Below are 144,179 nucleotides of genomic sequence, written 5' to 3' on the forward strand. Positions count from 1 at the left end.
GCTCCCAATGCCCCTTTGATACAGAAGCATCAGAACACAAGTGTCAGCAGAGGAGGCATGGGGAAGCAAAAACAAGACACCAGATAGGGTGATTACAAGGCAAATGCATAGTCATTTATTAGTTCCAGGGTGGAGGAATACTTGAATACTTTTCTATCTGTCAGTGTGGCTTGCTTCCTCACATGGCAGACCTAAGCACCATCAGATCCCCCATCAGCTAGGTTCCTGATTATATATATATACATATATATAATGTTAATTTATTTTGCTCCCCTATGTAATGAAAGTGGAATAAATATGTTATGACATCATGATGGAAAATATAGATTTTCCATAACTTAGAAAAAGTTGTTTAATCGCCTATTGATGGTAAATGGGGTGAGCATAATAAATAAAGAAGCATTACTTACATGCTAAAACCTAAAACCCTCATTGCTCTAGTTCCATCGCTTTGTTTCTCCCTACTAGTCACTGTTATGGTGTACCAGCTACCATATGTAGCAGGGACTGGTCTGAGTGGTGTTCGGCAAGGGCCAATGACGTGTAGAAAGAATGTCATCTCTGCAGCCAAGTAAGCAGACCGGTGCAAAGCAAAGGGATTTAACAGGTAAGTAATGCATATTTTATAATTGTATTACATTCAACCCCTTATTTTAATAATATTAATACACATTTTATTTACTTTTGTCAATGTACATAAAACTTGTGCTGCAAAACAAAAGTAAAAAAAGAAATAGACTAAGACACGCTTTCTACTTTATTTACATTTTTATTAAAAAAATATTTAAAAAAAACACTGAATAAGACGCAATCATGATTTAAAGGGAATCTATCAGCAGCATTTCACTCCATACACTATTATATGCACATGTTCCTCTTTCAAACACAAGTCCAGAAATATCTTTAGATCTCCAGTCCAGTGCTCCATTACTAAGAAATCAGCATTTGAATCGATATGCAAATGAAGCTAAAGTGCTTTCAGCATGTGGTAGTTCTTCTCAAGCTTCTGCTCTCCCCAGCCTCAAAGTCCTGTGACCTGGGAGTTCAATGGAACTATCAGTTAAGCAAGAGGAGGCAGCACTGGGAAGAGAATAGGGATGGAGTGACAGATGCTTGGTAAGAGCTCCACATGCTGAAAGCACTTCAGCCTCATTTGCATATCTATCCAAACACTCATTCTTCAGTAAGGAAGGGTCAGACTGGCCATGTAAAGGTATGCACATATAAATGGATGGAGAGGTGATATCCTGTTGACAGATTCCTTTTAAATTATGCTCATTCCCTTTTAGTTTCCTAAAAAACCTCTTCATTGCGAAGTCATCAAAGAGGTATTCAGTTTCACATTGGCTCAAAACAGTAGTTAAGAAGTTAAAAATAAGGCACAATCCCACATCAAATTGCAATATTACTGACCATGTGTGACACCATTATAGCAAAAATCTGAACCACAGCTCCCAACTGTTCTTTTTATGTTATTGATTAATCCAGTTGCAAATACCTGGAATTATTGCTCCGTCTAGAGACCATGTCTAGTAGATTATTGACCATGAGACCAATAGAAAAAAAAGAGAAGAAATACCTGTTTGGCAACGTAACCACCGTTTCCTTTTAATCAGAGTAGCGATAGGCTTCACTGAAACACAGCTAGAGAATTTTAAAATTACAGGTAACTATCTTTTAGTTATCTTAATGTGATTAAAGATTAATCCAAAAAATTGGAATTTATAGGAGAAGTTCTTTGTGTAAGAACCTTGAATTTTTCTGTAACATTAAAGAGGCGATGGGCAATGATGTAGTTAACTTCATAATAAGTCCTGTTTTTTTCATAGCTATTTGGAGCTATGGAGGAACACAGTCCCCATCCTTTCATAAGTGTAAATGGCAGAAATCTCTCTTCATCGTTGGTATAATGTCATGATACCTTTCTGATGCAATTTGCTCCACAAGTGCATTTCCATTAACATGTCATGATTGGCATAGAATTCAAGTTCTTTCTTCGTTCTTTCAAAGTAATGATCAGAAAACTGTTTGTAATTATTGGTGATGAATCCATAAGCATCGACCTGTGAAGAAGACATACGTTCATCATAAAGCTCGACTTTTTGTTAACCTAGAGAGCACATACAGTGGGTACAGAAAGTGTTCAGACCACTTTAAATTTTGCACTCTGTTTTATACATCAGTCTTGATGAAGTTTGAGCTAGGGTAGAATGCGCCAAATTTATTAAGAGAAGTAGCCCCTTGGGACTGGCATGCATTTCTGTCATAATTTATACTTTTGTTGATTAAATTATGATACATTTTTCAGGCACGCTCAGCAATACCATATCCTTGTCAGAAAGTGTAACATCTGCGCCGATTAGTACTTCCTGTGTTTCCACTTCGGCCACAGGGCAGCAGCACCTGTGATGCGTGACAGCGCCAGTCCCATTTTTTCCCTGTGAGTTTTGGTGCTGCTTTTTAGGAGCTATGGAGTTGATTTTAGTCTATGTTTAATGACTCCTTCCTGAGGGCTCTGGGCAGGGCAGTCAGCTACTGAAATTCCTGAAACTCTGACTCTCACTGCTAATTAATATTGTTGCAGTCCTGGTTTATTCTACAGTGCTGTGCTCTGGTTTGTTCTGATTATTCTCATTCTATGACCTGACAAGTTTAGTGACGTCTCTCTTGCCTTACGATTTTGTACCTCCAATACCTCATGGTTCTGACTCGGCTGTCTGACTATTCTACTTGACAGCTTGCACCACTAAACAGAAGCTGACATTGTAACCCAGACTAAGGGGTCCCTGTGTAAGTCCAGAACCCTGCACATGGGTTAAGGGACAAAGGCTGTGGCTACCGCAGGAATCTAGAAAACAAAGTATCTAGCGCCAAGACCGTTGCATGGTAGCTATTTTGGAACTGCCAGATGACTACGAACATGGCCCTCCTGTAAGAAAGGTGCCAGAGCTAATATAAGAAAGTTGTGCAAAACTTCAACCTCTTTTTTACCTGAAAACTGGTGTAAACTGGTGTAAACTGCTTGATGAATCAGCTACTTAGAATGTTTCATTATTCCCAGTGTCGTAAATTCAACCTCTTGGGCTCCAGTGCAAAATCTCCAACAAGGCCTCCAACTATCATGTGTCTTTAACAGTATTGGTCTTCTCAAGCTGGGTGCAACTGCAGCCCCTGTACCCATAATAGTTATGCTTGTGAACATCCCCAAAAAGTAATGCCTACAAGCCCCTATATAATGCTATTCATATATGGGGTTAGATTTGTATGGCCAATTATCAACCTACCCTGCCCTTCACTGATGTCGCTTGATAATTTCCCCGCTCTTTCCCGTCTTGCAAAGGACATTGACTGCTGGCCTACCTAGCAGTGCCACAGAATAGAGAAAGTTCATAAAGAAACCCTCACCTGATCACAGGAGTGCAATGCAGTCAGTAGCATGAGCCCACCAGTACTGGGCATATATAGGTTTGCAAATTCCGTTTTTAGTATTTCTGACTTTAAGAATCTGTAACAGTAGAATTACATTGTAGCTGATTAGATAAAGTTACAGGATTGCATTCACGTATAGTTTCTGTTTCACTCCTTAATATGCATTGTGAGTATAGACAAGAGAGTTGCAAAAACAACAAAACTGACATCAAGTCAAGGATTAAATGTTAATTTAATATATGAATTTAACCTTTTGATGAGTGACAACCATATTTAAATTTGCACTTGTCACCATCTTCAAAACTTCAACCAATATACGAAGAGCATGTCACCTGTCTCGAAGGTAGACCAGAAAGCTGGGATGCAGAAATTTGAATTTCTCTGGAGTCGCTTCTGGACCATAATATGAAGAAGGCCTAAGTGAGAAATAAAAATGATTTTCTAGATTTCTGTGATGATTCACACATCTCACCATCTCAATTACAAAGATAAAATCCAACATACTTATCTCCTTTGTCAGTACCACTTGGGACAGGAACTCCTAAAATACTGGAACGTAGCATAATATAATCTCTTAGATCTGATGGTATAAATATGTATCGAAGTCCCTATAAAAACATACAATAAATGTAAGTACCATTCACGACAGGGTCAAATGTATACAAACTGGGGCGCTGGATCACAAACAAAATAGGATCTTTCCTAACTTGCAAATTAGACAATTCTTATAATTTTAGCAGAGATAAGACTGTAAAATGATAATACTAACATAAATTGCCCACAATATCCTACCATATAATCGTGAAATATGTTATATTATACAATGTAAGGATGCAGCTAGACAGGTTTGGAGATATGTGTCACCTAGGTGGTCAGCCTTGGTGATGAGACGCCTGGAGATCAGGTTCCAGCAACATTAGGTTGCTGCAATGTTTTTTTTAAAGAGACTGGATTCTGGGTCCAGATTTTAGGAGCAGCTAGAAGACCTGGGTGGGACTGGTTGCTTCAATATATATCTCCAATCTAGCCTGTACAGTCCATTTAAAAGGCGGCTGAGATCTCAGTGATGGTCTGGGAGTGAAGGTGGAAAGACCTATTGTATGGTGGTCAGACTTTGCTAGAGATTGGCTAAGAGTGGACTGTACTTTAAATGGTTGAGCCTATATCATCTTTAAAACTGTTTTATTTTTGTTAAACTTTTGTTTTCCCTTATGCTGAATGCTTATGGACTTTAATAAACCTTCATCTTTGAGCAACATGGTGTCGGCCTGTGTGAACACTACCGACTACCCGAGTAACTGAAACCCTAAACCACATAATACTTCATTTAGGAGCCTACATTATACTGTCATTTAGTTCACAGTAAATGCAAGTCAGTAACCAAATAATACCACCATATTTTGCTGTATAATCTTAACTGTTTTAGTTCCTCCTTAGGTTCCCACCCTCATAGGGGCAAAATTTGATTTTGGAAATTGACTCTAAATTTGCAGAAATCAGGACAATATGAGTAACTAGGTAATAGATTGTATAGCCGTTCCAAAACTGAGCCAGTGGTCTACTCCCTTTATAGTCCTAAATATTCAACTACATTCAGTCTTTTAGCAGAGCCATTGGTGATTACATACTCGCTAGCTAAGTATCTCTTTTACCTGCCCTTTTGGTGTTTCAGTGAAGCCGTATTCGTAATAGGCAATCAGAGAATTCTTCATGGTGTTGACTGTGAAACCATAAAATGATATTTTGGTACCGACATCCTTCTCGAATCCTTTAGTTACTGCGCCATTCAGCCTAAATGTGAACATAATACAAAATGTGTGGGCACCCTTACTGAGCAGGTATCTGGATGAGTAGAGGGTATTCTTAAACCCCTGGTAAAGGATACACCTAGCTACATTCAAGACACAACTGACCTACTGAATAAACTAGCAGCAATAGGTCCTCTACCAGAAGGAACCATCCTGGCCACCATGGATGTGGAATCTTTGTACTCTAATATCCCACACCAGGATGCATTAAATGCCTGCAAAGTCTTCATGGAATGCATCGGGAATGATGCGAATTCTGTGGTGAAACTCACAAAATTTATCCTCACCCACAATTACTTTGAATTTGACAATAAGATCTATTTACAGGAGACTGGCACAGCTATGGAAAGTAAAATGGCTCCACAGTATGCAAATCTTTCCATGGCCAAGCTTGAAAGCGACTTTTTGTCCTCATGTCCCATCAGGCCTCTGGCCTACTACCGCTTCATTGATGATATTTTAATCATCTGGACGGAGTCTGAGCAACAGCTAAAGATGTTCCACGAACAGTTTAATCAATTTCATTCCACCATCAACTTAACACTCAACTATTCCAGCACTGAAATTAACCTTTTAGACACCATCATTAAGCTAAAGAACAATGAAATAGAGACATCCCTGTATCAGAAGCCAATCGACCGTCCAACATAGCTTAAATGGGACAGTTTCCATCCAAAACACATAAAAAACTCTATTGTCTACAGCCAAGCCATCAGATACAATTGTATATGCTCCAACCCCACGGATAGAGACAAACACCTTGGTCGCCTCAGAAAAAACATTTTGAATCAGGGCTACCATCCAAGAACAACTGAAAACCAAATTATAAGAGCCCCCAGAATATCAAGGAATCACCTGCTACATTACAAAACTAAACAAGAAAACAAGTGCTTCTAGTGGTCACCTACAATCCAAATCTGGAGGTGCTAAGAGGAGCTGCACGGAAATTACAACCTTTACTACAAAAAGATGCCCGATTACAATCCATATTTGCAGACCCCCCACTGCTGTGTTTTAGGCAGCCCCCAAATTTAAGAAGCATAATTGTCAGAAGCTCCCTGTCCTCTCCAACAGCTGCAGGAACCTTTCCTTGCAACCAGAAAAAATGTAAAACCTGTCCATTTATAATGACCACGGACAAGATAAAGATCCCCAACTCACATCAGGACTACAAGATCCCAGGTACTTTCACATCTAATGTGGTGTACTTAATTATTTATACTAAATGTCCAATTGGGGGTCTGTATGTGAGTGAGACAGGGCAAAAACTGAGAACAAGGATGAATTCTCATTGACACACAATAAGAGAAAAAAGAATGGATCTACCTGTGGCAAAACATTTTTGCATCCCTGGCCATAGCATGATGGACATTAAATTACTTGTATTCAAAGGTAACTTCAAGTCTCAGAGAGAAAGAAGAATCTCAGAGTACAAATTTATGAAAACTTTCCAAACATTCAGTGCAGGAATGAATGTGTCGCATGGATTTATGTCTTTTTACATCAATTAAGGAATTTGCTCTTTAGACCTTCTGGGGTCATCACAACACAGAACCAGACAGAGGGCAATAAAACCTTCACACTGCTTATCTATGATCTGTTCCAATATTTATGCTTATCACTCCCCCATAATGACTATTCCACTTCACATCACTTGTCTTAGCTATTGGGTTATTTCTGTGCTGTCTTTTGTATAAATATGTTATCCTTCAGATTTTTTATTAGTCTAGCCTGATGAAGAGACCTGCGTAGTCTCGAAAGCTTGCAACTTGTTACCATCTTTTCAGTTAGCCATTAAAAGGTATCAACCATTGAGGACTCTCAAATCTAAATATTCTTTCATAATACAAAATAATGAGACTAGGAAACAAAAGAGCGCAATAGGGTCTTATCTGGTGATAAATGGAATAGATATGAAAAAAGTCTACTCACCCTTTCCAGGAGAGGTATATGCATATAGACTCGCCGTCAGCTTGCTGCACGCCCGAAGGTCCACTGCGTGACCTCCAATGCAAATCCTTAAGGATATAAAGTTATTCTCGGGCTTACTGTGCGCTGCTTGACCGTAATGAAATCACCACAATGTAAGAAATTTGACCATTTAATTCCCTACGCGTTTCAAAGTGTAAACCACTTCTTCTTCAGGGGTTGACATAAGGGGAACTGATACAGCGGCTTCTGGTTAAATACATGAAATATTTGAACTTTGGCGCCAAGAACACATGTGACAGGGAACAAAAGTCAGAGTTCAGAGGTTAAAATTGCGCAGGAGCAAAGTTAAAATCATTATAATCATTTTAATCATTTTTCTTCTAATGTTTGCAGGGGATATCTTAAAAAGGGATTCATGGAAGAAAAAGGAAAGGAGATGAGGAAGAATGAAATTCTCCCAAAAAGACATGAGAATGATGTAAAACGAACCCGTCAAGAAAAGGGAAAAAAAGGGGAGATGAAAGTCCAGAGTCAGAACCACTGGACTAGAGAAGAAACACGCTTGGGAAAGGGGGATTTATACCATGTTTCTAAAATTGTCTAAACATATTGCTAAAATGGAAAAAAATAATAAAAAATGTATATATATTAAATTGTCTTTTGTATAAAATCGTATATAAAAAAAGGTTATATGAAAAATATATATAAAAAATATATATAAAATGTGAAAGTTTCAAAAAGCGCGAGGTGAAGGAAAAAGATGCGGCAAAGCCGCTTGTGCATATCGGAAAGGAAAGAACCCATCCATCAGGAGGAAAAAGAGGACTCAAGTCCAGAGTGGAAACCGCTGAGCTAGAATGAAACATGTCTGGGGGAAGTGAAAAAATCGTACATAATGATTATTCGATTAAAATACACTTTATTGAATAATTAAAAATTAAAAAATGTGGTGTAAAAAGGATGTATTAAAATAAAAGTGTCCAGTGTCCAAAAGTGTGTGCAGAGATTCAAAATCTCACTTATCCTCTAGTCACTTAGGTCACTGCTGTGCCATCGAGCCTGTCTCATAGTGCTCAGATATTCATTGGGCCTCACACAATCCAAAAGTGTCCAGTGTCCAAAAGTGTGTGCAGAGATTCAAAATCTCCCTTATCCTCTAGTCACTTAGGTCACAGCTGTGCCATCGAGCCTGTCACATAGCGCTCAGATATTCATTGGGCCTCACACAATCCAAAAGTGTCCAGTGTCCAAAAGTGTGTGCAGAAATTCAAAATCTCCCCTGTCCTATAGACACCTTGTACCTTCTTTTACATACTATATAGTGTAACACTCCCCAGCAGAGACAATTCCTCTTCTTATATGTTTTAATACATCCTTTTTACACCACATTTTTTAATTTTTAATTATTCAATAAAGTGTATTTTAATCGAATAATCATTATGTACGATTTTTTCACTTCCCCCAGACATGTTTCATTCTAGCTCAGCGGTTTCCACTCTGGACTTGAGTCCTCTTTTTCCTCCTGATGGATGGGTTCTTTCCTTTCCGATATGCACAAGCGGCTTTGCCGCATCTTTTTCCTTCACCTCGCGCTTTTTGAAACTTTCACATTTTATATATATTTTTTATATATATTTTTCATATAACCTTTTTTTATATACGATTTTATACAAAAGACAATTTAATATATATACATTTTTTATTATTTTTTTCCATTTTAGCAATATGTTTAGACAATTTTAGAAACATGGTATAAATCCCCCTTTCCCAAGCGTGTTTCTTCTCTAGTCCAGTGGTTCTGACTCTGGACTTTCATCTCCCCTTTTCTTGACGGGTTCGTTTTACATCATTCTCATGTCTTTTTGGGAGAATTTCATTCTTCCTCATCTCCTTTCCTTTTTCTTCCATGAATCCCTTTTTAAGATATCCCCTGCAAACATTAGAAGAAAAATGATTATAATGATTTTAACTTTGCTCCTGCGCAATTTTAACCTCTGAACTCTGACTTTTGTTCCCTGTCACATGTGTTCTTGGCGCCAAAGTTCAAATATTTCATGTATTTAACCAGAAGCCGCTGTATCAGTTCCCCTTATGTCAACCCCTGAAGAAGAAGTGGTTTACACTTTGAAACGCGTAGGGAATTAAATGGTCAAATTTCTTACATTGTGGTGATTTCATTACAGTCAAGCAGCGCACAGTAAGCCCGAGAATAACTTTATATCCTTAAGGATTTTCATAATACAAAAGACAGAATTGTGGTAAATTATATGGGTATGAAACAAGCATGACCAAAACATTTCTCTTTTCGTAGCAGAAAACTTTCAGTAATTCAATCGCACTTGTTTAAGATTATAAAAACTTCGGGTACCTAATACTTATAGGATTAGAGGAGAGGTCCAGGACATTTATATTGATGGCCTACCCTTAGGATAGGTAATCAAGATCTGATCTGTAAGAGTGCCACACCGGGCACACCCGCCGATCAGCTGTTCCCTGATCAGGCAGCGGCTGGATGTGATCAGTTGTGGAGCAGAACTACACAGCTCTTTCCACTGCATAGTGGCTACGGCTGGGAACTAGCACATGTGCCCCCTATTTATTTGAATAAGACCAGGTTCATACTGCGTTAACGCTATAGCATAAAGCGATCGCGTTATGCTATACCGCTAGCGCAGATGCTTCATCTGCGCTAGCAGTGACGGACCCTCGGACGCTGCAGACCGCGTCCGAGGGTCCGTCACAGAATGACGGACTGCCTGTATGAACCCAGCCTAAGGGGTGAATGTGCAGTACTATACAGTTGATAGGGCTGTTCTGTGCCGCACCACAAATTATCACATCCGTCACCAGCACCGGGAACAGCTGATTGGCGGGTGTCGTACCTCCATCAATCAGATATTAATGACCTATCCTAAAGATAGGACATCAGGACATCAGTGTAAAAATTCCTGGCAACGCTTTCAAGATACATGCTGAAATACAATTTTGCTTATAAATTTTCATACCCTAGGCTGACATTGTAAGATATGGACTATTTTTTGTCTAAAAACATGAGCGATCAGAAAAAACATGTCTGTTATCTTAATTATGCAATACATGCAACTATTATACATACACATAACAGCATTAACTAACATAGCGATAATGATAAAAATAAAATGCCCTCTCAGAAGTTGACATACTCTTCATTCTTAATATCGTGAAGTGCCTGATTGTGCATCAATGATGACTTGAAGTCTTTTGTGATAGTTGTGAATGAAGCCCTTTATTTTCTCATGTGGATAAGCTGCCCATTACTCTTGGCAAAAAGCCTCCAATTCTTATCATCTAGCACGAACTGTCATCTAGCACGAAACTTCTGTTAAATGTCTAACGACGGGCCTTGCATAGTGGACCAGGCAAATCCACCTGTGTGAGTTATATGTTGTACAACCTTGTTATTTATAGGGAATTAATTTCTATATGTTGATGTGGGTGGTAATAATTTATATATATCATTTGTGGTGGATATACAGGCTCATTTAGGTCACAGGTGACAGGTCATCTGTGCAGGATGTCTATGTGTGGTGAGGCACAGGCTCCATTCTAGGCAGGTCAGGAATATAAAGTGAGAGGGTAATGGCATCTTTATGTCAAAATCAGTAGTTGTTAAAGTTTGCAACTAAGCACAGTCAACCAAAAAGTGCAACTGATGGTTATTTATTGCAAAAAAGACCGTCAGACTTGCTCTGGACTTCTGCAAAAGTAGAGCCTTCTTAGATGAGAGGTGGAGAGTGTGAAACAGGTCTGGAGATAGTGAGAGGTTATGAACTACACCTGATAGCGATTTTGGAAAAGGAACAATTATTATGAGAGACAACCTAAAATGACCTGCAGAAATTTACTGCCTGCTCTGAGACCACTTGTGGAGAGACAGCCATAGAGACTGTAGCCTGGGACAGGGAGAGGTTATAATAGTCTGAAGGACGTACATAGAAATCATGGGTCCCATAGCAAGAAGTTCTAATAGGAACCCCCCCTAAAAAATGAATATTCACAGAAGAACATTTGCACAACTTTGCAGCCCCTACAAAGCAATTTTCCTAGATTCCCCTCTCTGTACACTCCAGCAAAATATTGTGACCCTCAGCACCGTATGATGCCCCAACTGTGACCCCAACACAGCCCTCCATATAGTATAATGGCCAACACAAAACCCTCCAAACAGCATAATGGCTTCCACACAGTCCTACAAACAATAAAAATGGCCCCTATACAACTGTCCACACAGTATGATAGACCCTACATAAACGTTCACGTTGTATAATTGCTCACATTCAATATAATGACCCCTCACATAGCCCTGTAAACTGTATCATGGACCCCAACATAGCCCTGCAAACAGGATATTGGACTTCCACATAGCCCTGGACACAGTAAAATGGACTCCCACATAGATCTGCAAACAGTATAATTGCCCCCACATAGCTCTCAGTTCAGTATAAAGGCTCCCACATAGCTCTCCAAATATTATAATGGCCCAAAATATAGCCCTCCAAACAGTATGATGGCTCCCGCATAGTATAATGGGCCCACATAGACCTTCAAATAGTATAATGGCCCCCATATTGCCTTTCATATAGTGTAATGCGCCCCACATTGCTCTCCATATAGTATAATGCACTCCTATATTAATCCATATTTATAATGCGGCCCCTTTGCCCTCCATAGAGTACATCATAGCGGCCACGTGGAATACTGACATTGACAGTGCGCCACTGGTAGTTTGTAATACTGAGTTGTGATGCTACAGGGAAGAGATAGTGTGAAGTACTGTCACCTGAGACAATGAGCTCTGCCATGACCTGAGATCGCAGGAAACACTGTGGCCCACATCGGAAGACCATTGGAGGATTATGTCTGCAAGTTATGCTTTGCCATGCAAATGTGAATACACATTGCAGACTATTCCTGTGAGAGAGCAACTTTAAACTGTTCAGACATACTGCAAGGTGTTCTGTGATAACCACCCAGAACCTGTTGGGCTGTGGAAGCTTCATGTTGAAACTGCTTAGTGTTTGTATTAAAGAGACTTCCTTTAAATAACTGCAACCAACAAGCTCCATTATACTATAACAGAGTAGTGTAACCACCAAGATCTGAGAGACAGTATTGTTGTGTATTCAACAAGGCAAAAGACATTTTGTGTTATTATATAACCGTCAAGCTCAGTGCCTCATTGTTGATGTGTAATCATCGAACTCTGCCAACTCTGTTGTGTAATCATTAAGTTTATACCCTCATTGAGACACTCTAACCAGTATGTGTGCCCACCTTACTTTGAGTAAATCTGTTTGAGTTCAACCCTGGTGTGTCCATGTCTGTCAGTGTACCATCCTTGACACGGAAGCCATGTCTGGGATCAAGAAACCACACATAAGTTCTGACCCTTTTACAAACTGGTGGCCACTCCAAAACCCTCACTTTCTCTGCTGCAGCTCCTGAAGAGTTTACTTAGCATTATGTTCTGCTTTATTGTAATGTTGGAGTGACCCATGAGCAGCTTCTTGACTGATAAAAGCAAATTCTCCTCAAATATTGTCCATTAAGATTTTCCTGTAATGCACACAGACGCAGAAGAATTGAATTCGACTGAATTAATCAATGTGAGTCAAGGAAGCAAGAAGGTCCGTCTCTGAGTGAGGGTACAAACTTAATGATTACACAAAAGTTTTGGCACAGCTCTCGATGGTTACACATCAATATTGATGCACACAGCATGAACTTAGTAGTTTCACTACCATACTGTGGTACAAGCTTTATGGGTATAGCAATTAGCAAGAAATGTTCCTTCAACATAAACAGGTAAAGGTCACTTAGCATAGACCTTGCAATATTGCGCCGACGAACTAGATATGCTCTTACATAATATATTATATTATTCCAATATTTTATTCTAAGATCTATTAATTAAAATGTATGGTACTTTGTTCTAAGAACAACCCCTTTAAGTTTGTTTCCATATGAAAAAGTTTTTATATTTGAAAAGGAAAAACTTCTTCAAATGTAGATATCTATTTATATAATTGCCTTGTAATGTTTTCATTTCCTTTTCTGTCCAGATGTCACCGTATCCCAGAATTCCAAGTGGAGGAAGTTCACCGATCGATATATTGGGACACCCAAGTGATGGGTGTCTCAATATGGAAACTGCTGCTGGTACCAACCTATTGCTCGGTACCACCAGCGGAACACTGTCGCACCACACACACACACTCTATACGCCGTACGCACCACACTCACACACTCACACACACTCTCACACTCACTCACACACACACTCTCCTCTCACACTCACACACTCACACACTCACTCTACACACTCACGCAGCCTCTTGCACGGTACCACCAGCGGAACACAGTCGCACTGCACTTGCGCATATTCCACGCAGATGCAGTGAATCATTTGGCTGATCCTGGCGGCAGATGCGCGACGTGTCTACAGGCAGCGGAAGCTGGTCACATTAAAGGGGTTTTCCCACAAACGAAAGTTCATTGTAAAAATTGTCTGTGTCTGGCCGTGTACGGAGTATACCACATCTTCTGGGCAGGGGAGGAAGCAAAAGACAATACTGACATTACAGCAGGGGATCACATTTTGTGAGGTAAAATATTTCACTGACTGTTTTTAAACAATATTTTTCCTCACAAAATGTATCCTATGCGATCTCATGCTGTAATGTCAGTATTGTCTTTTCCTTCCTTCCCTGCCCAGGAGCTGTGGTGTTATGATTGAGTCACCGTAGGAGGCAGACACAAAAAAAGAAGCTACATCCAGAAAACCAGAGAAGTTGGCAACTATCAGATTGCAGACCCCTGAACCTATCAACACAACTAGCAGTAGCCGTGGGGGGTTCCTACGATGCCCTAGACTCCTCGATCACAGCCGGTGAGCTAAATAGCCTAAAGACAGAAAAGGAAATCTTAACTGCCCCAGAGCAGACCCCAAAGTAAAAGGCAGCCCCCAACATATAATGACGGTGAAGCAAGATGAAAAAACACTCACACAGATAGAAAGATAGGCTGAGCAAACGATGGGGCCCAAGCTAACTAAACAGAACAGGAAAGGAAGGTTGCTGTCTGCAATCTGCCAAAACCCTATCAAAGACATAAGCCAACAAGCTGATATGGAAAAAGACCCTGAAGCAGCTAGGCTTCAAAAACTAAATCAGCACTCAGGTATTTTCAGAAGACAGAGCTAAAGGAATTCTGCACACCCCAGCAGGGAATGGCCGAAATCCAGAAAAACAAAGCAAAACAAAGTCAAAGCACAAATGCAAAAAGCCGAGCAGAAAACTTAGCTTTAGAAGAGCAGGAATTCAGACTGGTCTCCAAGGATCCCACAGAGAAATCACCCGCAGGGCAGAAGGGCGTCGGCAGCCTTAAATCCAGTCAGTAACTCCTCTCAGCCAGTCATCATCATCAGACTCAGGTATTTGATAATCAGGCTCACTGCCTTTCTTTACCAGAAGAGGGAGTTCCTCGGGCCTCAGTAGTGAAGGGGAAAATGAACTCACAACAGTACCTCCCCCTTGAGGAGGGGTCACCGAACCCTCAATCACGCCACCAGGGCGATCAGGGTGAGCCCGATGAAAGACACCAACCAATCTTTTGGCATGAATATCAGAGGCAGAGACCCAGGAATTATCCTCCTGACCATATCCCTTCCACTTAACCAAATACTGGAGTCTCCGTCTAGCCAGACGGGAATCCAGTACTTTCTCTACCTCATATTCCATGTTACCTTCAACCAATACAGGGTCTGGAGGTGCGACCCCCGGAACAACAGGTTCAACAAACCTCTTCAACAAAGATTTATGGAACACATTATGGATTTTAAATGTGACAGGAAGAGCCAAACGAAAAGAGACTGGATTAATAATCTCCAAAATCTTGTAAGGTCCAATAAATCTAGGCTTAAACTTAGGAGAAGCCACCTTCATAGCAATATTTTTTGATGATAACCACACCATATCACCAACCTTAAATTGGGGACCAATGGTCCTATGTCGGTTGGAAAACCGCTGGGCCTTTTCCTGGGAGAGAGATAACTTATCCACCACTTGGTCCCAGATCTGGTGCATTCTCTCCACCACAGTGTCAACACCTGGGCAGGCAGAGGGCTCCACCTGCCCTGAAGAAAATCGAGGATGAAACCCAAAGTTACAAAAAAAAGGTGTCATCAAAGTGGCAGAACTAGCTCTATAATTTAAAGCAAATTCGGCCAAGGGCAAAAATGAAACCCAATCATCCTGATCAGCAGAAATAAAACATCTCAAATACGACTCCAAGGTCTGGTTTGTTCTCTCTGTCTGCCCATTGGTCTGAGGGTGAAAAGCAGAGGAGAAGGACAACTGAATTCCCAGCTTGGAACAGAAAGTTCTCTAAAATCTAGACACAAACTGGACTCCTCTGTCAGATACAATGTTCTCAGGAATCCCGTGCAAGCGAACCACCTGTTGTAAAAACAGGGGCACTAACTCAGAGGAAGACGGCAACTTAGGGAGTGGTACAAGATGAACCATCTTAGAGAACCTATCACAAATCACCCAAATAACAGTCATCCTTTGAGAGACAGGCATATCAGAGATGAAATCCATTGAAATATGGGTCCATGGCCTCTTGGGGACAGGCAAAGGCATCAACAACCCACTAGAGCGAGAACACGATTTAGACCGGGAGCACGTCCCACAGGACTGCACAAAATTCCTGACATCACGAGACAAGGAGGGCCACCAAAAAGACCGACTCACCAGATCTCTAGTACCAAAAATACCTGGATGACCAGCCAAAGCAGAGCAATGAACTTCAGACATCACTCTCTTCTTCCACTGGTCAGGAACATACAACTTTCCACTGGGACAACGCTCAGGTTTGTCCTCCTGGAACTCTTCCAGAGCACGTCTCAAATCGGGCGAGATGGCAGAAAGAACCACCCCTTCGCCTAAGATGGTAGCAGGCTTGGTCACCACAGGAGAATCAGCAAAGAAGCTCCTAGAGAGGGCGTCTGCCTTGACATTCTTAGTTCCAGGAAGAAAAGAAACCACAAAATCAAAACGTGTAAAAAACAAGGTCCACCTAGCCTGTCTAGGGTTCAAGCGCTTAGCCGACTCTAGGTAAATCAAATTCTTGTGGTCAGTGAGGACCACGACTTGATGCTTAGCTCCCTCCAACCAATGTCTCCACTCCTCAAATGCCCATTTCATGGCCAACAGTTCCCGATTCCCCACATCATAGTTACGTTCAGATGGAGAGAACTTTCGGGAAAAGAAAGCACAGGGATTCATTTTAGATGTTACAGGATCCTTTTGGGACAAAACAGCTCCTGCACCAATCTCAGAAGCATCCACCTCTACCTGGAACGGAAGAGAGACATCAGGTTGCCGCAAAACCGGGGCGGAGGTGAATCTTCGCTTCAGCTCCTGAAAGGAAGAAACAGCCTCCGGAGACCAATTTAACACATCAGCACCCTTCTTAGTCAAATCAGTCAATGGCTTGGCAATACTAGAAAATTTTGCTATAAATTTCCGATAAAAATTAGCAAAACCCAAAAACTTCTGGAGGGCCTTCAAAGAAGTGGGCTGAACCCAATCGTAAATGGCCTGCACCTTGGCCGGGTCCATTTCAAGAGTTGACGGGGACAAAATAAATCCCAAAAAAGAAATCCTCTGTACTCCAAAAAGGCATTTAGATCCCTTGACATACAGGGAATTCTCCCTCAAGATCCGGAACACAGTCCGAATATGTTCCACATGAGAATCCCAATCCTTGGAGAAGATCAAAATATCATCCAGATAGATAATCAAAAATTTATCGACAAAATCTCGGAAAATATCGTTCATGAAGCACTGGAAGACAGAAGGGGCATTAGTGAGCCCAAAAGGCATCACCAGGTACTCAAAATGTCCCTCCGGAGTATTAAATGCCGTCTTCCATTCATACCCATGCTTATTGCGAATAAGATTATACGCCCCCCTGAGGTCAAGCTTGGTAAACCAGCAAGCACCTTTAACTCTGGAGAATAGATCAGAAATCAGGGGTAACGGATACTGATATTTAACAGTAATTTTGTTGAGGGCACGATAATCAATACAAGGTCTTAATGATCCATCCTTTTTGGCTACAAAAAAAAAACGGCACCTAAGGGTGACGAGGATGGTCTAATATGACCCTTCTCCAACGCCTCCTTAATATAGGATCGCATAGCCTCGTGCTCGCGTACAGATAAATTGAAGAGCCGACCCTTGGGAAATTTACACCCCGGGCTCAGTTCAATTGCACAGTCATAACTCCTATGAGGAGGCAGAGATGCAGACTCATTCTCACTAAATACATCATAAAAGTCCGCCAAATAATCAGGAACATCATGCGACTGAGGAGAGGTGGAAAACACCGGAGCCTCACTAAAGGCACACCGACAACCCCAACTCACCACAGACACAGATTTCCAATCCAAAACTGGATTATGAATTTGTAACCAGGGAATACCCAGAACAATAGTATCATGCAGATTATGCAACACCAAAAATCTGCAATTTTCTTGATGGTCTGGGGCGACCCGCATTACCACCTGGGTCCAAAACTGAGGTTTATTTTTAGCCAAAGGAGTAGCATCAATCCCCCTCAAAGGGATAGGCGTCTGCAGAGGTGTCATCGGAAATCCACATCGTTTAGCAAAATCCAAGTCCATTAGGTTTAGGGCTGCTCCCGAATCCACAAAAGCCTTGGCGGAAAATGTGGACAGGGAGCAGATCAGAGTAATAGCCAGAAGAAACTTAGGTTGAACACCACCAACAGAAAACGTGTGTGCAAAGCGTTTCTCTCGTTTAGGACAGACAGAAATAATATGCGAGGCATCTCCACAGAAAAAACACAACTTATTACGCCTTCTGAATTCCTGACGCTGCTCTCTGGAAAAAACTCTATCACATTGCATAGGTTCAGACATTTGTTCAACAGGTGGCAACACCTCTCGTGCAGCTTTGCGTTCGCGCAAACGCCGATCAACCTGAATGGCTAATGACATAGAATCGTCAAGACCAGAGGGAACAGGAAATCCCACCATAGTATCTTTTACGGCTTCTGACAACCCCTTCCGAAAGAGAGCAGCCAAGGCATTATCATTCCAGGTAGTAAGTACTGCCCACTTTCGGAATTTTTGACAGTACAATTCTGCAGAATCATGACCCTGGTTCAATGCCAGCAGGGTCTTTTCAGCCTGATCCATGGCATTAGGTTCGTCATACAACAACCCCAAGGCCTGAAAAAATGCGTTCACATCAGTCAGAATAGGATCATCTGGTTTCAAAGAAAACGCCCAATCCTGGGGATCGCCACGCAGCAAAGAGATGACAATTTTAACCTGCTGCGTGGAGCTCCCTGACGAGTTAGGCTTCAAGGCAAAAAATAATTTACAATTATTTTTGAAATTCAAAAATTTAGACCGATCCCCAAAAAATACATCAGGTGTAGGAATCTTTGGTTCAGCAGCATGTGAATGAGCAAGGTAGGCGGAAATTCCCCGCACTTCCGCAGCGAGCTGCTCCACACGATCAGACAATTGCTTTATCTCCATTGAGAGAAAAAAAAATTCCCCCTACGGCCTCAGAGATATAGAGGAAAAAATATACACTTTTTTTTTTTTACAATTCTTTCCTGCTATTGAGTACCCTAGGATCTGCGGTATGGCGGGTGATTCTGTTATGATTGAGTCACCGTAGGAGGCAGACACAAAAAAAGAAGCTACGTCCAGAAAACCAGAGAAGTTGGCAACTATCAGATTGCAGACCCCTGAACCTATCAACACAACTAGCAGTAGCCGTGGGGGGTTCCTACGATGCCCTAGACCCCTCGATCACAGCCGGAGAGCTAAATAGCCTAAAGACAGAAAAGGAAATCTAAACTGCCCCAGAGCAGACCCCAAAGTAAAAGGCAGCCCCCAACATATAATGACGGTGAAGCAAGATGAAAAAACACTCACACAGATAGAAAGATAGGCTGAGCAAACGATGGGGCCCAAGCTAACTAAACAGAACAGGAAAGGAAGGTTGCTGTCTGCAATCTGCCAAAACCCTATCAAAGACATAAGCCAACAAGCTGATATGGAAAAAGACCCTGAAGCAGCTAGGCTTCAAAAACTAAATCAGCACTCAGGGATTTTCAGAAGACAGAGCTAAAGGAATTCAGCACACCCCAGCAGGGAATGGCAGAAATCCAGAAAAACAAAGCAAAACAAAGTCAAAGCACAAATGCAAAAAGCCGAGCAGAAAACTTAGCTTTAGAAGAGTAGGAATTCAGACTGGTCTCCAAGGATCCCACAGAGAAATCACCCGCAGGGCAGGGCGTCGGCAGCCTTATATCCAGTCAGTAACTCCACTCAGCCAGTCATCATCATCAGACTCAGGTGTTTGATAATCAGGCTCACTACCTTTCTTTACCAGAAGAGGGAGTTCCTCGGGCCTCAGTAGTGAAGGGGAAAATGAACTCACAACACTGTGGTATGTTCTGTACATGGTCAGACACAGGGGTGAGAGAGACAGAGCACAGGGGGGAGACAGCTCAAACACGTCAGCACATGAGGGGAGAACACAGCACAGGAAAGAGAGACAGCAGACAAGGGGGATAGCACATGGGGTCGACAGGTCAAAGAAGAGAGCCCAGATGGGAGAAGTCAGCACATTGGGAAAGAGAGCGTGGATAGGTGGGGGAGCACATGGGGGGGAAGAGATTATCAATGCTGCAAAGCCTGCCCCCATTGTGACATTACCACCATCTAGTTTTTTAATAAATATCAAGATTAGCCCGTAACCTTGTCCAAGCTTTTAATTTTGGCCCTCTGTGTTTTTGAGTTTGACATCCCTCCCACTCTAGCTACTGCGATAATGCTCATGCTCCTCCTCACTTCATAATAGCACTTAGCATATATTAAACACTTGTACTCTGACCCTACCTACAACAAGACCTGTGACCACAATCAACCTACACATCCTCTACTTACAATGTGTATTGAAGAACAATGCCTGCACCACACTTTTATTTGTTGCAAGTATTCCTTGTGATAAAAAGGTTTGGCACTAAATAAATCATACAAGGTGTTTTTTCTGGTTCACTATTTGCGTATAGATGGGCCAAATTCTTAAAGATTCATTACACAGGTCAACGAAAAAAATTTTTTTTTCTGGTGTCCAAAATATTTTAATGAATTTGGGGTATTTTTGGGGTGCTGATTCTGAATATGTCATCAGTTTTGCCAGATTGGCTCAAGTTTTTGAGATTTTTGGTATCTTATTTATAGCACTTGTTGGTAAATGCGACGCATCATCTCATTAATTTCTTTGGATTAGTACTTGAACTGAGCAGTTCTCAATATAGTTTTGTGTTAATTAGTGTTCTAAAAGTTTGTTCATAGCTTGATTTTTGCACTAACTTTATGTTGTTGTCTGTTTTCCAGTGAAAAGCATGAACTCATCATGAAGAAGTTGTCTTAACGATCCAGACTCATTCTGTTACATTTGTGGTGAATATACACTGCCAAAACATAGAAGAAACATAACAGACTTCGTAAAAAAAGTGTATTTTGCCTATTTTGGGGTTATGCTTGGGGACCAAGACAAGTTTTGGGCACCACACATAGTGTGCAAAGCATGTATCGAATTATTACGAAAATGGAGCAAAGGACAAAGAAAAAGCTTCAAATTTGGTGTTCCAATGGTGTGGAGAGAGCCAAAAAATCATCATGATGACTGTTATTTCTGTGCAGTGCAAGTGCAAGGATTCAATAAGCATAAGAAACGAAAATGGGAGTAACATGGAATCTGCAAGAAGGCCTGTCCCTCATTGTGAAGATGTGCCTGTACCTGTGTTTACCATAAATAACAGTCATCATGATGATTTTTTGGCTCTCTCCACACCATTGGAACACCAAATTTGAAGCTTTTTCTTTGTCCTTTGCTCCATTTTCGTAATAATTCGATACATGCTTTGCACACTATGTGTGGTGCCCAAAACTTGTCTTGGTCCCCAAGCATAACCCCAAAATAGGCAAAATACACTTTTTTTACGAAGTCTGTTATGTTTCTTCTATGTTTTGGCAGTGTATATTCACCACAAATGTAACAGAATGAGTCTGGATCGTTAAGACAACTTCTTCATGATGAGTTCATGCTTTTCACTGGAAAACAGACAACAACATAAAGTTAGTGCAAAAATCAAGCTATGAACAAACTTTTAGAACACTAATTAACACAAAACTATATTGAGAACTGCTCAGTTCAAGTACTAATCCAAAGAAATTAATGAGATGATGCGTCGCATTTACCAACAAGTGCTATAAATAAGATACCAAAAATCTCAAAAACTTGAGCCAATCTGGCAAAACTGATGACATATTCAGAATCAGCACCCCAAAAATACCCTAAATTCGATGAAATATCTTTGGCACCAAAAATGCTGTTGACCAGTGTTATCAGACAATTACATATTGATTAAATCAGATTTTTTTGTGCTAAACGAGTTTTTATATTTGGGCAATTTTGTGTAAACATATCACAATTTGCATTAAAAATAAAAAAATAAATCTTGCAATTTTCACACTGTCTACTGGGGCTTTTTTGTGCTCCTATGTCCTTTTATTTAACCCCTTCATGACATACGCCGTACATGTTCCTCCCTTTGATGTGGACTCCAGCGCTGAGCCCACATCTTTTCTGGCACATATCAGCTGTTTTGAACAGCTGACATGTGACCTGAACAGTAGTGGTTGGAATCGCGATCCACCTGCGGCTGTTAACATGTTAAATGCCGCTGTCAATCTCTGACAGTGGCATTTAATGTTATCACGCCAGAAACGCATCACTAATTCCACCCATTGGTGACTCCGTCATATGATCGTGGATCACCGATGGGTCGTCATGACAATCAAAGCTCTCCAGCAGACCTCTATGGTTGTCATAGCCAGATTGTTATGAGTGTTGCCCAATGGTTGGCGCTCATAGCAAGTCAGCATTTCTGCTACACAGATCTGATCATCGCCTGTGTGTAGCAGAGGCGATTGGATTATCACAGCTTCTAGTCTCCCATGGAGACTTTTGATGCAAATGAAAAGTAAAAATTTTTTTTAAAAATATTAAAAAAATAAAAAATAAAACTTTAAATCACCCCCATTAGCCCCATTCAAAATAAAACAATTTTAAAAAATTAAAATATACACATATTTGGTATTGCCACATTCTGAACTGCCCAATCTATCAAGCTATAAAAGAATTAATCTGATTGGCAAACAGCATAGTGAAAAAAGTCAAATCGCCAGTATTACATTTTTTTGGTCGCTGTAACTTTGCATTAAAATGCAATAACGTGCGATTAAAAGATTGTATCCACACCAAAATGGTATCAGTAAAAACACCAGCTTGACACGCAAAGAATAAACCCTCACCCAACCTCAGATCATGAAAAATGGAGACGCTACGGGTCTCGGAAAATAATGCAATTGCTTTTTTTTTTTTTAACAAACTTTTGATTTTTTTTCACCTTTTAAATAAAAAACAATCTATACATGTTTGGTGTGTATGAACTTATAATGACCTGGAGAATCATAATGGTGGGTCAGTTTTAGCATTTGGTGAACATGGTAAAAAAAATTCCAAAAAACAGTTGTAGAGTTGCACTATTTTTGCAATTTCACGGCACTTGGAATTTTTCCCCATTTTCGAGTACACGACATGGTAAAACCAATGGTGTTGCTCAAAAGCACAACTCCTCCCGCAAAAAACAAGCCCTCACATGGCCATATTGACAGAAAAATAATAAAAAGTTATGGCTCTGGGAAAAAGAGGAGCGAAAGCGAAAAAAGGCTGCGGGTTAAGGAAACAACATATGTACAGAACCATAATGCTCAAACCCTGACCCTATCTTTTGTTTTGAAAGCTTGTCTAATGACCCTGTGAAAAAGTCATTGTGAAGGGAGTGGAGCAGGATCAGCTGTGACATCTCCTATTGTGAATGGTGGATCCTGTGTCATCAGCTGTGCTTTTAGTAGAGATGTGCAAATTTGTTTGGATTTTGTCTCCGAGTCTGATTTTGACATATTCAAGCCATATTCGAACAACATTCATTCCGAATTTATGTCTTATGATAGGTTCCGAACATATTCGGTAATTTCGACTCCCATTGACTCTAATGACGTGTTCTACGAATATTGCAAAAACAATACTCACTGCCGATCGTATTCGAACTGAATCCGAACAAATTCGCTCATCTCTAATTTTTAGCTGTTACCTAGTATTGGTATCCTCCTTGTACTGGAAAAAAAATCTTATAAACTCCTCCTGAAAGGACAGCAAGTATGAGTCTAAAAAATACCCAGTGGTCAGTGTGAAAATTGCAAAATGACTATTAAATAAATAAATAAATATCATGATATAAAAAAATAACATTCAAACAAAAAAGGAAGCACACTGTAGCGCCATAGCAGCAGGGCCACCACCCCTCCACAGAGATATAGATTTCCGTCTAAGGAGAGGATTTACATAGGTTCCAATACAGATGAAGACTTTAGTCTAAGTGAGGATTGGCATTAGGTTAGGGTCCTGGAATGCCAGAAACACCTTACCGTGGCTCCAGGTAAACATAAATTTGACATTTTATGCGCTAAGCTTTCTCAATTTTTCATATTTCTAATGCAGTAATGCAATTCATTTTTCATATTTCATGTTTGCATGCCATGGCGCTACAGTGTGCTTCCTTTTCTGTTTGAATGTATATGAGTTGGTGACGCTAGGTTAAGCACCTTTTCACACTTAATTGGATGTGACTGTCAGTTTTTTAAAAAATGAAAAAAATGACATTGTGTTACACCCGATCCCCGTCCTGGCACTGCGCCCAGGTCTGCCACTGTTACACCTGGCCCCCGTCCTGGCGCTGCGTCCACACTGCGCATGCACGAGAACTGTTGTCACAGCACAGGCACCCGACAACATGTAACGGCGGCAAATACAAAAGAAGGAGGCGGTGTAGAGGGGGCTTGATGGACAGCTGGGAGGCAGCGACACTACATACCTCTGTGACAGGATGCAGGTATGAGGAACGATTTATAAAAGTCGATAATTCAGCGTTACAAGGGATCAGAATCAGAAGAGCCACCTTCACAGAATGCAGCCCTAGTGCTGCTGAAGGTGGCTCTTTTAGTGAAAAACGCCCTGGGGGGGGTGACAGGTTCCCTTTAATGAGAAAATTCACAGGTCTGATACAGGTCTAAGGATATGTCTCATGTGAGGGGGTGTAGCAGTAGTTGCACTCATGTGGTTGTCTCCAAATCACTCCCTGACATGTCATCCTGAATTTATATTATCAGCCTAAACATTCAAGAATAGCTAAATATCTGATCTGGGTAATGTGTAATGTCAAATATTATGATTAATAAAGGCTATAAATGATTATACATAACTTCACTTTACAGTTGTAGCCATAAGTATTGCAGCAGCTCATCGATAAGGAGTGTGAAAGGTTTATTGTCCTGTGAGTGAGGACATGTTTGTCCATGTCCATGTTTGTGATGCCCCCAAATGGTCTGAGGAGCACATTCCTTAGTTGATATATAAAAGACATCTTTCTATATTTTGATGTGTCAGTTCTCATTTATGCATGTATGTTTGAGCCTTTTTGATATGTTTTTTTTTCTTACTTATACGCATGCTATTGGGTCTAAAAATAATTTTAAAATTGGGTTTCGTTAAAAATTTTGCACTGCCTCCTACCAGGCACAGGGCTTGGCACTCAGCTGCTCTTCTGTTAATTCTCTAGTAAATGTAGGAATAAACTGACAACTGGGAGTTAACATTCTTCTGGGTACAATAATAATTGGGCAGATTCAAAGTGTTTAGAGACTCATCACCCAATTAATGATGTGAATGGTTAAAACCTACATGTCAGTTTAATCATGCATTTCCAGGAGGATTAAGTAGAAAATAATTATTTTTGGGGGGGTTAATTGAAATATTTAGCACTAAAACGTGTCAGAAGAGCTGACACCATTTTTCAAAATACATACCACATAAATTATTTAATACATCGCCTAGATCTGAAGAGACAAGTATATTTATTATGGAAATCCAAGCTAAAATGGCGGTATGGTATAATCCTGATTTTAAAATGAGCATCTTATGAGTACAACATAAAATGTACATTTAAATATTAAGTAGGTTGAACTTTCGAAAAGAATTATGCAGTCATTCTGACATGAATTGTAAGAGTAAGTACACCAGTCTCATCAGATGTAAGAGATCAATGTAATAATATATGCAGTTGATGTTGTGAAATTGCTGCCAGAACCAATTTAAAATGATTGTACACACGTGTGTTATTCTATTCACTCACTCTGGATGTGGTTTATTTTTTGCTTTGGTTTTCCAAAATTGTAGCAAGTGAATTTTACTTCATTTTCAAAAAACGTGAAAACTCTGCCAAAACATTCATATGCATTCATCCTCATACCTGAAAACATAGTCATGGTTATCGATCTCATTCCCCATTCCGGAACCATTTAAGATCCCGCCATTTCCCACCACTGCGCAGCGAACGCATCCCATAGGAGATTGCCAATCAAACAGTTTCTTGTTTGCAGAGTCATTAAGAAGCTTTAATGTGGACGCAATATCTAAGGGGAAAAATGGGAAAGATGGGACAATTCATATGAGACCAATTCTTTAAAATGAAGAAACAGAAACATTAGTATTTTAGAAGCAGTTGCCATTTCTGTAATTGGAACAATTCTTCATTTTGTACATCAGCAGAACATTGGACAGCAGACAATTATGGCAAGAAGCCTTCGTGTCTGAATGGTGACAACTACTGTACGACGTTACAAAAGTAATGAATCACATTATATTCTGAGCACTAGGCAGTCTCAAGTGGAATGTTTCTAGCTAGTAACCTATCCTCAGAGCTTTGCATCAAAAATGTAATATATAGATATTCATTTTCTTGCTTGTTTCTGTTGTGGCATATATATTTTATGCAGGTAATGGATAAAAAAACAAGAAACAGGTAGGAGACAAAGAAAAGTCAGAATCACGCATTAGTTATACTGTATCTCCTGGCACAGACAGAACTTGAATGCTGTAGCAATGAACGTGAACACAATGGCATTTGATTGGCTGCAGTGGTCAAATTATGATCCCAGTTGAAAGAGATAGTCAGGAGACCTGGCATGGATATTGGTAATAGTGTGGAGGAGCCTGTCTCAAAGAAATGGACAATCCGTTTAAGCCTTCAGAAACCTTCCTGAAAGCAGACGTCTCATAAAGCTTCTTGACTCTGAGCCTGACGCTGGGATTTTTTGGCATTCGACTGAGGACTGGTTTCCAAACGAACATTCAGAGACCAGAAAGAAGGACGTGGGTTGTTATGAATATGAAGTATGACTAAGAGGTAAAAATTTTCAGCAACTATTTTGTGGCAAATTTGCTGTTATCAGATCTCTCTCTTGCAATGGGCTTTTTACCAATGGCTAGGACATACTTACATACTGTTAAAATACGCAATGATCCTCGCTAATCACTGTCAGTTCATAGAAAACCATGACCAATAGATAGACAAACTATATCAGAAAAATGTGTAACTGTTGTTTAAGGAATTTCTCATTTTAAGCAAAGCAGACCCCAACAAAGTTATATGGCCCTACCCCACTGCAGCTCCGTCACCCCGCTGCTTCTGTGGTCTCCGGCTTTTGACTGTCGTGGTGTTGTCACTTCAATATCTCGTATTACTGCTGCAGCCAATCACTGAGCTCAGCAATTCAGCTGTTGTAGGCAGTGCTGAGCTCAGTGATTGGTTGCAGCGATAATGCAAGGTCTTGACCTGATGTCACCGCAGCAGCCAAAACACAGAGAGCAGAGTTGCTGGTGCTGGAGCGTGATGGGAGTGCCTGTGTGTGTAGGGAAGGTGACCTGACGGACGGACTTGTCTGTAGGAAGAAGGGATGCTGGGTGCACTGTAGATGGACGTTTATAATAATAGAAGGGAAACAGCTGGGGGAATAGGAGTGCATTAATTAAGTTTGACCACAAGATGGCAGGGGGGAGCATGAGAACAGGACTTTACAGCAGTTTAGGGCTACGAAAACACTTAGTCATGGGGGGTAGGGAGACAGAAACCCAGGAGGGGATTTCCCGAGGAGTGAGATAAATAGGACAGGAGAGGGTTCCAGTCCTGGGAGGAGCTCTCAGGAGGAGAAGAGACAGTGAAGGAGAATGAACAATAGCGGAGAGCTCGACCAGGGGACTGAGGAGAAGAGACAGTCAGGGGGGTGGCCCCGACATGAAGAACCGCAGAATAGACGAGGCCCCAGGGGTACCAAACTGACGATGACCTCGGACTGGTGAAGCGATGGCGGTAGATAGGCCTAGGGCATCCCCAGTGAAAGAGCCGTGAGGAACATCACTATGACAGAAGGAAGGTGCAGGTACCCGGGCCTGAATACGGAGAGCTGTAAAGGTGCTGCGGTGTATGGCTACGGTCGCCAGGAGGACGGCCAATAAACTCAGACCTGTTGTACCCGAAAATCTGCCTCCGTCTCGTCTCTGTGTCGTCTGTGCGCAGTAAGCAGTGGACCACCCCCCAATCTGGGCAACTACTACATGTGTGTGAGGGGGAAGTATTATTTTACTTCCTTAGTTTGACATGTCTGTAAGGGTAAGTGCACACATAGTTTTTTGTCTCTGCGGATTTTGTAGAGAAAACCGCAGGTAAATCCGCAGGACAAAGACCTGCGGTTTATCTGCGGTTTATCTACGGTTTTGCCCTGCGGTTTTACACCTCATAATGGATGAGGTGTAAAACCGCAGCGTTTCTGCACCAAACAATTGACATGCTGCGCTTTGAAAACCGCAGCAAAACCGCGGGGAAAAAAACGCAGCATGTGCACAGCTTTTTTTTATTTCCATAGGAAATAAAGGTACTGTACAACGCGGCAGAATCTGCTGCGTTTCTGCAGAGCCAAAAAGGCTGCGGAAACGCAGCAGAAACCGCAAAGTGTGCACATACCCTAAATGTTTGGGGTCCTCTACTTTAAGTGGAAAACCACTTTAATATGATAAATAATCTTTATTCCCTGAAGCTGTAATGAACGTTTTATGCTGATTAGTGATGGGCGAACCCCTGGATGTTCGGGTCCGGCGGGTTTGGCCGAACAGTTAAACAAAAGTTCGGTTCTGGTACCAGAACGGTACCCAACCCCAGACCATATTCACATGAATGGAGGGCCCGAACATCTGTCATTTGCCACCCTGTCATCTGCATGACATGTTTACTGGCTCTGAACGGTGGCAAGAACAGTAGGTGTTCGATACAGAAGGTGTTCGATTTTCCAGCAAATGTTACTATTAGGGATCGCCCATCTTTAATCCTGATATTCGGATGATTTAATAAAAGTGTACACATCCAGGATAGTTTATACAGAATGAGAATCTGTAAATCAGAGAAGATTTATATTTGCTCCCAAAAAGGTAGCTCTAGAGCACTCTCAGACTGGTAGAATACAAGTTCAGGACATTTGCACTGTACATAGCATTCAGCTCACCTACGCTGCTGATTTTCATGCATATTATGTCTTTATTTCCTTTCTGCTCTGCTCTTATGAATCTGCTTTTTTGTTCTGTCCCTTTCTGATTCTGGCTTTGATTTGTATCATAACCCTATAACTTCTGTGGAAAAGCTCTTTCTGTATCTGAATTTCTCGCCTGCATCTATTATCCATTTCTTCCATTTTCTTTGACCCTGAGTTTAACTGCTTATGTTTCTTAAAATATTTTTATCTTTCACATCTATCTTGGAAATTTAGCCGAAAGAATCCAGAATGAACCAGTCACATAAGACATGGAAAATACATTTTGGTGCCAAGGCTTGAGATCTACAGTAAATTCCAGTATTATGATTGTCATGATATAAGCACTGCCACCAAATCGATTCACAGTCCACGTCAGAAAATCACGCCACAACAATGACATCGCACCAGGCTGGTAAATCAAAAGAAGAGCCACAGAAGACGTCAGGTATAAGGTGGTTCTCAGGGCTTCGGAACAGAGGGTATAGGTTACTGACGTGGCCGATGGACCGAACACTGCCAACTGATATATATTAAAATTAAATTAAAATCTCAAGAACTCTGACATTGTGATAAATGCATACAATCATTCAAAATGACTTTTTCCAGTAAAGATAAAGCTTAATTGGCAAATGATTGCATGACCAAAAGTTGAAGTGCAGCCTCAACATAAAGAAATTTAGGGTAGAAAAATGTAACCCTAAAAGTTAGTGGTAGCTGCTAGACTTTTTTGACCTGAATGTTGTTTAGGTTTATAAGCTCTTAAGTTTATTTATGTGTATGATTACTGAGGTCTACATCTTGCCAGAGTTACTGTTAGCAGCATTCAAAGATGCTCTGCAGAAACCACTTGTGATATCAAGCTGATGACAGGAGCTGTTTATTAACTCCTATGAAGGATTGTTGTGGTCATTATCTGTGAGCTGTGCAGAGGTTGCTGTGCATGATGGGGGAGGTGGGGAACGGTAACCATCACTTACTATGAGAGGACAAGTGCTGCTGTGAATGTTTGTAATGAGACAACCTTCACTTCTGCTGTGCTGATTACTTTGCTATACTGTGCTAGGTATGCTGTGCTGAGTTAGCTCTGTTGTACTGTGGTAGCTTTGCCATACTGTACTAGGTCTGATCTCACTTGGCGACGTACCAGCGATCCCGATAACGATACGACCTAGTAGGGATCGCTGGTGCGTCGCTACGTGGTCGCTGGTGAGATGTCAAACAGTAAGATCTCAACAGCGGCGCAGCAACGATATGGAACGATACGACGGTTGTTGGGACCCTGTCTCTCAGACCTGAAGTATTGAGGTCGCTCGTTGTTGTCCCTGTCAAACACAGCGAGGCATGCTGGTCAGTGGGACACCAGCGATCAAAAAATGGCCCAGGACTTTTGAGCACGATCAGCAACATTGCAGCAGGGGCCCGATCACCGCTAGGTGTCACACGTAACGAGATCGCAGGCGAGATCGCTGCTGCGTCACAAAATCGGTGACGCAACAGCCATCTCGCTAGCGATCTCGCTATGTGAGACGGGGGCTTAAAGCTGTGCATGATTATGAGAGTAAAGTGTCAGTCATTACAGATCACAATGGTAATATCCTTCTGTATTTTAAAAGTAACTATCATTTGAATATAGGAGATTGGAGATGACAGGAGCTACGGATAAGATTCTATGTAGACGAGAGAGGAGCTTAGAGACAGAGCTCCTCCATCCTCCTCTCCTTTATATCTAGATAAAATCTTATCAGTAGCAGATGCCATCTCCTATTTCAGTAATGGGACAGTCTGTCTTCACTGAATACAGATTTTACCTCAAAATTGAGAATTTTGATAATGATTGTAGAATATTATCAGAGAAAGGAGCTAATTTTTCTTCTAAGATACATTATAAAGTTTCAAATGTTCATGCGCACAATTGATTTATCAAATAAAAATTAAAATGATGGTTACTCTTTAACCCCTTTACCCCCAAGGGTGGTTTGTACGTTAATGACCGTGCCAATTTTTACAATTTTGACCACAGTCCCTTTATGAGGTAATAACTCTGGAACACTTCCATGGATCCCAGTGATTCGACACTGTTTTTTCATGACATATTGTACTTCATGTTAGTGGTAAAATTGCATTCATATAACTTGCAGTTATTTGTGAAAAAAACGGAAATTTGGCGAAAATTTTAAAAATTTCGCAATTTTCCAACTTTGAATTTTTATGCCCTTAAATCACAGAGATCTGGCACACAAAAAACTTAATAAGTAACATTTCCCACATGTTTACATCAGCACAATTTGGGAATCAAAATTTTTTTGGTTAGGAAGTAATAAGGGTTAAAAGTTGACAAGCGATTTCTCATTTTTACAACACCATTTTATTTTTAGGGACCACATCACATTTGAAGTCACTTTGAGGGGTCTTTATGATAGAAAATAACCAAAAGTGACACCATTCTAAAAACTGCACCCCTCAAGGTGCTCAAAACCACATTCAAGAAGTTTATTGACCCTTCAGGTGCTTCACAGGAATTTTTTTAATGTTTAAAAAAAATGAACATTTAACTTTTTTTCACAAAAAAATTACTTCAGGTCCAATTTTTTTAATTTTACCAAGGGTAACAGGAGAAAATGTACTGCAAAAGTTATTGTGCAATTTGTTCTGAGTACGCTGATACCTGATATGTGGGGGGGAACCACTGTTTCAGCGCATGGAGCTCGAAAGGGAAGGAGGACTGTTTGACTTTTTCACTGCAAAATTGACTGGAATTCAGATCGGACACCATGTCGCGATTGGAAAACCCCTGATGTGCCTAAACAGTGGAAATCCCCCACAAATGACACCATTTTGGAAACTAGACTCCCCAAGGAACTTATCTAGATGTGTGGTGAGAACTTTAAACCCCCAAGAGCTTCACAGAAGTTTATAACGTACAGCCGTACAATTAAAAAAATCATATTTTTTCCACAAAAATGATCTTTTCACCCACAATTTTTATTTTCCCAAGGGTAACAGGACCCCAAAAGTTATTGTGCAATTTGTCCTGAGTACGCTGATACCCCACATGTGGGTGTAAACCACTATTTGGGCGCATGGCAGAGCTCGAAAGGGAAGCAGCGCCATTTGACTTTTTTGACTGGAAGGGCTTCTCGGAAGTTTATAACGCCCAGGCGTGAACACACAAAAATCATATTTTTTCCACAAAGATGACCTTTTAGTCCCCAATTTTTTTCTTTTCCCAAGGGTAACAGGAGAAATTTGTTGTCCAATTTGTCCTGAGCATGCTGATATCCCATATGTGGGAGAAAACTACTGTATGGGCACATGACTCGCCCCCAGAGGCCGTGGGGTACTCGGTGCCGGGCCCGTTGATTTCAATGGGAGATGTCACAGCGGCAGTAACCCGGTCCGTGGCCTCAGGCGGTCAATGTAAAAGGGGTAGAGTGATGGGGTTAAGTTGTTGAGATGATTCGTGACGCCACCTGTGGTTTCTGGTCAGTTTGACCAGCGCTGCAGGGTTGCTTCTCTGGGACGGATGGTGTGGTGCAGCAATGATGTTGAAGCTCCCCACAGGTGGAGCTGTAGTCCCACGGGTGTAAGGCGCAAGAATAAGTGGAGGACGCAAGGGCATGTAGTTCCAAGGCTTTACTCACAGTCTGGTGCACACAGATGCCCGCTTCGGTGCCGTGTCCTCCAGGTCAGGGGCTCAGCCAACTCCCAGGCAAGGTAAAGTACACCTTTCCAGCACTCCTCCAACATGTGCCTTCTCTGAACGTCTCCACACTAGCGCCTAATCTGAAGTACTTGTACTTGCGTATTAAACTCAAGTTCCTTCTTCTTGATGTTACTTAGAACTCTACATGTATGGCAGATAGCTGTAGCCTGCTTCGGGGACTCATTGCTATCATGACCCGGCTCACCCACGTTGCTGTTTTGCCCCCAAGTCTTAGATGGGAATAAAGTGGTGACGACTTCTATTCCTCCGGTTTCTGCTGCAGGAACATCAGTATCCATACAACCTCGGGAACCGTACTCCGGCCATGCGCTGCAAACTTGAGGAAGGGCTCTGCTCTGACCCTAGTTCTTAGTTCTCTTTTTCTCCTTACGTTCCGTACTAAACTATCTTCCTTCTATAAAATCAGGCTTTCTATGGCTCTTTCCTGTGCCAGCAGCTCCAGGTCACAGGAGTCTGCTGCAGCACTTCCTTCACTCCATCCCTCTCAGGGGATCTTCTCTCACAGACTGACTTTTTCCTAATATTCTCCCGCTCTCTTGTGCAGTCTAAGCTCCACCCACCTCCCAGCACTCTTCGTGTTCCAAGCAGGGAGCCACAAAGGTTGCTCTGCTACACTACTGGTGTGCGTGTTGGATGTGAGTGTTGAAGTGTGGTCAGGTGTCTCCACCTAACCTGGATAGTGGGGTACCACACCTCAGGAGGAGGTGCAGCACCTCTGTGGCGACTGAACCCTCAGGGGTGCCACACACACGTCGGGGCTCGGAAGGGAAGTAGTGATGTTTTGGAATGCAGACTTGGATGGAATGGTCTGCAGGTGTCATGTTGCCTTTGGAGAGCCCCTGATGTGCCTAAACTGTGGAAACTCCCCACAAATGACCCCATTTTGGAAACTAGACCCCCCAAGGAACTTACCTAGATGTGTGGTGAGCACTTTGAACCCCCAAGTGCTTCACAGAAGTTTATAACGTAGAGCCGTAAAAATAAAAAAATAATATTTTTTACCACAAAAATGATATTTTTGCCCCAAATTTTTTATTTTCCCAAGGGTAACAAGAGAAATTGGACCCCAGTAGTTGTTTTGCAATTTGTCCTGAGTAGGCTGATACCCCATATGTGGGGGTAAACCACTGTTTGGGCACATGGCAGAGCTTGGAATGGAAGGAGCACCGTTTGACTTTTTCAACGCAGAATTGGCTGGAATTGAGATCAGATGCCATGCTGTGTTTGGAGAGCACTTGATGTGCCCAAACAGTGGAAACTCCCCAATTCTAACTCCAACCCTAACCCCAACACACTCCTAACCCTAATCTCAGCCCTAACCCTAGCCCTAATTCTAACTCTAGCCCTAACCCTAATGGGAAAATGAAAATAAACATATTTTTTAATTTTATTATTTTTTCCTAACTAAGGTGGTGATAAAGGGGGGTTTGATTTACTATTTATGGTGGGTTTTTATGTTTGGCAGCAGTCATACTATAAAAGATGCTTTATATTGTAAAAATAGTTTTTGCATCACCACATTTTGAGAGCTATAATTTTTCCATATTTTGAGCCACCGAGTCATGTGAGGTCTTATTTTTTGCGCGACGAATTGACTTTTTTATTGGCACCATTATCGGGCACGTAACATTTTTTGATCACTTTTTATTTCGATTTTTGGGACGCAGAATGAACAAAAACCAGCATTTCATGAATTTCTTTTGGGGGGTGCGTTTACACCATTCATCATGTGGTAAAATTGATAAGGGGGTTTTATTCTTTGGGTCAGTACGATTACAGCAATACCTTATTTATGTCTTTTTTTATGCTTTGGAGCTTTTATGCGATGAAAACAATTTTATATAAAAAATGATTATTTTTGCATCGCTTTATTCTGCGAGCTATAACTTTCTTATTTTGATGATGATGCTGTATGGCAGCTCATTTTTTGCTGACGTTTTCAGTGGCACCATGGTTATCTATATCCATCTTTTTGATCGCACGTTATTGCTCTTTTTGTTTGGCGGTATGATGATAAAGCATTGCTTTTTGCTTTGTTTTTTATTTTTTAAGGGGTTCACAAAAGGGGTTAACTAGTGGGACAGTTTTATAGGGCGGGTTGCTATGGACGCGGCAATACTAAATATGTGTACTTTTATTGTTTTTTTTATTTTCAAAAAATGAATTTATTAGGGAATATTTTTTTTTAATTTATTTAGGGATTTTTTTATAAATTATTTTTACACTTTTTTTTAACATTACTTTATTGTCCCGGGGGGGGACATCACTGTAATGTGTCAGATCACTGATCTGACAGTTTGGACAGCACTCTGTTAGATCAGCGATCTGACAGGCGCTGTACAGGCTTCCTCCGTGCTTGCTCTCTGCAGGCACTGAGAAAGCCGCCTCCCTGCAGGCCCCCGCGGCCATCAAGGATCCGGCGGCCTGCAGGGAAGGAGGCCCCCAGAGCAACAATGCACATCGCGCTGCTTCGGGCGTCTCAGGGAAGCATGGAGGAAGCCCCCTCCCTGCCGATGCTTCCCTAATCCCCTGGTACACTGCGATCATGTTTGATCGCAGTGTGCCAGGGGTTAATGTGACCGCCCCTGACACATAGTGCCAAGAGTCAGCTGTGATAATCAGCTGACACCCGGTTGCGATCAGCGGCGCCCCTCGCCGGGAGCGCCGCTGATCGCTTAGGCGTACTATTTCATCCCCGGTCATAGGGGCCTGGGTACCGTGGATGGGATAGTACGTCTAATGTCAGAAAGGGGTTAAATTAATCTCTGAATGCAGGTTCTCAGGGAGAGCAGTGTCCGGCCCATAGATTTTAACAGCTCCTTTGCATGCAAGAAAAAAGATCTCAGATATCACAATATCATTCTAGTCAACTTTCTATGACCTGCATACTCTTTTAGACGGCCTAGGAGGGTTGATTCTATGAACACATTCCCTTGACATGGCATGGTGAAATAAAAAAAAACTTAAAAAAATGCAATAAAATTTTAAAAATATGTTAAATTTAAAAATTTTATTTTTTTTCAGATGCAGTTAACTTGTAAGTAGAGACACTGAACAATTGATGAGGCTGGAACTTAACAGGGTTTACTATTTCTCAGAGTTTAGGGCAGTGAATACCTAGGTGTATGATGATGGAAAACTGGCTCATCATTGTGTAAGTCTTTCAGTTTTGATTGGTTTGTGTCTATTGGATTTTATGGTTGACCTTCCCGCTGGTCCACAAAGTCCACTTACATATTCTCCATTTAATGTTTTAACGCTTGTACTGTGACGTCGGTTCCTTTTCTGTATGTTCCTATTATGGGATTTCTCTGTTCGGCTTACCTCGCTATCCCATTAAGCATTTACTAAGCGGGTGGCTTTCATATGGTCAGTTAACCATCATATAATTTCTCTCCACAAGTTTAGTTTCTAAATGGTTTAGAAATATAGTACATGCTAGTGATAAAGGTAAATTATGATTCTAGCTTTCTAGAATTAGGCCACGTTCAGTCCTTGGTGAGTATTTTACATCAGTATCTGTAAGCCAAAACCAGGAGTGGGACAGTCAGAGAAAAAGTATAATAGAAACTCGTCACCACTTCTGGATTTATCACCCACTCCTGGTTTTGGCTTACAGATACTGAGGTAAAATACTGACCAAATACTCAACGTGTGCACGTGGCTTACACAGCTGTGTTGCAGTCTTTTGACAAGTCCTGTCTTCTGAAAGGGTACTTACTTACACCCAGAACTAAGCTTCTGGTGATGCTATTGCAGATAATTTAGGACATAGGAACCTTGTGTGTGACTCTGAGGGTGGCCCCTTTTTGAAATGAACGAATGTCATTGTTTGGGATATTTGATATGGAGAGTCATAGTTGTGGTCTGTCTGAAGAAATGTCAGCCTGCAGAAATCTGTGGACGTGTTGGCGTGCATTCATTGTGTATTTCATGGCCGAATAATACAAAATTCTTCTGAGAAAATGTAAAGATAAACTTCAGCAGTCAAAAGAATGAAGGAAGAAACAGGTAAAGCAGGGTTTGTACAAATAGGATTAGTCTGCATGATAGCAGCGCCATCAGTTTTGGGTGTATAAAAGGGTCAAAGAAAATATGATGTATGAAGACTTTTACTGAGCACACAAACACTACAGGAAAATACAATGAGAAAAAAAAAATTGTTCAGTTTCCACGTGCCTCTTGTTTAATGAAAGAACAATAATCCAGCTCTTACCGTAGGCCTCTTTTTTATATCACCAATAAAATAGCACATGATATTCTAAGGCACAACTGATTGTGTATTCGGCTGCACAGTACAGGGACAGTAGTAAAATAATTTGCAGTCATAGATTCAGAATATTTTATTGTGAAGGTACAGTGGTCCATACAGCGCTCCCTCAAACTACTTATATACTGAGGAAAAAAAGGATTCAGTCAGCCACCAATTGTGCAAGTTCTCCCACTTAAAAAGATGAGAGAGGCCTGTAATTGACATCATAGGTAGACCACAACTATGAGAGTCAAAATGAGAAAACAAATCGAGAAAATCACGTTGTCTGATTTGGCAAGATTTATTTTGCAAATTATGGTGGAAAATAAATATTTGGTCATTAACAAAAGTTCATCTTAATATTTTGTTATATATCCTTTGCTGGCAATGACAGAGGTCAAAAGTTTTCTGTAAGTCTTAAGTCTTCACAAGGTTGGTGATATGTTGGCCCATTCCTCCATGCAGATCTCCTCTGGAGCAGTGATGTTTTGGGCCTGTCGCTGGGCAACACGGACTTTCAACTCCCTCCAAAGGTTTTCTATGGGGTTGAGATCTGGAGACTGGCTAGGCCACTCCAAGACCTTCATATGCTTCTTATGAAGCCACTCCTTCATTGCCCTGGTGGTGTGCTTGGGATCATTATCATGCTAAAAGACCCATCTATGTTTCATCTTCAATGCCCTTGCTGAAGGAAGGAGGTTTGCACTCAAAATGTCACGATACATGGCCCCATTCATTCTTTCATGTACACAGATCAGTCCCTTTGCAGAGAAATAGCCCCGTCCCATAGCATGATGTTGCCACCCCCATGTTTCGCAGTAGGTATGGTGTTCTTTGGATGCAACATTCTGTCTCCTCCAAACACAACGAGTTTTGTTTCTACCATACAGTTATATTTTGGTTTCATCAGACCATATCACATTCTCCCAATACTCTTCAGGATAATCCAAATGCTCTCTAGCAAACTTTGGACAGGTCCGGACTTGTACTGGCTTAAGCAGGGGGACATGTCTGGCACTGCAGGATCTGAGACCCTGGCGGCATAGTGTGTTACTGATGGTAGCCTTTGCTACGGTGGTCCCAGCTCTATGCAGGTCATTCACTAAGTCCCCTAGTGTGGTTCTGGGATTTTTGCTCACCGTTCTTGTGATCATTTTGACCCCACGGGTTGAGATCTTGCGTGGAGCCCCAGATCAAGGGAAATTATCAGTGTCTTCCATTTTCTTATTATTGCTCCCACAGTTGATTTAATCAAACCAAGCTGCTTGCCTATTGCAGGTTCAGTCTTCCCAGCCTGGTGCAGGGCTACAATTTTGCTTCTGATGTCCTTTGGCAGCTCTTTGGTCTTCACCATAGGTGGAGTTTGGAGTGTGACTGTTTGAGGTTGTGGACAGCTGTCTTTTATACTGATAACAAGTTCTAACTGGTGCCATTCCTACAGGTAATGAGTGGAGGACAGAGGAGCCTCTTAAAGAAGAAATTACAGATCTGTGAGAGCCAGAAATCTTGCATGCTTTTAGGTGACCAAATACTTATTTTCCACCATAATTTTCAAAATAAATCTTGCCAAATAAGACAAGGCGAATTTTTGGATTTGTCTTCTCACTTTGACTCTCATAGTTGTGGTCTACCTACTGTATGATGTCATTTACAGGCCTCTCTCATCTTTTTAAGTGGGAGAACTTGCACATTGATGTCTGACTAAATACTTTTTTACCCCACTATACTTTCTCAGAAAGCCAAAGAGCCTACAGCAATGCTCATCTGGTCCTATTTCTGATGCCCATATTATGGACTACGATTAAGGGGAAGATGTGAAGCAGCAAGGTTCTTGCATGACTATACCGATTCAAGCTTAGGTCACCTAGGGCTCCAAGTCATGTTCAGTGAAACCACACAGCGATCAAGTGTTTCACTTGAGATACAGACCCTAAAATAGGGCTGTAGTATGGAGTTAGAGAATAAAGTTTAGTGTAGCATCCTGCTAACTAAAGCCCCGTTACACACAGTGATCTCGCTAGCGAGATCGCAGCTGAGTCACAAGTTTTGTGACGCAACAGCGATCTCACCAGCGAGATCACTGTGTGTGGCACTGACCAGCGACCGGCCCCCCTGCCGGGTATCGCTGATCGTCCTGGAATGGCCAGGATATTTTTTCGATCGCTGGTCTCCCGCTGGCCAGCACGCATCGCTGTGTGTGGCAGGAGGGAGACCAGCAATGAGCGAGCCAGCGCTGGTAACTAAGGTAAACCGCGGGTTACTAAGCGGCGCGCAGCGCTTAGAAACCTGATGTGTACCTTAGTTACCAGTGCGCTGATGCAGGGAGCTGGTAACCAAGGTACAAATCGGGTTTCTAAGTGCTGCGCGCTGCTTAGAAACCCGATGTGTACCTTTGTTACCAGCGTCCGGCACCAGCGCGCTGGTAACTAAGGTACACAGTGGGTAACTAAGCGACGTGCATCGATTGTTACCCGCGTGTCACTGTCCTGATCGCTGGTGAAGCTGCCTGTTTGACAGCTCACCAGTGATCATGTAGTGACACACCAGCAATCTTGATAAGGTCATATCGTTGTCTGGATCACTGGTGCGTCGCTATGTGTGACGGGGCCCTAACTTTGTGAGTGGAAAAAAGAGGGGTCTTTAAATCTCTGTATCTCAAGTGAAACACTTGATCTCTGTGTGGTTTCACTGAACAGGACTTGGAGCCCTAGGTGACCTAAGCTTGAATCGGTAAAGTCATGCAAGTGTAAGGTGCTGACATTGCTATGGACAGCAGAGACATGCTGCCCCTTTAAGAGACAGCACCCCCTTGGCTGATGCAATGGTACATTCTATTCTACCCTTCAAAAGACTGCTTTGGTTTGCTCTTCCAGCTATAGAGAGGTGAGGGGCTGTTTTCCCAGTGAGTGTTTGGAGCTGGGAGTCTGCAGGAGACTGACGTGAGGAGAGAAGCGTGCAGCTTAGAACTGACTGAACTTGTGGGATTGTGTGTACCCTTCTGGGGATAACGAAAGTGGTTTTCCTGTGTTACTGCGAGGAGCCACGAAGATATACAAGGAAGGAATTCAGAAGAGGGAGTTCACCGTTTCTAGGAACAGGTTCGGAATCGTCACACAAGGACAAGACCACGTTGCACAGAGCTGCCAGAGAGGACATCGCATCATCTTGCAGAGAACTGCAGGGTGCCCCCAGGAAGGAACTGAGACACCAACTTTACTGTGAGTGTTAACCCCGTGTGCGCACATGTTTAGGGCTTAGGATAGGCTGCAATAGACAGAGCACGGTAGCCGTGCGGCCGGTGTAGCAGCGGTCAGTCAGGCTATAGTTAGAGTAGCATCATACTGTTCTACATTGTATTGTTTTGCCTTTTGAAAGATACACTGATCTGTAATAGTTGGTGCACCGTGCCATTTGTACGGCCCAGCTAGAGAATATCACTTTTGTAAATTGTTTTATGTCATTGCATACTCCTGTTTACACTTTCCTAACACTGCATTCCTTGCCTGTAAATAAATTAACCCTTTATTGTTTGCACCTCATCTTGTGTACCGTAGTCTCCCTGCATTGTGGTGGTCCCCCGGCCATCGCTTCACAAGAACCTTGCTACTTCACATCTTCCCCTTAATCGTAGTCCATAATATGGGCATCTTCTCATTGTCTAGGTTACCCCTCACCTCTGTTGTCTGCAAAAAGTGTCCAGTTTCATAGAGGAGTGAAGTACCACTTGCAAACTTTTTGCTATAAAGCTTGTTAGCGCTGTCATAAAGCTGTTTGAGTCACTGGGGAAGCTGCCTCTGCTGGCAGTAATTGAGAGAGCACAGTTCAGGCCAAAAATGCATTCATGCTCTTCGTCTCAACTGTCAATCAATCAAGAGAACAACAACCTCCTGCTGTAAGCAGGAAGCCAAATGACTGTGGAGCAGTTTGCTCCTGAAGAAAGAAAGAGATAATAATAACCTTTTTAGCTTATCCTTGGATCAACAATAAACTTTGGATGAGACAAGACGCATCCAATCAATACCACTGCAGGACCATCATAGAAAAATGAAGTGTTATACAATTTGCATTGAAATCAAAAGGATATATTGACATTCCACCCATAACCCATTTAATGCCCACTTAACCTTTTTTGTTATATTATGTATAGGCAAATTAAAAAAAATACAAAAATTGAATGCATTTACTGCATTAAAACTGCACATTGTGAACACGGCCTAAATTGATCTTTGAATGGTTCATGTAATTGTTAGAACCAGAGGATGAAGTTTATATGTAAACCTCACTGTCTGGTTCCAGTGCAGTTTTGATGCAATCAATACACTAAATTTTTAAATTTTTTACAGTTTGCCTAAACATAATAGAGCGCATATAATTATTTTTTTAAAGAAGGGTTTGCCATTTTAAAAATAATTTGCATTCCCTGGTTTTATGGTATACATCTATCTTATACGTTATTTCCTAATTTGCTATGCCTTTAACTTGACACATTTATGACAAATTATGATAGTGGCTACCTTCTGTAGGAAGATCCTTCCAGCCATATGGCGGTGGTCTCATGCTCATATTTTCCTTGGCACCCTCAGTAAAATGACTGTCCCACATAAGCACTGGGATGTCAAAATTGAACAGATTTTTAAAATAAGAGTCATTCTGTACATGGTAACGTAGAGACGTGGGACAGGCACGGTCAGAATAAGGCTAGTAGGAAAGAGAAAGGGTGTTATTCCAAGAGTAGACATTGAAACATTTTCACAAAACTTCTACCATTCAATATATCATCTCCAATAACCTGTTTACCTTGACATTAGACTTCAGTATTGCCATTGCAGCCTTTTTGTCAGTTTTCCTACATTGAAGCAGTAAATTCAGAATTATTTCATTTTCTGATATTTACAGAGGCATTGATGAATTCAAAATTACTGTTCCTCACCTTTCCTGATTTGTTTCATTTGACCACCTGAAAATAATCGACTGAAATTCTGGCTGAAGACTCCTGTAAAAAGAAAAAAGACAATTGATATCTAAATACTGATGACTTCTGTTTTGCATAATTTAGTACCAATTGTAGAAACAATGTCATAATTCACAGAATTTTCACCGGATAATCCACAGGTCTCACAACTCCAATAACGCCATGTCTGTGGCACGTCTTTCTTCATATGTTGTGATTGTTGACGAATCTTAAATTTTAGTTGTGCTCAGGTGTCATTAATACAAAATATGTTTTTGGGTATTTGAATGAGCTGTCCCTAGAAGATCTGGATAAAGCCATACTTGTCGACTCTCCAAAATGTTCATGAGGCTGGCAAACCGCCCTGGCACATGCTGAAGCCTCTTGAAAACCCTCTAATAGCAGCGCTTCTGAAAGATATTTTGTGTGTGACGTTGAAATGTTATGTCTAGTGATAGAAGTCTGGTGTCCAAATGCACGTTCAATGACATCTGAAGGGGAAGAAGTGTAGAAGTATGTGACCTGGGGGCAAGCTTGTGAGAAAATATTTTCGTGCTGTACTTTGTGCACTCACACTGCAATCATGGCCTACAATTTTGAAAATGTGGGTAAACTAGTTGTTATACCCTTGTAACAAGAAATTCAATTTATAGGAAGATGTCAAATATTTGCATTTTTGATGAAGGAGTAGATCTTAGACAGTATCTCTCTCCTCTTTTTTTTAAAAGCGCATGAAAGTGTTGATATGAGATGATACACTGTAAAACAGCAATGCCAAATATAGAAGAGCTGCTAACAGACTCTCCTTTTACTGTACCCCCTCGCTGGCCAAGTCATTTGTTTTCAAGTGCTGTATGGTGAGCGTTTTTAGCAATCACAAAATTAATGCTTTATGGAACATTTACAGACGTCCCAGCTTAAAGTGAACATGTATCAAGAGGTCTCCATTTCACTTTCCAGTTTACAAAATGTACAGTGGCCTGCAAAAGTATTAACCGCCTTGGCTTTTTACCCATTACCTTACATTACAACCTGTGTTTAAATGTATCAGGATCCTGACAGCGCCAGCATACAGCCTCCGCTGAGCAGGGACTCACCCGCACTGTAAGGACCCCTGGGGATCAGGACAGCCAGAAAGTATAGGTGCACAGGACCTGAGTGATGAAGTTTAGCAAGCCGGCACGGAACCTACGGTCACGTGACTGCAAGGGGGCGGGGCTTAGCGTCCTGCTTTCAGAGAAGACAGAAAACTCAGAGTCAGGCAAAACGGAGTTCATACACAGTACGGACAGCGAGGTACAGGAGGGATAAACAGACGGGAGGTCAGACAAAGCTAAAGGTCATACACAAGAGGGCGACGCGGTACCAAGGGGACGAGCAGAGAGAAGTCGGGTCACAAGCAGAGAGTCATACACGAGAGGTAGCGCAGTACAAGAGGGACAGGCAGAACTCGTAACAGGGACAGAACCGGATCAAAACCAAACAAGCAAGAAAGATATCAGGCACAAGGCACACGTATACAAGAGGTCAACTAACTCAGCCGAGGGCAGGAGTATAACTGACACCGGACCTAGGTCCAGTGAGCATTAAATAGCCGCCCTCTGCCAGGGAGAGGCGGAACAATAAACCCCCAGTCAGACCAGGACAGGCCAAAGCGAAACCCCGTCCTGGATCATGACAAAATGTTTTTGTAATTTGATTTGTGTATGATGCATCATCACTAAATAGTCTAAGTTAGTGAAGTGAAGTGAGAAAAGTGTAGGTATAAATTAAATTTATAGGATCAAATAACTAAAAATTGGCATGTACATATGTATTCACCCCTTTTGCTATGAAGCCCCTAAAAAATTCTGGTGCAAGCAATTACATTCATAAGTGACATGCTTAGTGAAAGGAAGTCCACCTGTGAGCAATCTAAGTGTCACATAGTCTGTCAGTATATACACACCTTTTCTGAAAGGCCACAGAGGCTGCGACACCATTAAGCAAACCTGCCAAGAGAGGGCTGCCCACCAAAACTCTCAGCCCTGAGCAAGGAGGGCATTAATCAGAAAGGCAGCACACAGACCAAAAGTAACTCTGAAGGAGCTGCAGCATAACCAAGCAGAGACTGGAGTATCGGTCAATAGGACCACAATAAGATGTACACACCATAGAGGTGGCCTTTATGGAAGAGTGGGCAGAAAAAAAGCCTTTACTTACACACAAAATTTGCATGGCTCATTTTGAGCTTGCCAAAAGACATGTGGGAGACTCCCCAAATGTATGGAGGAAGGTACTGTGGTCAGATACTGAACTTTTTGCCAAGGTAAACGCTATATCTGGCACCAAATCAACAAAACTCATCACCCCAAGAACACCATCCCCACAATGAAACATGGTGGTAGCAATATCATGTTGTGGGGATGTTTTTCAGCAGCAGGGACAGGGAAAATGGTGCGAGCCAAGGAGAAGAAGGATGAGGTGATATACAGGGATATTATTTAGCAAAACCTGTTTCAGCCTGTCAGTGATTTGAGACTGGGACAGATGTTCGCCTTCCAACAAGACAATGACCCAAAGAATACTGCTAAAACAATACTCAAGTGGTTTAAGGTGAAACATGTAAATGTTTTGAAGTGGCCTGGTCAAAATCCAACTGAGAATCTGTGGTCAGACTTGAAGATTGCTGTGTTCATCAGAGGCAATCATCTAACTCATCTAACTTGAAGAAGCTAGAAAAGCTTTGCCTTGATTAGTGGGCAAAAATCCCAGTAGCAAGATGTGGAAAGCTCATAAAGTCTTATTCAAAGCAACTTGCAGTTGTATTTTTCACAAAAGGAGGCTATACAAAGTACTGACTTTAGAGGGATTATGCACACTGAAGTTTACAGTTATTTTGTTCTATTTGTTGTTTCTTTCACAATAAAAAGAAAACCAAATGTTCACCATTGCAGGCATGTTCTTTACATGCACTTATGCAACCCCTGAAAAAATCCCACTGAAATTACAATTTCTTAGGTAGCAAAAAAACAAATTTCTCAAGCCACTATATTAACACCTGCAGCAAATTTTACTAAATTAACTACTTACATGTGTTTTGTGTGATTTTACATTGATTACCTATTTTCATATTAGATCATCAATGTAATGTATAAGGGTACCACACAGCAACGTTCACTAATCAGAAAAATGTAGGAGGGTTGGCTTTCTTTTTTGCAGTAACAATACAGGAAAATTGATGCAAAAGTTATTAATGAGCAAGCTGAGGAATAGTCGCATATACAGTTTGAGACAGGTGTGGAAATAACTGCAGCCAAAAGCCATACCTTTGACATGGAAACAAAGACTAGTAATGATGACTCAACTATGCATGAAAACATAGGAACTGGGGTGGAGAAAATTGGCGACAGGTGCTCTGTATTGATGATTGAAAATATGAAATATCTGTATGTAACAGAAAGCATTTTCTTCACATAAAGGCTGAAGAGCGGTACAATCAGTGTCTGCAGGCAACACTGAAGCATATTGGAGGGTCATTGCAAATTTAGGGCTACATTTCAGGAAATGGAGCTGGGAATTTGGTCAGGATTAATGCTGTCTTCAATGCTTAGAAATAGAGGCATATACTTATCCATCATACAATACCATTAGGGAGGTGTCTAATAGACGTCAAAATCTTTCACTTTACACATTGTGAGTTGATAAAAAAAATAAACTATTAACATTTTTATTTATGAATGTGATCTTAATTTGCTGCATTGTTTCCCACACATTTGCACAGTACTGTATAATAAACTTGTTTATTAAAGAGAACTTGACAACAGGGTCTACCCCTATTAACTAATTACAGAGTTGCATTTGTCATTAAACACTGATTTCTAGCAATCCCAATGTTAAGGAAAAGCTTCTAGCATAGCTTCTAGCATAATCATAAAATTAGCTATTCAATCTTGTGTTACTGCATACTTTAATTAGTTTGACTAGTCAGACAGATGTGCACTTAGAGCTGAGCAGCTCAGCCAGCCGAAAACACACCCACAGAGGCGTAGTCTGTAGTGTCCCTCTACCTTCTTTGTTCTTCCTAAATCACATAAATGCCAGGTGGCGGCCATGACTTTGAGCCACTTATGTGCCACTGCCCTGGCATCACAATGTGTTGACCCAAAGTCTGACCGGCTGAGTGCTTTCCTCTGTGATCTGACTAGACGTGCTGCACTTCTGTTATAGTGCTGAATTGGGAGGTAATGAACTTCTATGTGCCATTTCTTTCCAGCTCAGCATTATACACAGAAGTGCTGAGCATCTCTTGTGAGATCGTAGAGGGAAGCGCTGGGTTTCAGTCTGCACAACGATCTTCTGCCAGTGTTACACTGCACTGACGTGACACTGTGCATGCTGGACGACCAGTAGAGCGCTTCCCTCTGTAATCGAGCTGCAGACATTCTGTGCTGGTGTTTATAGCACCGAGCCAGCAAGTAGTGGCCCATGGTCAAATATTCACTATACATGCCACCACCTCGTGGCTCAGCACTATAATATAGCATAGCGTCAGCTGTTAGACCAAAGATGGAAGTGCTCTGGTGGTTATACTTAGGGTCTGGACAGTGTGACACTAGGGCAGCGGCACATAGACAGAAGATCACGGTGCATGTCCAAAGTCATGGCGGCCGCTTGTCATTTGTGTGAATTAGGAGGCAAGAAGGCGTTGGAGCGACACTACTTAGACTATAACCACACCTCTGTGGGACTCATTTTGCCTAGCTGGGCACACACCTGACCTACTATTCATACTAATTAGAATATGTAGCGTTGATTAAAACATTGATATTACAATTACACTGGCAACTTTAGAACTTTACTTTATCATAGGAGTTGCTGGCTATCAGTGTTTAAAAATGCAGTGCCATCATTGGTTTGCGGTGGAAGATCCTGCTGTTTCCTGGCAAATGGAATGCTGTGATTTTCTTTTACGCCATTATTTACGGCACATATTGGATCCTGTTAGCCACCAGTAGAGCAATATAAGAAAATGGAGCCATTATTTTAATCATAGTTTCTATTGCTTGACGATTTCTGCTAGTAATAATTGTCATCTAACTACAGACATTTTCTTCATCTCTGACATTATTGGCAACATATGTCTTGTTGGAGTCAGGCAAAAGACAAGTCACTATATCTGTGTCCTATAAGGAGATGAAAGGTGGCGAACTTGGCCGGGCACAGAGAGCTGGCAGGAACACTGGTAGATTTGTGTCTGGAGGAAATTTAAGAGGGAACAGCAGGGCTTGGATCTGGGACATTTGGATCCCAGAGGAAATGAACTGGATGCCATGACACCCATCTGTGCTGCGATGTGTCTTTGAGGAACAGGTGGGGGCCAGAGTTCGTGAATTAAGGGCAAAAAAATAAAAGGGAAATATGGTCAGGATAAGGTTAACACTAATGACATCGGTACCATTTTTTCATGGACGTGTGAATGAGGCCTTACATAATCTAATATCCAGATACAAGTCAATGCTTGTAGTACATATGGACCATGTAAAATAGTGAGTTATGTTGATCACAGGGGTTGATAAATTTGGGCAAATTTCACATTGCAATCAAGTATTACTTTAGGCATTCACATTTCAAGTATACCATAAAAACATATGCCCCAGTTTAATACAGATTCCCAATCAGTAAGCATACATATTCCACTGACTTACATTATAAAATACACTGTACGGTAATTTTGAAACAAATGTATAATAGCATATTTCTGCCAGACATATAGCAAAACAGATGTAAAATAATTGAAGTTGAAACTTTGATGTGAGTGTCAGCAATTTGGGATGACTACAGTAAAAAATACATGCCTCTACATTGAAAGGTATGAAGAACACATTACAAAGTTGTCATCTTGGTCCTAATTCAATTCAGTTGTATTCTTCCTGCGGAGCCTCTGAATACATCCTGAAAGCCACCTCTACAAGTCAGCTGCAGTGGTATATAACCTCATTAATTGAATTTCTCTTGCGAGATGTGGTTTTAAGGAACATTGCTTAAAGGGAATCTGTCAGCAGGATTGTGCACAGTAACCTACACACAGTGTCAGGTCGGTGCCGTTATAATGATTAAAATGATACCTTGGATGATGAAATCCGTCTTGTGGTTGTTGTTTAATCTTTATTTTCAGTTTTGAGTTAATGATATGCTTGTGCTCCAGGGTGGCCTGTGGGGGGGTCTTCATGTGGTGCTCTGCTTAGGTATTCATGTGTACAGTATGGCTTCTGACAGGTCACTGATCCCTCACTGACCTGCCCCCTAGTTTACATAATGAATATACGGTGGCTGTACTGGCAGAGTCCGAAGGGAGTGAACCCCCGTGAAGAGGACTTGAATGGACACCCTCAGTATCCCCGGGGCTCCACGGCTGTGGGGTCCCTCACGACTAGCCACTGCGTAGTGGAGTAGACTGTCGAGAGTTCAGTGCACTGTAGTGCAGGTTCTGGAGAACAGTTCTAGAAAAAAAAAATGTTTTATTTGCTGAGTTTATTATTAGTATGTTCCTCTTACAGGATGTTATTTGAAACTTGACAGAACGGGGATACGGAGAAGCGGAGGAGTGTCCAGGTCCCAGGAAGGGGGGGAGGAAGAAGACATGCAATGTTTGTTGTTATATGTTGGTCTTAGAAGTAAAAAGAAAATGACATTTTTTTTTTATAAAAACGGGGATACTTGTGCTATTATAAAGTTGTTTTGATGTATAATGTGCAAAAGTAAAATGCAACAGGTCCGGGTAAGAGAAGGTCTGAGGGACCAAAGGGAAATGTGAGATCCGAGAAGGGTCTATGTGTGGAGAAGGTCTGGGAGACCGGGACGCCGACCATGACATAAAACTGAAAGAAAGGTAAAAGAGATGGAAGACGTGAGAAAGACAGCCGTCCTAGGTCAGGTCCCCGACACCACGGACACCCCTGAAGAAGGAAGGTGGGCGCCGGCAATGATCTGGTAGGTGTGAGGCCTCGATCATGGCGTACCGGTTAGTGGAAGGTGACAGAAGGGGAGAGTAGGGGAAGGTACACGCCATAGAGAGACTATGGGTGTACCTAGCCCAATTTGAAAGATGTTGTCATGTGGCGTGCGCGCTGGTGAGTAGCAGTAGGCTGCTCAGAGCATGGTGCTCCCAGTATGGTTCGGCTCCCGCAGGAAGTGGGTTTGGCCCAACAGCTGGTCCTACAACAGAGTGTAGGTGAAGCTTCAGAACGACGAAGGTAGAGATTACGAATTGTCGAGGACAACAATAGACAAAGGAAGGGGGAGTGTAGGGAAGGTGACCTGACGGACGTGTCAAAATAGAGAAAGATAGGTTTGCACAGTTTAGATAGATGACAGTTACTACAATGGGGAAACAGCTAGGAAAGTGTAGTGGACGTGCAGTACCTTGGGTTGACCATTAGATGGCAGGGAGGAGTGTGAGCAAAGGACTTGACATCAGCTTAGGGCTTTAGAAACCGTTGGTCATGGGGGCGGAGTTACAGTGACAGGGGACCGGGAATGCTATAAATACTGAGGGAGGATTCCAGAAAGTTCCAGTCCCCAGGGGGAGCTTCAGTGACAGGAGGACTACGACAGTCTGTGCACTGTGAGGAGAATCCAAACCAGGGGGACTGAGGAGAGAGAACGTCAGGGGGGTGGTCCTGACAGGAATACTGCAACAGAGACGAGTAAAAGAGAGTAGGCATACCGTGTTAAGGACGACGTTTGACCAGTGAAAGGACTGTCGGTGATTAGGCCTATGGCAGCTACAGTGTCGGAAGCTGTCAGTGCGTCAGCAAGGAAAAAAGGACAGGACATATATATACGTCCCAGGCGAAAAACACGGTGTGTGAAGCGGCCATGGACATGGAGGGCCATGAGTGAGGTACTGTGCTATAATGTGAGGGCCGTCAGTCGGACAGCGAGAGCACGATTAAACTTGGACCTCTTGTACCCGAAAATGGCCTCTATTTGTCTCTGTTCATCTCTGAGTGGTATGATGAGGGACCACCCCCCCAGCTCGGCCGCCGACTCTACATATGCACATACTAAGAAAAAAAACCTTTTGCAGCCAGGCTTCGGCTGTGGCACCTGCGCTGCAGATTAATCACATGTGTACTGTGTATATACTTATAATGGTTGAGGTTATTCTGATATTAAAAAAAATCCATTTGAAAATGTCGCCCGCCGCGCCTGGGCAGCAGCAGCTATCAGTGTATATAGAGGTGATTGCTGATAGCTGCTATTGTGCATGTGCTGGTGGCGCCATCTTGGTAGAGAAAAAAAATGTCCTCCTCCAACATGGCGCCGACAGCTGCTACTGCACAGGCGCCGGCAGCACCATCTTGCAGGAGGAATTTTTTTTTCTTCTATAGCAAGATGGCAATCACCGATAGCTGCTATTGCACAGGTGGCGCCATCTTGGAGGAGGCATTTTCTTTTTCTCTAGCAAGATTGCGCAATAGAAGCTATCGGATATATAGACCTCTATATACATCGATAGCTGCTACTGCTACTTTTTTCAATATCTATCTATCTATAATAATAATAATATCTATCTATCTATCTATCTATCTATCTATATATATATATATATATATATAAATAAGAAACAACAGCACAGGAAAACGTAGGGTGCAAAGCCTCCCAGGCACATACCAGTCCTTATGAATAGAAGATCAAAAAAGATAGAGGCAGCACACCATATGAAATTTTAGAAAAAAGTGTTTTTTAATGGCCAATGTGGTGAGGTTTCGGTCTCAAGTGCAGACCTGCTTGAGAAAGGTCACTTTGTCACTCTCCACAAGGATCAACCAAGGTATCATTTTGATCAGTATAATGGCGCTGCCTGTCAGTGTCTGTAGGTTACTGTGCACAATCCTGCTGACAGGTTCACTTTAAACTGCAACTTAAGAGATTGAGTCATCAAACAAATAAGTGAAAGTGGTGATGACATAGTGCAACATTATAGATTTACATTAGAATTCACTTTAGAAATAAAAACATGCCAACAGATGTTGATGTGTAGGTATAAACTAAACACTATTGGTGCAGCTATAAGAAGTCTCATCCCTCCACTGGTCTATTCTTCCCCTTCAGCATAGATGTTGGACATGGCCCACCACTAAGACCCCACAATACTTTTAGGTAGGAAATGCTCTGAAATGCATCACACATCGGAACTTGACACAATTTCTTTATCTTGGCACTTTGCAAAAAAATATCCCATGTTCATCCCTGTAAAATTGGAGGTTCATAAATATACTGCATGGGTATAGGTGCCATATTATAGTCAGAGCTATATATATCAGTGCAAGAGCCTATGGGCCAGGTTCCAATATTACATTTTAGTGTTGGTATCAGAACGGCAACACCTGAATACCACAGGCCATTCAGATTGCATTCCTACTTTATATTTTAGGCATAGCTCAAGCTGTCCTTTAATATTTGAGAAATGTGATAAATTAAGTATATATAGTAGTAGGGCATTGACAAATTTAGTAAACTCACCTTAGAACTTTGAAATTTTTGCGATAGGGTGCAGACTTTAAGAGAACATATCAGTAGGATATTTGACCTCTAATGGCATGAATGTAAAGTCCTCGTAATGCTTATTACATACAAACCTTGCTTGTAGTACTTTGTTGGAGGATTTTTGAGAAATCCAGTCTAGAAATTTTAATCACAAGTGCAGCGGGACGGGCACTGCACTTCCAGATGTACTGTGCGCTCTTCTGTTTCTCCACCCACTGACAACCTCCTGTCTTTGACAGTTGACTGTTCTCTCACTGACCTGTTTCTACTGTTCAGGCACTGTCATTACCCAGGTTTGTTTCATCAGAAGGGGTGGCGAACGTACTAAGCTCCTAATGATTATACAAGACTAATGGACCGACTCTCCTAACGTCATCAGCTCACTGCGCATGTTCCGCCCCTTATGACATCAGACTGTTAATTGAACCCCTCATTATCTACCCGGTAGCCTAATGTGTATGGGGGGCTTCATATTCTATAGTGTGTCTCATATAATGCAATATAGAATAAGGTGCGTAATGCACATGCCATCCAGCAGAAAGTAGAAAGCCTACAGGTTCAGTACCTATCATGCCACCATGCAGGGTCTGTTCACGAGGATTTGCAACTAATTTCCATTACAGTAAATAATGGCTTAGGTGAAAAATTAGTCAAAGCCCATGTTGAAGAGAGGCACGGTTTATGTAAAAAAAAAGACCCTTATTTTATTCCTGGATACCCCCTTAAAGCTTATTACTCTTTTCAATAATTACTCATGATGACAGCATCACAGAGAGATTCCTGTTGGGGGTAAGGACTACGCCCAGGTTTCTCTAGAAAAAGTGGCATCTGGGAAATTATCCAGTTTCCTTCCCTAATGTTGCTTATGTCAGTAACAGGTGACTATCCCAGTTTGCTGAAGGTTCCAAGAGAAAATATAGGAGAGTTTATCAGATAGGTGATTTGTTATTGAGCTTCACCAACACCTTTACTCTGCTTTCCCACCCACTAGGTAAACGATGCAAGCTGAATATGCATTAACATGTATTGTGTGTGGCGTTACTTTTCCTACTAGTGCTCTTTCCCATCTGTTAGCTACAGGTTTTGTTTGCACATTAGCAGGGGTATTAATTTACCAGCACTACACTTAATTAACCCTTACTTGGCATCTATGTGACTTTCTAAGGTTGTAAACCAGTTTTACATACCAATGTGGTGTTACTTGGCCAAGCTTTCCTCCTTGCTAATTTAGGGTATGTTTCCACTTGTTGGATTACATCCGGATTAGCTGTGGGTTGAACGCTGCATATAGTCGCAGCGTTCAATCCGCAGCATCCAGATGTTGCAGCATAGTGGAGGGGATTTTATGAAATCCCGTCTCCACTATGCGTGTGAACACGAATCCGGCGGCCCTGCGTTTCTGGACATGCGGCGCGTCTTTTCAAACAGCAGCATGTCTGTTTACCTTGCGTAGACGCTCCAGAAGGGGGGCGGCGCTTTGGGCGGAGCGTGGTTTCCACTCCACCTAGAGCGCCGACAATACGGCCCGTGGAGACTCACCCTTATAGTTATGTCACCTTTACACATTGCCTTGAGGGTCCTTCACGTGGACCATTAGGAATTAATAAAAAATGGATTTCAACATAGAGAACTATTTCAGATAACATAAAAAGGAGAAAATACAGCAGCATTTTCTGAAAGATATGAGAATGACCCTTTCACAGGTGTCTGTTTGTAGCCTGGTGGCCTAAAAGCACTTTTTTTTGGATTGTTCCCTATATTCTGCATGTGTGCATATAGCCTTATTGTGAAAAGTTAAGCAAGTTGAAGATGAAAAGATCTCTAAAAGACCTAAAGTTAAAAATGACACATTTCCTTTGTATTTTAGACAAAAAATCTAAAATCTATAATATAACGCTACAAGCCTCACTCTGTCCGAAGCCTTTATAGACTACGCAAGCGCAATGCGCCTGCGCAGTCTGGCTTCAGACAGAAGACGGCATCCAGCGGTTACAGGTAAGAGGAGTTTGTATGGCGCTGGAGATCGCGGTACGCGTAGACACTGTATGCATACTGCAATCTTCGGCGCCATACTTACTTACTTACCTGACCGGGAGGAGCGTTGTCGCAGCGCTTCTCTTCTCGCCGGAGACCGGGGCAGGAGTGAGGCTTCGGAATCGCGCATGCGCACTGCGCTATCCGGTGCCATTTTACTGAAGACACATTTGCAGTGTGTCTTCAGCAATATGTTGCCGGACAGCGCAGTATGGGCATGCGCGTACTCCGGCACTGTACTTCTCCCCCAGCCTCCGGCAGAAAGGGACAGCGCTGGAGCACAGGGAAGAAAGGTAAGGATAAATGTTTTTTTTTTAAGTGTGCAGTTTAATAAGGGTGAGGGGACCATACATATCAGGATAGGGGGGTGAGAGGTAGCATGCATACCAGGATAGGGGGTGAGGGGACCATGCTTATCAGGACTGGGAGGTGAGGGGACCATGCATATCAGGATTGGGGGTGAGGGGACCATGCATACCAGGATAGGGGGGTGAGAGGACCATGTATACCAGGATTGAGGGGTGAGGGGGTCATGCATACCAAGATTGACGGATGAGGGGTACTATGCATACCAGGATAGGGGGGTGAGGGGACCATGCATATCAGGATTGGGGATGAGGGGTACCATGCATACCAGGATTGGGGATGAGGAGACCATGCATACCAGAATTGGGAGGTAAGGGGTGCCATAAACACCAGGATTGGGGATGAGGGGACCATGCATACCAGGATTGAAGGGTGAGGGGGTACCATACATCCTATGATAGGGATGAGGGGGGACCATGCATACCAGGATTGGGGGGTGAAGGGACCATGCATACCATGATAGGGATGAGGGGATACCATGCATACCAGGATTGGGGGGTGAGGGAACCATGAATACCAGGATGTGGATGAGGGGGTACCATGCATACCCGGATTGGGGAGTGAGGGTACCATCATATCATGATAGGGATGAGGGGTACCATGCATTCCAGGATAGGGATGAGGGGGTACTATGCATACCAGGATTGGGGGGTGTGGGGACCATGCATACCAGAATGAGGAATGGGGTGTCATGCATACCAGGATTGGGGGGTGAGTGGACCATACATACCAGAATAGGGATGAGGGGGCCATGCATACCATTGTAGGGATGAGGGGGCCATGCATAGCAGGATATGGATGAGGGGTACCATGCATACCAGGATAGGGATGAGGGGTGCCATGCATACCAGGAGAGGAGGGAGGCAGCACATACCAGGACGGGAGACCATATACCAATAAAAATGCTCACCACCCGGGCGTAGAAGGGGTTCATAGCTAATATATATATATATATATATATATATACATACACACACATCTTTTACATTTTAAATATTACAAAATGGAAAATGAGCTGATTCAGTTTGGGCACCCTGCATGGTTAGTAGCGGCACCCCATTTGAAAGTCTTTCAATTCTTGTTTGATGGATTTTTAACTTTAGCACTTTTAGAGATTATTTAATCTTCAACTTGCTTAACTGTGCACAATAAATGTAATTTTGACTGGGGTGCCCAAACTTTTACATGGCCCTTTATGTTACCATGTTGGTGAACGTATGGAAAAATTTAGTAAGAGACATGTCTACATATTCGCATTTACTAAAGAGAACCTGTAAGCAGGATTTAGCACTAAAGTAGGCTTGGCAATAATGGCACTGTTATGCAGATCAAATTGATGCCTGTGGTGAAAGAATCCAATCAGTGGTTGTTGATTAATTAGCCTCTAAAGGTTTCTTCTAATGATACATTGTTTCATCGGGGTGGGCCTAGGGGGTATAGTCTTTTCTGATCCTCCTTCGCCCCTCAACCAGTCTCCTGTGACTCTTTTATATGTCATTGATTATTCAGTGACTGCCTCCTTTTTGAAATTCCACACTGCCACCAATGTCATTGGATGGGCGGCGCATGTGCAGTGTGATTCCACAGACAGTACCTGGTACCTGGGGCGGTGCATGCACAGATCGACATCTTGACTCAGTGGTGTCTTCATTAAGCCAAACTCTTGATCTGCACATGCGCTGCTTCCGGCACCATTTTATTGCAGTACTGGATACTGTCTGTGAAATCACACTGCATTTGCGTCGCCCACCTCAATGATGGCAGTGACAGAGGCGGAGAATTTCAATTAGAAGGCAGGTCACTGAATAGTCAGTGACCTGTAAAAGAATCATAGGAGGCTGGTGGAGGGGCAAAGGAACAGTACAAACCCTATCCACAATCCTGCCCTGATACACAGAGATATGATTAGAAGAAAAGTTTAGAGTCTGATTAAACAAGATCAGCATAATGGCGCCATTATTGCCATTCCTTTACTTATAGTGCTAAATCCTGCTGACAGGTTCTCTTTAATTCAATTTCAGCAGATTTCCTTTCGTATGCATTACAATTGTCCAATGCTTCTACAATTACTAGCTGAATATCTACCAGATGACCTTATCACATCGCATTGTACAGTAGAAGAGATAATACAAATCTATGTTCAGTAGATATTTTGGGAACCTTCGAGAACAAAGCATTTGCTTTGCTTGGCTTTCAGTGTAGTTAAAATACTCTGCTGTAGTTATGATATGGAAGCATAGAGCCTTTCTAAAAATATCGCTGCACGGTCCAGTCCCATGTAATATGCAAAAAACAGAATGCAATGGCAAATCTCATACTGTGCCGTGTCTGATAAACTCAGCTCTGCTACATTTGCACAGATAGAAAATATCTGCAGAGTTTTAATTACAATTTACACCTTTCACTGCCACAGTAGAATAATAGTTACCATGCGGGTCATGACAGATTCTTACTCGGACACATTCCAAAAATAAATGAAGATTATCGTTGTGTAAATTATTGTTTTAGGGCATATGATTATGACAGGACAGGTTCTGAGTTTGTGATTTGTGCATTTAGATACAGATCAGCCCTCAGACTGTGTATGGCAACAGAAGTATGTGTGTATATAAACAGCACGCATGTTAGGGTATGTTCACACTGCATCCTTCACACTGCATCTTTTCAGCGGCTCCATACATAAATATGCTGGAAAAAGAGCAAACAAAAGGATTGTTTTATTCATTTCCATGGAAAACCTTCCTATGTTCTGTCTTTTGAGACTCTTTTAAATGCTTAGGGCTTTTTTTTTTAATCAGATCATTTTTATTAATAAAATTACACAATAATGTCTTTACAAAGGGAGATCAGCAGGACAGAGTTTTTCAATGTTACATGGTATCATTATATTTTATTGCTATACGAAAAATATAATGAGGTTGCCATCTTCTAAAGATTCCATTTTTTTTCCATTCAAACAAATTAATGAAAGTGTCTTCCCCCCTGCCCCATAACACTCCAGAGAAATCTGTATTCATACCATTTTTTTGATGATGTATATACACTAGAATATCTGCCTTTGGCCGGGGTCACACTTGCGAGTGCAATGTGAGAAACTCGCGCATCAATACCTGGCACTACCGCCTGCACTCGGGGACCGGGGCGCTCAGCTGCATAGAAATACATGTAGCCGCACACTTCGGTCCCGAGTGCCGGGTATTAATACAAGAGACTCACGTAAGTTTCTCGCATTGCAATTGCAAGTGTGACCCCGGCCTTTCAGCTATAATAATTAGTTTGCATGTATAATGACCATACCTATATAATTTAACCTGGCATGATCATATCACAAGTGCTCATGAAACCAGAAATTGCCATATGCTATCTCTCAGGAGTACTCCAGATGATAGGCTGGAAAATTCAACCAGGGTCTCCAAATGTTATCAAATTTCTTGATTGCTTTTCACTTTTATATACCCCTTTTTCCAACCAGCTTATTTGTAAACTCATTAACTGTTGGTGGTTTGGCGTCTGGCAAATGTTGTGCAATAAGGTTGCGTGCTTGATATAATGTTCATGAAAGCCATCGGTATTCAAAATCGACCAATTCTCTCAAATATCCCAATATGCATATTTTGGGGTTTGCTTGGATTCACACACCAAATACTCTTTTTATTAAGGATGGTGTGTTTTTCAAGTAGGGGTCCAATCTCCAGAGCTCCCACAACATGTGTAACAAATGCGCATCTTCTGTTCCACATCTTGGACAATCTGCATTTGGATGTACCCCAATTCAAAAAAGAAAGTTCAGTGTGCTACTGTACATACCCTATGAATAAGGCAGATCTGCTGGAGCCTCTGAGATTTACATGGGGACAGTCTAGGAGTGAGGGCCAACTCCTCTTTCCACTGTTCTTCCATAATCTGCTTCTCATTTTAATTTATAGGGGATATAATATGGTAATATAGATGACGTACCCCAATTGTGTTTTAGGTCTGAAGTCTCACCAAGCTCCTTTATAGCTGTCATTATTGGGCCAAAAAATGACTATATCGCCTACATAAAGTAGCATGTCATCGGTATTTTCTATTATATTATTTATTACAATTAAAACCAATGAAGTCCAGTTTACATGCCAGCAGCTCAATTGTTAATGCATATAGGAGAGGTGACAGCGAGCCCCCCTATCGTGTACCCCTGCCCAACTCAAATGGCCTTGACAATTGACCATTTTGTATCAACCTAGTGGATGACTCATAGAGAACTTTGACCCAATTTCTAAACTTATGACCAAATCCCATTTTGCTTAATACTTTAGGGCTTTCAAAGACAAAAAGCATTTAAAAGAAGTGAAACATCCATTTTTCCTTTTTTTAACTAGAAAAATGCAACATATTATACTGTAAAATTTAATGGGAAGGCTAATAAGACAACCTGGAAGACAACGATGCATCTTTTTGTGTATGTGCACATGGCATCTTTTTCAGATGGATTTCACCCCCCCCATGAAATTTGCCTTAAAAAAGTGCTGCAAATGCACCCCATAAAATGAACATAATGCACAGCAATGTCAAAACAACAGTGCTGTGCACATATTTAGTCCTATGCCACTTCTTTTAACCTTTTCAAGGTTCGGAAACTCTGAAGAGGATAAAAGATGAGACATTCTCATTCTTACAGCAGCTTCCGCTAGTAAGCCACATGCTCTCTATACTCAACAGTATAAAGTCAAAGCGGCTGCTGAAGACGTCAAAATAACACTGGCAAAACCGCCGGTAAAACCACCTCAGAAAAATGACAGACTGCTTTTTCTGGATGTGGCTAAACCTGGAAAAACTCACACATACCTTTACTGTGTTATGAGTATTTTAACCTAAAAAAAATCTAGCATTTTATTTCTTGCTTAATGCGTTGAAAAAACAAAACAAAAGAAAAACGTCAATAAAAAGACACCAGAGAAGATCTGAAAAACCAATAACCTAAAGAGCCTGTGGTAAAAAAAAAAAAAAAAAACAGAAGATACTGAAGAGATTCAAGAAAATTTGAAAAAAACTAACAGAAAATACTCCAGACTGCAAAACACAAGAGAAAGACCACAGACTAGGAAAGTTTCCAGAAGTCTTCCGCTTGACATACAGATGTTTTTGACCGGCCAAAAAAAACGCAGTGTGAACATACACTTAGTATAATCAAGGAGTTTACAGAACACTGTTCATTGGCTGGTGACTTATGTAGAATCATCTTCTATCAGTGAATGGAGATCTGCACCTCTAAACTTGTACTCCGACTGCAGACCAAGATAGAGGACTGTGCTGCCGACTCCAGGCTATACAGATTGCCTACACTGATGATGCTTAGGGCTCATGCAGATGACTATATATTCGGTTCAAGGGTGATCCTATAAACATTGGATCGCACTTGGACCAATGTTATTCTATTTGGCTGTTCACATGTCCACATTTTTCATCAGGCAGAGTCTATCTGATGAAAAAAATTGCAGCGTAGACGATTTGCATTCATCATTTGGATCGCACTTGACTATGCAAGTTAATGAGTCTGTGGAAAAAAATGGACTGCATTCAGATGACAAAAAAACAAAAAACCAGCACTTCCATATAGTGTGAACAGGTGCAAGCTGCAATGTCTGCATAGCATACTATCCATAAACAGAGAGATGGTGAGGGAATACTTAGCTAATATAAATGAATTCAAGTCTTCAAGTCCAGATGAATTACACCCCAGAGTACGGAAGGAGATAGCAGAAGAAATTTTTGAACCACTCTCCATAATCTTTGAAAATTCTTGGAGAACAGAAGTCCCCGAAGACTGGAGAAGAGGAAATGTTGTTCCTATCTTCAAAAATGGGAAGAAGGTGGACCAAGGGAACTATAGGCAAGTAGTCTGACTTCTATACTAGGAAAGATCTTTGAACAAATTATTAAACAACATGTATGTAAGTACCTGGATAAGAATGAAGTGATAAACCAGAGTCAGCATGGGTTTGTAACTAATAAGTCATGTCAGACTAACTTAATTTCCTTTTATGACAAAATCACTGACTGTGTGGATCAGGGAAATGCGGTAGGTATAGTATATCTTGACTTTAGCAAAGCATTTGACAAAGTATCTCATACTATCCTTATTTAAAAAATGACTAAGTTTGGAAAGGACAAGGCAACGGTTAGGTAGATTCATGACTGGCTTAGTGATCGAACCCAAAGAGTGGTCGTAAATGGCTGCATATCCAGTAGGAAGAATGTATCAAGTGGAATACTACAGGGCTGTGTCCTGGGCCCTGTATTGTTCAAAATCTTTATCAATGATTTAGATGAAGGAATTGAGGATAAACTGATCAAATTTGTTGATGCCACAAAGCTCGGAGGGACAGCTAATACTAGCGAAGAGAGAGAGAGGAATCAAAAAGATATAAATAAACTGGAGTGGTGGGCAGCAACTAACAGAATGGTTTTTAACAGGAAAAAATGCAAAGTACTACATCTGGGCAATAAAAATGAAAAAGCATATACAGAATGGGAGGAATAGGGCTAAGCAATACCACATGTGAAAAACACTTGGGTACATTAATAGATCACAGACTGAACATGAGTCAACAGTGTGATGCAGCAGGAAAAAAGGCAAATACCATTCTGGGATGTATTAACTGAAGCATACAGTTTAGATCATGTGAAATTATTATTGCCCTCTACTCCTCTTTGGTCAGACCTCATCTGGAATACTGTGCCCAGTTTTGGGCACCACATTTTAAAAAAGACATCAACAAACTGGAGCAAGTTCAGAGAAGAGCGACCAGAATGGTGACTGGTCTGCAAACCATGTCCTATGTCCTATGCAAAAAAAAAGACTGAGAGGAGACTTAATAGCTGTCTACAAATATCTGAAGGGCTGTCACATTGTAGAAGGATCATCTTTATTCTCATTTGCACAAGGAAAGACTAGAAGCAATGGGATGAAACTGAATGAAACTGGGAGGAGACACAGATTAGATATTAGAAAAAACTTTTTGACAGTTAGGGTGATCAATGAGTGGAACAGGCTGCCATGAGAGGTGGTGAGTTCTCCTTCAATGGAAGCCTTCAAACAGAGTCTGGAAAGACATCTCTCTGGAATGATTTAGTGAATCCTGCTTAGAACAGAGGGTTGGACCAGATGACCCAGGAGGTCCCTTCCAACTCTACCATTCTATGATTATATGATACAAAAAAGGGGACACAGCAGCACTCTGTGAGGACCAAGATATATGCAAGCAAAAGATCTAAACTGCACAGCTCAAAAAAATAAAGGGAACACTTAAACAACAGAATATAACTCCAAGTAAATCAAACTTCTGTGAAATCAAACTGTCCACTTAGGAAGCAACACTGATTGACAATAAATTTCACATGCTGTTGTGCAAATGGAATAGACAACAGATGGACATTATTGGCAATTATCAAGACACCCTCAATAAAGGAGTGGTTCTGCAGGTGGGGACCGCAAACTTCTGACTCTCAATTTTATGGCGAGGATGTAGGAGAGGTTTTCTTATGATGACTCTTCCATGAAGGCCATATTTGTGCTGGTGTTTCTGAACAGTAGAACAATCTACCACCAGAGTCTGCTAAATCTTTCTGAAGGTCTTTTGCAGTCAATCCGGCGTTCTGATTTGCCTCTCTGACGGATGCCATGTGCCATGGACAGGTGTCTGAACAGTCAGGTTCATGTTCTGCTATGCCCTTATCTACAATGAGGTCAGTGCACACAAGGTAAGGTTTAAATAAGAGACCAAATAGGATCTTCCCTATTGGGTACACCTTGTCGCGGTGGGATGGCCTTTACTTTTTTGATCAAAATAATATTAACTAAATACCCTATTTTCTTTTCATGTACTGTTACTATTTACTTTTTACTTACTACAGGGTATTTGCTCATTTTATTAATTTATTTATTTTTCCTTGGGTATTTGTTTGTAAACTTACTATTTACTTATAGCTCATTTTGCCTTTTTCTAAGGTTTTGATGGCACTCTATTGCCATATAGTGACATACGTTACCCATAGCCTCTCATGTTAAAAAAAAATACCCAGTACGTTTTTTTAAGTACTGTACAATTATATATGCAATATAAAACTGTAGTCAAGTATGCTTTTTTTTTTTACAGCAAAAATGATACATCGACAAATTCTGGCTACTCTTTTAGCCTCTATCAGGTAAACGAATATGGATATGTTTGTTGTATACACCTGAAACTGCAGTGAAATGCACCATTATCGGCAATAGTTGTCACATCCCACTGTTTATGGCTTTATGGTGTTAGAACTGATTGTATGGTGCTTGTATTCTGTCTTTTATTTGAACATTCCTCTCCAATTATCAGATAATGGAAAGGTTTGTATGTTTTCATCCTTTTAGTAAAATTGTGTTCCTATCTCAGATCATTAATGGCTTTACCATTTGATGAAGAGAAGTGAAATCAGTGGGTCAGGTTAATCGGAGTATAAGCAGTTATAGGATAATCGAGCAGTAAGTGCATCTGAGCAGTGGGGAGATATATGCATTTAAACTGTTATTAATAGGCTTTGCTCACACGCTTAGAAGCAAATGAAAATCTTTAAAAATTTCAAAGCAACATTTCCCTTCAGATCTCAAAGGGTAAAATCACCGGAATACTATTGAACTAAAACAGGGACCCCAATTTATGTTTTCACTTTATTTGCTTTTTGATATGCAAATGAGTCTTTCTGATCAAAGAAAACCTGCTTTATTTAATCTGAGTTTATAATTGAAGCCTTTTACCATAGAGTGGATAATCTGTACAACAGACCTGGTGGGAAGGATAAAGTGACGTACCCAGCATGTTCCCAGGCAGGTCTCTCTGTAGAATCTTTGGAAATTCTGTTTTTTTTTTGGTGCAGTAGTCAGTCCTTCTCCTGACCCTCTTTTCTGCGAAACAGCAACGGTGATTGTTAATGGTGCCTCAATAGATGGTCCAGAGCTATTCAATGCGTGTATAGGGATGAGTAGAAAGAACTGATTCCTGGATAATCACATATGAGCTGGCAGCACCCACTGGGTATTGTGCCAATCCCTGGGTTACAGCTTATGTTCATAGATCATTATATCAGCTTCTACCTGTGTTGGCCTCATCTCTTTGCTATTCAATCACCTCTACAGAACACCCCTTGTTCGTGGAACTGCATTATTGGAAAACAAGAGAGTTAGAATTGTCCCAGTATTCACATAAAATAGTATTCATAGAAAAGACAAGAAACAGGAAACATACATCAGACCCTTTAGTCCTAGGTGGCAAAACTGGGAAACCTAGGCTGATCTTTGTTATGCGAACCTCGCTTTTCTATGTGTACTGCCAATTGGCTGATAAAGTAGGGTAACGGTGATGAAATTAAATTCCTTGCCAGGCTGACAGCAATGTACAGGCTGATATTCCAGCCTTCCAGGGGCTGACAGAGACAAGGGGTAAGTACTGTATATGGGCACCCACTTATCCCAAAGATCATCATAATTATTATTATTATTATTTATATAGCACCATTGATTCCATGGTGCTGTACATGAGACGGGGTTACATCAAAATACAAATATAACTTACAGTAAACAAACTAACAATGACAGACTGGTACAGAGGGAAGAGGACCCGGCCCTTGCGGGCTTACATTCTACAGGATTATGGGGAAGGAGACAATAGGTCGGCGGTTGCAGCAGCTCCGACATGTTGAGGTGGCTTTGTGGTTATTACAGGTTGTCAGCTTTTTTGAAGAGATGGGTTTTTAGGTTCTGTCTGAAGGATCCAAATGTGGTGGATAACCAGACGTATTGGGGCACAGAATTCCAGAGGATGGGGGATATTCAGGAGGAATCTTGAAGGCGATTGGGTGAGGAGCGAATAAACGTGAAGGAGAGAAGGAGGTCTTGGGAGGCCCAGAGATTATGTGAGGGAAGATATTGAGAGATTAGTTCGGAAATATACAGAGGAGAAAGGTTATGGATGGCTTTGTAGGTCCGTGTTAGTAGTTTAAACTGGATACGCTGGGACATTGGGAACCAGTGAAGGGATTTGCAAAGAGGGGAAGCAGGAGTGTTGCGAGGAGATTAATTAGTTGGGCAGCAGAGTTAATGATGGACTGGAGGGGTGTGAGAGTGTTAGATGGTAGGCCACAAAGGAAGATGTTGCAGTAGTCGAGGCGGGAGATGATTAGGGCATGCACAAGCATTTTGGTAGAGTGAGAGTTGAGGAAAGGACAGATTCTGGAAATATTTTTGAGCTGGAGGCGACAGGAAGTGGCGAGAGCTTGGATGTGCGGTTTGAAGGACAGGGCAGAGTCAAGGGTTACTCCGAGGCAGTGGATTACCGGGTCAGGGGGAAGTGTGAATTCATTTATTGTGATAGATAGATCAGGTAGGGAAAGTATGCAAGATGGAGGAAAGATATTTAGCTCAGACTTGCCCACATTGAGTTTGAGGAAGCGAGAGGAGAAGAAAGAGGATATGGCTGATAGACACTCTGGGATTCTGAAGAGCAGAGAGGTGACATCTGGGCCAGAGAGCTAGATCTGAGTGTCATCAGCATATAGATGGTACTGTAAGCCATAGGACTTTATGAGTTGTCCCAGGCCAATGGTATAGACTGAGAAGAGAAGGTGACCTAGGACAGAGCCTTGAGGGACACCAACAGAGAGGGGGCGAGGTGAAGAGGTAGTATGGGAGTAGGAAATGCTAAATGTGTGGTTGGTAAGGTATGAGGAGATCCAGGATAGGGCAAGGTCTTTGACACCAAAGGAAAAGAGGATCTGTAGTAGGAGGCAGTGGTCAACTGTATTGAAAGCAGAGGACAGGTCTAAAAGGAGGAGTATAGAGAATTGTGTTAGCTTTGGCTGTAAGTAAGTCATTAGTAAGTTTGGTCAGGGCAGTGTCAGTGGAATGGTGGGGACGGAAGCCAGGTTGTAGGTTGTCGAAGAGCGAGTTAGATGCAAAGTGAGAGGAAAGTTCAGCGTGGAAGTGCTGCTCAAGGAGTTTGAAAGTGTATGAGAGCAAAGATATGGGGCAATAGCTGGACATAGCACTCGGGTCAAGGGATGGCTGTTGTGAATTCGCTTTCTGGCCTACCTCTGGTTACTAGTGAAGGTAGTGGAGCTGGTTATATTAACAGAGGGGTCACAAGTTCTCTTTCTGGGCTCCCTCTGGTGGTTACTGGAGGTAATGGAGCTGATCTAATTAACAGAGGCCTGCCACCTGATAATGAGGAGGATGACTGAAGATCTGGAGTTTCTGACTGGATTTAAGACAGCCAACTCCCTCTATCTCTGCTGGTGATTTTTTTCCTGCCTCCTGAGGTCTTAGTTTCCAGCTCAGTCCCTGCATGCTCAGCTAAGTGTTCTTTTGCTATTGTTCACATTTGATCTGGTTTTGTCTATATCAGTTTTGTGTGTTCAGCCAGCTGTGCTGAATTTGCCTCCTTATGTTACTGCTTGTGCCAGTTTGTTTTTGTCCCTTATTAGATTGGCCTCTTTTTGCTCTGCTTTCAGAATATACCAGAGTGCTGATATAGTGGGTGAAGTCTAGTGACTTCAGTATTTTTCTATCAGACGTGCTGGGCATTTTTTGCTGGGTGTTTTGCGTGATTGCAGACAGAATCTTTCCTTTCCTGTCCTGTCTAGTTAGTGTGGGACCCACTGTTTGCTCAGTCTATGTTCCTATCTGCGTTTGTGTTTTCATCTTGTCTCACCGACAATATATGTTTGGGGGCTATCTATTCCTTTGGGGTCTGCTCTGGGGCAGTTTAGATTTCCCCTTTCTTGCTCTAGGCTTATTTAGTTCTCCGGCTGTGTCGAGGCGTCTAGGATCATCGTAGGCACGCTCCACGGCTACTGCTAGTTGTGTGGATAGGATCAGGGGTCTGCAATCCACTTAGTTACCAACCTTTCAGGATTTTGGAGAGGGAAGCTATGTGGTTAGGGCATTGGTCTGGCATACAAAGGGATTGTGGTGGTTGGACAACAAAAACTTGCCTTGTTTGGTCTACTGTATCTTATTTTTGAAGTGCGTGGCAAAGTCCCCGGCAGAGATTTGGGAAGTCAGAGGGGGCAATGGTGGGCAGAGGAGGGAGTTAAAAATGTTGAACAACTGTTTGGGGTTGTGGGATAAGGAAGATACAAGGGATGTAAAGTAGGGCTGTTTAGCAGAGGTGAGAGCTGATTTGAATGCAAGTGTTGCTTGCTTGAGTGCAGTGAAATTATCTTGCGAATGCATTTTCTTCCAACACAGTTCTGCAATTCTGGGTACTTGCCAAAGATTTTTAGTGTTGTTATTGTGCCAGGGTTGTCTATTGATTCGTCGCACTCTGCTATGCATGACAGGGGCGATCGAGTCGATGGCTGATGCAAGCGTGGCATTGTAGAGACTAGTGGCAGTGTCTGTGTCGTGGAGTGAAGATATGGAGGACAATGGCAGAATAGAGTCAGAGAGTGTCTAGATGTGTGAGGTTTCTGCGGGGGTGTGCATGTTGCTGGACATGGGTGGCAGGTGAGGAGGACAGGGATGAGAAAGTGAGTAGATGGTGGTCAGATAGAGGGAGAGAGGAGGTTGTGAAGTTATATGGGGAGCAGAGACGGGTTAAGACCAGGCCTAATGTGTGTCCGTCTGTGTGGGTGGCTGAGGAGGACCACTGAGTAAGTCCAAAAAATGAAGTAAGGGACAGGAATTTGGAAGCTAATCCACTAGTTATTGTGAGCAATGATGTTTAAGGCCGGGTGAAGATGATCAGGAAGTAGCAGCGCTTTGGACGCAGTGCATGTTCGCTGCTTCCAAAGTGCTACCATCTATTGAATGCAGGTAAATCTGCAGGTGTTCACTGAACCGTGAGATTCCCAGCGTCCAATGCATTCTATTGGTGAAATTTTTCTTGCGGAGACTAGCCCTTTTGCAACAGAAATAGACATGCTGTGGTCTGAAAACGCAATGTCGGCCGCTAGCAGCTGTGCAAGTTGAAGCAGAGGAGCGCTGGCGCTGAAACTAACTCAGTCCCTATTCACATGCGTAATATCATAGGGAAGGGGTTTCAAATGAGTCAGTCATCAGAATCATGCATCCGTCCTCATACACACAGCAGCAAGTATGACTATACTAGCGCATGGCGGAACAGCCATGCGCGCCTTTTATAACAGCCGGGACCTTCTGCACGCTTCCAGATCTCTGAGATGGACCAATGAAAACTGGAGCGGGACCTGAGCACATGACTCCCGATCTCCAATGGGAGATCGTCCCATGAGCATGCCCAGTAAGAGGACAGAAGGACAGCCTCAGGAGAGATTTGCTGCAAGGCAATCTCCTCTGCAGTGGAAAAATAGTGAGTAAACGCAGGAATCCGACTCCTAACACCCACTCCCACTCCAGCTACGCTCTCGCTACGCTACGCTCCGCTTCTCTCATTGGGTGAAAAAAGTCACGTGCAAGCATTCGGCGAAACCCGACTTTGACGCTTGGGTCGCCGACCGCATGGCCAAATTCACACTGTGGTCGGGTTTTGTTTAATGAAACCCGACTTTGGCGAAAGTCGGCGACTTTGAAAATCTGACCGACCTGTTTCGCTCAACTATAGTTATTATGTCTATTTTACATAATTTTGGTGGTATGAGGTATGTATACCTCTGCATTATACATTAAAAAGCATCATCCACATAATGTGCCCTTTAAGTGATGACTTAAAAGGTTATTAGAACAGAACATGGTGCTACAAGAACGGCATAAACACCATAATCCTGAAAGCTAATTTGGCGTCAGTAGAGATAGTGGACTCCAGCCTATTTTAGTCCCAGCCACTTTCCTGATGAATTGTATAATGACCTCATGGTGATTGTGGGTCAAAATCTATGTTGACCCCTTCATTTAATGTAATACATACAAAGCATGTACAAGCTAGCCATTATTAGGCTTTGTAAATGTACAAACCAACATTCGCAAAAGTGCTGCCATATATAATACAGATTTCTTACACTGATATCGTACTGCTTTAAAGGGACTCTCTCAGCAAAGAATGACTGTTCGGACCAAGTACAGGAGCTCGGTGCATCATGGCGTGGCCTAACATTTAGGTGCACCTCCCCACCTGCTATGTTTTCCAACTTTCTCTGCCCTTCTATGGCTCTATAGAGCAAGAGCTGTCAATCAAAGAAAGGGGGATAGAGTAAAAACAAGTAGGTGGGCAGCTGCCAAGCCAAGGGTGCACCAAGAACCTCCACTAGGTTTAAGCCTTTTGTGCTGACAGAGTGGCTTCATAGATATCAGCATCACTGTCAACATTACCTGTTGCTTGATGAGGGCAGTACAAATAAAATGTGATTTCAAGTCTCCAGGTAGTGATCACTACTCCAAGGCTGGGAATTGTGAGTTGTGGAAACTCTCAATTAGGAGCAGGATGTCAGATGTCAAGGATGATGTGGTGGTGCAATTAGTACCTAGGCAGTGAAGCAATAAGTGGAGGATTTAGGAATGAAGTATGACAGATTGCGGCTCGCGTTACCATGACATATATACACATGCAAATGTATGAATGATAAAGAAAAGTCTTTAAAAGACTGTGTTACTTATTTTAACTTAAAATGTAGCTGTCACTTTGTAAAAATATAATCACATTTAGCAAAATTATAGTTACACTTTATGACATTGGTAACCAATGAGAACACAGCTTTCATTTCATATTCTGTGCTTGAAATATTATAGATGAGCTGCGATTAGTTGCTATACCATAGGTAATGAGGGCAGTTTTTCTTTAGGAACATTTTCACATACTTTTTTCATTGACTTTTTCTAGAGTGGCTGTAAAGTATCTCTTCCAGGGAAATCACATAAATTCGATGTCCAGGGTGAGTGAAAGAAGATCACTAGTCTACAGTTGTGGCCAAAAGTATTGACACCCCTGCAATTCTGTCAGATAATACTCAGTTTCTTCCTGAAAATGATTGAAAACACAAATTCTTTGGTATTATTATCTTCATTTAATTTGTCTTAAATGAAAAAACACAAAAAGAATTGTGCTATAGCCAAATTGGATATAATTCCACACCAAACATAAAAAAGAGGGTGGACAAAAGTATTGGCACTGTTTGAAAAATCATGTGATGCTTCTCTAATTTGTGTAATTAACAGCACCTGTAACTTACCTGTGGCACCTAACAGGTGTTGGCAATAACTAAATCACACTTGCAGCCAGTTGACATGGATTAAAGTTGACTCAACCTCTGTCCTGTGTCCTTGTGTGTACCACACTGAGCATGGAGAAAAGAAAAGACCAAAGAACTGTCTGAGGACTTGAGAAACCAAATTGTGAGGAAGCATGAGCAATCTCAAGGCTACAAGTCCATCTCCAAAGACCTGAATGTTCCTGTGTCTACCGTGCGCAGTGTCATCAAGAAGTTTAAAGCCCATAACACTGTGGCTAACCTCCCTAGATGTGGACGGAAAAGAAAAATTGACAAGAGATTTCAACACAAGATTGTGCAGATGTTGGATAAAGAACCTCAACTAACATCCAAACAAGTTCAAGCTGTCCTGCAGTCCGAGGGTAAAACAGTGTCAACCCGTACTATCCGTCGGCATCTGAATGAAAAGGGACTGTATGGTAGGAGACCCAGGAAGACCCCACTTTTTACCCTGAGACATAAAAAAGCCAGGCTGGAGTTTGCCAAAACTTACCTGAAAAAGCCTAAAACGTTTTTGGAAGAATGTTCTCTGGTCAGATGAGACAAAAGTAGAGCTTTTTGGGCAAAGGCATCAACATAGAGTTTACAGGAGAAAAAAGAGGCATTCTAAGAAAAGAACACGGTCCCTACAGTCAAATAGTGGAGGTTCATAGTGGAGGTTCCCTGATGTTTTGGGGTTGCTTTGCTGCCTCTGGCACTGGACTGCTTGACCGTGTGCATGGCATTATGAAGTCTGAAGACTACCAACAAATTTTGCAGCATAATGTAGTGCCCAGTGTGAGAAAGCTGGGTCTCCCTCCGAGGTCATGGGTCTTCCAGCAGGACAATGACCCAAAACATACTTCAAAAAGCACTAGAAAATGGTTTGAGAGAAGGCACTGGAGACTTCTAAGGTGGCCAGCAATGAGTCCAGACCTGAATCCCATAGAATACCTGTGGAGAGATCTAAAAATGGCAGTTTGGAGAAGGCACCCTTCTAATATCAGGGACCTGGAGTAGTTTGCCAAAGAAGAATGGTCTAAAATTCCAGCAGAGCATTGTAAGAAACTCATTGATGGTTACCGGAAGCGGTTGGTCGCAGTTATTTTGGCTAAAGGTTGCGCAACCAAGTATTAGGCTGAGGGTGCCAATACTTTTGTCTGGCCCATTTTTGAAGTTTTGTGTGAAATGATCAATGTTTTGCTTTTTGCTTCATTCTCTTTTGTGTTTTTTCATTTAAGACAATTTAAATGAAGATAATAATACCAAAGAATTTGTATTTGCAATCACTTTCAGGAAGAAACTGAGTATTATCTGAGGGGTGTCAATACTTTTGGCCACAACTGTAGCTCCAGGCAGTCGGCGCTGTACTGGCTGACTTGCACATAAAAATCATCTTTTTGCATAACATTTTCACTCCATTTACTTTTCTGCAGGATTTTCTGTTGATTTAGCTTCATGGCACAGGGGCTTATCAGGGGTAAGGATTGTAATGAGCCTTGTGCCACAGGTGGTAAGTGCCAGGGAGAGTGCCAGCATCCTGCATTGCCTAGAAAATGTAAAGCTAGCAGTAGGTGTAGGAAATTTGCACATTAATTTTTTAATTATTTCTTACGTATGACTTTATTAATTAATACAAATATTTTTATTAATTAATACAAATATGTTATTAATTCATTTAAATTTTATTAATTAATACAAATATATTTCTTTGCATATAAGAAAATGTTTGCCAACCCAGAATATCTATCCACATGGTCACTCGTGGGTCACAGGAAAATCATGAAAATGTTTTCCTATGGAAAATGTGTTTTGCATAGCAGACAGTCTATTGCAAAAAGGCTGAAAGAGAAACATTGAAGGGTACGTGCACATGTGATAGAAAAACACTTGTTGCGGATTTTATCCTATGTCTTAAAGGGGCCAAATCCACAGTGAGAACCCACAAAAGAATTGGTATGCATAAGATTTTAACTTATCCATGGTTCATCAAGTTCTGTTTCTTTACAGGTTGCTGTGAGGGGTAAAATGAGCCTGGGGCTTTATGCTCATGAATACATTGGAATCATAAGCCACGTGTCACATGAACAATAAATGACCATTTATTTTTCATACTTTTATGTAATAGGACTTGTCACTACTTTTATTGATGCTATTAATAGGCCCAGGGTGGTGGAAAAATGAAAAAAGACCTAGCGGACCCTTCTGTTCCTTTATATTACCATTGGTTTTACAATAGTGGACAACATGTAATATTGATATGGTCTTGCTTTTAAAATATTTAGGAGGACGTTATGGCACAGTGAATAATAAAAATGTAGAGTAGGACCCCCACATGAGATTGCCTTGGCACGGCGGGGTGGCTCAATTTATTGATCAATATTTTGCCAAATGTCTCATTTTGAATACAGTTAGATGCTAATATGTGCATATGTACCTCATGTTATGTGTTCTGACCACCAGCAGCGCTGGCTTCTCTCTTTTTTTATTGCATATTGGTTTGTGGTTGACCACCACTGTTGCCGTGCGCGCTGGGTTATGTTCGCCATTTTTGCTGTGTTCATTGTGATGGATCTAGGCTGCTGTGCACACACACAGCAGCCCCGCCCTGCCCCAGGCTTTATTTAATTTGTGCACCTGTGTCTGAGCCTGCATCGCCCTTCATCTATGTTTGCAGGTCAGGCAATGTGTGGAGGTCAAACCTGAGATGTCTATGTTCAGACCTGGTTGGCCTTTATCTGCACTTGTTTCAATCTGGCTGCACGGGATTGATGCAGATATGCTTCAGGTACGGATTGCATTTGATATGGTCTTGCTTTTAAAATATTTAGGAGGCCGTTATGGCACAGTGAATAATAAAAATGTAGAGTAGGACCCCCCACATGAGATTGCCTTGGCGCGGCGGGGTGGCTCAATTTATTGATCAATATTTTGCCAAATGTCTCATTTTGAATACAGTTAGATGCTAATATGTGCATATGCACCTCATGTTATGCGTTCTGACCACCAGCAGCGCTGGCTTCTCTCTTTTTTTAAAACATGTAATATTCACCTGAAAATAATTGCCATTGTTAGCGGAAAAAACTCATCTTGGGTTCACAATTTGACATGTGCTATAAAAAAAAAGTGGAACAGGGCTTCTCAAACTTCATACATTTATGCATCCTCAGGGGCTAAATACTACCATGAAGCTGCCATATTACTCGCAGCAACACTAACATATTGCAACATAAATAATACTCCATAATGCAAATACCACCTGCAGCACAAAACACAGCACTAAAATAATCGGTACCAATCTGAACTAAGCTGAACTGGACCTCCCCCGGCGCCATTTTATTGAAGTCATGCACAAAGGACGTTGGCGGCTCCCACTGCACAGTGACCTGTATAAGAAGCAGAGGAGACTGGCAGAGGTGGAGAACCAGAAGAAGAAGATCATGCCTCATGTCCCGCTCTGAAGCACACAGGACGTCATTTTATGAAAACTTTATAATAAACAACCACTGAGCGGATCCCTTCACATCAGGTATCAGATTAATCAGTATCACAGTGACATTATGGCCATACCTTTAGTTTATAGGGCTCAATCCTGCTGACAAGATCTCTTTAAGGCCGGGGTCACACTTACGAGAAACTCGCATGAGTCTCGCGTCTCAATACCCGGCACTGCCCTCGGCACTCGGGACCGGAGTGTGCAGCTGCATGTATTTCTATGCAGCTGTGCGCTCGGGTCCGAGTGCCAGCGGCATTGCCGGGTATTGAGATGTGAGACTCGAGCGAGTTTCTCGCAAGTGTGACCCCGGCCTAAGGCAGCATAAAACAGCCTCAGCAACTTAAAAAAATACCACTATGAGTCATAAAATAACACACACCTTTCCCAGCAGCGCCAATACCAGAGTGCACCACACACCACAAATACTAAAACAACATATAATGCTTGTGGCACCAAAAACCATGGAGCAGCGTAAAATCCACCCATAGCAGAGCCAGGGATAATTAAATCCTGAAGTAAAATACTGTTGGATTTATGTATGCTAAGAATATTTAAAGGGCTTGTCCACTAATGTCATTAATTGGTCTGTTAAAATAATAAAGAAGCATATTTACCTCCAGGACCGGATCTTGGCCCAGGTTACATTGCTTATCAGCGGTAAGCGGTTTGACCAGGCTTACCGCTTACCAGCGGTTGCTGAGGGGTTGCAGGGCTCACAGTTCTGCACTCAGAGCAGCACTGGTCCAGGAGGCAAGTATACCGTACTTTATTTTTTTATTAGGCACATTAGCAACATAAAAAAGAGTTGGTTCAATAATGTACAACTCGTTTGATGCTCAACAAGTCAGGAACTTGTGCTGCACTGAACAGTGAGAAGCACGTTTACCTCACAATTTATCCATATAGATCACACTACAGTATACAATGTAAGTGTGAATATACACACGTGGTCAAAATTGTTGGTGCCCCTCGTTTATTGACAGAAAAACCCACAATGGTCACAGAAATAACTAGAATCTGACAAAAGTAATAATAAATAAAAAATCTATGAAAATCAACAAACGAAAGTCAGACATTGCTTTTCAACCATGCTTCCGCAGAATTTAAAAAAAAAAATAAAAAAATGAAGCTCATGAAATAGTCCTGGACAGAAATGATAGTACCCTTAATATTTTGTTGCACAACCTTTTGAGGCAATCACTGCAATCAAATGATTCCTGTAACTGTCAATGAGACTTCTGCACCTCTCGACAGGTATTTTGGCCCACTCCTCAAGAGCAAGCTGCTCCAGTTGTCTTGTGTTTGAAGGTTTCCTTTTCCAGATGGCATGTTTCATTCAGCTTTTTCCAAAGATGTTCAATAGAATTTAGGTCAGGGCTCATAAAAGGTCACTTCAGAATAGACCAATGTTTTCCTCTTAGCCATTCTTAGGTGCTAGACCCATGACCTGTGACTGAGACCAAGCTTTCTGACAGTGGGCAGCACATTTCTCTCTAAAATCTCTTGATAGTCTTGAAATTTCAATGTTCTCTGGACAGATTCTAGTCACCCTGTGCCAGATGCAGCAAAGCAGCCCCAGAACATAACAGAGCCTTCTACATGTTTCACAGTAGGGACAGTGTTCTTTTCTTGATATGCTTCATTTTTCCATCTTTGAACAAATTGAGCTGATGTGTTTTGCCAAAAAATTCCATTTTTGTCTCATCTGTCCATAGGATATTCTCCCAGAAGCTTTGTGGCTTGTCAACAAGTAGTTTGGCAAATTCCAGTCTGTCTTTTTTATGATTTTTTTTCAACAATGGTGTCCTCCTTGGTCGTCTGCCATGAAGTCCACTTTGGCTCATACAATGACGAATGGTATGATCTGACACTGATGTTCCTTGAGCTTGAAGTTCACCTTTAAACTGTTTAGAAGTTTTTCTGGGCTCTTTTCTTACCATTCGTATTATCTGTCTCTTTGATTTGTCATCAGTTTTCCTCCTGCGGCCACGTCCAGGGAAGTTGGCTACAGTCCCATGGAGCTTACATTTCTGAATAATATGTGCAACTGTAGTCACAGGAACATCAAGCTGCTTGGAGATGATCTTATAACTTTTACCTTTAACATGTTTGTCCATAATTTTCTTTCTAATCTCCTGAAACAACTCTTTCCTTCGCTTCCTCTAGTCCATGTTGAGTGTGTTACACACCATGTCACCAGACTGCACAGTGATTATCTGTAGCCCTCTATACAGGCCCACTCACTGATTCCAAGATTGTAGACACCTGTGATGCTAATTAGTGGACACACCTTGATTTAACATGTCCCTTTTGTCACATTATTTTCAGGGGTACCATCAATTCTATCCAGACCTATTTCATGATTTTTTTTTTTTTAATTCTGTGGAAGCATGGTTGAAAAGCACTGTATGACTTTAATTTGTTCAATTTTATAGATATCAGATTCAAGTAATTTCTGTCACCACTGTGGGTTTTTCTGTCATTAAATGAGGGGTACCAACAATTTTGACCATGTGTGTATATATATGGTAGTTATTGTGAACAGTTAAGGAAATTGAAGATGAAATAATCTCTAAAAGGGCTAAAGATAAGGATGACACATTTCCTTGTATTTTCGACAAAAAAAATTGCTTTTTTTATATTGTAAAAATTACAAAAAGGAAATGGGCTGAGTTTGGGCACCCTTGGAGAATTTTGTGCTCATTTTACTTTGACCAAGGTTTCAGACTTTAATTAGCTTGTTAGGTTTATGACTTGTTCGCTATCATTGTTAGAAATGGCCAGGTGATTCAAGTTTCACAGCATTATAAAAACTCTGTCTCCTCTAACCTTGTGCCAAAAAAGCAGCCATGGGTTCTTTTAAGCAGCTGTCTAGCACTCTGAAAATGAAAATGGCGGAGGCCCACAAAGCAGGAGACAGCTATGAGAAGATAGCAAAGCGTTTTCAAGTTTCCCTTTCCTCAGTTTGAAATGTAATTAAGAAATGGCAGTTAACAGGAACAGTGGAGGTCAATTTAAGGTCTGGAAGACCGAGCAAACTTTCAGTTAGAGCTGTTCATGGGATTGCTAGAGAAGCAAATCAGAACCGCCGCTTGAGTGCAAAGACATTCAGAAAGATTTAGCAGACTCTGGAGTTGTGGTACATAGTTCTACTGTTCAGAGACACCTGCATAAATATGGCCTTCATGGAAGAGTCATCGAAAGAAAACCTTTTCTGCATCCTCACCATAAAATTCAGCATCAGAAGTATGCAAAAGAATATCTAAAGAGTCTGATTTATTTTGGAAACAAGTCCTGTGGACCGACAAGGCTAAAATAAAACTCTTTGGCCACAATGATCAAAGGTATGTGTTGAGGAAAAAAGGGCACAGAATTTCAAGGAAAAGAACATCTCTCCAACCATTAAGCATGGGGGTGGATCAATCATACTTTGAAGTTGTGCTGCAGCCAATGACATAGGGAACATTTCACTGATAGAGGGAAGAATGGATTCAATGAAATTTAAGCAAATTCTTTATGCAAATATAATGCCATCTGCAAGAAAAGCTGACATTGAAAACAGGATGGCTTCTACAAATGGATAATGATCCTAAACAAACATCAAACTCCACAATAGACTACCTCAAAGGGCACAAGCTGAAGGTTTCAATATGGCCCTCACAGTCCCCTGATCTGAACATCAGTGAAAATCTGTGTCTAGATCTCAAAATAGCAGTGCATGCAAGCCAACTCAGGAATCTCACAGAACTGGAAGAATTTTCCAAGGAAGAATGGATGAAACTCCCTCAAACAAGAATTAAAAGACTCTTATTTGACTACAAAAACAAGCTGTGATATGTTCAAAAGAGGATACTTTTAGTTACTTACCATGTAGCGTGCCCAAACTTTTGCATTGGCCCATTTTCCTTTTTGTAATTTTTAAAATGTAAAAACTTTTTCCTGCCACTATATTTTACTGTGCAAAGGTTTTAGGCAGATATAAAAAAAATTCTGTAAAGTAAAAATATTTTCAAAACCAGAAATGTTAATAATTATTTTTTATTAACAAAATTAAACGTAAAGAAAAGAGGATTCTGTACCAAATCAAGATTTGGTGTGAACAATGTTTGCCTTCAAAACCGCATCAATTCTTCTAGGAACATTTGCACACACTCAGGTTTTGTAGACTTATAATTAGGTTTATGAGTAGCAAATTAAACCAAACATGTAATAATGATCATCATTTTCATATGTAGGTTGGATATAGTCATTAATTGAAGCAGAAGCAGCTGTGTAGGAAGCTTAAAACTGGGTGAGGAACAGCCAAACACTTCTACAAAGGTGAGGTTGAGGAAGACAATTTTATGTCACAGGTTGTACACCATAGAAAGACGGATAACAGCAACAAGATAGAAGGTAGTTATAATGCATCAAGAAGGTCTCTCTCAGGCAAAGATTTCAAAGAAGACTTGGATTTCATGATATGCAGTTAAAGCTCTTTTGAAGAAGGACCACAACATGGGCAACATTGAGGACTGTAGATGCAGTGGTCGGCCAAAAAAACTTAGTGCAGTAGATAACAGAAGCATCATGCATACTTCTATTTGAAATCAGAAGATGATCAGTAGTGTCATCAGCTTAGAAGTGGCAGCAAATAGTGGGACCCAGCTAAACTCATCTACTGTTAGTCAAAGTCTGGCCAGAAGTGGTCTTCGTGGAAGAATTGATCACAAAATGGCTCAATTTCTACATGGATACAAGGCCAAGATGCTCAACCAGAGCCTGAGGTATTTTGTACTGTACACAGTATTTATGCATAGCATTGATTAAGTAATCAGCTAGTGCAGTTGTGGAATTTTTTTCTATTTCTAGATCTATTGATTAAAGTGTAATTTGCTCATGGGACAACTCCTTTAAAGTGGTTTTCCCATGAACAAAGTATTTTTTTTAATTAATAGATCTTGAAATAAAAATAGATTCCACAATTTGATGTGTTTAAATAAAATGTTCCAGTGCTGAGATAATCTTATAAATGTGCCCCTGCTGTGTACTGTGTAATGGCTGTGTCTGACCGTACAGGAACATGGTCTGATCATACCACAGCTCCTGGGCAGGGGAGGAAGCAAAAGAGAGGATACAGACAGGACAGAAAGGGATCACAAATTATTCTTTTTGTGAGGCGAAACATTTTGCTGCCTGTTTTTAAGCAATGTTTTACCTAAAAGAAAGAATCAGCTGTGATCCCATGTTGTCTTGTCTGTATCCTCTTTTTTGAATGTTCCCTGGGGTGTGATCAGGCCATGTTACTGCACAGTCACACATGGTCACTACACAGTACATTTAGAAGATTATCTCAGCACAGGAAACATTTTTGTACAACCATCCAATTGTGGAATTTAATATTATTCAAAAATTATTAAAATGTTGATTAAAATTAACTTGGTTTGTGAGAAACCCCTTTAAGTCATCCAGCGTCCATTTAAAGGGAACATGTCACCAGGTTGTTGCTATCTCATCTGAGAGCAGTGCTCTGACTGTTAAGCCCTGTATACCTCTATCCACACCATCGATTGGCAGCTTTCTGTATACACTGTATGTACATTGAGGTCAGCTGACACTAGGTAAGGTTTTAATACTAGAGACAGGAAACCCAATTGGATACAACTTGTCGCAGTGGGATGTCTTTTAATATTTTTAAACAAAACAGTGTAAACTAAGTACCCAAGGTTATTTACATGTACTGTTACTATTAACTTATTTTGCTTGTTTTTCTAGGGTTTTCTCTATGTAATAGCAGCAGTGTAAATGTACGCTTTCTCATTGCAGGGTTATCAACTTATGCTCCGGCTCATTTCTTTGGTTTTGCTGTAGTTTCTTGTACTTTTTTAAGCTAAGCACTTCATTAATATAACTTCCCATGGGCAGCTGTCTGAACAGTCGGACCCCTGTCCTGCTCTGCTCTTATCTACATTGAGGTCAGATGACACAAGGTAAAGTTTTAATTCTATAGATAGAGTAAGACTGTCCCTATTGGGTACACCTTATTACCGTGGGATGTCTTTTACACTTTTTTTTTATTATAATAGTGTTAACTAAGTACTCTATGTTATTTATATGTGCAATTACTATTTACTTATTTATTTACTATAGGGTAGGGTGTATGCTCATTTTGTTTGTGAAATGGCCACAGTGTGAACGTGCTCTTACATACTGCATGTATACCAACTTATGCTCCAGCTCATTTCTTTTGTTACACTGTATATTGATAGAAATCAATCAATGGTGTCAGTGGGGTTACACAGAGCAGGTTGACTAGATGATACAAGACAGCACTCTAGTGATAATCTCCTGCTGATAAAATAGCTATTTTAGTGAAACATACAGCCCAGTAATTGGCACATGCCTGGAATCAGAATCTCAGCCCCTACCTACATCATGCTGATCTCAGATTACATAGAAAAATCTGCTGCCATATTATTTTTAACTCATTAAATGTCTTTTTTGTGTCTTATAATTAAATAACTGGTTAATTTGGGTAATAGCATATCAATATGTGGCAAAACTGTTTCATTTGTCTGAGCGAACTTTGTAGACACGCATGCACATGCTTCTATGGACTGGATTGATACGCTTTCAGATTTTAGAAACAATTTTATTCTGTGTGAATATACCTTAATAACAACCTCGTACACATCAGAAACCCCATTCGATTGCAAAAACGTCATTCTTATTTGTAAGAAATAGGAAGGCGCTGGCTTTCTATTATATTGCACTACTATGCATTCTCTGATTCCTACAACATAGTCATCCTTGCCTTCTCAAAGGACAATTTTTAGAAAGATCCCACTTTGCATATAACCATTTTTTTTTCTGCAAAGACGCATTTCTACGTAGTTATGGTAGAACAGGGAACCTGTCTGCAAGGAAATAATGCCGTATCCAAGAACGCCATTTAATATCTCAGAGAACGTTCAGAGTAGGGATATCGGAGTCTATTGATTTTAGACCTTACAGTGTTGTAATGCTGTTTTATTCATACTCAGTCTTGGTAAGACCATCTTGGTCAGAAGTAATCCAAATTATTCATGAGATGCCTCCTCCACGTGTACGTACAGCTAAGGCAAGATTCCCTACTAGTGATGAGCGAACGTTCTTGGATAAGGTGTTATCTAAGCATGTTCAGGTGCTATCCGAATATCTTGGGCGTGCTTGTATATTATGTTCGAGTCCCCGAAGCTGCATGTCTCTTGGCTGTTAGACAGCTGCAACAGATGCAGGGATTCCCTAACAAACAGGCAATCCCCACATGTTTTGAGGCTGTCTAACAGCCATGAGACATGCAGCTGCGGGGACTTGAACATAATATACGAGCACACCAAGATATTTGGATAACACATTATCCAAGAACATTGGCTCATCACTATCCCCTACCAGTGCAAAATACTATTGCCTAGTCTGCTATAACATAAGACCCTGGAGCTGTAATAACCTTTGGTATTGTTCGGCCATGTAATGTTTCAAACTTTGTAGAAGTCTATATTCATTTCTAATAGGAAGGCGCTGGTGACAACAAGTAATAACATGTAATCCTGACTTTAAAGAAGCTTTTAGTCTTTTCAAGGTAACCTGAGCATGACAATGGAATGTAAAGTGGCTGTTGTTCACTAAAAACAAGTGACTGATAGCATTCAGCAACAATCACAACCAAACCCGCATTCACACTGCGCAGGGCAAGAGGCTGTATGTCAACACCTAGGGTCAACTGCAATTATGTAGTATGCTGTGCAAGGGGTCTGTGGACCAGCATCCGCAAACATGACACCATTTTTTTCTGTCTGATACATACAGAAATCAAAATCCTTGTATGCCTCCATATGAAATTGGAGACATATGGATGTACAGTAGAACCCCAAAGATGTCAGTGGGTGTCCTATTATGGCTCCTTACAGTTGTTCAATACTGTAATACACCTAACTATAGGGGTTGTCCATCTTTGGAAACATTTTCATTCAAATTCATATATTTTGGGCTAAAAATCAGTTGGCTTTCATTAAAACCTTACTGTATTTTGGATTTTGCAGGCTTTTTGTTTCCCGCCACTTTCATCTTTGCTGTGGTCATGAACCAGTTAAGATAAGCTCATAAAGACAAACAAGTGTTAACTCACTGTCAGACCATCTGAGCTCACTGACATATTCTCAGTAAACTCAATGCAGGGGCTTATAGAAGACAAACAGTGCAACATTTTTAAACTGATTTTTAGCCCTAAATACTTGCATTTAAGTAAAAAGTAAAAAAAAACTCCCCAAAGGTGGACAAAACCTATCACATTTTATGGACAGAGATGATCCATTTTCATCCAGAGATATTTATTGACAGGTAAAAATTTGCACCAACTAATATGCTGTTTGAACGTGACTTTTTTTCCTTCGTTTTTTTTAGCCTGTGTCTCTTATTTATATATTGTCCACCTGACGGTTGTATGAAAATCTCATGAAATATTCATGTGCATGCAACTGAATGTATTCAATTAGACTGCAACTGTTGAGCTACAGTGGAAATTGGAGCTTTTGGAGTATAAAAACTCTACAAAAAATGGATTAACAGGATGCAGAGAGCTATTAGCACAAGAATGGCTTTGTCCAGGGTGGTCTTCAGGTGAGAGAAAGGCATGTTTTCCATCAGTGACAGTATGGGGGATGTTGGTGGGTCAGTCATTTAGAAGCTGTAAGTAGACTTCATGTCCTGCTACAACTGAAAGTGGGTTTCCAGTATTTTTGCGTAGGACTTTGGAATGATCTAAAATTAAAAAAAATGAGTATTACCTACCCTTACAATCCCCTATCCCTTCCCTTCCATGGTCCTTACTAGTTCCAGAAGTCCCATACATCAGTTACCAGACCGCTGCAGCCAATAATTGGCCTGAGCTGTGTTACTTGCATGTACAAAATAGGCCACCCAACTGGCTCATATACGGCAGCCATCATGGGGATCACAGGAGCTGCAGGTCTGAAGCATTGAAGGATTCAAGAGACAAGTAATGCCTTTCTTAAATTAAGTTCATTCTTTACTTTTGGGCAAATTTTCCTAATTTTTGGAAAGTCCATGTAACAGTGGCCAACACAAAAAGAAGTACATGAACAATATATGGGCCCTTCACAGTGCATGAGCTCATCACTTTGCATCCCTTTGTATGTCTGTCATAGAAGCTGATTGCTGTTTCAGACCTCTTAACTCTTGGGCCCGTTTGGCTGCACAGGTTGCACTGTTGTTATGTCCACCCCTGCCCGGTAAAATTTATGCGCTATGAGTCTAGGGTATAACTTAATGAGAACCTGCAGGGAGTGCACAAGACGTTGGCATTGCCACGTAGATGAGTCCTCAAACTGAAATGGACCACAGATGGGCAAATCTTTATTTTCGGCTAGTGCCACCACAAACATAGATAAAAAAGGTTGTCACATTTAGCTGGAAGCAGGAAAAAAACACATTATTCAATACTCCGAACTTCAGTTCTGACCAGACCTGACTACAACAATTGTAACTTGGAAACAGAGAGTGCTCTACATAGATACCAACGACACATCAACCAGAAATGAACAGAACTTTGGGAGCAAGTGAGACCTTACCAGAAGCAAAGTTCTCTCCCTTGAAACTTGGCCCAGGACAATCTAAGGCCAAAAAATGTCATTGAGAAAACCGGAGGGTCATGCATAAAATGAGTGAAGCATCATGTTCAGCATCAAATGTATCATCATGTACCAACATGACGGTGTCACTACTTGGCGATCATAACTTGGACACTGAAGGTATGTAGAAAGAAGGAGAATATTTACAGAACTGAGATAAACCACTGCCTTATGAGCTACCTATAACCCACAGAGAGAAGAAAGGAGAAGTTCTATCGATAAGGGACATTAGGAAGTGGAGAGAAAAACAAGTAACACATATGTGACACTAGCCAACAAGGAAGACAGTCACAGGCAGGAGAGGAGGACTACTGCTCTCCAGACCTATCGCTGACCCTTGTGTAGATGTCACATTGGGTCATCACTCTCTAAGGATTATCTGAGGTCCTATAGGTCCATAGGTAACATATCATGATATGACGGATGACAAAAGAAGCAATTTGAAACGACAAAGGCTAAATCTGTCATATTCAATTCTCGGGTAACAAAATTAACTCTTTAAAGTTTAGACAAATTTCTCCAGATTTTACTTGCTGTTGTGTTATGACCCCCAGATCATAGTACCATCCCAAAAGACAGATATAATTCTACTGTACGTGCCACCTATTATAGGGATGCTCCCATTCCCTCCACATCCTTACCTGTTAGAAGTCACCAAAGAAGTGTAGTACTGCCCATAGAAGAACACAGACACCGCCAGCCCCACAATCAGGATCAGGACTTTAAACCAACGGAGACGCATTTAGGAAGAGAAGAAAGAATGAGACACTGGGGACAAGAGGGGGTGTGCGAAGCTTGAGGTGGGGGTGATCTCTCTCCCTTGTCACAGGATTACAGACAGTAAAAGTAAATCTTCTCACAGACTGTAATGTAAGATCCTGGATCAAGCCTGCAGTCCACCCTCTAGTAAATGAAGTCACCCACAAGTGCAGGCAACTCATGGAGAAGAGCTGAGTGTGGAACACTAATGTGCTCCCAGCTGGGTGTTCACACACACACTGATCCCTCCCTCTCACTTCAGCTGCTGCCTAGTGTCACTAGTGTGTCACACACAGCCTTGGACCTGCTCACGCATTGTGGCACCCAGCTTCTCCAGGTGTCTTCCTGCTCCAGCAGGTGGGATCGGATGAATATTCCCGCTGTTCCGCTTCTTACAAGGATGATTTGGGATAAACAAGTTTAAACCGTGAAGAATAAGGCTATATTCACACGGGGAGGAATTTATGAAAACATTTCTGCAATTGTCTCATTCATTTGAATGGGGCTTGGAGAAATCTGCACCCATGCTGCAAAGACAACCCAACTCAGAAGAATGATTATTTATAAGAATACAGTTTCGGCAGTATATTTCTATTATGTTATACACAGCAGTTTCCCCTGCAAGGATTGTTCTCACTTGAAAATGAAGCAATTTCAAATGTAATAATATATTAGGAAATTAATATTTATGCAGTGTTGGAAATTTGAGCTTCAGTAATTAGAAGCCTTGTAGGAGCTTAAGAAATCATGTCTGCTCTCTTCTAGAAAGAGCGCCACTCCTGTCTTTAGGTTGTGTCTGATATTGCAGTTAATCCCCATTCAACGGAAGCGCGTCAACCCAAACTGTCATTAGAAGTATAGCCTCGTATGGGAAATAGCCGCTATAAAAACTGTACTTTTACTTTTCAAGTGTCTCCTAGATTCTCAAGAAAATGACCTCTCTTTTGATATGCTGATTAGGGTGCTGGGTGCACCCTTAGTGTGGCCTGGTGGCTCAATGCACTGTTCCTTGCACTCGTTTTGTATGAGTCCATCTACCTCTCATTTGATTGACAGCTGTTCCTTACAATGAGTGACAGCACTGCTAATCAAAAAAGTAAGCAACCAAAAGCAACTTGGCCACACCAAGGGTGCACCTGTGACACCACAAAGTCCGGTTGCCTTGGTGACTTTGCCTCCCTCTAAGGGGGTGATGTCATGCCTGGAGGCAGGGGGTCCCCATGCCAGGTAACAGTGTACATGTCAATTCCTGCTCCAGGCCAGAGAGGGGAGCTTCCTTATAAATTCTGGCCAGCAGGTGGGGTTAGTGAGTCAGAAAGAAGTCAGTTGAGAGAGTAAACAGGGGAGTTGTCTTGGAAATGGGAGCCAGCTGGAGCTCGTGATAGGACAGTGAGAGAGGAGAGTAGGCAGTTCGTCCGTGGAGAGGGAAGGGACAAGAGTAGAGACAAGAGATCAGGGGAATAAAAACTGCATATAGCTGACCCCAGAGCGCAGTGCTGACAAAAAGGGATGCCAGAGTCCTTGGCTGGGCGGGTGCTGTACGCCCTGACAGCCGAATCTGGAGGGCAGGGGACTTCAAGCTCCCTGGCCACACTGAACACCTGAAGGCACGGCAGTAGACCAAGAGCACGGGGCTGACAGTGAAAAGGACAGTGCCCGTGATACAGGCTCACGCTGTTTGCCATACAGTTTAGCAATCATCACGCAGGAGAGGGCTGGAGCTTAGCAACAAGCAGCAGGGACCCTAAAACAGAGCGCAGAAGGAAGGTCCCCAACCCCACCTGGCAGAGTGGATCCCCTGAAAGCCTCCAGGCAAGCTGGACTCAATCCGTCATCTGTAATTGGTACCCCAGATTGCATCTACTTTCAAGTAAAAGGTAAAGACAACTGCACCTCTCTGTGTCCTTCAGTTTTTCTCCGCACCCCAACGTTCACCACCTTCTGAACAATCAAATATATTTGCCCTGGGGCCCCGTGGGGAGCTGAACCATTTTTGCTGCGTCACCATCAGCCCCAGTGGACCTAAACCGCAGCGTCGGCCACCCATTGCCGAACACCACGGGTGGCATCACAACCAAACACCACATAATTATCCTCCATTTTATGACACGGCCAGGGCCACGGAAACGGATCACGGTCCTGTGGCCTCCCCCATAGAACTGTCCGGTCCGATTCCGTGTATCCAACGGCCCTAGCGGGCGCGTCATTTTTGGCGTCTGGAACAGGATTTTCTGAGCCCGGCATAGCCAGATACTGTGTGCCAGAGACTTTATTGAGCTTTCAAATCACCGCCATAACTGTGTCACACGGTGCGCGTGAGCAGAGAGGGGCATGCCGTCGTGGGTGGAGCCTGAAAAAGAACACGAAGTGAAGCCCTGCCCACTTTCTGACGTCAGCGGACGAAGTGAAGCTGGAACTGCTCTCGATTGTAAGCGGGTGAAAAGCAGGAAGTCCCGACCTGGAGACCAGGAGGAGCTCAATCCAGCACGTTGGAGAGCAGCTGCTGACAACGGTAAAAGTAAATGGAGCTTGGCTGAGGTTCACTGAGGGGGGAAGAAAATGGGATGTAAAGAGGTGACTATCAAGATTGGCCGTCTAGAATTGCAGTCGCAAGGTTTGATTATAGTTGATATTGACAAATGAGAATGCCATCCTATGATCACTTTAGGCACTAATGTAATTGAAAATTTTCTTGGAGAACTGGATTTTTTACAATAGGTAGCCGAGACCGGCAGCTCCATTCAGCAGAGGGTCCTACAAAAGGAGATCAGAGTCCTGATGTAGAGACAACAGGTAGTGCTGTCTGGTGGAGAAGTCGGCAGTGTCAGTGTAAGTGATCCTTTCCACATTGCAGTACCTCCCAGAAGTGAAATGTTATTTTGGTGTCAGGCAGCAATAGGCCTCAGGGGTCAAGATTACCAAGCCCTGGTAGAACCTATGTACTCTGATAGTAGACCCACTATCCTGACAGCCAGAGGGGTAGTTGATGTCCGCAAGGGGAGAGTACCAATACACATCTTGAATTGTGGGGAGAGAGAGGTCCACCTACCCCGGTATGCCACCCTTGCTAAGCTGTTCACTGTCAGTAACAATGCAATAGAGGCAGCAGAGCCCTTGCTTCCATCCAACCAGGTGGAGGACAATGGCTCTGAGGGGCAGCTGGAGAATTGGTGTCAGCAGCTACGCGTAGGCACTGATTCCACCCCTTCGCATCAAAAGCATGGAGCTTACCGGCTGGCTCGAGAATTTGAACAGGTCTTCAGCAAACATCCTCTAGACTTTTTTGCAGGCAAAAGGGGTCCAACACCATATCCCCACTGGAGATCATCCATCCATTAAAGAAAGGTACTGGCCTGTACCCCCAGCACACTATCAATGTGCCAAGAGTATGTTATGGGAGATGAAGGAGGCTGGGGTAATCAGAGATAGTTGTAGCCTCTGGGCATCTCCATTAGTCCTTGTTAAAAAGAAAGATGGTACTATGAGAATGTGTGTAAACTACAGGCAGATTAACAGCATTACACGTAAAAAGGACGCTTACCTATTACCTAGAATTGAGGAATCACTAGCTGCACTGAGAACCGCTATTTCTCTACTTTAGATCTCACCACTGGGTGTTGGCAGGTTTCCGTGGCAGAGGCAGACAAAGAGAAGACAGCGTTTACGACACCAATGGGCCTCTGCGAGTTTAACTGCATGCCGTTCGGGCTCAGCAATGCGCCAGGAACATTTCAGCAGTTAATGGAATGCTGCCTTGGACATAAAAACTTTGAAACCGTTCTGCTGTACCTGGATGACATCATCATCTTATCCAGAAACCTACGAAGACCACTTGGAGCACCTAGCCGAGATATTCGAAGCCCTGTCCAACTTTGGCTTGAAAGTAAAGCCGTCCAAATGTCAGCCCAAATGAAGCCCAAGGTGCAGTATATAGGCCATATGGTAAGCACGGAAGGTGTGGCACCAGCCCATGACAAAGTCACCATTATCTGGGACTGGCAAAGACCAAGCACCATTCATGAAATAAGGCAGTTTCTTGGGTTGGTAGGCTACTACTGGAGATTCATCAAGGACTTCACCAAAAGAGCTGCACCCCTGCAAGATCTTCTAGTGGGCCAATCCAAGAAGGCCAAGAACAAGAATCTTCCGTTCGAGTGGAACAAAAGGATAGAAGAGTCCTACATCAGGTAAAAAATTGGCCCTCACAGGAGATGAGGTCCTGGCCTACCCTGACTATGACCAACCATTTGTACTTGACACTGACGTCAGCAACGTGGGATTGGGAGCAGAGCTGTCACAGGTGCAGAAAAGCAGAGAGAGAGAGTTATTGCCTACGTCAGCAGGAAGCTTCGTCCCACTGAAAGGAACCCCAACAATTACAGTTCCTTTAAACTGGTGATCCTCACGATAGTCTGGGTGGTAACGGAGCACTTCAAGCACTACCTTGAAACGGCAAAGCTAGTTGCACTTGAGCAGCGATGGATGGCCTGGCTGTCCAACTACGAGTTTACCATCAAGTACTGAGAGGGACATAAGAAGGTTAATACTGATGCGCTGTCCAGGATGCCCAATTCACCAGATGGGGAGAAGATCCAGAAGAACTCAAAGAAATCGACATGAGCTCCACATAATGCTAAAGTATATGATGGTCCCCATGGACGATGCTCCAGTGTGTTATGGGCCCAAATAATGCTCCACATATAATGGGCTCCATTTCTAATGCTCCAGTGTATAATGGGCCCCGTAAATGCTGCTCCAGTGTCTCATGTCCCCAATCTGGAATGCTCCAGTATATGATGGGCCTCATGGATGACGCTCCAGTGTCTTATGGGCCCTAATAATGCTCTATATATAATAGGCCCCATTTCTAATGCTCCAGTGTATAAAGGGCCCCGTAAATGCTGCTCCAGTGACTGATGTCCCCCATTTGGAATGCTCCAGTATATGATGGGCCTCATGGATGATGCTCCAGTGTCTTATGGGCCCTAATAATGCTCCATATATAATGGGCCCCTTTTCTAATGCTCCAGTGTATCATGTGCCCCATAGATGTTGCTCCAGTGTCTGATCTGCCCCATTTAGAATGCTCCAGTATATTATGGGCCTCATGGATGATGCTCCAGTGTCAGATGTCCCCCATTTTGGATGCTCCAGTATATGATTGGCCCCATTTTTAATTAACCCAGGCATGGTATGTGAAAAGAGATCCATGGAGTAATCTGAAGTGTGTGCTGCCGCATCCTTCACTTTTGGTGTGGGTGAAGGACAAAAGGAAAGTGGTTGCTCCTGGCCAGAAGCCTGCACTTACCACTCAGTGCTTGCATTTTTTTAATCTTCAGAAGAGGAGGCGATAGAGCTGGAGGCTGTTTCAGCAATGTAAGCCAAAAACAGTTCCTGATGCTCCGGCTTTAAAAGCAGTCTCCCTACTCCCGGAAAACGGAGCCTTACAGGCTTTCCAGAGCTACACCATGACGCAGGCTCGACACCTCCTGCCTTAGCTGCCCTTGTGTTTTTGTCACTTCCAGCAGATGCACCACCACCACCATCAGTACCAGGAGGCCCCCCACGCCCACGTCCGCATCCTCTTCCACCATACTTCCTCATGTTTTAGAAAATTGACCCAAAATACCAGCAGATATATGGTTCTGTATCAGAAGCGTACAGCTCTATACAGTCTAGTGATAACAGTAAATCTCTGTATATATTTCATGAGTCATACACAGACGCTCACAGGCTCAGTATGGATTACCCAATAGAATAAAAAGGTGAAAAAGGGTACAGTATCACCAGATACAAGGTATATATAGTATAGTGTAAACATTCTGAATCTCCGTATACGTTTCAGGAGGCAGACACAAACGCTCTCAGGCCCAGTATGGATTACACAAGAATATGAAAAGCTGTAAATGAGTAATGTAATACAAGTGTACAGCTGTTTACAGTGTTGGCCAAATTTGAAATCTCGGTATATATTTTCAGAGTCACCCTCAGACGCTCACTCAGTCTGGGTTTGACCATAATAAAAATGTTGTAAAAAAGGTACTGGATAACAAGATAGCAAGTATATATGTTATAGGGTACAATTGAAATCTCCGTATACATAGTCCCGTAGTCAGTCTCAGATGCTTACTCAGTATGGATTTGACCGTAATACTAAATGTCAAACAAAGGTACTGTATAACAAGATACAAGCTGTATCAAGTACAGGGTAAAAATTGGTATCTCCAATTCGTATATAGAAGGCGTAAACCACACACGCTCACTTACAATGGATGATACCGTAATACAAAATTTTGAACAAAGGTACTGTATCAGCACATACCAGGTGTATCCAGTCTAGGGGTAATTTTAAATCTCCGTCTATACTTCCGGAGTCAGACACAGACACTCACAGGCTCAGTATGTATTACACCAGAATTTAACAAGTAAAAAAAGGGAAAGGTAGTCGAAGCGTACAACAGTATACAGTGTTGTGGTACTTTTAAATCTTTGTATATATTTCAATCTCAGTAAGCCAGTCCAGACTCTCCGCTACTGGAAACTACATGGATACAAGTATAGACGGAAAGTCGAGTGTTAGCAGAAATTTGGGAATTACTCATCGCGGGAAAACCTCCCGGTACATGTTGCAGAGGCGATGCAGACACTCAATTACTGTGTCTGTGGAGACAGCGAAAACGGTTCTTTGTGAAGAAAGGAATGCTTTATTGCAGTAGTGTGGATCACATCACCGTTACTCGTCTCCATCAAACTGTGATCACAGGGAGAGATGTAGACATGGTCCTCACTGCCTATCATGATGTGTCTGGTCATTTTGGAGTGCAAAAGACAGAAGCCACAGGCCGTAGGCGATTCCATTGGATTGGCATGAGAGGAGACATTGAAAAATGGTGGCAGGAATGTCACACGTCTGTGACTATCACAACTGTGAAAGGTGATCATAAAGCACCACTGCATCCGCTTGTAAGTTGACATCCATTACAAATGGTAGCCATTGATCATCTGAAGGTAGAGGACAGCAGGAAAGGCCATAGCTACATCTTACCCATCATCGATCAATAAACCAAATTTTTAGTGGCCGTCCCTGTGAAGGATTTAACTTCCCAGACTACACAGCAGTGGGACAGGGAGAGGTAAGTATTGCAACTTGCAAGTGCTGTGGCCATGACCAAGCAAGGGGGGCACACTCATGGTCGACGGTACTGGCACAGGGCCCCTCATAGTACGCTGGTGTGTCTGACGGCGAGTGGGCCCCCCCACCGTCAGAGACACTGTATTGTACTATTAGGGGGCCTGTGTCAGTGCCGTCGGCCATCTGTGGGCCCATCCACCTGTTTAGAGCAACGGCACTTGCCCGGGTGCGCCAGGTGTTGACCCGAGCCATTGGGGGGGTGGGCAGCCCACTTAGGGAGGTTTAAAAAATGGCATATGTTGATGTGTTGGCTGGACATTCAGCTGCTGCAAAGGGCGGAATTGGACAAGTCCGAGGAAGAGGAGGACCAAAGCGAGGCAGTTTTCTGGCAACCTACGTGTCATCAGGGGAAGGTGGGACAAAATCCTTTGAAACCCATGCATGGTTCATTTTAATGAAGGTTAGATCATCAACATTTTGGGTAGACAGATGGGTCCTTTTTCTGTCAGGATTGATCCAGCAGCACTGAAGACTCTTTCAGATAACACACTAGCAGCAGGGCAAACGAGCTCCTGTAAGGCATATTGTGCCAATTCAGGCCAGGCGTCCAGTTTAGAGGCCCAATAGTTAAAGGGGAATGACCTGTGAGGGAGAACATCGATATGGGAGGAGAAGTTGTTTGTAACCATAGTTGACAACTGCAGTCTCCTGTCACTTTTAATCGATGCAGTATTAGTAGTCGTGTGAGCGGTACTTGAGAAATCATTCCACAACATGGTCATTAAACCCCTGTCTCCAACGCCACTTCGGCTGTGTGCAACACGAACACCTCTTCCATTGTGCCCACTACGCACCGCTGCTGTGTGCTAGGAAAGCCTCAAACAAACGGTTTACCAGAATTGCTTGTTTGTTAGCCAATATTATCTCTAGGTTCCCCTGTGGCATGATGTTGTGTAATTTGCCTTTGTAGCGTGGATCGAGGATGCTGGCCAGCCAGTTGTCGTCATCCCTCATCATTTTGGCAATGCGGGGGTCCCTTTTAAGGATCCGCAAGGCATAATCGCACATGTGGGCCAATGTTCCAGGTGTCAATGATGCACTGCCAGTGGTGGGTGGAGGAGCACTTTCTGGCAAATGCACATCCCTACAGTCACTCATAAACACTGTACCTGACCTTGGAACGCCAACATTTTCTCTTGCCCCCTGAGAAACATCCTCCTGCCCAAAATAATCATCCCCCTCATCCTCCTCCTCCTCCTCTTCCTCTTATTCCTCCACCTCGTCCAGGACAGTTCTCTGACCAGACAATGGCTGACTGTCATCAAAGCTTCCCTACTCCTCCTCCTCCGCTGCAAACGCCTGATCCTTAATATGCGTCAAACTTTGCATGAGCAGACCCATAAGTGGGATGCTCATGATTATGATGGCGTCATCTGCGCTTACTAGCCATGTGCATTCCTCAAAACACTGAAGGACTTTACAGAGGTCTTTCAGCTTTGACCACTGCACACCCGACAATTCCATGTCTTCTCTCAAACTGCCTGCCCGTGTATCCTCCCACAAATGCATTACAGCCTGCCTCTGTTCGCACATCCTCTCAACCATGTGCAGGGTGGAGTTCCACCTTGTTGCAACATCTATGATTAGGCGGTGCTTGGGGAGGTGGAGCAATCGCTGCAGCTTCTGCATACGAGTGGAGTGGACGTTTGAGCGATGGATGTGCGAGCACAGTCTTCGCACCTTATGGAGCAGGGATGTTAACTCCGGATAATTATTAAGGAAGCACTGCACCACCAGGTTCAAAGAGTGAGCCAGGCAAGGTACGTCTGTGAGTTTTGCACGGGCTATGGCTACCACAAAATTACGGCCGTTATCACTGACTACCTTGCCTGCCTCAAGATGTAGACTGCCCAGCCATGACTCAGTTTGTCGCTGCAAGTAGTCGGCCAGTACCTCCGCGGTGTGTCTGTTGTCGCCCAAAGACATCATCTTTAACACAGGCTGCTGACGCTTACCACTAGCTGTTCGATAGTGGGACACCTCGTTTGCAACACTGCCAGCTGCGGATGGAGTGCTCGTGCGACTGCGCTCTGTGGACGAGCTTTCACTGATAGAGAAGGAGGAGGATCGAAAGCCTACAGCCAACTGCTTCCTATACCGTGGGCTAGGCAGCACTGTTCTACTGCCGCTGTCCCCAGTGGAGCCTGCATCCACCACATTAACCCAGTGCGCAGTGATGGACACGTAACGGCCCTGGCCATGCCTACTGGTCCATGCATCTGTTGTGAGGTGCACCTTTCCACTTACTGACTGTTTTAATGCATAGACAATGCGGTCTTTCACATGCCGGTGGAGGGCAGGGATGGATTTTCGAGAAAAGAAGTGCCGACTGGGTAGGTCATAACGTGGGACAGCGTAGGCCTTGAGGTCGCGGAAAGCTTTGCTTTCAACCAAACGGTAAGGCATCATCTCTAATGAGATTAGTTTGGCAATGTAGGCGTTCAAACAAAGTGTACGCGGATGAGAGGATGAGTACTTTCTTGTCCTACTCAGAGTGTCTGGTAGGGTGAGCTGGACTGGAGAGCTGCATATGGGGGAAGTAGCGGTGGACCGGACGGAGTGAGAGGGGGTTGGTGACGGTATTGGTGGTGATGGCCTAGATTCAGTGTTGTGTTGAAAAACCATTGTGATTCCCTGAGTGCTTTGGCCTTGCGACGACACCTCCACATTTAGTGCTGGTGGTGTGCTTAACGGTGGCGGTGGTCTTACAGTTGGGGAAGCGATGGAGCATTGCTGGCTACCTTCAGTTGGAGCAGGTGCACATGTACTACCTGAGGTTTTGTAGTCCGTCCACGCTTGCAAATGCATGTTTATTAAATGTCTAAGCATGAAACTGGTATTCAAATTTCTGAGTTGTTACCTCGCCTAAAGGTCCTTCCGCACTTCTTACAGGTAACCTTTGCCTCATCAGTAGGATTTTGGACAAAGAAGTGCCACACTGCACTCTTCCTACAATGGTATAAATTTTCTGGCCTTGCACGCTGTGCTAAGTTGACCATCTGGCCAAGTTGTCCTGCAACTCTTTTAGTTTTTGTTCCGCGTTTTTGGACAGCTATGGGCCTGGCAGATAACCGCTGCTGCGATGTCAATGCCTGCTGCGGATCCTTCTCCTTATCTGAACTATTGCCAGTGTCACCCTCCTCCCCCAATGGATGCCAATCCGGGTCAAGAACTGGCTCATCCATCACCTCCTCTTCAAAGTCATCTGCACCTTCCTCTTTACCTTCCTCTGTGTCACCGTGTAAGGTGGTATAGTATGCGGGAAGGGGCACCTGAGTTTCATCAGGGTCAGATTCTGGCTCAATAGACTGCGAGGGCAATGTATTGCTCTGGGTCGATGTACCAGCAGAATCATCTAGCAGTGGCTGTGCATCAGTGCACTCCATGTCAGATTCATCTTGGACTGGGGAATTCTGGATTTGACTGGATAACCCAGGCATGGTATGTGAAAAGAGCTCCATAGAGTAATCTGAAGTGTGGGCTGCCATATCCTTAACTTTTGGTGGGGGTGAAGGACACAAGGAAAGGTGTTTTTCCTGCCCAGAACCCTGCACTGACAACTCCGTGCTTGCAGGTTCCGAACGTTCAGAAGAGGAGGCAATAGAGCTGGTGGCTGTTTCGGCAATGTACGCCAAAACCTGTTCCTGATGCTCGGCTTTAAAAGCGGTTTTCCTACTCCAAGAAAAGGCAACCTTACAGGCCTTCTTGGGCCAGACGATGACGCAGGCTCAACACCTCCTGCCTTAGCTGCTATTGTGCTTTTGCCAGAACCAGCCGATGTACCACCACCATCTGTACCAGCTGCGCCCTTCTGCCCACGTCCGCGGACTCTTCCACCATACTTCCTCATGTTTGGGAAAATGTACCAAAATTACCAGCAGAGAGATGGTACTGTATGAGGAGCGTCCAGCTGTGTAAGGTGTATTAAAAAAATTAAATCTTCATATATATTTTGTTAGTCACAGACGCTCTTCACAGTATGTATTGGACCGTAGTCCAGCAAGCAGATATACGGAACTGTATCAGAAGTGTACAGCTGTATACATTTTTTGCGTAACTAACAGTCTCCGTATATGTATTTATGGAGTGTCACACACACAAGCTGACTCTGTATAGATGTGACTGTAATGCGAACGGCAGATATACAATACTGTTTGAGAATCGGACAGCTCTATACGGTGTCTGTATGGAAAATTGTCAATCTCCGTCTATTTGTATAAGGACTGACACACTCTGTTTCTGTCTAGTTTTGACCGTGATCAAACAGCAGATATACGAAACTGTTTGAAAAGCGGACAGCACTCTAAGGTGTAGGTCTGGAAAAACGGAAAAACTCATTGGCTTTTTTTTCCAGAGTCACACACAGCTTCTATTTGTCCGTGATACAAGGCGGTACATGGTAGTGTGTGAGGAGCGTACACCGCTATACGGTTTGTGAAAAAATGAACGCTCAGTAACTCACCAGGACAAAATAATAAAAGTTGGAGTGCTTTGAAAAAAGCAGTTTGAACAGCAGTGTGCACACAGCAATGCAGCTAGCAGGTAGCCTTAAAAGGCAGCCTAATCACCACCAGCGCTGCTGCACACAACAAAAATCCTCCCCTTTCACAGCATAGTAACTGTATAGTGAAAAGCGCTATCATCAGAAGCAGTTTTTTTTTCTTCTTCCCTGCCTAACGCTCTCCCTGTTCAGAATCAGCAGCAGCACTTCTCCCTATTCTAAGATCAGCAGAAGTAAGATGGCGGTTGGTGGTCAAAGCCTTTTATACCCACTGTGATGCCACACAAAGCCAGCCAATCACTTCAATGCCCTTCTCTAAGATGGTGGTGGCCGCTGCCCATGTCATCGCGTTGCCCACAGTGTGCGTCCACCTTTATTGGCTGAGAAAAGGCGTTGGAAGCATTATTTGAAACGTGACTTTGGCGCTCTGATCGGCGACCTCATGGCCGACCTCACGCTATGGTCGGGTTTCGATCGGCGAGATGCAAGATAGTGACCCAGCCGTTTGCCTAGTAAAGGAGTTGCTGACACAAGCTGATTCACACCCTGGTCCATATGCCCCACAGGAAGCACAGCAGTTATGGAAGGAGAGAGGCAAACTATTCATCTATGTGGGTAAGCTGTGTCAGAGGAACATTAAACTTGTGCACACATGAACTGGTCTGGAAGGTGGTAGTCCCGAAGCAGAATGCGCCTGTCAAAGACCAAACAGCGAAGACAGCAGCCAAGGCATTTCAACAACACTTTTGTTGACTGCACGGTTACCGTGAGCAAGTGCTCACTGACCAAGGTCCAGCCTTTGAGGCAGAAGTGTTCCAGGAGTTCTGTAACATGTACGGATGCATGAAAATCAGGACGACGCCGTACCATCCACAGACAAATGGCATGTGTGAGAAGATGAACCAGGTGGTAATTGACCTATTGAAGACCTTACCTCTGGAAGAACAAAACCAGTGGCCAGAGAAGTTGCCAGATCTGGTAGATCTATATAATCATATACCAGTAAAATCCAACCAATTTCACTCCGGCCTACCTGATGAGGGCAAGACCTGGCAAGTTACCCATTGATTTGGACATGGCAGTCTTAACACCTGAGACAACATCACCAGATGCAGACTGGGATACGGAGCGGCAGACAGGCAAGACAGAGGCAGGAAAGGAATTACAATCAACACGCCCCTGCAGTTCCCTTGACTCCAGGAGAACAAGTACTCAAAAGACGAGTTCACAAACTAGATGACCAGTGGGAGGCTGAGCCATACACCGTTATACCTTCAGACTTTAAGATCATCCAAAAGTGTGCCCTGATCAACTGAAAGACAAAGAAGTCCAAGACACGCCTCGGGACACAGTAGAGGTGGAAGAGAAGATCCATACTATCCTTGGAGAATTTCCTCAGTTGTGGACACAAATGAATCAGGCTGTCGTAGTACCAGTCCTAACCTTTCACCAGCCTACTGCACTGGATGAAGCAGAGACTTTTAATGAAACGGCTCCAGTAACAGATGGCACATCTGCAGTGGAATGCGGAAAGCTGCCCCCTGCTAGCGGCAAATCTGTCAGTCTCATGGTGAGTCAGGAGAAGGCAGTCCAGAATACCAATAATACACGGGTCCACTTATAGCGTAGTGACTAGGGCACTCGCTGCACCAGCAGTAGACACTAGAGAACAGGTCAGGTCATTGGAGATACCTGTACTGCGTAGATCCACTCATAGTACCAGAGTTCAGATCCCTGTACGTTATAGAGAATACATAATGAAACCGTTAAGCATGAGAGCCTACAGAGACTTACTATATGAACTTTTTAAGTATTCGTAATAACCAGTTGAAGGACAATTGGGCCACAGGACTATGTGTGGTCAGGACTTTATTTGTAAATAGTTACCCCAACTTGGCCTTGAAAACAAGCCACCGGCGTGGCCGAAAAACCAGGCCCATCTACCGAGTGCCCTGTAGCCATGCCCAGGGACAACACACAAAGTGGGTTAAGGCGGTTCCCATCAACCAAACCCCAGATACAAGGACAAAGACAATTCCTGGATGGCAGCATAAGGACTGGTCGCTGCAGTAACTATGTTATTGTTACTATTTGTAGGTTTTGATAATTTTTACACTTTTAAGACTTTGTAGATTTTCATTTATTGTTGTTGTTAACAGTTCTTGTTATGTTACCTCAGCCCGGAGTACTGAATTTCACTGGATGGAATGTGGCACCCCAGAGTCCAGTTGCAACGGTGACATTGCCTCCCTCTAAGTGGTGATCTCATGCCTGGAGGCAGGAGGGGTCCCCATGCCAGGTAGCACAGTGTACATGTCAATTCCTGCTCCAGGCCAAAAAGGGGAGCTTCCTTATAAATTCTGGCCAGCAGGTCAGGTTAGTGAGTCAGAAAGAAATCAGCTGAGAGAGTAAACAGGGGAGTTTTCTTGGAAACGGGAGCCAGCTGGAACTCGTGACAGGACAGTGAGAGAGGAGAGTTGACAGTTGGAGAGGGAAGGGACAGGAGCAGAGACAAGAGCTCAGGGGAATAAAAACTGCTTATAGTTGTCCCCAGAGCAGAGCGCTGACAAAAAGGGACGCCAGAGTTCTTGGCTGGGCGAGTGCTGTACGCCCTGACAGCCAAATCTGGAGGACAGGGGACTTCAAGCTCCCCGGCCACACCAAACACCTGCATAGCATAGCTACAAGCAGCAGGAAGGTCCCCAACCCCACCTGGCAGAGTGGATCCCGTGTAAGCCTCCAGGCAAGCTGGACTCAATCCGTCATCTGTAATTGGTACCTCAGACTGCATCTACTTTCAAGTAAAAGGTAAAGAAAACTGCATCTCTCTGTGTCCTTCACTTTTTCTCCGCACCCCAACGTTCACCACCATCTGAACAATCAAATATATTTGCCCTGGGGCCCTGTGGGGAGCTGAACCATCTTTGCTGCGTCACCATCAGCCCCAGTGGACCTAAACCGCAGCGTCGGCCACCCATTGCCGAACACCACGGGGGGCGTCACGACCAAACACCACATAATTATCCTCCATTTTATGACACAGCCAGGGCCACGGAAATTGATCACGGCCCCGTGACCTCCCCCATAGAATTGTCCTGTCCGATTCCGGTTACTCCATGGAGCTGGCGGGCGCATCACACCGAGCACCCTAATTAGCATTTTATAACAAATTTAATCTCTGTATAACAGAGTAGGTTATTTGAAAACTAAAATGGCTTTTATGCCAGCTATTTCCACTAGAAGGTTATATGCTTACGTATCACATCCATCCGGAGGAAGGGAGAGAGGAGCAGCTCTCACTTCCTCCGGATATATGTGATTTGTCCGATGGGCAGGGAGAGAGAAGTGGCCATTGATTCGCTGCATAACATAATAATGTAATCTTAGACATAAAACAAGTGCAATAAACAGGACAGGACTATGCAGGGGGACACGAGGATCTACAAGGAAAGGGGGAAGGAGACAGTGGGTGAAGGTTGAAGCTGTAAATTTGGCATTGTGGAAGTAGCTGTGTTATTGTAGATTGTGGGCCTTTATGAAGAGGCAGAAGATGGGGGAGATTTTAATAATTTGGGGTAATAAATTTTAGCGTATGGGGGAAGCATGGAGAAAGTCTTAGAGTTTTTGAAAGTGAATTTTCTGATTGAGGTTTTGGAGTTTCCCGAATTCCCATAGAAGTGAAAGGAGAGAGCTGCGTACATGGGTGTCAACTCTCCATTCAATTGGCCGCCAGTAGGAGATTCCCACTCTCACAATTGTGCCACCTCCATATTGCCAGGTTAGGTGGCCACAAGCCATCGCATCCACGTGTAGAATTAATAGGGAGGTGACTGTGTATGTACATGTTCATACTTTTCTCTCTATTCCTTTGTAAGGGAGATACAGAATTAGCCGATCAAGCATATATTGCAAAATCAAGCCCATTCAAATAAAAGGAACTGATTTTTAATGTCAGAAAGGTATGCACTAAATCTGGTGTGTGTGAATGTGGTCTTTCAGATAATATGACATCTAATGCATTGGATCAGGGCAGCTGCTGGCAGTATTACACCTCAATATATTGTTATAAAATAAAAAAACAATATAATTTCCATCATTTAGTACTGGTCGAACTAATTTGGGCATATACCTTATGTGATGTTGCTTCCTCTCCACTATAATATACACTCACTGGCCACTTTATTAGGTACACCATGCTAGTAATGGGTTGGACCCCCTTTTGCCTTCAGAACTGCCTCAATTCTTCGTGGCAGAGATTCAACAAGGTGCTGGAAGCATTCCTCAGAGATTTTGGACCATATTGACATGATGGCATCACACAGTTGGCGCAGATTTGTCGGCTGCACATCCCTGATGCGAATCTCCCGTTCCACCACATCCCAAAGATGCTCTATTGGATTGAGATCTGGTGACTGAGGAGGCCATTTGAGTACAGTGAACTCATTGTCATGTTCAAGAAACCAATCTGAGATGATTTGAGCTTTATGACATGGCGCATTATCCTGCTGAAAGTAGCCATCAGATGTTGGGTACATTGTGGTCATAAAGGGATGGACATGGTCAGCAACAATACTCAGGTAGGCTGTGGCGTTGCAACGATGCTCAATTGGTACCAAGGGGCCCAAAGAGTGCCAAGAAAAAATTCCCCACACCATGACACCACCACCACCAGCCTGAACCGTTGATACAAGGCAGGATGGATCCATGCTTTCATGTTGTTTACGCCAAATTCTGACCCTACCATCCGAATGTCGCAGCAGAAATCGAGACTCATCAGTCCAGGCAACGTTTTTCCAATCTTCTACTGTCCAATTTCGATGAGCTTGTGCAAATTGTAGCCTCAGTTTCCTGTTCTTAGCTGAGAGGAGTGGTACCCGGTGTGGTCTTCTGCTGCTGTAGCCCATCTGCCTCAAAGTTCGACGCACTGTGCGTTCAGAGATGCTCTTCTGCCTACCTTGGTTGTAACGGGTGGCAATTTGAGTCACTGTTGCCTTTCTATCAGCTCGAACCAGTCTGCCCATTCTCCTCTGACCTCTGGCATCAACAAGGCATTTCCGGCCACAGAACTGCCGCTCACTGGATTTTTTTTCTTTTTCGGACCATTCTCTGTAAACCCTAGAGATGGTTGTGCGTGAAAATCCCAGTAGATCAGCAGTTTCTGAAATACTCAGACCAGCCCTTCTGGCACCAACAATCATGCCACGTTCAAAGGCACTCAAATCACCTTTCTTCCCCATACTGATGCTCGGTTTGAACTGCAGGAGATTGTCTTGACCATGTCTACATGCCTAAATGCACTGAGTTGCCGCCATGTGATTGGCAGATTAGAAATTAAGTCTTAACACACAGTTGGACAGGTGTACCTAATAAAGTGGCCAGTGAGTGTATATTGAAGTAAACTTGCTTTTGCTCACCTCCATGTGTTATTTATTTTCCTTATTATAATATTAGGTTATGGTTGTAACTTCTATTAAAGGGAACCTGTCAAAAAATTTTTTACTTATAAATTATGCCCATCATCTTTAAAATCAGAAGAATGAGGATCCTACAACCCAGTTATATCCTTAGACTTGCCCCTGCATATCTCAGGAAAAGTGTTCTATACTTGTCCTGTGCTGTATGTAAATTGCGTAGTCCAGTCTGATGGGTGTTTCGAGATTATGAGCAGCGCTGCCTTGGTCCCTTCAAATGCCGACTCTTCTAACTACATATACAGGTACTTCTCACACAATTAGAATATCATCAAAAAGTTAATTTATTTCAGTTCTTCAATACAAAAAGTGAAACTCATATATTATATAGAGTCATTACACACAGAGTGATCTATTTCAAGTGTCTATTTCTGTGAGGCTAAGTGCACACGTACCGGAACTCTCGCGGAAATTACCGCGAGAATTCCGGAATTCCAGTCCGCGGGAAAATCGCATTTTAAATTCCCGCGATTTTCCCGTGGAAAAACGAGCATTTTGCAAGCGTATTTAGCTTGCAAAATGCTAGCGTTCTCCAAGCGATCTGGAGCATCGCTTGAAGAACTGATTGACAGGTTGGTCACACTCGTCAAACATAGTGTTTGACAAGTGTGACCAACTTTTTACTACTGAGGCCGCCTATGCGGCATCAATAGTAAAAGATAGAATGTAAAAAAAAAAAATAAAAAAAAAAATGGTGTTATTCTTACCCTCCGACGTCCCGCGCATCCGTTCCCAGTAATCCTTTGCGAAAATGCCCGCGATGATGTCAGTTCTCGCGGGATCGCGACGTCTCGCTGTAATTCGCGATGACGTCGCGCGAATGACCGCAAGACTTCGCGATCCCGCGAGAACGGACGCCATCGCGGGCATTTTCGCAAAGGACTACTGGGAACGAGAGCGTGAAGAGAAGCAGGAAGACTGCGCGGGACGTCGGAAGGTAAGAATAACAATATTTTTTATTTTTAAATTCTATTTTTTACAGGGATATGGTACCCAAAGCCCGGAGGACAGTCTCCTCTCCTCCGGACCATGGGTACCATCCGCAATTGTTCTGCTTACTTTCCGCATGGTGGGCACAGCCACATGCGGGAAATAAGCGGAACAATGCATTCCTATGGGTGCGGGATCGCCGCGGTTCCGCAAATTAATGAGCATGCTGCGGTTTTTACCGCTAAGCGATTCCGCCGTGGTAAAAACCGCAGCATTAGCACAGCATTGCGGAATCCCATAGGAATGCATGGGATGCTTATTTTTCGCGTTTTCGCGGCAAAATCGCGCGGTTAAAACCGCCGCGGAAACGCGAAAAAAAGCCACGTGTGAACTCAGCCTGAATGTTGATGATTATGGCTTACAGCCAATGAAAACCCAAAAGTCATTGGGTCGCCCTCACACCCAGGGCTGTGGGGTACTCGGTACCAGGCCAGTATCTCACAGGGAAATGTCACAGTAGCGGTGACCCGATCCGTGGCCCTGGGCGCCCATTGTAAAGGTTCAGTGTGAATGTGTAAGTCGTGACGCCACCTGTGGTGTTCGGCAATGTAGATGTTAAGCTGACGCTGCAGACAGTTCCTCTGGGACAGATGGTGTGGTGCAGCAGTGATGGTATAGCCCTCCGCAGGCAGGGCTGTAGTCCCAGGGCAGAGTGGATGTAGCGACACTTAGATGGTGTAGTGTCGGGCGCAAGGGATGTAGCAGTGCTGGGCAGGTTGACGCAGGAATAAGTGGAGGACACCAGGACATGTAGTTCCAAAGCTTTACTCACAGTCTGTGGTGGCTCAAGAGCCCGCATCGGTGCCATGTCCTCCGGGTCAGGAGCTCAGCCAACCCCCAGGCAAGATGAAGCACACCTTTCCAACACTCCTCCAACTTATGTGCCTTTTCTGAACGTCTCCCTCTTAGCGCCTTTAAGTGAAGTACTCCTAGTACTGAGTTACACTGGAGTTCCTCCTGTCCGATGTTCCTATGAACTCTACTTGTATGACACAGCTGTAGCCTGCTTCGGGGACTCCCAGCTCTCTATCTCATTGCTGTTGTGCCCCCAAGTCTTGTGTGGGAATAAAGTGATGACAAACTTCTATTCCTCCGGTGCCTGTTGCGGGACCATAAGTATCCAAACAACCTTGGGGACCAGACCTCGGCCTTGCACCTAGAACTTGAGAGGGGTTCTCCTCTAACCCTCAATCCTCTGTTCTATTTCTCTCCTCATCTTCCGTACTAATCCTTTCCTTCTTATGGAGAGTCAGGCTATCTTTCAGTGTTCCTTTCCTGTGCCAACGGACCCAGATCACTGAGGTTGGCTGCAGCACTTTCCCTCTTTCATCCGTCTCAGGGGATCTCCTTACACAGGTCCGACCTCGTCAGACTCCTGTGACTAACTCCCTATATCCTATCCTCTTCCCGCTCTTTAGTGCAAATTAAACTCCACCCGCCTCCCAGCACGCTTCGTGTTCCAAGCAGGGAGCCACCAAAGGGTGCTTTGCTACACTACTGTGTTGTGTGGGATGCAGGTGTTGGAGCGTGGTCAGGGGTCTCCACCTTACCTGAATGGTGGGCAATATAGAATTGATCTTCAGCTCACCTGATCCAGCCTGCCCAGTCCTCCTTTCCATGATCTCGGTGCACGGAATAAATCCATCCCCATCTGGGAGAAAATTCTTAGTGAAAAAACTTTTGTAGTTCCAGCACACGATATAGAAAAATTAAAAAAAGCCTTTATTTAGTCCATCATTAAAAATTACAATACCATGTAAGAAAAGCATGTGTAGGCTATGGTAGGGTACCACACCTCAGGAGGAGGTGTAGTACCTCTGCGGTGACTGAACCCTCAGGGGCGCCACATCATTATCTCAGTAAATTAGAATACTTTATAACACCAGCTTGAAAAATGATTTTAAAATCTGAAATGTTGGCCTACTGAAATGTATGTTCAGTAAATGCACTCAATACTTGGTCGGGGCTCCTTTTGGATCAATTACTGCATCAATGTGGCGTGGCATGGAGGCGATCAGCCTGTGGCACTGGTGAGGTGTTATGGAAGCCCAGGTTGCTTTGATAGCAGCCTTCAGCTCATCTGCATTGTTGGTTCTGGTGTCTCTCATCTTCCTCTTGCCAATACCCCACAGATTCTCTATGGGATTAAGGTCAGGCAAGTTTGCTGGCCAGTCAAGCACAGTGATACTGTTTTTTTTAAACCAGGTATTGGTACTTTTGGCAGTGTGAACAGGTGCCAAGTCCTGCTGGAGAATGAAATTTCCACCTCCTATAACCTTGTCGGCAGAAGTGCTCTAAAATGTCCTGATAGATGGCTGCGCTGACTTTGGTCTTGATAAAACACAGTGAACCTAGACCAGCAGATGGACATGGCTCCCAAACCATCACTGATGTAAACTTCACACTAGACCTTAAGCAGCTTGGATTGTGTGCCTCCCCACACTTCCTCCAGACTCTGGGACCTTGATTTCCAAATGAAATGCAAAATGTGCTTTCATATGAAAACACCTTGGACCACTGAGGAAAAGTCCAGTACTTTTTCTCCTTGGCCCAGGTAAGACGCTTCTGGCATTGTCTATTGGTCATGAGTGGCTTGACACAAGGAATGCGACACTTGTAGCCCATGTCCTGGATACATCTGTGTGTGGTGGCTCTTGAATCAATGATTCCAGCAGCAGTCCACTCCTTGTGAATCTCCCCCAAATTTTTGAATGGTCTTTTCTTAATCCTTTCAAGGCTGTGGTAATGCCGATTGCTTGTGCACCTTTTTCTACTGCACTTTTTCCTTCCACTCAACTCTCCATTAATATGCTTGGATACATCACTCTGTGAACTGTCAGCTTCTTTAGCAATGGCCTTCTTTAGCTTACCCTCTTTGTGGAGTGTGTCAATGACTGCCTTCTGGACATCTGTCAGGTCAGCAGTCTTTCCCATGATTGTGGAGCCTACTGAAACAGACTACGGGACCTTTTTAAACCCTTAGGAAGCCTTTGCAGGTGTTTTTTTTTGTTAATTATTCTAATTTACTGAGATAATGACTTTTGGGTTTTCAATGGCTATAAGCCATAATAATCAACATTAACAGAAATAAACATTTGAAATAGATCACCCTGTTTGTAATGACTCTATAAAATGTGAGTTTCACTTTTTGTATTGGGGAACTGAAATAAATTAACTTGTTGATGATATTCTAATTTTGTGAGAAGCACCTGTAAGTGGATGACGTTGCTCCGTCATCTGTGAAGTGCTTGATGTCATCCACTTACATGCAGTTAGAAGAGGTGAAGTCTGAAGGAGCTAAAGGTGACACTGATTAGGCTAGGTTCAGATTGCGTTAGGGCAGTCCGTTCAACATATGCGTTAAACGGACTGCGCTAGCAGAACTGCCATTTTGGATCGCGTTATGCGATCATGCTAGCTAGCAGTGACGGTGTCCGAGGGTCCGTCACAGAACGACGGCACATCGCTAAAACATGCCGATTATGACATGCGTGAGTGATGCGCTCGTCTATAGCAGTCTATGGGTGCGTTAACGCATCCGCTACATAGCGTTAATGCCGCTATGTAACGGATGCATTAAACGCAGCGCATTAACGCAATCTGAACCCAGCCTTACAATTTGGAAACACCCATCGATCCGGAACCTGCACTATACATACCGTGCGGCACAAGTATAAAATACTTTTTCTGGGGTATGCAGGGGCATGTCTGAGGATATAAAGGGGTTGCAGGAACCCCTTTATGATCTTAAAAGTGATGGGCATAGTTTATAAGCGATAAGACTGGTGACAGGATTATGTAGTACTAAATCAATACCAAAAAATGTACAATAAGTACAGTGATATGAAACGCACTATTCCATTTATTATCAGACACTTGCTAGTCCACATAGTGTTGATAAGGACTGCAAATGTAGACAGAGAATATGAAAGTTTATCTAAAATGTAAAGCTCATCCAAACCCCCCCAATCTTCTGAGTTTGTGTCTCGCAGTAAATGTTTTTTTTAACGGTAAGTCTAGCTCAGTAGAATGAGGACATTGGGGATTACAAGACCCATTACTCGATAATTTGGCAGCAGTCGGTCAGCCGCACCTGCTTGAGACATGCCTTCTTTATTCCTGTCAGCCAAGATATGACAGCCACACAGGAAATCTCTGCTCTGCTGTCATAAGACAAGCACAGAAATGTTCTCTCCAAGATCTGCTCTCTGTAATAATAACTGTTATGGGCCATTCTTGGAGATGTCTCAAAGCTTCAAACAGGTTTTCTTGTGACCGCTTTGACCTCCCACAATTCCCCTGGAATTTGTTCTTTTTACACAGTTCTTGGCTGTTCTAGGATCACATATTGTTCAGATTCTCCCTCCTGCCATCTACTATTTTCTCCTATTGACAGTGCTCGGGTACCCGGGTCCCAATACTCCAGGACATTCACTGGACTAGTGCCATGGGAATGGCTCATGATCTGGTTGTATTTCATCTTAAGGCTATGTGCCCACGTAGCGTTTTAAACCGGACACTCAAAACAGGACTCCTGCCCAGAAAACGCGCGTTTTTTCCGCGCGATTTTACCGCGATTATGTTCGCGTTTTTGCCGCGATTTTCGCGTGCAAAATTCAAGCACTTTCAAAGCGATTTGAAGTATCGCTTGGAAAGTGATTGACAGGTTAGTCACACTCGTCAAACATAGTGTTTGACAAGTGTGACCAGCTTTTTACTATTGAGGCTGCCTATGCGGCATCAGTAGTAAAAGATAGAATGTTAAAAATGATAAAAAAATAAAAAATCGGGGTATATTTACCTTCCGACGTCCCGCGGTGTCTCAGCGACGCTCCCGTTCCCAGCGATGCCTTGCGAGACCTGTGATGACGTTGGTCTCGCGTAGCTATAGCGATCTCACGAGACCACTAGAGTAACGCGAGACTACGTCATCACAGGTCCTTGTCGCAAGGCATTACTGGGAATGCTGAGGCCCGGGAAGGCTGCGCGTGACGCCGGAAGGTTAATATACCCCGATATTTTATTTTTTATTCTTTTTTTTACAGGGGTATGGTACCCAGGGCCTGGAGGACGGTCTCCTCTCCTCCACACCATGGGTACCATCCGCACATGAGACGCTTAACTTTGCACATGGTGGGCATAGCCACATGCGGGAAGTAAGCGGTTCTCATGCATTCCTATGGGTGCGGAATCGCGGCAATTCTTTGCGATTCCGCAAAAAGAATGAGCATGCTGCGTTTTTTTCCGCTATGCGATTCCGCCACGGAAAAAAGCGCAGCATTAGCACAGCATGTGCGGAATGCCATAGGAATGCATGGGGTGCGTTCTGTACAAGTTTTTTAAACGTTTTCGCAGCATTTTCGTGCCGAAAATCACGGCAAAAATGCTTGAAAATCGCATCGTGGGCACACAGCCTTAAGGGGAATAACACTTAATAAGAGCAAATACATATCTTTGTGACTTGTAACAGCCATTTTTACTGATGTCCAAAGCCAAGATTTACTAGGCAGATACATCTCTGAAATGCTGAATAGAATAACTCTATAGCAAAGTATGCATCTAACCAACCTGCAATGGCATTAATGAATGTCCAGTTTTTTTTTTAGTTCTTGTGGGTCGCACCCCCGCTGGTTTCACCCAGGGCTGTGGGGTACTCGGTACCGGGCCGGTGTCAGGGGATGATGTGTCACAGCAGTGGTGACCCGGTCCGTGGCCCTGGGCCCCAATATCAATGGTGGTGGTGTTTGGTTGTAATGTAAAGTTTGTGACGCCACCCGTGGTATTTGGCAAGTAAGATGGTAAGCCAACGCTGCTTGCAGATCCACTGGGACTGATGGTGTGATGCAGCTAAGATGGTGTAGCTCCCCACAGGTGGAGCTGTAGTCCCAGGGCAGTGTATAGGTGCGATGGAGGAGTAGGGGCACAGAATGGTGTAGATGTTGATACCCCCAATGTAGCGGTGCTGATGCGGGAATGAATGGAGGACACCAGGGCTTGCAGTTTCAAAGCTTTACTCACAGTTCGTAGTGCACACAGGTGCCCGCTTCCGTACCGTGTCCTTCAGGATAGAGGCCCAGCCAACGTCCAGGCAAGATAGGGCTCTCCCCACCAGCACCCCTCCAACATTTGCCTTTGCTGAACGACTCCTCTATAGCGCCTATTGGTGTGAAGAGCTCCAGCACCGTGGTTCTCTGAAGTTCCTCCTGTCAGATGTTCCTAACAACTCTCTCACTTGTATGACAGACAGCTGTAGCCTGCTTCGGGGACTCCCTTCTCCTGAATCCCGGCTCTCTATCCATTTCGCTGTTGTGTCCCAAGTCTTGGATGGGAGTAGTGCATTTACAGCCAACTACTCCACCGGTGTCTGCTGCAGAACCATAAGTGTCCATACAACCTCGAGGACCGGGCCCCGGCCGTGCGCTGAGAACCTATAGGCAGGGTTCCTATCCAACCCACTCCTCCTCTCTGTCCTCCTTCCACTTCGTTCCGTACTTGCTTTCTCTCTCTTATGGAAATGCAGGCTACAGTTCTATGTCCCTCTCTCTCTCTCTCGCTCTTTCCCGTGCCAGCTGGCTCAAGTCACTGAGGCAGCTACAGCACTCTTTCTTCTCTTTCTTTCTTCCAGGGACCCTCACTCCTGTCTGAGTGGCTTCCGTCCCGACTGACCTTCTGTCAGCCTGTCCTCCTCAGGGACCGACCTCGACTCCCGTCTGGGAGACTGACCTGTAATTCTATCTTTCCCAGTCTTTTTATACTAACTCCACCCACCTCCAAGAACATCTCGTGTTACGAAGCAGGGTTCCACGAAGGGTGCTCTGCTACCCCCAGCCTGAAGCTGCTAGGTGTCCCTGCTGAACTATCCTGTGTGTGGGATGCAGGTGTTGGAATGTGGCAGGGAGTTCCCACCCTACCTGGATGGTGGGGCACTACACCTTAGGAGAAGGTGCAGTACCTCTGTGGCGACTGAGCCTCAGGGACACCACACTCCCCCCCCCGTTAAACACAGCACGTCCGCGGGCTGCAAGAAAACAAAGCATACAGCAGAGAAACATACAAAAATTTTATATTGCATAAATAACTTTTCTTACTCTAAGCTTCCTAACATAGGAGGTACTCTTCTTGAACGTTACCAACAATCCTATCAAAAGTTCTATGTTAAACAGTGCAAATATCTAAGTGCAATTCTTACTCTCAAAGTGCTATTCTCTGTAACACATTTCTTTATTACTTTTCTCTTATTCTGTCACTTTATTCTCAATTTTTCTTTTCTTTCTCTTTCTACTAGACGCAAGACACTGACCTCACATACTTGGCCTGTCACCTGTCTCTATCAATTCTTCATCTACATTGCTCATCTCTACATCAGACATTCCTAATTCTAGCTACATAAAAGCCATTTCTCAAATATCAACTTTCTTATAAAACACATTATCAAATACTTTTTCAATAAAACATTATAAACATTCTTGTAAGTGCTGGACACTGCTCCCAGCCGGGATCTCTTGCAGTGTCCTTTGAGGTAGACATCATTCTTCGAAAAGTGTCCATTCAAAAACATCATCTTCGCAAAGTGTCTATATCTGTAAAACACTATCTTCACAAAGTGTTTTTTTATGTAAAACCAAGAAAGGGCACCTAAAGAGGTGCAACTATGTACAATATGAGTTCGGATCAATCAGCGTCTATGATCTCCTTAGTTCCATTTCAAAAATAACGCTGCCAATCAAAACTGGGCAACAAAATGAAAAATAGCAAAAAGGCACAACTGGTGCAACAAACCCTCCTGGGTAACGAGATTTGGAAAATAATGCAGAATCTTTTAATGGTGGTCCCCTCCTGGGGTTCTGGAAACCGAACTGTCTTCATCCTGATTCTGGTTTCTTGCTAAGGAACCTCGAAACTGTGGCAAAGGGAACCCATGGTGAATGTATATTCCCATCAACTGTTCCTCAGGGATGGATGGTTCTGTTGCTCTGGTGCGCGGCCTAGCTCCTAGGACCTCTACAGCTTGTCGGCTTTGATAGGCAACTTCCTGGGGACTGAGCGGTGAGGGAATCCCAAAGTCAGCGTCCCAAAACAATCCAGAACCCCCTCTGACCTATAGATGTCGGATCGGGCGCGCTGGCTCCAAATGTACCCCAGCAGCAGTGTCCTCCTCCTCCCCATCAGCCCATTAGGAAGGCCGGGATACACATCTGGGAGTTCCCGGCGGGGTGGTCTCTGCTCCGGTGCAGGATTGGTGATAACAGGCGTTGCCCGGTGAGACACAGGGGACGGCGGCGGAGCAAACGGCGGTTGCGGTTCCGCAGGGGTCGCTGGCGGGACCTGCGCAGCCGCGCCAGTTCCGGACGGGGGGCTCCTCTCCTCCCGCTTCAGCTCCCTGGGCTGCGTACAACTCCTCCTGTATAAGCGGCAAAGAAGGAGCGGAGTACGCCACTGATGGCATGGCAGCTGCTCCAAGCTCCGCAAGGTCTGTCCAGGAAAGGTCCGGTGCCACAGCGGCGGGTACCGGTGGAGCGGGTACCACGGGTGTAGGCCCTTCTGGGGCGCGCTGCTGTCCCAGCTTCTCTAAGGCCTCCTGCCTCAGCTGCAGACGGGTGGTCAGTTCAACGATCTCTTCAGCTAACTGCCGGCAGTGAATTCTAAAATCAGGGTTGGAGCCATTCGCTATGGCGCCGGGGATATGCACTTCCCTGCGCTCCGCAGGCCTCCTTCCCTTGCTCTCTAAGATGGTGCTCTGGCATTTCTCTTCCTGCCTCGGCCCCTCTCCCGTCACTGGCTTCTTCTGCCCCTCCTTCCGGGGGCGGCGTCTTCTTCCAGTGCCTCCACACCAAGCCAGTACGCGAACCCCTCGGGGGGTGGTCCATGTATCTGTCACATAGTAATTCAGGCAGGGCAGGCCCAATACTCTTTGCGGTCTTTTCTTAGGACCTCCTATCTCTTCACGCCCTTATTCTCCTCGTAAGCGGCCATTTCTAATGTCCATTTCACAGTCTATCAAATCAGGTCTTCTACACATTTTCAAAAAGTCAAAGTTCAATAAATTTCAGGCACACAGGACCCGCTGATGTCGGGTCTCGTCATCCTGTTCGTGACGCCAAAATTGGGTCGCCCCCGCTGGCTTTACCCAGGGCTGTGGGGTACCGGGCCAGTGTCAGGGGATGATGTGTCATAGCAGCGGTGACCCGGTCCGTGGCCCTGGGCCCCAATATCAATGGTGGTGGTGTTTGGTTGTAATGTAAAGTTTGTGACGCCACCCGTGGTATTTGGCAAGTAAGATGGTAAGCCAACACTGCTTGCAGATCCACTGGGACTGATGGTGTGATGCAGCTAAGATGGTGTAGCTCCCCACAGGTGGAGCTGTAGTCCCAGGGCAGTGTATAGGTGCGATGGAGGAGTAGGGGCACAGAATGGTGTAGATGTTGATACCCCCAATGTAGCGGTGCTGATGCGGGAATGAATGGAGGACACCAGGGCTTGCAGTTTCAAAGCTTTACTCACAGTTCGTAGTGCACACAGGTGCCCGCTTCGGTACCGTGTCCTCCGGGACAGAGGCCCAGCCAACCACCAGGCAACATAGGGCTCTCCCCGCCAGCACCCCTCCAACATGTGCCTTTGCTGAACAACTCCTCTATAGCACCTATTGGTGTGAAGAGCTCCAGCACCGTGGTTCTCTGAAGTTCCTCCTGTCAGATGTTCCTAACAACTCTCTCACTTGAATGACAGACAGCTGTAGCCTGCTTCGGGGACTCCCTTCTTCTGAATCCTGGCTCTCTATCCGTTTCGCTGTTGTGTCCCAAGTCTTGGATGGGAGTAGTGCATTTACAGCCAACTACTCCACCGGTGTCTGCTGCAGAACCATAAGTGTCCATACAACCTCGAGGACCGGGCCCCGGCCGTGCGCTGAGAACCTATAGGCAGGGTTACTATCCAACCGACTCCTCCTCCTTGTTCTCCTTCCACTTCGTTACGTACTTGTCTTTCTCTCTCTTATGGAAATGGAGGTTACAGTTCTACGTCTCTCTCTCTCTCTCTCTCTTTCCCATGCCAGCTGGCTCAGGTCACTGAGGCAGCTGCAGCACTCTTTCTTCTCTTTCTTTCTTCCAGGGACCCTCACTCCTGTCTGAGTGGCTTCCGTCCCGACTGACCTTGTGTCAGCCTGTCCTCCTCAGGGACCGACCTCGACTCCCCTCTGGGAGACTGACCAGTAATTCTATCTTTCCCAGTCTATTTATACTAACTCCACCCACCTCCCAGCACATCTCGTGTTACGAAGCAGGGTTCCACGAAGGGTGCTCTGCTACCCCCAGCCTGAAGCTGCTAGGTGTCCCTGCTGAACTATCCTGTGTGTGGGATGCAGGTGTTGGAGTGTGGCAGGGAGTTCCCACCCTACCTGGATGGTGGGGCACTACACCTTAGGAGAAGGTGCAGTACCTCTGTGGTGACTGAGCCTCAGGGGCGCCACACTTGCTTCTCTGCTTTCAGCAGCCATAACTTTTTCATTTTTTTCTCACTGATATGGCTGCATGTAGGTTTGTTTTATGTAGGAAAAGATGTATTATTTTTTAGTGCTGATTTGGGTTATAATGTAAAACACTGTGTAATTAACATAATTTTCTTTTTCAACACACATATAGAAAAAAAGCTGTTCTTTGTTTATTTTTTCTGTTTACACTTTTCACTGTTCAGGTTCCACAGATACATTAAATCTCTTATTGTAATGTGGATACCGTTTTGGTTTGTTTTTTTTTTCATTTTTTATTATATGTAAGAAATACAATGTGAGAGAAAATATTTTTTCGATTTATTTGAAAATATTTTTTTCACTTTTTATGCATCATTATTCATCTATCTATCTATCTATCTATCTATCTATCTATCTATCTATCTATTTATCACATACAGGTGCTTCTCACAAAATTAAAATATCATCAAAAAGTTAATTTATTTCAATTCTTCATTGAAAAGTGAAACTCATACAGCTCTGGCAAAAATTAAGAGGCCATTGCAAAATTTTCAGTTTGTCTGATTTTTCTCTTTATAGGTATATTTTTGAGTAAAATGTAAATTGCTCTTTTATTCTATAAACTACTGACATGTCTTCGAATTTCCAAGCACTAAATTTTGTATTTATTTTCAGAAAATGAGAAATGGTCCAAAGAACAAAAACATGTAGTGCTTGCAGACCTCAAATAATGCTAAGAAAACAAGTTCATAAAAAATTTGGAAACAACAAAACTAATGTTTTAACTCCGGAAGAGTTCAGAAATCAATATTTTGTGCAATAACCATGATTTTTAATCATAGCTTTCATGTGTCTTGGAATGCTTTCCACCAGTCTTTCACACTGCTTTTGAGTGACCTTATTCCACTCCTGGTACAAAAATTTAAGCAGTTTTTCTTTGTTTGATGGCTTGTGACTATCCATCATCCTCTTGATTACATTCCAGAGGTTTTCAACGGGGTTCAGGTCTGGAGATTGGGCTGGCCATGACAGGGATTTGATGTGGTGGTCCTTCATCCACAGATTGACCTAGCTGTGTGGCATGGTGCATTGTCCTGCTGGAAAAAACTGTCCTCAAAGTTGGGGAACATTGCCTGAGCAGGAGGAATCAACTGTTTTTTCAAGGATAACTTTGTATGCGGCTTGATTCATACATCCTTCACAAAGAATAACCTGCCCAATTCCAGCCTTGCTGAAGCATCCGCAGATCATCACCGATCCTCCACCAAATATCACAGTGGGTGCAAGACACTGTGGCTTGTACGCCTCTCCAGGTCTCCGTCTAACCATTAGACGATGAGGTGTTGGGCAAAGCTGAAAATTAGACTCATCGGAGAAGATTACCTTACTCCAGTCCTCTATGGTCCAATCCTTCTGGTCTTTGGCAAACTTCAGCCTGGCTCTCCTTTGCTTCTCATTGATGAAAGGCTTTTTTTCTAGCTTTACATGACTTGAGCCCTGCCTCTAGGAGCCTGTTATGAACTGTTCTTGCCGTGCATTTCAACCAGCTGCCATTTGCTATTCTTTTTGTAGGTCACTTGATGTCATCCTGCCTAACAGGAACACCGTGACTGATAAAGCTCACTCAGTACACGTGTCCCTCTATGTCCCAGGCGAGCAGGGCTGGGCAGCACACAGAAAGCTTACCAGTATGGGGCGCAAACGCTGACGTGCAGGACCTGTGGCACGTGACCGCAGGGGGTGTTACCAGGGCGGAGCCAGCCGCAACACTCCCGGAGAAGATAGCAGAGAGCAGCGGACGCCGACAGAACAGGAGTAGGTCAGGAGAGCCGAGGTCAATACCGAGAGGGCAGCGAAGTACAAAAGAGGAGTTAAATACAAGTCAAGTGTCAGAAACCGCAAAGGGCAGCAGAAGTACCAGGGGGACAGGCAAAACAGGCAGTCAGGATGGAGCAAAAGTCGGAAACCAGGCAAACGAACGAGCAGTACCGAATCAATAGACAAAAGCCAAACGGGGAGACAAACCGGGTAAGCTACAGGATAACGTACAATGAGCAGGCACAAGGCACAAGCACACAAGGGTCAAACTACTCAGCTGAGGGCAGAAGTATAACTGACAAAGACTGGAGCCCAACTGAGTCTATTTAAATCCCTCTCATAGCCAGAGAGAGGCCAAAAAGCCTTAACCCCCGAGGTACTATCCAAAACTTCTAAACAATCCATGACAGTGTCCACCATCTCAATGGGGGGGGGGGGGCACTGGACCCCCAGGCTTCTCAGGGTGTCTGGCATGAAAGGCCTGAACCAGCCGGTCAGCATGTACAGAGTGGGCAGGGACCCACGACCAATCCTCTGGACCATACCCCTTCCAATGAACCAGATATTGAAAGAAGCAACGTATTGAAAGAAGTGACGTTTCAGAAGAGATTTATGAAATACATTTGGGTCGCCCCCGCTGGCTTCACCCAGGGCTGTGGGGTACTCGGTACCGGGCCGGTGTCAGGGGGATGATGTGTCACAGCAGCGGTGACCCGGTCCGTGGCCCTGGGCCCCAATATCAATGGCGGTGGTGTTTGGTTGTAATGTAAAGTTCGTGACACCACCCGTGGTATTTGGCAAGTAAGATGGTAAGCCAACGCTGCTTGCAGATCCACTGGGACTGATGGTGTGATGCAGCTAAGATGGTGTAGCTCCCCACAAGTGGAGCTGTAGTCCCAGGGCAGTGTATAGGTGCGATGAAGGAGTAGGGGCACAGAATGGTGTAGATGTTGATACCCCCAATGTAGCGGTGCTGATGCGGGAATGAATGGAGGACATCAGGGCTTGCAGTTTCAAAGCTTTACTCACAGTTCGTAGCGCACACAGGTGCCCGCTTCGGTACCGTGTCCTCCGGGACAGAGGCCCAGCCAACCTCCAGGCAAGATAGGGCTCTCCCCGCCAGCACCCCTCCAACATGTGTCCATACAACCTCGGGGACTGGGCCCCGGCCGTGCGCTGAGAACCTATAGGCAGGGTTCCTATCCAACCCACTCCTCCTCTCTGTTCTCCTTCCACTTCGTTCCATACTTGTTTTTCTCTCTCTTATGGAAATGCAGGTTACAGTTCTACATCTCTCTCTTTCCCGTGTCAGCTGGCTCAGGTCACTGAGGCAGCTGCAGCACTCTTTCTTCTCTTTCTTTCCTCCAGGGACCCTCACTCCTGTCTGAGTGGCTTCCGTCCCGACTGACCTCCTGTCAGCCTGTCCTAACTCTCTCTGACTGCCCCCTAAGGGACTGAACTCTAATTCTATCTTTCCCATTCTTTTTAAACTAACTCCACCCACCTCCCAGCACATCTCGTGTTACGAAGCAGGGTTCCACGAAGGGTGCTCTGCTACCCCCAGCCTGAAGCTGCTAGGTGTCCCTGCTGAACTATCCTGTGTGTGGGATGCAGGTGTTGGAGTGTGGCAGGGAGTTCCCACCCTACCTGGATGGTGGGGCACTACACCTTAGGAGAAGGTGCAGTACCTCTGTGGTGACCGAGCCTCAGGGGCGCCACACATTAGCAATCTTAAAAGAGGCTGGGAGATGTAATCTATATGCATTGACCTCCTCCACAATTTCATATGGCCCAATAAACTTAGGACCAAACTTGGATGACAGAAGCTTAAGATTGATATTCCATGTGGAAAGCAAAATCTTCTACCCAACCTGAAACGCATGACCCAAAACTCTTTTCTTGTCAGCGAAGAACTTATACCTCCCCTGAGCCTTGGAGATATTACGACAGACCTCAGCCCACAGAATTTTTAAACGCTGTGCAGACCCCTCCACCCCAGGGCAACCAGAATCCAGGTGGGAAAACTCCCCAAAATGTGGGCTAAACCCATAGTTGACAAGAAATGGGGACATACCAGTGGACCTACTCACACGATTGTTAAAGGCGAACTCCACCAAAGGTAATTCATCACACCAGTCATCCTGCCTAACTGAGGCAGACACGTGTGTGTCTGCACATGGATACTAACATGGGTAGGAGTTAATATGTTAATTTCCCTCTTTAACCTCTTTTCTTTTTCCTGGTTCTGACATAGTCAGTGTGAGTGGTCACAGACCAAAGAAACTTAATATGGAAATGTGTTAATGCAGTATGTTCTGCCCTCTGAATATAGGGCAAATATGTTTATATTATGTGCTGGTTTAGTTATAGCACCATCTAGTGGTGGCTGAATTTATAGCTGTGTCTTAATAGCATTTACAGCCTGTGTCTTTAACAGAGTGTTGCATTGTGGGATTGAAGCAATGTATCTGGGATAAAGAAGATGCCATTTTGTTCTGTGTATTTCATGGGACGCATGTGCTTATTTGTCCTCCTGTAACTCTCCTACTTGAGTTCGTTATCCGGGTAAAGCATATCTGGTAAGATTAATATCTTTTCTTGCAATGCAGTGTTGTTTAGAGATGTTATTAACTGTATGGCAGCCAGAGCTCAGCAGATGTAATTTGAGACCTGTTTATTCAATGTAAAGTTTGCATCACACTGTATACTTCTGTAATTGTGTTAGCTGTGTGATCATCTGCCCAACGCTTACCCGCATCATTTGTATTCTTTATAGTTTTACCACATGTTCTATACTCTTCACCAATAAACAAGTTAGATTACAAAGAACGGTCTTCTTATTTTAGAAGATAGAAGGTGGTTTATACTGTATGCTAGAGTGCCCGTATCAATGTGTATGAAGGCAGAACAGTAAAACAGATGCTAGACACCTGCCATAGCGAATACGACTTAAGGAGCCGCTTGCTTCATCTTTCCCGCAACGCAGAAACCCACCACGCATAGACTCAGTTTCCCGCCAGTATACGCAGCAGTACGCAGCTAAACTCACAATGTCTCAAAACAGCACATGCTCACTCAAAACGAGGTCAGGAGCAAGTTCTGGCAGGTCGTCAATAGCAGAGCTTGCTGCTGTCACTCGTGCCGAGGCCGAAGCAGCCAAGATCCTCCTTCACTGAATGAGAGATGCACCTAAAGCTGAGACAAGCAGATCAAGATATGGAAACTGCACACCTGCAAGCGGAAACTGCATGCTTGCAAGCGGAAACTGCACGTTTGCAGGCAAAGCTAGAAAGACTTGCGGCAGACAAAGAGACAGCAGCTGCATTAGCTAAGGCTGAGTGTTTGGAAGCTATGAAGAATCCTGATTCTGAGAGACGCAGCAGCATTCTTGAACCAGATCTATAGCAGCAAGATCCAGCACATCGCAGAGTACATCCGTCAACATTCCGGTGTGGATGACAGCCCTGACGCATCATATCGATCAGCCCATGCCGATTACCAGCGATCAAAATCTGAACTTCACTACCATAGGCGAGGAGACGTCTAGCACAGAGATGTCGACCACAGCTACCGTTCCACTAAAAGAAGGTACAGCTCCCATCCCGCCTTAAAGAGACTTCTTCACCAAGAAGGTACTGCACAGACTATCCAGAGTCAGAAGCGTCTTACAGGTATGGTGATACACCACACACTTGACATGACTATAACACACCAGCTCATACCAGCACTGACAGAGCCACCATGGACTTTGCAAAGTTCTTTGCCGGCCAAGTACTGGTTACCAAAGGACTTGTAAAGTTCACTGACAAGCCCTAGAACTATAAGTCATGGCGAGCCTCATTCTGGAACACCATTCATGGTCTGGACCTTTCTTGTAGTGAGGAGTTAGATCTCCTAGTAAAGTGGCTCAGAAGTGAGTCGGTCGAACATGCCAAAAGACTGAGAGACATTAATGTTAAGCATCCCCGCACAGGTCTACGTAAAGTGTGGGAAAGACTTGATGAATGCTATGGGACAGAAGAAGTCATAGAGAATGCTTTATTTAAAAGAATTGATGACTTTCCTAAGATAGGACCTAAAGGTTATCAAAAGCTTAGAGAATTGCGTGATTTATTGATTGAGTTACAGGTTGCCCAGGAGGAAGGAGACTTGCCCGGATTGGCATTCTTGGACACCGCTAAGGGTGTCAATCCGATAATACAGAAACTTCCTTACAACCTACAAGAAAAGTGGATAACATGTGGTTCACGGTATAAACAAAATCATAATGTATCATTCCCTTCTTTCATTGTATTTGTTGATTTTTTCACCCAGCAATCTAGGATTAGAAATGACCCTAGTTTTGACTTTACTCTGTCGTGTTCCACTGCCCCTGGTGTCAAACCCAGTAGGACACCCGTGGCAGTCAACAAAACTAACATTGTTTCCACAGGCCCTCCTCACAATGTGAATAAACCTCCTCCAGACGAGAGAAAGCCTCAGGATGTCAGTAAACATTGTCCTCTACACAAGAAACCACATCCTCTACTAAAATGCAGAGCCTTCAGGGAGAAGTCTTTAGAGGATCGCAAAGGTTTCCTCAAGTAGAACAACATCTGCTTCAAATGTTGTGCCACAACCTCTCACTTCACCAGGAACTGTGAAGCTAGTGTGAAATGTGCAGAATGCAGCAGCACGGATCACAATACAGCCATGCACCCTGGATCAACTCCACGAGTGTTGTCACAAGCAGAGGAGAACAATGAGAAGCAGAAAGACACCGACAAAGACACCCCTGAGGTCAGCTCATTTCAATATTTTTTACCATTTCCAGGTTGCTTTTGCATTTAATAGCCCTCTGTGTCTGTACAGTTACATATTTAGACTGTAGACCAGTAGAAGCACTACTGCAGCGCGAAACGGCTGTCGTCATTTCCACTCCTGCTCCCATCCTCCCTATGCCGTTGTTTTAAAGTATTTGAATAAATAATAATAATAATAATCTTTATTTATATAGCGCCAACATATTCCGCAGCGCTTTACAGTTTGAGTTTCAAAACATAAGTAACAACGTTAACAATACAGTAATTAAAGTAAAGTAAGACGACCCTGCTCGTGAGAGCTTACAATCTACAATGAGGTGGGGGAGATACAAAGTACAGGTGTGTATTTACAATGATGTATTTACAATGATGGTCCAGCTATCTTGAGAAAGTGGGGGACAGAGATAGTAAATGGGCTACATACTCACACTTGCACATAGAATGACTGATTAGTGAACGTGATAGGCTGCTCTGAATAGATGTGTTTTGAGAGAGCGCCTGAAACTGTGCAAATTGTGGATAGTCCTAATTTCTTGGGTAGAACATTCCAGAGGATTGGCGCAGCGTGGGAGAAGTCTTGGAGTCGGGAGTAGGAGGTGCGCATTAGGGCAGAGGTTAGTCGAAAGTCGTTTGCAGAGTGCAGCGGTCGGCAAGGCCGATAGACAGAAATGAGGGAGGAGATGTAGGGGGGTGCCGCACTGTGGAGAGCTTTGTGGGTGAGAACAAGTACTTTGAATTGGACCCTGTAATGAATGGGCAGCCAATGTAAGGACTGGCGAAGAGCGGACGCGTCCGAGTACCGATTAGCCAGATAGATGACCCTGGCTGCTGCATTAAGTATGGACTGGAGAGGGGAAAGTAGAGTAGCGGGGAGGCCAATTAATAGGGCATTCCAGTAGTCCAGGCTGGAGTAGATCAATGCGACATTGAGGGCTTTTGTTGCTTCCATGGTGAGAAAAGGGCGAATTCTGGAGATGTTCTTTAGGTGAAGGCGGCAAGAGCGGGCAAGAGATTGTATATGGGATGTGAAGGAGAGATTGGTGTCAAACATAACACCAACACAGCATGCCTGCTGCCGGGGTGTTATTATGGTGCCACCCACGGAGAGGGAAATGTCAGATTTAGGGAGGTTAGTAGATGGCGGGAGCAGAAGAAGTTCAGTTTTTGAGAGGTTAAGTTTCAGATAGAGAGCGGACATGACGTTGGAGACTGTGGACAGACAGTCACTGGCGTTCTGTAGTAGAGCGGGGGTAAGGTCAGGGGATGATGTATATAGTTGTGTGTCATCAGCATAAAGATGGTACTGAAAGCCAAATCTGCTGATGATCTGTCCAATTGGGGCCGTGTAGAGAGAGAAGAGAAGGGGGCCAAGGACTGAGCCCTGAGGTACCCCGACAGCGAGAGGAAGAGGAGATGACGTGACGCCAGCGAACAAAACACTGAAGGAGCGGTCAGAGAGATATGAAGAGAACCAGGACAGAGCGATGTCCTTAATGCCCAGTGACTGGAGCCTAGAGAGTAGGAGACGGTGGTCAACAGTGTCGAAAGCTGCATATAGGTCAAGAAGAATGAGCAGAGAGTGGTCACCGTTACGTTTTGCTGTCAGAAGGTCATTGGTCATTTTGATGAGTGCAGTTTCAGTCGAATGTAGGGGTCGGAAGGCGGACTGTGAAGGGTCTAGGAGGGAGTGAGTGGAGAGGTAATGGGTAAGGCGGGAGTAAACTAGGCGCTCCAAAAGTTTAGAGATGAAGGGGAGATTGGAGACTGGTCTGTAGTTGTTTGTGCAGGATGGGTCGAGAGCGGGTTTCTTTAATAATGGAGTAATGATAGAGTGTTTGAAGGAGGATGGGAAAATGCCTGAGGAGAGGGAGAGATTAAAGATTGTAGTTAGGTGAGTTGTGATGACTGGAGAGAGAGACTGGAGGAGTTGTGAGGGAATGGGGTCGGTAGTGCATGTAGTTGGGTGAGAAGAAGAGAGGAGTCTGGAGACTTCTTCTTCTGTGATGGGATCAAATGTTGAAAGTGAGCCAGGGAAAATGCAGGTAGGAATGGGAGTCACAGCACTTGGTGGTTGGGAGCTTATTTCCTGATGGATATTATCTACTTTCTCTATAAAATGGGAGGCCAGGTCATTTGCACAAATGTCTGAGATAGGAGCTTGTGCTTTTGGGCTGAGGAGGGAGTGAAAGGTGTCAACAAGTTTCTTGGGGTTGTTGGCTAGTGAGATCAGAGTGGTGAAGTAGGTCTGTTTGGCGAGGTGAAGGGCAGAGAAGATTTTAACCGGTGAGTGCCATCCGTTTTCCTTTCTGGTATAGCCGCTGTGACTAATTGCTTTGGAGTGGTACCCTGGTTTCTGGAGCACTTCTTACAATACGCATACTTGCAGTATCAGTTTACCTTACTCTTTGTGCGGTGAATAAGCTTCCTGGAAGTGCGGATTAACTCTTTGTTGGTGCAACAAGGTAGCAATGTCCAAAGAAGACAGACTGTTTTTGGACATCATGGATCGAGAGATGGTAAGAGATGAGTCAAAGAGTTGGATGGCCCCTCTGCAGTTTAAACCCCAGAGGTAACGCTTACCCAACAACAGAGAACCTGCCTACGGTCGATTTTTTTTCTCCCTCAAATGCAAATTTCAGAAGGCACCTGAAAAGAGAGAGCACTTCTTTGCCTTCATGGAGAAAATACTTCAGAATGGCTATGCAGAAATTGCACCTGTACTCCAAGATTCCGAGGAATGTTGATGCCTACCTATTTTGGCGTGCTTCATCCTAAGAAACCTGGTCAGATAAGAGTAGTATTTGACTCAAGCGCCAGATATGGAGGTGTCTCGCTAATCAATGTCTTTTTGTCTTGCCCAGACCTCAATAACAGACTTCTAGAAGTCCATCTTCACTTCCGCAAAGATGCAGTGGCATTCATGGCTGACATACAACAGATGTTTCATTGCTTCCTTGTCAAAAAAGAACATAGAAACTATTTGAGGTTTTTTTGCTACCGTGATAATGACCCCTACAAAGACATCGTGGAGTATCGGAGGAGAGTACACATCTTCGGGAAAGGCCTTTCCCCTGCTGACGCCATCTATGGTCTTAGACATTCAGCCAGAGAGGGCGAAGCAAAGTACGGATCGGATGTCAGATCATTTGTGGAAGATTTCTACGTGGACGACTGCTTGAAATCCACACCCACAGATGAATCGGCAGTCAGTCTCCTAAAGAGGACACAAGAAATGCTTGCTTTGTCCAATTTGAGGCTGCACAAAATTGCTTTCAACAGCCAAAAAATGATGGCAGCTTTTCCCTCTCAAGATTACTCAACTGATCTAAAAGACTTGGATTTAGACACAGACTCCCTTCCCATGCAACGGAGCCTTGGTTTCCTATGGGATTTGAAAAGAGATGCATTTGCCTTTCGGGTCAATGAAGAACAGAAACCTTTCACATGTAGAGGCATCCTGTCCGTGATAAACAGCCTGTACGATCCTCTAGGATTTGTAACCCCTGTAACTATCCAAGGTAAAATGATGTTGAGAGACTTCACCCAAGATATGTCCGAATGGGATGATCCGCTTCCCATGGAGAAGAGAGATTTGTGGGTAAGATGGAAGAAATCTTTAGAAGCCTTGTCAGATCTTTACGTGGCACGACCATACGCTTCCGCGCCATCAACAGAAGTCAAGACACAAAGGCTCTATATCTTCTGCAATGCCTCAACCAAAGCGATTGCAGCAGTAGTGTACCTGAAAACTACTGACATCAAGGAACAATGCCATGTAAGGCTTGTTATGAGCCAGACAAAACTAGCGCCAGTCCACTGCAAGCACGCCTTTACCGCTCCAAACCTGGAAAATGCCAAGAACACGATAATTTGTACCATACAACATGAGTGTTACGCCAAAGAAATAGACAACCTCCATAAAGGTCAACGCATTTCTAGAGACAGTGTCTTGAAAAGGCTTGATCCAATCATTGACCAGAATGAGCTGTTAAGAATTGGAGGTCGTCTTCAAGAAGCCACGGTGGAATTCGTGGAAAAATACCCTGTAATAATTCCTGTTCATCATCATGTTACTACTCTGCTCGTACAGCACCATCATGTTTTGGTGAAACATCAAGGCCGATTGTTTACCGAAGGGAATCTACGAACTGCTGGACTATGGATAGTCGGAGTGAAGAGATGTGTGAGTAAACTCATCTTCAATTGTGTGACTTGCCGCAAACTCCGTGGCGCCACTCAAAAACCAAAGATGGCCAATCTCCCATCAGACAGACTTAGTATGGATCCTCCCTTTACCACGTCAGACTGGATGTATCCGGGCCGTGGTCTGTGATTGCACAGCACACCAGAAGAGCCCAAGCCAACGCGAAACGCTAGGCAGTTATATTTACCTGTATATCCATAGAGCGGTCCACATCTAAGTCATTGAATCCATGGACACCTCAAGTTTCATAAATGCACTCCAACGTTTCATTGCCATCAGGGGCACTGTGAAACACATTCGCTCTGATAGAGGCACAAATTTTGTAGTAGCAGAGAAAGAACTTCAAATTCCTTCCAACCTAGACATTACCAGTGTGGAAAGATACTTGAGTGAGCAGGGATGTACCTGGACCTTCAATTTACCACACTCTTCTCACATGGGAGGTGCTTGGGAGAGGATGATAGGAATAGCACGTAGAATCTTAGACTCTATCTTCTTTCATCTCAGGATATATCGCGGTATTATTGCGGTCCATGATGGGAACTTCCTGACCTGCCTCTTATACATTTTTTCTTTTGGTCACTTGACCTGAGTATTTGCTTGCAATAGGATTGCTTTGCCAGAGGGGTGGCCCTCGTGTTTTGCTTGTATGCTCCTTGGTGCACTATCCTACTATGTATAATTATTTATATATTTTGTATGCATAATAAACATTTATATTTTTATACAAAAAAGTATTTTTCTTGCTGTCACCGCGCACTCCAGTTTCTCTTGTTATGGCTTCTTTCAAGAAGGTAGCACAAGACTCACATACGAAGGTTTGACTACATTCTTGGCAGAAGTTTCGGCCATCATAAATGCCAGACCATTGACTGCACTCTCCAGTGACACTGAAGATCCAACCATTCTCACTCCCACCATGATACTCACTCAGAAAACGGACACTCCTAGCACTCCACTGGAAGAATTCAGCAACAAGGACCTCTACAGACGTCAATGGAGACAAGTTCAAAGTCTCTCCAATACTTTCTGGGACAGATGGAGAAAGCAATATCTCTCCACCTTACAGCCTAGGAAGAAGTGGAAGATCAACAGACCAAACATCAAACCCGGTGATATTGTGCTCATGAAAGACAGCCAGTCACACCGAAATGAGTGGCCACTGGGCCTCATCACCAAAGTATTCCCAAGTGAGGACGAGAAGGTGTGCAAGGTCGAGGTCAAAGTGTGGAAAGCTGAGGAGAGTAATCTTTTCCTCAGACCAGTTGCAAAACTAGTCCTATTGCTTTCGCCAAAAGAACCTGTAAGTGGCATCAGTTAATGCCAAGTGAGGAGTGTTCTGCCCCTATAGGGCAAATATGTTTATATTATGTGCTGGTTTAGTTATAGCACCATCTAGTGGTGGCTGAATTTATAGCTGTATCTTAATAGCATTTACAGCCTGTGTCTTTAACAGAGTGTTGCATTGTGGGATTGAAGCAATGTATTCTGGGATAAGGAAGATGCCATTTTATTCTGTATATTTCATGGGATGCACATGTTTATTTGTCCTCCTGTAACTCCCCTACTTGAGTTCGTTATCTGGGTAAAGCATATCTGGTAAGATTAATATCTTTTCTTGCAATGCAGTGTTGTTCAGAGATGTTATTTTCTGTATAGCAGCCAGAGCTCAGCAGATGTAATTAGACACCTGTGTATTCAATGTAAAGTTTGCATCACACTGTATACCTCTGTAATTGTGTTAGCTGTGTGATCATCTGCCCAATACTTACCCGTATCGTTTGTATTCTTTATAGTTTTACCACATGTTCTATACTCTTCACCAATAAACAAGTTAGACTACAGAGAAAGGTCTGCTTATTTTGGAAGATAGAAGGTGGTTTATGCTGTATGCTAGAGTGCACACCGTGTCAGCGTGTATGAAGGCAGAACACAGTAGTTGGGAATATGGTGTCCCTTTGCTACTATCTGCACTGTCAGTGTACATATAATTTGGGGTAATTGTGAAGTATTACTATACTTTATATATATGATCCTGTTCATGTATCGTATCTATGATGCAGCACTGTTTTTATACGGGTGCATCTTGACCCTAGTCAGATAGCTCTGCTTTTTTGATTCACAAAAAAATTCTGTAATTATTGTCTGTTTTTTAACTAATTGTGTCATTAAAATTAAAAAAAAATATTCTATGAGTATGGTTTATATGCTCCATTTTCTTGAGTTGGAAAAAAGGTTTAGACGGGTCTGGCTGCACCAAAATCGGAGCGGACATGAAACATTTTTTCAGAGTCAAAAAGGAATTTTTGGCAGATACAGACCATTTTTTTTACATCCGCACCCTTACGTGTAAGATCAGTAAGCGGTTTGACCACTTGTGAAAATCCCTTAATAAATTTACGATAATATTTGGCGAACCCTAAGAAGCGCTGGAGTCCCTTAAGATCCCAGGGTTGGACCCAGTCAGCAATAGCCTGTACCTTCTTAGGATCCATACAAAACCCCTCAGAGGACACAATCAGGCCCAAAAAAGACAGTTCCTGTGCGAAAAACGAACATTTCTCCAATTTAACGAACAGCTGATTTTCTCTGAGTCTTTGGAGAACAGTTCGTATATGTTGCAAATGAGTATGACTGTCTGAGGAATACATCAAAAGATAAATAACAACAAAATTCCCTATAAGATCAGCAAACACTACATTAATGAAATTCTGAAATATCGCAGGAGCATTAGTAAGACCAAACGGCATAACCAGGCTTTCAAAGAGTCCCTCAGATGTGAGGAACGCCGTTTTCCCCTCGTCCCCCTCCCAAATCCTTATCAGATTATAGGCTCCCCGGATATAAAGTTTGGAGAACAATTTAGCCTCAGACAACTGATTACATAGATCTGGGATAAGGGGATGAGGGTATGTGTTTTTGACAGTTATTTTGTTAAGTTCTTGAAAGTCGAGGCAGGGACGTAGACCGCCATCTTTTTTTTAAGCGAAAAAGAATCCTGCAGCCACTGTAGAGACAGAAGGACATATATGCCCCTTGCGGAGGCTTTCTGCAATATACTCCTTCATGGCTAAACGCTCAGGACCGGACAAATTGAACAGATGAGCTTTAGGCAACTTAGCCCCAGAAACCAATTCTATGGGTCTATGTGGCAGTAAAACCTCAGTCTCGCTTTCAGAACACGTCTTTGAATACCTTCCAGACTGACAGACGACACAGAGACAGATCTGACAGGTTCAGACAAAAATGCAGATTTATACCATTGATTGACACAATTGGGCCCCCATTGAACAATTTCCCCGGTCTCCCAATTGATGACAGGTTTTGACATTGCAACCAAGGCATCCCCAATACCACCCCATCAGGCAGATTTTCCAAGACAAAACAACTTATTTTTTTCAACATGAACAGAGCCCACCTTGAGTGAAAAAACCTCCGACACATAGAGAATCCCTTCTTTGGTGAGGGGAGAAGAGTCAATAGCCACCACTTTAATTGGAGTCTTAAGCCTGACTGTCCCTATCTTGCATTGAGAAAGCAAACGAGAGTTGACCAAGTTGATGGATGAACTACAGTCAACAAAAGCTGTAGAAAAAAAGGTCAACCGTCCACCAGCAGTTCCACTTGCAGCAAAATTTTAGAGAATGAGAGAATGAGGAAAAGTGTACCTGAGGGTCTGGGAAGTCTCCTCAGCAACTACCCAGACCTAGTCGTTTCCCGACACCTTGGTCAACGAAGGGCAGGAGGGACGGTCCTTCTTCCAGTGTCCAGACTCCCCACAATAAAAGCACAGCTGCTTCTCATGACGGCGTCTCCTCTCTGTAACGAATGGAAGCGGAAGCAGTTGGAAGGGACCTCCTGGGCCATCTGGTCCAACCTCCTGCTCAAAGCAGGATCCATTTTTCTCTAGATCCATTTTTAATCCTGTGGAGGAAACAATGTAATGGAGGAAAGGCAAAGAGGATTGTTCAAAGAGGCAATTTTCAAACTTGGTATACAGTCTGTTTTCCCTGAGCCTTTGTAAGACTAGGCGTACTTGCCTCCGGTGCGAGACCAAATCAGTGGAAAAAATCAGAATGTCGTCCAGATAGACAACAACACAGGTGTAAAGCAGATCCCTGAAAATGTCATTGACGGACTCTTGGAAAACAGCAGGTGCATTGCTTAGACCAACGGCATTATCAGGTACTCGTAGTGACCATCACGGGTGTTGAAGGCTGTTTTCCATTCGTCGCCATCCCTGATTCGGATCAAGTGGTAGGCACCTCTGAGATCCAGTTTGGTGAAGATCTTGGCCCCTCGGAGACGGTCAAACAGATCTGAAATTAGAGGCAAAGGGTACCTGTTTTTTACCGTGATCTGGTTCAGTCCCCGGTAGTCGATACAGGGCCGCAAGGATCTGTCCTTTTTCTTCACGATGAAGAAGTCTGCTCCTGCCGGAGATGATGATTTTCGGATAAACCCTCTGGCCAAATTCTCCTGGATGAAGTCCGACATAGCCTGAGTCTCTGCCTGGGAAAGAGGGTAAACTCTCCCACGGTGAGGAGATGTACCAGGAAGAAGATCTATTGGACAGTCATACGACCTGTGGGGAGGAAGTTTTTCAGCCTCCTTTTTCCCGAAGACATCCAAGAAGGACCAGTAAGCGGATGGTAAACCAGGCAGGGTAGCAGGTTGGACCGAGGGCGAAACTGGTTCTATCCGGGTTAAGCAACGGTCCGTGCAGGAATCTCCCCAACGTAGAATTTCGCCTGTTCTCCAATTAAGGACTGGTTCATGTTTTTGAAACCAAGGCAAACCTAAAAGCAAGGGGTGAGACAAACCAGGGTACACATAAAAATGGATTCTTTCAGAATGCATAAGACCTACCCAGAGTTCCACTGGCTCAGTCTGTAACTGGATGGGTTCGGTCAGTGGCTGGCCATCGAAAGCAGTTACCAGCAATGGATTGGGAAGAGCCTGAACTGGTAAGTGGTAACGATCCACAAGCGTCTGCTGGATAAAACTCCCGGCGGCTCCGGAATCCAACAGACAGAGTCCAGAAAATTTTATTGCTCCATAGGTCACGGAGACCGAAATCTGCAACGAAGGAGAGGAACGTTCTCTACCTAGGGTGGCCTCTCCTACTGAGCCTAGGCACAGAAGTTTCCCGACTTCTTTGGACAAGAGCGGATCAGGTGTTCGGAACTATCACAATATAGACAGCTTCCGTCTTTGCGACGTGCCTCCTAGCAGCGGCTGGCCAGACTTACTCGATCTACCTCCATAGCTTCGGGAGAAGAGGATGAGGTAGCCATTTTGGATGAACTAGAGTCCAGGTGGTAGGACCTCTTGTCTCGCTTAATCTCCATGGAACGCTCCTGAAAACGCAGGTCAATCCGGGTCGCCAAGGAAATCAGGTCATCCAAGATGGTAGGCCTGCCAGCTCATCCTTAATTTTTCCAGATAGGCCCTCCCAGAAGGTAGCCAGCAAGGCCTCATTGTTCCAAGATAACTCAGACGAGAGGGTGTGGAACTGGGTATTGTCAAGAGGAAGATGTGAAATACCAGACCCAACAATGCAGATGAGCTAAAGGCTGCTATCAAAGCAACCTGGACTTCCATAACCTCACCAGTGCCACAGGCTGATCACCTCCATGCCACGCCGATTGATGTAGTAATTGATGCAAAAGGAGCCCGACCAAGTATTAAGTGCATTTACTGAACATACATTTCAGTAGGCCAACATTTCGGATTTTAAAATAATTTTTCAAGCTGGTGATATAAAGTAGCCTAATTTATAGAGATAATGATTTTGGGTTTTCATTGGCTGTAAGCCAGAATCTTCAACATTAACAGAAATAAACACTTGAAATAGATCACTCTGTTTGTAATGACTCTTTATAACATATGAATTTCACTTTTTGTAATGAAGAACTGAAATAAATTAGCTTTTTGATGATATTCTAATTTTGTGAGAAGCACCTGTATCTATCTATCTATTTATCTATCTATCTATCTATCTATCTATCTATCTATCTATCTATCTATCTATCTACCTATCTATCTACAATAATAATAATAATAATCTTTATTTATATAGCGCCAACATATTCCCCAGCACTTTACAGTTTAACAGTTTCAAACACAACAGACGCAAGTGACAACGTTAACAATAACACAATAATGAAAGCAAAATAAAGCGACCCTGCTCGTGAGAGCTTACAATCTACAATGAGGTGGGGGAGATACAAAGTACAGGTGTGTATTTACAATGATGGGCTACATACACATTTATACATAAAATGACTTTGATTAGGGAACGTGATAGGCTGCTCTGAACAAATGTGTTTTGAGGGAGTGCCTAAAACTGTCCAAGTTGTGGCTGGTCCTAATTTCTTGGGGTAGAGCATTCCAGAGGATTGGCACAACACGGGAGAAGTCTTTGAGTTGGGAGTGGGGGGTACGGATTAGTGCAGAGGTTAGTCGAAAGTCGTTTGCATAGCGCAGCGATTGGCTAGGCCGATAGACAGAAATGAGGGAGGAGATGTAAGGGGGTGCTGCACTGTGAAGAGCTTTGTGGGTGAGAACAAGTACTTTGAATTGGAGCCTATAATGAATGGGCAGCTAGTGTAACGACTGGCAAAAAAGCGGACGCATCCGAGTACCGATTAGCCAGATGGACAACCCTGGCTGCTGCATTAAGGATGGACTGGAGAGGGGAAAGTCGAGTGAAGGGGAGGCCAATTAATAGAGCATTATAGTAGTCCAGGCGGGAGTGGATCAGGGCAACAGTGAGGGTTTGTTTGTCTCCATGGTGAGAAAAGGGCGGATTGTAGAGATGTTCTTTAGGTGTAAGCGGCAAGAGCGGGCAAGAGATTGTATAAGGGAGGTGAAGGAGAGATTGGTGTCAAACAAAACACCCAGACAGCGCGCATGCTGCCGGGGTGTAATTATGGTGCCACCCACAGAGAGGGAAATGTCAGATTTAGGGAGGTTAGTAGACGGCGGGAGCAGAATAAGTTCAGTTTTGGAAAGGTTGAGTTTCAGATAGAGAGCAGACATGACGTTGGAGACTGCGGACAGTCACTGGCGTTCTGTAGTACAGCGGGGATAAGTTCAGGGGATGACGTGTATAGTTGTGTGTCATCAGCATAAAGATGGTACTGATACTGTACGGGAATATTGTAATGAGGAGGAGACACTCACCTCTGCTTCAGACTTGAACTCTCCACCGTCCACCGGTCCCAGGAAAGTGCCAGGCCTGAAGCAACAGAGGCGGCAGATTCATCAGACCAAAATATTGTCCCGCGTCCTATCAGCCAACCTGAACTACGCCGGTCGGAGCGAACGACAGCTGGAGTACCTCCCACTCGTTATGGACAAAACCAATTTATTTGGCAGCGAATTATTCAAGGAGAGGAAGAATGTGAACGTCTGCTGAAGAAACTTTTGCCTGTGGAATGGCGAGTTAAATGGAAGTAAATAGTTAGCGCAACAGTCTGAAAGCTAAACGGCACTTATCGTAGTCTTCTCTGATCCTCATCCATAAACAGTCTGATGGGAGTTGGAGTACCGGCAACGGCCAGCGCGGTGTCCTCAGATGGATCTCAAAGAATCACGGTCCAGCTGCTGGCAGCAACCGGCGGTCACCGGTTTTGCCCACTGAGCCCCTAGTTCATAAATCTGTACAGCCAAAGTGGGAAGTGCTGCAGTAGTCTCTGTCTCACACGTGCGCTGTGGCTGCTGCTGCGCATGTAACAGCAATGGGGAATGCACCTCAGGGTCCTGCAACTGGCATATTGTCCTCCGCGTGAGCAGTGCGCTCTGCTTGGCCTGGCACACGGCGCTCTGAACACTCACTGGCTCACTGGAGCGTTTGCCTAAGGCCTGCCTGTGCACGTCTCTGCTCTGCCCCTGTACCTGCGGAGTGCGCAGGTACCCACAGCCCGGTTTCCTCCTTACATATACACACAAAGATAACCACAGTACACTATATAAATATGTATGTATGTTTATTGGTAACTGAGTGTGTGTGTATATATATACTGTATATATATATTAGTATCTGAGACACAGTAGACAGTATGTGTAAAGGTAAATATTGCTTAACGGGGGTTTCCTGGTTGCAGCTAGATCTGCATCCTCAGACGCAATTCAGCTGAAATTTATTGCAACGCAGGGGATCCGCCAGTTGTGCTGCAGTACATGCCACTGGCCATTTTGTGGTGAGCAGCTGACCTCGGTGTGCCCATGATTAGGGGCATATGGCAGCGACGTCATGAGCGATGGTTGGGATGCCAAAGTCAGCTGGTGACTCCTGTGCCGGTTGCAGAAAAGGACGCCGTGAGGCGTGGAAGCGGAGAAAGGTGAAAAGAAAATTTTTTTTTTTTTAAGTTGCAGAAGAACAAGACAAATTGAGAAAGGGGCTTGTAGCGCTATGTCCGGCGTGGTGTCCCCTCCTCCCTCCATGCAGAGACGACAGCTTACTCACCAGCCCACTGTGCTGTCCCCGGCAAGCACCTGCTTCTCCCTCCTCTGTGTTTGCTACACTATGTCCCGGTGTGCCTAGGGTGCATCTGCTTTTTCACTCCCTCTAAAAGGGGCAGCATGCTCACATGGTAGGGAGACATCTTTTATAAAAGGCACCCTATCCAATAGAGAGGTGCTGAAGCAACCCCAATAGTTATGTTAGGTAGCTGGTGTGTATGCAACTGTATGTTGCCAAGTCTCCATCCCTAGTCTCATACAGTATCCCATACCCTGTTTCGTGTTATTAGCGCTCACTTCCTTTCACGGCTTCCCTGTTGCCCGTATCCCGAATTCTCGTCTGCGGTACCAGTACTATGCCGTCCTTTATTGCGTAAAATCCTTTCTATCTATGCTGCCATCATTTATTATATAGTGTACTGTTATGTGGAGCGCCGTCCATTATTACATAGTATCATCGCTTGTTGTCACTGCCCCTGTCCCTGTCGCGCGACCTGCCATGGCCCCTGTCACGCGCGCGCTAATACTTACCCTGCGCCGCAGCCTGTCTCCCTCCGTCGTCGTCAGCGGGGCCCTCCTCTGACTGGCCCATGGCCTGTGACGTCACTGCGACTTCTACTCATGCGCCATAGGCCGCGGCCGGCCCTCCCAGCCAGTTCTTATACTCCGGCGGTGCTAACAATGGGGGCAGGTTCTCGGCTATATCAGGCCGACCTCCCAAAATGGAGGCGCCTGATCATTGTTGCATTATCGCACACTAGGCTCCTGTGCCCTTCCCTGTGCACGGTCTCCGTCCTCACCCTGTCCGTGTGCTTCCTTTCAGTGCTGCTCGGTTCTGTATGTGTTCCTGCTCTGCCCTGCCTGCTCGTGCCGTGCCTGGTTCCTGCCGTCCTATTCCGTTCCTGCCTGCCCGTGTCTGTTCCTGCAGTTCTGCTCCGTTCCTGCCTGCCCGTGCCTGATTCCTGAAGTCCTATCCCGGTCCTGCCTTCCCGTGTCTGCTCCTGCTGTCCTACTCCGGTCCTGACAACCAGTGTCTGTTCCTGCAGTCCTACTCCGGTCCTGCCTACCCGTGCCTGATTCCTGCTGTCCTACTCCGGTCCTGCCAACCCGTGTCTGTTCCTGCAGTCCTACTCCGGTCCTGCCTACCCGTGCCTGATTCCTGCAGTCCTACTCTGGTCCTGCCTTCCCGTGGCTGTCTCACTCCAGTCCATTCCGAGCCGCCCCTCTTGGTTCCGGCTGCTGTGGCATTCGAACCCTTGGGCCTGCTCCTAACTGTCCCTGGGTAGGGGTTGGTCCCACCAGGTTGCTCATCCGGGGCCCCTCGGTGCCACGGTCCAGAGGATCCACTCCGGGAGACCCGTCCTCCTTGCGCCACGCTAATACTTGTCATCTACAGCACTGTTCCTTACATAGCGTATTCTTGTTATTTTGGTTATTCAAAGCACCCTTTCTTTATTACATAGAGTCCTCTCTTGTAACATGTAATAAGACTGCTGATGAAGCAATATCTGACCAGAAGACCAGTCCATCAGCCACATCCAAAGAAGCTTTCCCATGCTCCATCAGCAAGCATTTTAATTTATATCTAACAAGAGCGGAATGTATGTAATAAAGAACAGGCAGCTCTAAATAACAAAAATAACGAGAATCCGATATGTAAAGGATGGTGCTGTATATAACAAGAGGGAACTATGTGATAAGGGATTGCACTATACATAAATTCTTTCATAATACAGTATATCTGGTCGCCATTAAAGGAGGGGGACCCAGACACATTTCCTGCACAGGTGCCTCAGGCTGTCTGTGTACACTTGTATTTGAATTGACATATGGAACTGTTGATCATTTTTACTTGTTTGGAATAATTGGTTACTCATATACCTGACTATAATCCTACAAAGTTCCTGACTTTTATGCATGTGTACCTATAAGAACTGATGTCATTTTGAAGGGGAAGTGTAGTTATTGCAAATATTGACTTGATTTAGATTTCCATTTTACTAATTTGCTTTAGGTTTTGTTAACCCCTTTAGCCCCTAGGGTTTGCATGTTAATGATCAGGCCAATTTTTACAATTCTGACCACCTTTATGAGGTAATAACTGGAAAACTTCAATGGATCCCAGTGATTCTGAGAATGTTTTCTTGTGACATATACTTCATGTTACTGGTAAAATCTCTTTGATATGCCTTGCGCTTATTTGCGAAAAAAAACGGAAATTTGGTGAAAATTTAGAAAATTTTGCAATTTTCCAACTATGAATTTTCATGCCCTTAAATTAGAAATATGTCACACAAAATACTTAATAAGTAACATTTCCCACATGTCTACTTTACATCTGCACAATTTTGGAACCAAAATATTTTTTATTAGGAAACTATAAGGGTTAAAAATTGACTAGCGATTTCTCATTTTTACAACACCATTACACAATTTTTAAAAAGCATTTGACAAAGTATCTCACACAATCTTTATTAAAAAATGACTAAGTATGAAATGGACAAGGCAACTGTTAGGTGGATTCATAACTGGCTCAGTGATCGGATCCAATGAGTGGTTATAAATGGCTGCACATCCAGTTGGAAGAATGTCTCAAGTGGTGTACCACAGGGCTCTGCCCTGGGTCCTGTATTGCTCAACATCTTTATCAATGATTTAGATGAAGGAATTGAGGGTAAACTGATTAAATTTGCTGATGACACAAAGCTAGGAGGGATAGCTAATACTAGAGAAGAGAGAGGATTCAAAAACATATAAATAAACTGGAGCAGTGGGCAGCAACTAACAGAATGGGTTTTAACAGGAAAAATGTACTACAGTACTACATCTGGGCAATAAAAATGAAAAAAGCATATATAGAATGGGAGGAATATGGCTAAGCAACAGCACATGTGAAAAAGACTTGGGTATACTAATAGATCACAGACTGAACATGAGTCAACTTTGTGATGCAGCAGCAAAAAAGGTAAATATATTTCTAGGATGTATGAACAGAAGCATACAGTCTAGATCACGTGAAGTCATTATTGCCCTCTACTCCTCTTTGGTCAGACCTCATCTGGAATACTGTGTCTAGTTTAGGGCACCACAATTTAAAAAAGACATCAACAAACTGGAGCAAGTTCAGAGAAGAGAGACCAGAATGGTGACCGGTTTGCAAACCATGTCCTATGAGGAACGGTTGCAGGATTTGGGAATTTTTAGCTTGCAAAATAGAAAATTGAGAGGAGACTTAATAGCTGTCTACAAATATCTGAAGGACAGTAACATTGTAGAAGGATCATCTTTATTTTCATTTGCACAAGAAAAGACTAGAAGCAATGGAATAAAACTGAATGGGAGGAGACACAGATTAGATATTAAAAAAAACCTTTTTGACAGTTAAGGTGATCAATGAGTGGAATAGGCTGCCATGAGAGGTGGTGAGTTCTCCTTCAATAGAAGTCTTCAAACAGAGGCTGGACAGACATCTGTCTGGGATGATTTAGTGAATCCTGCTTTGAGCAGGGTGTTGGACCAGATGGCCCAGGAGGTCCCTTCCAACTCTACCATTCTATGATTCTATGATTTTTTTTAGGGACCACATCACATTTGAAGTCACTTTGAGAGGTCTATATGACAGAAAATACCCAAAAGTGACACCATTCTAAAAAACGGCACCCCTCGAGGTGCTCAAAAGCATATTGAAAAAGTTTATTAACCATTCAGGTGCTTCACAGGATTTTTTGGAATGTTTAAAAAAATGAACATTTAACTTTTTTCACACAAAATTTACTTCAGATCCAAATTTTTAAATTTTCCCAAAGGTCACAGGAAAAATTGGACACCAAAAGTTGTTGTACAATTTGTCCTGAATACGCTGATACCCCACATGTGGGAGTAAACCACTGACTGGACGCATGGCAGAGCTTGGCAGGGAAGGAACGCCGATTGACTTTTTCAACGCCAAATTGTCTGGAATTGACATCAGACACCATGTCGCGTTTGGAAAGCCCCTGATGTGCCTAAACAGTGGAAACCCCCCATAAATGACCGTATTTTGGAAACTAAACCCCCCAAGGAACTTATCTAGACTTGTGGTGAGCACTTTGAACCCCCAGGTGCTTCACAGAAGTTTATAAAGTTGAGCCGTGAAAATAATAAAATAACATTTTCCTCATTTTAGCCACAAATTTTGCATTTTCATAAGGGTAACAAGAAAAATTGAACCATATAATTTGTCGTGCAATTTCTCTTGAGTATGCCGATACAACACATGTAGAGGAATACTATTTTTGAGGAACACAGTGCAAAGCTCAGAAGGGAAAATTGGAGTTCAGATTTTGCTGGAATAGTTTGAGAGTGCCATGTCACATTGGCGGAGCCCCTGAGGTGCTAGAACAACAGGAACCCCCTATTTGTGAACTTATTTTACAAACTACACTCCCCAATGAATTCATCTAGGGGTGCAGTGATCATATTGACACCACATGTGCCTCACAGAATTTTATATCACTGAGCGGTGAAGAAAGAATAAATTACATTTTTACCATTAAAATGTTCTTTTAGCCCATAGTTTTTAATTTTTTTAAGGGCTAAATTTTTTTTTACAACAAACTGAGCTTAATTTTTTTCTGAGCGTAACAATACTCTACATGTAATCGGGAAATATTTTTCAGGCACAGTGCAAAGCTCAGAAGGCAAGGAGCACCAGATTTTACTGTTATGGTTTGCAGGTGCCATGACCCACTGAGAGAACCCATGAGTTGCCAGAACAGCAGAACCCCCCCCATAAGTGACCCTATTTTACGAACTACACCTCTCAATAAATTGATCTATGGTGCAGTGATCATATTGATACCACAGGTGTGGTGTGTCACTGAATTTTATACCATTGGGCAGTGAAGACAAAATAACTACATTTTTACCACCAAAATTTTGTTTTAGCCAAATATTTTACATTTTCACACAAGAAGTAAGCAAAACTGGCACCAAAATTTGTCCCATATGTGGCTGTACAGTTCTACTTAGCCATACAGAGAGACTCGGGAGGAACAGAGCATTATTTACCTCCTGGAGTGCAGATTTTCCTAGAACAGTTTGTGGACTCCATATACAGAGTCCTAATTGCTAGAAGAGCAGAATCCCCCCTCAAGTAACCCCATTTGGGAAACTATAACCCTTTGGGAGTTTATCTACAGGTGCAGTGATGATTTTGACTTCATGGGTATTTTCTAGAAACAAGCAGCCAATGAATGTTGCCGAGTGAAAATTTCAAACTGCTGTTGTAGTGAGCAGTACGCTTTAGACCGCAGTACCTCAGTGAGATCCCTGTTAGTACCGGACCTTACCGCCGTTGAGTGGGGAACACAGCCTCAGTAACCGGCAGTAACTTCAATGATGTCTCTGTCGGTCACTGATGCTGCACTCGCAGCCACTCAGTTACCAGTGGTTCTCAGCCTGGACAGTCACATCTTGGCACCGTCCAGGTGGAAAACTATTTTTCCCTCATACAGGGATTACGGCGTGGAACAGAATGACCGACAGGTTAGGGATACTGTTGTTTTTTTATTCTTGTTTTATAACAGGAGAATGAGGGCTTCGGTGGAATTAGGCGTTAGGTGAGTATAGCTGTGTTTGTTACTTTTAAATAAAAACGGAAAACTATGTTTTGTTTTATTTCTAATAAAATACTTTATTCTGGTTGTGTCTTTATTTACAACACAACTATAGTTTTAATAATGGATAGGTGTCTTATGGCCTTGATGTCACTGGACAATACAAAGGTGACATCAACCCCACAAATATGAACCTCACTTGCCACTGCTACTAATAGACGTGCCTTTTCTGGGTGTCTGTGGATTGCTATTTTTAGGCTCCGGGGCAATATCCATGTCCCCTTACCAGCCTGAGAATTCCAGCCCCCAGCTGTCTGCTTTAGCAAAGCTGGTTGTCAAAAATGGGGGTGACCCCACATCATTTTTTAAAATTATTTATTTAATTAATTTTAAAAAAAAAGTGTGGGGCCTCTCTATTCTTGATAACCAACCTTGCTGAAGCTGACAGGGGAATCCACGCTGTTTTTTTCATTTATTTATAGCACAGGCGGTGGCTGATGACTACCCCCATCAGCTGCTCCTGCTGTCACTGTTATTAGCGGCAGCAGGAGTAGGCTAATGGGAGTTATAGCCCTATCAGCTGCCGCCTGCTGTCTTTTTTATCACTTAAATATAACTCTCATCATTCTCCCCTGCTCGCGTCAATCGCCGGCAGAGCAGGGGAGAATAATGAGAGCCGTGTTCAGCTTACTGTAACGCTTCTTCCCTGGCGCTGGTCCATGTGGTACTGATGTGGCACGCCGGCAGCACACAAATGCTACATGTGTGCCACATGTATTATACACACGGACACTGACATCTCCGATACCGTTTTTTTCCAATTCTGGAAATATCAGGACGTGTGAAAGAGGCCTTAAAGCGGGATTTTATCTTTGGCTGCTGTCAAACTCTAAAAGACACTTTTTAATGCAAAATTTTTTTTTTACGATGTTAACTAAAGGGGTTAACTAGTGGGATAGTTTTATAGGTCGGGTCGTTGAGGATGCGGCGATACCAAATACTGCATGTGTACTTTTATTGTTTATTTTTTTCATTGAGAAAGAATATATTTTTATTTTTTTTTTAATATTTTTACAATTACTCTATTTAATTTTTTTTTTTAAACTTTTTCTTACTCTGTCCCAATATGGGACAATCATTTTTTGCAGGCTGATCACTTCTATAGCATGGAGATGAAGAAGCCTCCCCATGCTATAGAAACTGTCATCTCTGCACTGACAGAGAGACTTGTTGATTACGCACTGTGCATGATCAGCAAGTTTCCTAGCTCTGGTGACCCATCGGGTCACCATGGCAATGATCGGGACCTTGCATCACACTGTGATCCAAAGGCAGAGGGGTTGTCAGCCCTCTGCCGGCTTCTGAAATGTTGCAATCCTGTTCGACTGCAGTATTTCAGGGGTTAAAGTGGCGGGTGAGCTCCTGGCACCTAGTGCCGGGTGTCAGCTGTTGGAATTAGCTGACACCCGGTGGCGATCGTCCGTGCACCCCCCCCTGTGCTGTGGGCAATATCCATGATGTAATATTCCGTCTCTGGTCAAATAGGCTGGAATATTATGTCTGATGTCAGAAAGGGGTTAATTGATAAAAATAAACTAATTGCATTTTGTTTTTAAAAGCATTCATACTTTACAGCATTTTTTCAACATCCGTTTAGAACTATTGCAAAAAACTTTTGCATGTTACCTTATATACACTATACAGTATAGTAATACGAGGGGCGTTCATTAAAGATTTCCCCTGACCCACTTCCTGTTGACTGACAGCAATTAAACTGGGCACAGTTTTTAGTCCTTCTCAACATAGGTGCCACCTAGGGACAGACACGTTTTCCATCTTTTTAACCCTGTAAACACCTCGCTTGTAGAAGTCGACAGGTTGCTCCAAAAGCCACATTTTGACTTCAGAATTCAGAGTCTCATCGTCAGGGTTCATACTCACACGCACGTCAGTACCCGGCACTACCGCCGGCACTCGGTCGGAGCGTTCAGCTGCATAGACATATGCCCATATTTTTTAGCCACCTCCAGAACCCTGCATTATGGAATTATAAAGCATAACTAACAGGAATTACAAACTGTAAGCATATTTAGTCTCTGCACAGATAGAATCCAGCTGAACCCGTTGGTGGTGCCACCGACCCATTCAGAGCTTTGGGCAGAAAGTTATGGGCCATCCACAATTCTGGGCAGAAAATCATGTTCTCAGACATGGTAGGGGAGAGGCTGCACAAGCCCAGGGGTGGGAGCAGAGTGTGGAGGGAACAGCCTGGGAGATATAAGGCATACCCTCATTTTGGACTGGGTTTTTCTAATGGCAGGAGGATACATTAGCTGACATAGCCAGGAAAGACGGTAACTAAGATTTGGACCTGTGATCCATCAGTGCCTCCCTGTAGTCACATGCTACATAACACGGTAATTGCAACCTATCTATACCCTATCCTTGCTCTACACTTGTGACTGTATACCTGTATATTGTTCTTGTAAATATATACCTGCATATTTCTAGTGTCCCTTTTCAGCAATTAAATATAAAATTAATCTTGAGCTGCTCTTTTATCTTGATTCACGAATCCCCACATCCGCATGCTCGGTTGGTCAGTTGTACGCTACCCAGGTTGGTTTCTGACCCGATATAAGCCTGTTGTCGGATGGAGCTTATGTCGAACAAGGAACTGGTGGCAGAATGCCGCATTGTTTTGATGAGGAACTCTGGCAGTTATGGCTGGGAGGTTTAAATATATATCCCCAGCCTGGACTGGTGATATATATCCCCCCTCACTCCAATGACTATTTGCCCTCAGTGCAGTTCCGACTGACCTGGAGCAAGTGGTGGCGCCGGGGAGCCAATCCCTGTGGGTCCTCCTCTCCCCTCCCCCGAGGTGAGCGAAGTCGACGCCCCCCTTCCCCTGTGAGATCCCTCACAATTCCCCTCGTATATACTGTATAAAAATTGTGAGTGTGTTTTCCCTTTTTCATTTTTTATGTAGTAAATCATGCTGGTCCTAATTAAAATAATAAAGTCATTATGTACTCGCACTCTCGAGGTCATGGCTGCACCTCTGCTGCTGTACCTCCAAGTCCAGTGATTGGCTGAAGCACAGTTGATGTAATTTCTTTACTGCAGCCTATATACAATCATCGGAGCAGCAGCAGAGATGCAGCACTGGGCCTGAAACTTGAGTAGCAGATGATACACTGTAGAGGAAAAGAAAGTGCACACAATAGGGTGACCCTATTAGAGGAGAAAAAATATACGGTATATAAAAAAACGGTATTGCTCACCTAGGGGGATATGGGGTAACTCCTTGAAAATAACAGTCGCTGGTGCCTCGTGGCTGGGAGATAACTTCCAGATAAAATTCACCAGTGGGAAAAAAACATAGACTGTGTGGCTGGAAAATCAATTCTTGCTGCTGTAGTAAAAAAGGTTTTTTTATTTAACTATGCATTTCAATGCTGAACTGGTGTAAGTTTTCAAGATAAAAAAAAAAAAAAAACAGCAATATGTGAATGTACCAGATGATTTTAACATTTTTAATGCAACCAGGATGAATTAGTAAAAATGTATATTCCATGGACCACAAAGCACGATTGAGTTTATTGCTTAGAGTTATAGGTCAAGCAATTTTGTCTCAATGTTCAAAAGCCTTACGTTGCTCTGAACCATAAAGTTATAAAACCTGCTCATACAAGATTTAGCAATGGCCAAAAGTTTATATAGATTTTAGAAAGGAAAATAGATCTGCCTCTGTGGCATCATACATGATGCCCTAATGTGCGTTTCACGTAGACTTCCTGAGGCCCCTGAAGAAGCCCACGTGAAACGCGCGCTGGGGCACCATGTGTGACGCCACAGATATGGGTAAGAGCCAATATTCTATGTGTGACTCATGTTGCTGCAAGTCAATGTCATTATGCCCTAATATATGATTTACTATGTAACTGTTAATTGCTTGCATTGATGCGGTCAGATGTGTCTCTCAGAGTACTTTGAATGGACTTGGTGCACTGTCACTTTATGTAAATACAAGTTCCCTCACTACTAGGCTATTCCTGATTACACTACATCTGCTGTGTCAACTATACTATCTCTGCTGCGCCTGACTCCTGTTTAAAATGGCTCTGTCGTTGATATGATCTTTTATCTTGTATTGCCTTATATGTATTGATTGAAATAAAGTATCTTTTTTTCCACTTTACTTTGGATCTTTTTACTCCATTCCTGCATGTATGCAACCAGGACCAGGGGCTACAGGACTGGCCACACTGGGACCAGGGATACAGGTTCAGGACAATGGCCACATTCGAACCAGAGGACCGCACAATTGACCTTACTCACTAATGACTCTACATGTTGCTTGGCGACTCCCTACGGGAAAGGGAGCATTTTTATACAAGATGCATCCCAACTATTGGTTGGGAGCTATCTTGCAGGTGTACACATTATGCTAAATGCCTCTCAGCAACAGGCTGAGGGCACTTAGCAAAATGCGCATGCTGCTCCTTTAAGAGCAGTGGGGTGCATGCACTTGTGCACCAGGCGCACCGCCAGGAGCTGTGGCATGCACGCATAGACCAGGAGGTAACAGGAAGCAGGAGCACGCCGGGGACCATGCAGAGGGCCGGGGTGGTGAGTAAGCCGGCGTTCATTCATGGAGGAGGAAGGAAGGGGACAGCATTTAGGGTCGCCGTCAATAGCGCTACAGTAACTCTGTAATACTGTATATTAGCAGGGCTACTCAAGTAGTTTATAGAATTTATATGAAAAACATGTCCAAAGGTTTAACCAACACTTTCCTTTATATAAGAATATGTAACGTGTCTGCAGGAATCCTGGGATTTGTTATTAGAATGCTCTATTTTCATATCTGAAATAATGTAAAAGAGACTTGTGGTTAGAATATTTGATGAAAGATTGGAAGCTAGTTTGGTGAGCGTGGGAATGACGTAATACAATTATAAACGAAATGCAAACTACTCATGGACTTTTGCTTGCGGTGTGTTTTCATACAAGAGATCCATCTTAGGTTCTACTTTGCATGAATGACAAGCCACGCAAATATACGTGGCAGTACACATTAGACTGTTAAAAACAGAGGTGTTGTCTGTTTACATACTTATTTTTCTCTTTAAAGGCTATGTAGACTTTTGGAACAATTTTTTTGTTGCTCCAATGCATCTACGATAAATAATAAAGCAATTTTGGAAATAGTATTACTGCAAAATCTCCTTATTTGTAATCAGATTAAAAATTGGAGACTGTCGCGCTAAACACTGATACAGTTTAGCGCGACAGTATACAATTTTTATATCTGATTACCTTTCACCACGGGTTTGCCACACAGGACCCATTTTTATGTCAGCAGCTTTCAGCAGTGTCTACAGTGGGTACGGAAAGTATTCACACACCTTTAAATTTTTCACTCTTTGTTTCATTTCAGCCATTTAGTAAATTCAAAAAAGTTCATTTTTTTCTCATTAATGTACAATCTGCACTCCATCTTGACTGAAAAAAACAGAAATGTAGAAATTTTTGCAAATTTGTTAAAAAAGAAAAACTGAAATTTGACATGGTCATAAGTATTCAGACCCTATGATCAGTATTGAGTAGAAGCACCCTTTTGAGTTAGTACAGCCATGAGTCTTCTTGGGAATGATGCAACAAGTTTTTCACACCCAGATTTGGGGATCCTCTGACATTCTTCCTTGCAGATCCTCTCCAGTTCCGTCAGGTTGCATGGTGAATGTTGGTGGACAGCCATTTTCAGGTCTCTCTAGAGAAGCTCAGTTGGGTTTAGGTCAAGGCTCTGGCTGGTCCAGTGAAGAATGGTCAGAGAGTTGTTCTGAAGCCACTCTTATGTTATTTTAGCTGTGTGCTTAGGGTCATTGTCTTGTTGGAAGATGAACCTTCGGCCAAGTCTGAGGTCCAGAGCACTCTGGAAAAGGTTTTCATCCAGGATATCTCTGTACTTGGCTGCATTCATATTTCCTTTAATTGCAACCAGTTGTCCTGTCCCTGCAGCTGAAAAACACCCCCATAGCATGATGCTGCCACCACCATGTTTCACTGTTGGGATTGTATTGGGCAGGTGATGAGCAATGCCTGATTTTCTCCACACATACCGCTTAGAATTATCACCAAAAAGTTCTATCTTCATCTCATCAGACGAGAGAATCTTATTTCTCATAGTCTTGGAGTCCTTCATGTGTTTTTTAGCAAACTCTATGCAGGCTTTCATATGTCTGGCACTGAGGGGAGGCTTCCATCGGACCACTCTGCCATAAAGGTGGAGGGCTGCAGTGGTAGTTGACTTTCTGGAACTAAGCTGCCAGATATAGTCTTGTGCGTCCCTGGTTCAGGCCTGGCTAGTTAGCGCCTTGTTCTTATCTTTGTTCTTTGTTTTGACCTTGGCTTGAGTTTCTGACTTCATACAGCTTCTGATTTTGTACATTTCCTACCCTCTTGGTTCTGACCCGGCTACCTGACAAACTCCTGCCAGACTGCACCATCAAACAGCAGCTTATTCCCTGGTCCCAGCCCAGAAACCCCTGTTTAGATCCAGATCCCTGTACAGGAGTTAAAGGATGAAGGCCAAAGCAACTCTTGGGACATAATAAGCACAGTGGCAACCACTAACAGAACATCCTAACATGTTAGTACAAATATAAGGAGAGGAGATGGTTGTTTTGCATCTAAACTCACACCCCTTCAGAGAAAGCGCCACTCTAGACTCAAAACGACCATTGCCTAGTACGCCTCTCCCTATATTTGCGCATTACATTATGTACACAATGGCATTTTTAGGTCTCAAATTCTGTACAGTTTAATTTATCTATAAATCAAACTTAATCTGCTGTGCAAAGATACCAGTGGGAGAGAAATAATCCACTCTATGGGACTCCATACACAATAGATAGCTGTCTGCCAATGTTAGATTAATGAGTATATGGGCCTTTATGGTCCGATAGGGTAGTTGGTCAATCCAGTTATAGAGATCAAGGGGCCCACATACTTTTCTTAACTAAGGACTTTTCCTATTTTTTGCCCATCCAGAAAAAGAATTACCATTTTTCAAGAGCTATAAATGTAAAATGTGTCAACTAAACAATTATGACAGAAAAGTATGTCAGCAGTGTTTTTCTGTTTTACTATAGTGGACAAAGTACAAAAGTGTCTGATACTTTGTTTCCTAGACACAGTTCAGTTTCCCAGCTGCAATGTTTGGTATTAGTGATATAATAAGATAACAGCGGAGTATGGATTATAGAGTAAAGACGAGATGAACAGGGTGTGTACCTTCACAGTCGACTTGCTTGTTGCTTGTTGTGGGCTAGGCAGTTACTGTGTTAATGGTTTCCACACTAGAGACATTGAGGCCAATGAAACAAAGCCCCATGGGGAGTCATGCACACATAACCCTTTCCACGGTTTAGTACTGTAGTGTTATATGAAGGTGCCATAAAAAAAACATAACATTTTTTTATTCAACAACTGAAAAAATTAAGTATTAATATTTTAACTTATTTTTTTAATTAGTATCATTTGTTTTTAATGAAGTAAAATATGAAAAATAATTTTAAGGAGCTGGGTTCTAGTACCTCTGATCTGAAAGATAAAATGGACTTCACTTAAGCTACCCTCTCTACTCATGAAAAATAGATCAAGATACTCCATGAAGAAATTTACACCCTCAACAATAAACTAGAGAATTTTGAAAACCAGGCTCGCAGAAGCAAAATCCGCATCAGAAGCCGCCTGAGACAATTACAGACCTCCAATCCACAGCTACAGCCCTGTTCCAAGAACACTTACATGGAATTCCTTTTGAACGTCTGGAAATTGATCACGTCCACAGAGCCCTGAGTAGGAGCAAACCAAGTGGACCGCCCAGAGATATTAT

The 144,179-nt window shown here is 43.3% G+C and overlaps 1 protein-coding gene across 1 annotated transcript; it reads right to left on the reverse strand.

The window, feature by feature from the left end:
• Window positions 1-744: 744 nt before the first annotated feature.
• Window positions 745-82,985, reverse strand: ST6GALNAC2 (ST6 N-acetylgalactosaminide alpha-2,6-sialyltransferase 2). The gene is made up of 10 exons (XM_073563196.1): window positions 82,647-82,985; window positions 41,716-41,778; window positions 41,583-41,631; window positions 41,300-41,483; window positions 25,698-25,860; window positions 5,082-5,220; window positions 3,934-4,037; window positions 3,762-3,845; window positions 3,406-3,505; window positions 745-2,063 (listed from the first exon to the last, which is right to left on the reverse strand). The coding sequence occupies exons 1-10, from the start codon at window positions 82,745-82,747 to the stop codon at window positions 1,896-1,898; spliced, it is 1,155 nt and encodes a 384-aa protein (XP_073419297.1). The 5' UTR covers window positions 82,748-82,985; the 3' UTR covers window positions 745-1,895.
• Between the last annotated feature and the right edge of the window lie 61,194 nt (window positions 82,986-144,179).

The sequence above is a fragment of the Dendrobates tinctorius genome, unplaced genomic scaffold, assembly GCF_039654945.1.
Source record: "Dendrobates tinctorius isolate UK_male_01 unplaced genomic scaffold, ASM3965494v1 ptg000383l, whole genome shotgun sequence".
Lineage (NCBI taxonomy): Eukaryota > Metazoa > Chordata > Amphibia > Anura > Dendrobatidae > Dendrobates > Dendrobates tinctorius.

Excerpts from the sequence above, each read along its gene's own strand:
- ST6GALNAC2 (XM_073563196.1), bottom strand. The coding sequence starts at position 82,747 with ATGCGTCTCCGTTGGTTTAAAGTCCTGATCCTGATTGTGGGGCTGGCG. Across the intron at positions 41,779-82,646 it reads TCTTTGGTGACTTCTAACAG|GAGTCTTCAGCCAGAATTTC; the intron begins GTAAGGATGTGG and ends TTCTTTTTACAG. Across the intron at positions 4,038-5,081 it reads CTGAAACACCAAAAGGGCAG|GGACTTCGATACATATTTAT; the intron begins GTAAAAGAGATA and ends ATGTTTTTATAG.